Source organism: Coturnix japonica, chromosome 1 (genome assembly GCF_054131305.1).
Source record: "Coturnix japonica strain WE chromosome 1, WE-NBRP24, whole genome shotgun sequence".
NCBI lineage: Eukaryota > Metazoa > Chordata > Aves > Galliformes > Phasianidae > Coturnix > Coturnix japonica.
In genome coordinates, this window is record NC_140663.1 from 71,232,262 (window position 1) to 71,348,483 (window position 116,222).

Here is a 116,222-nt window from a genome sequence, read left to right on the forward strand (position 1 = left end):
GCATAATGAGGCCTTCACACACTTGTTTAACAACCAAGTCATGGGAAGAATACAGTCCCAAAAGGGGTGGTATTCTGTTACTGTCCCCTAGCACCTTACAGTTTAGAATAATGTTAGTATATAGATTCTTTTAACATTATTTTGCTGAAAGTGCATCTTTGTTTTGTTTTGCTGAACAAATGCTATTCTCAGAAAGCCTCTTCTAAAAACAGTACTTGAGGTGCAGCCTCATTGGAGCTGAGTACAGAGAGATGATCACCTTCCTGCTCCTGCTGGCTACACTATTTTTGGTGCCACTGGCCTTCGTGGCCACCTAGGTACACTCCTGGCTCAAGTTCAGCCAAGCATTGACCCCTAGTTCATTTTTCTCCATGCAGCTTTCTAGCCACTCTGCCCCAAACCTGTAGCATTGCATGGAGTTGTGGCCAAAGTGTAGGTCCCTGCCTTTGGTCTTTGCAGAATCATAGAATGGTTTGGGTTGGAAGGCACCTTTAAGATCACCTAGTTCCAACCCCCCTGCTATAGGCAGGGACACCTCCCTCTAGCCCACGTTGCTCAAAGCCCCATCCAGCCTGGCCTTGAATTCTTCCAGGGAGAGCCCACACACAAAATTGCTGGGCAATCTGTTCCAGAATCTCGCCACCCTCGCAGTAAAGAGTTTCTTACTAATATCTAGTCTAAATCTGCCCTCTTCCAGTTTAAAGCCATTTCCCCTTGTCCTGTCGCTACCTGCCCTTCTAAAATGTCCCTCCCCGGTTTTCCTGTAGGCCCCTCTCAGGTACTGGAAGGCTACTATTAAGTCTCCCTGGAGCCAACTCTTCTCTAGGCTGAAGAGCCCCAATTCTTTCAGCCTGTCCTTGTAAGGGAGGTGCTCCCGCCTCCTCTTCATCTTCATGGCCCTCCTCCGGACCTGCTCTAACAGCTCGATGTACTTCCCATGTTGAGGGTGATTGATCTTTCAGGCCTTTTCTAACCCAAACAATTCTGTGATGGGGTTGCCTATGAACGAAACCACCAGTGTCAGAGTAAACTGGTCACTGTTACTGGAGATGGTCTTTGAAGCCATTGAAGCCAGAACTGAAGTCCTTCAGTGAGATTCTTCCAGAGCGAACAATGGGGCAATCAAAATTATACACGGCTCTGTGGACCTTCTCCTCAGGCTGACTTGAAACTTGGGATGGAAATTAAAGTTTGTATTGCCTTAGGCTCTGTGCACGTTCACTTCTGAGAGCTAATTAATCCTGTGGGGTCATCTGAGTACTCTGTGCTGTGGGAGGAGCTCCTGTGTGCCTAGCAACAACTTCTGATGCAAATAAGGGGGGGAAAAAAGGAAAAACATGAAGTAGGAGCAGTAATATGATGTAATTGTTGCAGAACTTTGAAGAGAGATAGAATGTACTTCAGCAGTTATTTGGTGGGGTGTTTTTTGTTTTTTTTTTCCTGTTTGACTTCTTGTAGCATTTTATGAATTAAATTTGGATCTAAAATCATAGAATACCAGGAGCTGAAAAGGACCGTGAGGATCATAGAGTCTATATTTTAAAAGCTGTGGATGGAAAAAGAGGTATCTGCTGCTCTGCCAGTTTTCTGGCCTATCAGTGCTCCATCAGGACAGCACCTGCTCCACCAAGAGTTAGCGGCTGCTGTTCTCCATAGAAACTACTGCCCGACCTGCAATAGAATGCTGCCTTGTTACAAAATAAGCTCAGCGGCTGCTCATAACCGCCAAGCAGTTTCTGCACAGGCAGGATCTGAACCTTAAGCCCAGTTTTATATTTTGTCATTACTCCAACAGGCCTCAACTTGTTCTGCAGGCATTTCTAGGTAGGCAGAGAAAAGTTCATCCTGCTCATGTATCACTTCTTGGTTATGTGCAGCTTTTGGTTACGTGCATCACCTTTTATCCTTCTCTAGACATTTCTTTTTGGCGTAACACGTTACAAGACTTCCGTATTCAGAATGATTTGTACTTTGCTATGAATTAGTAAGAAACCCCTTTGCAAACATTTTTATCTTATTGCTTATTTTGGGAGCAGGCTTATTACTCTACATTTGTACTACACGAAGCTTAACAGCCACTGAGACCTCCAGGTACTGTTGTTCTCCCCGTGTTGATAGGGAGGCTGAGATACTGATGCTCCTTCCCTAACAAGAGTGCCACACAGGACCATTGAGTTCTCTCAGTTGAGTTTTGAAATCCTTTTAAAAGATCTGTGATAAATAAAGCAAGAAAATCAGAAATTGAGCACATATTAGTAAGAAGTGCCCCATACAACATGAAGTCTGAATTGTCATCTTTGCATCTACCTGCATGAGCATTAGAAAGGACCACAGAGTGCTGAGTGTCAAAAGATCCTGCTGCCTTTGTTTTTAAACAGGTCAAAGCCCCGCAGCTGATCACTTTGCATGCTTATAGGCTCTGTGTCCAGCTATGAATGCAAGAGCAGGAGCTCAGCACTGAAACAGATGAGATTTAAAATGCAGAGCTGCACAACAGCTTCTGCAATATGGCTCAGAGTGCAGACGACATTTAGCACTGTCATTTGGAACTGCAGCTCCAAATTCTCCAGATAAGCCTGTACACATCAAAACAGTTCCTGAAACAGTGAGCCTACATCTATCTGTGATAAGGCCTTGTATATTTCATATGCAAATGAATTAATAATTCAAAATATATTGAAACTTAGTGTGTCATGTAGTTTTTAGTGTGCTCCTTTGGAGGTAAAGTATAGAAACAGTCACTATCCTGAAAGAACTCTGAGCAGTAGGTTGTCCTCAAAGCAGATCCATGGCTTGCGAAACACAAAACAATTCTAGTGAAGGATAAGTGTAGCAGTTGCTGGACAAAACAGAGCATTATGTCAAAAGTAGAATCTGGAAAAGTAAAATGAGATATGCACATCAAAGCTATCTGTTCTTATCTGCTTCCAGCCCCTCCACTCCTTTGCTAGGTACAGTTATCTTGCTGCTGTCTTCGCACTACCCAAAGGATGTATCAAACTCCTGTTAATCCAGACTTCACATCCATACATGTTACAGCTCTCATCTCAACACGTTAACCTGATCAACTTCATTTCATAGTAGCTGCTCAAGAAACCATTTTGTTTCCTAGTAGAAAGCACACACTCCTCTTCAATGCCAGCTTCCAGATGTGGAGAGTTGTTGGCTCTTTGTCCAGCTAAGTGCTGCCCTTCACAAGAGGCAGCTCACCCACAGTTATAGCTGACACAACAGTCTCAAAACTTGCCATAATGCAGAAGTGAGAAGTGGCTGATGCTACCCTCAAGGATCAGAAATTGACAATTTTGTTCTACTCTTCCTGCTCTGACTCAGAAGTCCACTGAACCATGACTAGCTTGACTAAACAGACTCTTGATTCTTGATTGTCTTCACTCCTGAGAAGTCAGTTGGATCACAGTAATAAAAACATATCAAACATGTCATGATCATTTGTGATCAATGAGCTGTAGAAACTTTTAGCTTGCTGAACTTCACATTTCTGCTTACTTGGTAAATGCATCTAATACATGTTAGCTTTCCAAAGGGCTTCCATATGGGATATTGCAGTAGTAAAATGATTCACCTTTAAGATACGAGAGGTCTGGCTAATGAAAACAGCATTCCTGTTTTCAAGCCTGTGGTTGTTCCGACTTCTCAGCTAGAACCATATGGAGGTGTACCACTCCCACAGGCTCTGCCAAGAGCCAGCTCTGTATTGTCAGCTGTGGCAGTTAACAATCTACCTCTCTCTCAGCAATGGTTTCTCAGCCGTGTTAATATTAAAGTTATTATCCAGAGTTCACTCACCACCCCAGCCCCCACCCAAGGATGCATACATAGCTTTGTTAACATTAGACTTTTCCCCTCATCTTTTATCTTGGAATAGAATGAAGTCACATCACTATATTCACTTGGCAGCCCTGCCAGGGCACCCATCTGAATGTGTTCTCCCTACAATTATAATTAATAAAAGCTTTGCTCTGACTTGTCCTAAATTGTACTTGCGTTATTACACACTTGGAGCCCTTTTATTCACTGACAATACCCAGGTGACAGAGGTGGCATTTAAACAGCTTTCTTTACATTCTTTCTCCCTGCCCTCCTCTGTAGCCATTTCAGCAGTCACAGGGGGCACAAAGCTGGTAGAGCAGAGCAAAGCGGCTCTGGTAAAGTTGCAGCACGAACACTTTTGCTTATTTTCTGAACTATCATTTTAGTCCGTAATGCATTTTCACACATGTTAATTGGTTACCCTGCTGACAAGGTAAGCTACTGTGGGAGGAAACAATGGGAGTTTAAGAGCAATTCTGATCTTGCAAATACAGCAGTAAAACCGACAGATTTCCTTTAAAGGCTTGTTTTGCCTCACCCATCTCAGGATTTTGAGATGAAACAACAGTCTGATGAATGGCATTGATTGTGTAAGAAGAAAAACAACAACAAATAACAAGCTACAGTAGTGGTGAAAGCAAAGGAGTAAATGTTTATCTTCACAGCAAGATTTAGGTGGTTTCCCCACCTCTGGAAGTCTCGAGACCAACCCCCAGCCCACAGCTGGGCTGAATCTAAAGCTAAATCTGGCTGCTCATCACCTTTCTCTAGTGACTTGTGAACAACTCTAAGGCTGGAGCTTGCCCAGCCTCCCAGATGCTGTGGCACTCTCAGAGATAGCGTTCTCTTCCTAAACACCAGACATGAGAAAACTCACCGAAAATAAAGACTCTAAGGGAAGATTTAGTGGTTATTTTAGACAAATACCCATGAGCCCCGGGGCTCAAGCATGCCCTGCATATGGGCAGACTGATAGGACACTGAGTGCAATCTACAGAAAAGGGCTGAAAAGTCAGGAGCTGAGAGCCAGACAAAGGTCCACCAGAAGGCCTGAAAAGAAACAGTGCTTACAGATAAAGAGCAGATGCATTCAGACTGCTCTTGACTGTCACTGAACTAAATGTCCTGAAGGAGGAACATTTAACTGCAGGACATCCTTCAAAGTCATCATTATGCAGTGCTCCTGGGCAGGCTGTAGGATGATGTTCCAGACAGTCCTGCTATCAGGTACAGCATGATTGGAAAAAGGTGGGGAGCCAAGGCAGGGAGAGCTCACCCCTGCCAGAAGAGAGCATGCCAGCTCTAGCTAAACCCTTCTGCTACATCTGTTTCCCACTCTGCTTGTCTGGGTCCAAATCCTCTATGTAAAAATAAAGGTCAGCTTCTATGTTATTTTTTATACTGAATCCAGTTGCAATCTGAAAATCTCCTCAGAGTCTCAGATATGAAGAAAGCAATCCTAGTGCTCTCTCAAGGGATCAATTTCAGTAGCATTACAACTCGAGTTGGAACCTAAAGTGATCAAGTCCATTCATTTCAAGACCATTCATTTAGTCCACATCTAGATTTAGCAGATGCAGGAGACTGCATAACGAAGGACAGTACCTAATGCTACTGAGTTATAATCATTCACAGCAGCAGGAAGGAGGCCTGACTGATTAACTCTGTGAAGAGGAAAAGGACATGCTGCAAGGATAGGTCAAAATCCCGGGGACTGGATTTGAAGGAATCTAAATTTCTTAAGTTTTCCTTTCACAGAGATTTGTAATGGAAACATTAAGAGTGGGGTACAAAAGGGTCAGACTATGAATATAAGTACCAGATGAAGAACAGGAGATTGATTGTTAAGAATGGCAGGTGTTGGTAGCACTTAGATCAGTGTCATCAAGAACAAGAACATGCAACTTTGAGATACTCAGATCAGATCAGCCTCCACCAAGACCAAACAAAAGGACAGACTGGGGAATCAAGTCATCTTTTCCAAACTTAATGATTCTGTGATTAGAGGAAGGTAAAGAGCCATGAGAAGAGAAAGGAAATGAAGCAAAGGGCTGAGGGTGAATCCCAATGGCTGATACAGATCAGATCAAAATGACTGTGATTTTGATCTTTAATCTTCTCATCTACTTCTAAAATGTACAAAAGACACATCCAAAACTATGGGTTGCTTATGAAGGAGCAATCCTGGAGACATGATGCCAGTGCTCTTTGTGTTCCATGTTGTCACAAGCAGTGCAGGCCATGGAACCAGGATACACATATCTTAGTGCTTGTGTTAGTGTAGCAGTGGGGCCAAATAAGAACAGGAATTTCATTTCAAAAAGAAATCTACATTCCTCACCAATGCTGTCTTCCCTTTCAGCTTTGCTGCTATGTAGCAACACTGTATATTTCACTTTCAGCTACAAGGGAAGCAGGCTACACCTGGAGTTGGTTCAGTTTTAGCTAATTTGCTCTTGTAGAGTGACTCTGAACACAACAGCTCCTAGCAACACACTGCCACCTCACTGGAGCACTCCAGGATGAGATCTCTGCACTGGTATCCAGACTTCAAGAGGGAAGAAAGGAGGTCAGCTCTTCTTTCCTCAGTATCCATGCGCCCTCCCTTTCCCTTCCAGAACTGCCTTGTTATTTCTTCCTCAAATGATGCAGTGCAGGTACATAATTCTCCCCAGAACCTTACTGTTAGATAATGAAGGACTTGTGCTCCATACCCCTCACCAGCTTCATTGCCCTTCTCTGGACACGCTCCACAGTCTCAAAGGCCTCTGAATACCGTACTGGAGAAGCAGCTTCACAAGAGCTGAGTACAGGGGCAATCACTTCCCTGCTCCTTCTTGCTACATTATTTCTTATATAAACCAGGATGCCATTGGCCTTCTTAGCTATCTGGGCACACTGCTGGCTCATGTTTAGCCTAGTGTTGGCCAACACCTCCAGGTTCGTTTTTTCCACACAGTCACTCTGCCCCAAGACTGTAGAACCGCCTGGAGTTATTATGGCTAAAGTGCAGGAGATGGCTCTTGTCTTGCTGAATTTCATAACAGTGGCCTCAGTCCAGCAATCCAGCCTACCAAGATCCCTATGAAGGGCTTTCAGGCAGGCAACCTCCATCCCACCTACTAGCATTAAAATCAACAGCTGTGTTTCTGGTATCACTGCAACTAATGATTATTAGGAAGGCATTCTCACTTACATATGAATCTAGGCTGTTGTTTGTGAGCCTGCATCCCACATAAACCCTCGTGCAGAGCACGGCGCTCATTTCTTTTGCAATGAGGAAGCTTCTTTCAAGATGCTGATCTGGTCAAAAAACAAGTTTTGCAGCCTGAATAATGGTGTCCAAGAAAAGAAAAGGGAGAACAAGCAGAAAGAAGATCAAAAGAAAAGAGACAGAAGCTGCCTAGACCATTATGGATTGATGCCATCATTGAAAAGCAATCTTTTAAGCTTGCCAGTATATTTTACTCATGAAACCATTTAGTTGTGTTTTTGAATATAGATACGCACATATATAAAATGACATAATTCAGAGCAAAATATTTCCATCTTTCTCAGCACCTGCAGACTCAGAACAGCCCTTGGGACAGATTTATTATGGTCACCAAAGTAGTACTAGGAGCAACTTTGAGGGTCTCAACTGTGTTACAGAATGAAGTAGGCAACAATGAACTCCTAAGTCCTCCACAGTCCTTCTGCAGGGCACCAAAGCTGGCAGTGAGGCTTCTTGTGGCTCCGAGAGAAACCAAGAGGTGATACACATGAGATGGGCTGACACAAATCCGTGCCAAAAATCTTTACATACAGATTCATAAGCTCACAGAAGAAAAGAGCCCCTGGTATCGAAGGCCATCTGTCCTAGCGCTCTGGGGATAAAAAGAAAACGGATTGCAAAGCCTCTTGTCTCATTTACATGTGCCTTCTGCTCTGAGAAGCAAGCCATCAAAAAGTCTGTCAAATAACATACATAAAGTAATAAGAAATAACAGCACTAAAGTAAATGATGAACATGCTGGAAAAAAACTAAGTATAGCTTTCATGAGCATCCATCTCAATCAGGCCAAGTCTAGCAAGATGTGTCAGCATTCAGAAGGAAGACTTCACTGTAAACCTCGATCTACTATAAGCATTAAACAAACAAACAAACAAACAGACCCCACAGCAAAATGCTTTTAGAGGACTTGGCTGTATGACCCATATTAAAAGTATTGCTTCTGTTCCATCTGAAAAATACTGCAGCGGGCTGGCACACTGCTTTTCCATCTGTAAGTCTTAGAGTACACAGCAAAAATAGACAAACATTCAGAGTGAGCAAGGACAGGAAACAAAGACTGCTTTTGCACAGGAGAACGGAATTCCAATAGAAACACTACCAGCTCCTCACTATAGAGACAGAGGCTGAGCTTATTGCATCAGCAGATCCTACCTCAGACCTCAACAGCAGGTGAACAGCAGCACCTCAAAGCAGCACGTGGGCTGGTCCAGTCTATTTCCAGACATCTGCAAAGGACAGTCTCTGTCTCTGTCCTTTGCAGATATCTGGAAATAGACTGGACCAGCCCAGCAGTGCTGAACTGTCTTTTTGTTGTGTACCTCAAGTGAGTCTTGCTCTGTTGCCCAACACCCTCTTTAGGTAGCGACAGACAGAAATTAGAGTCTCCTCTCCTCCAGCCTTTTTAATGCCAGGCTAAATAAATATAGCTACATCACCTCGCCAAGTGCTTTAAGATCACACTGTTTCAGTAGTAGGTTGTTTAGCCACGTACCTTCTCTGCCACAGTGGATACCTTAGCTTTTATATCAGTAACTACTCATCTTTTCTTGTTCCTTACTTTAAAATGGGGGGTGGTAGGCAGGGATGGTGATAATCATACATGAACTGCATCTGCTCATTTCCTATTTGCTATTTTTCCCTGGTAGTTGTGGATGCAAGGCACCAGGACAGTGTTTTATTGGAGGAGGTTCTGGTTTGTTCTTAACTTCTTTGGATGCTAGACAGTTGCAGTGGCCCGTGTACAAACGTGATAGACAATGACTTGCCCTCAACTCAACACTAGGTGTCACTTCTGCTTTAAAAATGCAACAAGACATGAAAAGTTGCTTGAAGAAATTCCCTTTTACTGCATCAGCTGCTCTGGAGACCTCCAGACCTACAAACTCTTCCTAAAGATATGGACCCTCCTAGAAGCATCCATACACTTACAGGGTTCTAAGGTTCCAAATGCCTCAAATTAGGCATTTGAAAGCATCTGAAAATACCAAACAAGTCTTTGCCACGCTAGGTGTAATGTTGACCAGCAAAAGGTCCTCTCTCTTTTCTGTGAGCAGTAAAACTCCTGTCTAGGTGAATAAGGGATTACTAAATGGAGAAGCTGTCAGAGTCCCAACAGGGCTTTGAATTACAGACCTCTGAAAAATCCTCACTGCTTTACCCTTTTGTGAATCTAAAATCCTCAGTGCTGCTACCTACCCCTGGTGGACAGCAAGGTTTAGCAACAGAGATTTGTTTGGCTGGAAGCACAAACTATAGGCCCTTTTCCTTCCCCCACATTCAGGGGATGTGGAAGGCAGAGCTTCAGTGTAAATACAGTTTGAAGGTGGTTGATACCATCATCTGTTGATGAAGATGTTGAAGAGCACCAGTCCCAAGACTGATACTTGAGGGACACTGCTTGTGACTGACCTCCGCCCTGACACAGAACTATTGATCACAACCCTTTGGCTGCATCCAGCCAACCAATTCCTAATCCATTGAACAGACCGTCCTTCAAATCCACACCTCTCCAATTTAGAGGGAAGGATGTGGTGAGGGACCATGTCAAAGTCTTTGCAGAAGTCCAGGTAGATGACATCCATCATCCTTCCCCCATCCACCGAAGCCGTCACTCCACCACAGAAGGCCGCCAGATTGGTCAGGCAAGGCCTGCCCTCAGTGAAGCCACAGGGAAGCTCTTGCAGACTCACAGAAGTCTGAGTGTACAGCAAAATGAAGTCCTTAATGCTTCATTTGCATGAGCTACCAATAAAACAAAATCTGGGTGGAAAATGGGAGACAAAGAAGCAGATTCGTGTTTCACATTCCAGTAGGCCCGTACCTGTGGAGCACTGCGCTACCCACCGCACGTGGCTTCAACAGACGCACAGAGAAAGATGTAATTTTGGCAATTTTAATTCTCTCCCCTATTATACAAAATATTTTACAATTAAAAAACATTTTTCCCCAACAGAATCATATACAGATATTTATAATGAACAAGAATCAGTTACAGTCGAGATGGGGGAACTTCTGCACAAAGTGAAAACAGTGACAATCAAGTGAAAAATTAAGACTTAACCCTTTCCCCACCATATTCTGAGAAGGGAGGTTAGAGTTAAGCTCTCATTTCTGTCACGTTGTGTCGAATTTGAACCCTGGGACCTCCTTTTTCCCCCTGCAGCCCACTCACGTCCATAGCACAAGCACACTACTCTGCTGCCAGAAGGTTCCAAGAGAGAGACACTGAGAAATTATCATCTGGCCGTATCACAAGTTTAGTACTCCCCAAGGAAAAGGGACTGGTGGTACCCTTGGCTTTCCCCAGCAACTCACATACACACACATACAAACACATGCATGGGGGAAGCATACTCAAATCCAGATTATTTTCTTTTCCCCTCTGCTTCACTTAACGTCAGTCCTATCCCACCAAAGCAGCCTACCTTTGAAACATGCCCAGAGGGTACTTACTCCCTCCAGAATGGCTACTATAAGGTCTCAATGCCACACTGGGCACCCCTGCAGATGTAATCTGAGAAAGCTTCCTATTTCCCCACGTTGACCATCAGCCTGGCAGCAGAGTGTCAGTCAGCCACGGATGTGATAATGTGAACCACTCAGACGCTCAGGCCACAAACAGCAGGTAGGGAACGTTGCACACTTCAGGAGGAGATTAAAAAGAAAAGGTTGCCAGTGATCTGCCCTAACAGAGCAAAGGTGTGTGTGAACCCAAGTGAACATTTTCTCCATAGAGAAGGTCACCGCTGGGCTGGCCCAACCCTGCATTCACAGGGGAGCTGATCCCAGAGTCACTGCTGGAGGCCAAATGCCTGAAGCAGCGTGGGGAGGTCATGGGCATCAGCTGCCCCATACAGGTCACTCTGCCCCAGCATGGAGAGGGCCATGCGGAGGGTGCTCCAGATGTTGTCAGACATAGCGCCTTGCTGCCCCCGTGGACCTCGGCTCTTCTGCTGCATGTGCAAAGCCTCTAAGAAGTGCTCCACAGCCTCACTGTCAACACGAGAATATACACATGCTTATTGGAGAAGATGGTACATCTCATATTCCCTCCCCATTTGCTTCTGAACTGCTGTTTCTTCCCCTTTACGACAGTTGCCCTCTCTTCAGCAGATCCTTCCCCACTCCAAAACCGCCAGTGATCCCCTTTTCCCCCTTCTCAGGAATACAAGTCCAGATGGCCTCCACCCCAAGTTTATCTGTCTGACATCTTCTCAGGGCAGATTCTACGCATTCACTGTCTGCCTATTGCCACCAGGAGGCGGCAGGTAGCACAGCACTGTCCTAGTAACCTACCAGTGTCTCCCTCCCACACAGATACGCAAACTCAGAGGTCACAGCAGATTTGCCCATCCTCTGCTCACCGGTGGGCACCTAAGTTGATGCAGCTGATGCCCAAGTTGTATCGAGACCGGATATATCCTGGCTGGAGCTCCAGTGCCCGCCGATATGCAGCCACAGCTTCTTCACTGCGATTCCCATTGGCCAGAGTGGCACCAAGCTTGTTCCATAGGAGATGGTCCTGGAGAAAGGGACAGCGACAAAAGACTAAGCCAAAATGGCTCTTTTTAAGTTCCAAGCCATCCCTTCCTAACCAACACGTCTGTCTTACTCCTCCACTTCAAAGGATACACCTCTCATTCACACAGCACCTCCACCCATAAAATTCTAGGTACCTCCAGCACCCCCACTCTGCCCTTTCTTACATTGGGGCGCACACTAAGTGCTGCACTGAAGCAATCCACAGCCTTCTCGTATTCGCCACTAAGGTTGAAAAGGACACCCAGGCCACACTGAACATCAGGATCAACAGTTGAGGGGTTGCTGCGCACAGCTGCTAAGAACAGCTCTTTGACTTCCACAAAAAGTGAGCTGGAAAAACATGGAGCAAGGACATTTGTATACTGTAGAACAAGCTGACCTTGGGTTGCCCAATCTAACACCTGCCCAACCCAGCCCCAATCCTCCAAGAAGCTTCTCAGCTGAAGGCTAAGATTTGTACCCCCAACTCACTCAGACAGCAGGGACCCCAGAACACGCTTGGAAGTCCCAAGATTTGTCTCTGATGCATTCTCCTCTGGTTCCTTCTCCAGCAAGTGGGCATAGGCTGGTTTATGGTGTAACCAGTCCCGCAGGGTCTCACACGCCTGCTTCTGCAATGACTCATTGGTGAAGCTGACTGCTAAAGCCATAAGTGCTGTGAGGTTGCCAGGCTGCAGTTCCAAGCACCTGTAGGTCACAGAAAGAGAAACAACCATCATATTAAATCAAGACTGGTCATGCCCACGTATAGGTGATAACACAGCCAAGACAGAAGACTAGCCACATGGTCCTCAGGGCATTATGCACAAGAGAAAGACCCCTGCTCAGGGGGGTCTTCTGTACCACTCACCGTCTGAGAGCACTGATTGCTAAGAGTTCCTGTTCATTCTCTGCTTGGGTAGTTCCCAAGTATTGCCAGGCCTGAAGGAAATAAAGATGCATAAGTCAGACTTCCTCAGATCCAGAAAAAATAAACAGGCACAGAGATTAGACCTGAGATTAAACACACACACACACACCTTTGCTTCATATATAATTTCATGTCAGGTACCATTTTGTCGGACTACCCCTCTGCTGCCATCTGCCACACAGCAATAAAATGTAACAGAATACTGATGGAAAGGTTCAACCTCTACTGCCATCCCACCAACACTTGCCTCTGATATCACAGGCTGATGTGATAAAATAGGAGGCATTACTTTCAGAGCAACCTTATACATTAACCACAAACACTTAGAAACTTATCTGGAAAGATATATAGGCTTTCTGGTTTGTATGCTATACAGGACAATAAATCCAGAGTTTTGGAGTTTCCAGAGATCCAGCAAAGCTGTACTTTGAAGCAAGGTGACTTTGGAATTTCCTCACAGATCCAGGTTCTAACCAGAACCTCTAGTTTAGCTAACTGCTAAGACTTTGCTTTTAATACCCATATTAAAGACTGTCATCATCACTATCACAAGCACCTCTAGGCTCATAAAGCCAATAAAGACTTCCACAAAAGCAACTCAAAGAGATAAGAGCTCCTTATCTTGGCTTCATGCCTGCATTCTTATGATTTTACACAGCTTTGAGCAGAAGACTTTGTGCATCTGATTTTAGCCCTAAACCTTCTTGCCCACCATCCTCCTTGGGGTTCACACATACCAGCTACATATCCAGAGCCAGAGACAAGTGAAATCTTCTCATATGTCCTGCACCGCTGGTTGAGGGGAGCTCTCTACACACATCCTAACACTTCAAAGGTGAAGGATCCAAGAAGGAGGACACCTAGCCAAGGCCTGTTACCATCAGTCTCTCTCACCTCCATATGATCTGGCTTCTGTTGCACGGCAGCCTCAAACAGCAAAACAGCGTTGGGGAGGTCACCTTCCTCCAAGCGCTTTCGCCCTTCTTCAAATGCATCAGGATGATCTCTCATGGGATTATCTTCTTCAAACTGGTAACCCTAGCAGCAGAAACAAGCAGAGGACTAATTGCTGGGTGATGCTAGGCAGAAAAGCACTTTCTAACAATCTGGTCTGGCTGCATCAGAAACACTCCAACCACAGAGCAAATAGCAACTTCATTCTGTCTACTAGCTTGTAGCAGATTAGAGAAAAGCAGCTCTTTCTGCCTGCTCTATTCTGAAGAATTCCTCCAAATCTTGGACTGCATCAGACCTGAAGTAAACTGCAACAGTGATTAAATAGCTGGTGTTTAGCTTACCAGCTCTGGGTGGGCACTTGCACTCATTGCAAGCAATCCCAGCATTAACTGGCACTTGGTACCAGACAAGAACTAGACAGCATTTGCAGATTAGAATAAATGAAAATAGTATTTAACTCTTAGCTAACCTGGAATAAGGGCACATGCAAAAGTAAATAACAGCACAAGAAGAAATCTTAACAGCATTTGTGGATCTATGGAACTCACTTGCAAAGCAGACAACCTGCCAGCTTCCTCAAGGCAGTTCATCACAGTGCTAGGAAACCCTGTCCTGTATTACCTTGTCATAGGAAGAGGAGTTGAGGTCATCGTAATCAGTAAGCCAAGGGTGAGCCTCTGCATCTCTCTTGGCCATCTCCTCCCATTCTGCCTGGAGTTTGTCCCAGAAATCCACATCTGACTGAAGGGAGAACAGAAAGTGACTGGAGTACCTCAGCTGAGCACTACAAACACAGCAAAGCATGCCCTCTGAAATGTTTCTAGCCCTCCTCACAACATGCAGAGGAGACTTAACCCTGTCATGGGCTCTCAGATGTTACCCCAGCCCTCCTCCTCCTCCTTCAGCTTTACCTCCACAGCAGTCTTTGCCTGCTCAAATTCCGTATCAAGAGCTGACATGTTCCCAGATCGCGCAAACTGATCCACCCAGGCATCGGATGCCCCCTGGGAGTTTGGAAACAGAAACACACTTTTCTTTTTAGAGTTTGGTAACCTCAGCACACATCCCAAAAGTACTGGAGGGTCTGTGATGACCTCCTCTTTCCCATCTGCAAGAACTGATGATGGCCTTGAAAAATGGCAAGGAGTTATTTTGGATACATCCTTCCTCCCAGGTGCTGCAGAGATGAGAACATTGACTGTGCCCAGGTATCTTCCCAGCATCTGGCTAGACTTTGCTCTGATGAGCCCAACAGTCCCTCCCTTACCTCCCCCAGCCTAGTCGTTAGTAAGTAAATCACTGCTGAAATTCAGACTTGCCATTCATTATCCCTCACACACAGACTGTGCGCTGTCACAAAGACCTTTCCTCCTTCAGCGCACACAGGGCTGGGGCTCCTACCTGCTGCTGCATAAACTCAGCTGCCCATTGCTCTGCCTGATCTTGGTCTCTGTGGGTCACCTGATTAGCTTCGATCGATACCCTCCCATCTCCGATCTGGCGGACAAACTTTAGGAACTGTGGCAAAGAAATGAAACAAGGGTGGAGCTGGGCAGACACTTTGCCAAAGAACTCTTCTACCTATGTGCCCCCTTCTTTCTTTGCAGATAGGATTTCTCTCTGCAAAGCGAGCATTGAAGGCCAGAAAAAAGTAGGCAGGAAAGCACTTCACCACAGCGTAGTTACAGAAAGATACTGAAGGGCTGAACTTCTAGGGAACAGGGAAGAAACAGAAGCACTGGACGGAAGCCTTTTATTCCTTTATTGCCTTCCCCCTTCTTCTCCATTCACCAAACCCCTTAGGCACATCAGATACCTGTCAGCCCCAGTCACAGAATCCCTCACCTCAGAACTGTTGAGTTTTGGATCATCCACTTTAGAAAGAAAATCACTAGCGGTTTTCTTAAGATCATCTTCAGGTTGATATTCCTCATACCTGTTTAAAAGGAGCAGTTAAAGGGAAAGACATAGTCTGAATCATTAACAGTCCACTGAATGGGGCAAACAAGTGTTGAGGGACACAATCCCTCCTAAGACTCTGGAGTTCAAAGTGATTCAGATGAATAAGTCATCTGTAAAAATTCACAGTTACTACTAGGTTAAACCTGCAAAAGACTGGCACAAATGTTACGAAGAATCCCAAGTTTCAGCCCCACCAATCACAGCCTCATACAGGAACGTTTAAAACTACTGGATCAAGCACTTAAGACTAAAACTCAAAAAGCATCTATTGAAGAGCAGAAAACAAATTCTACTTGAGTACAAGTTACTGCAGTAACTCCTGAAATCACATTAAGGAGCTTTTCAGTACCTATTCGATTATATCAGTCTACAGGATCACAGCATTTCCAGGAACCAGAATCTAGGAAAACAGCGATCTCTTAATCATCATTTCCTCCCTTCTTCTAAAACTAAGATCTGAGAACATATGTCTAGATAAGTGATTCAAAACCATTCAAGATATTTCTCTACCATCTGTCCAGCCTTCACCCATGCAGAAGCCTAGCAGCAATAACTGGTCTTGAGACTAGAGACTCACCATTTATCTGACAGCGACTGGTCTTCTGATTCCCCAAGCCACAGTTTCTCCTCTGACTGCTCAAGGTATTCTTCTGCCCACTTGGCAGGAGACACAGACAGTGGATCTGCACAGGACATTAGGACAGGGAAAGAGTGAGATAAGCAGAACATCACTAAGATTAACTTCAGATTTTGCTTTCATCATTTTACATACTGTTACCTAACACATGCAGTAAAGACCCCTTCAAAGAAAGAATGTTAATACCTGTTTCTTTTGACTGCGTCCTGAACAAAAAAAAAAAAACAACAACAATCAAGCCTTAGGCTTAGACAGAGTGTTAATACAAATGCCTCTGTATTGGCAACATCTTTACTTTCTACTTCCACTTCATTATTTAAACACCTGCTCCATGAGGGATACTATGTAGGTCAAGGAAATCAGCAATGCGTTACAAGTCTCTGTCAAAATCAGTATCAAGACTGCTGATCAATGAATGGAACTGCCTGGCTTTCTACAGTGACCACCCCTGGGGAACAGAACAGGATCTAGTTAAATCTGACACATCGTTTCCAGGTTAGGTGCTAGGTGGTCAAAGGACTATATTCAGCACACAGCTCCATACGCAATGCAAGATGGCTTTTCAGATTAACTACCACCTAAAAGCATTACTTCAGTTTTAAACTCACTAAATAAACTGCATGCAGGCATGTGACTGGGCGACATCCCAACAATAACTCCAAAGGGGACACTTCACCTGTCACTTCAGCAATGAATTCCTGTGACCAGTCAGCCTCATTGTAATCTGAAGAGACATCGCCAGCGGTATCTGCTGCAGCCAAGAACTCCTGGGTCCAGTTTTCAGACAGTGCAAGGGCTGCCACACCTGGAGCTAGAAGAAAAACACAAGTGAATGCGAGAGGACTCAAAGGAATCTTCAGGTAGCCATTGTCATCTCTGAGCAGATCCTTTCTGTTCATTAGAATAAAATCACCAGAAGATTCTATTTAGAAGGAATCTCTGAAGGCTGCAGGTGTTCTTATAAGAAGAAAAAAAAATGACACCAAAATTAGATCTGATGGCTCAGGGTATTGATCAAGTAGCTTCTAAACTTCTCAAGGTCTGGAGATTCCCCAGAATCCCTAAGCACCTGCTCCAGTGTGTCAGCATACTGGGAAGACCAAAGCTGGAAACATTTCTCCACATAACCTCATAACAGAGGGAACCACCCCATTAAGAGTTTAACCACAGCACCAAGACCTTTTCCAGCATCCACTTACTCCAGCTCCCCTCACCTCGCTGAGGCGCCTGTCGGAAGCTCGACTGTTCAATCTCTTGCATCTCAGCCAACAGGTCATCCATCTTAAAGGTCTGGGGTGCGTGGGACAGTAACGGGGCATTCTGCCCTTGCAGGAACTCTCCGACCAGCTGTCAAAGACAGTGAGATTGACATTCATCATCTAAAGCATGGAAGACAAATAAGTAGAGCCACGGAGAGGGAGAAAGAAACAGACTCAACAGAATAAAATCAGACACAGGGACAAACAGCAAACTAAGCACTGAAGAGAAAGGTAATAAGGACATGCATCCATTTGTTCTTACCTCATCTTCTGAGGCTACTCCCAATGGCTTGGATACCTAGAAGTAACAGTGAGCAATCACCTCAACAGCTTGGGCTACACCAAGCACCCCAACTGGCTCACATCCTCTTCTCCCTTCAGGTCAGGCTGACCACACTTCCTGGCATTAGCTGTCCCAACTATACGTGCAGGAACACCGTGAAACACACCTTCCCACCACCCCTTCTGGGTTAGCCACTGCATTAGCAAGGCATGCGACCCCCCCACGGCTGCTACCATCCTGCCAGCACCCCCAGACTCAGCCACTACGAGCAAGACCAAGGCCCACCACCCTGCTGACAGCCCGGACAGCCCCACAGCCCCTTTCCCACGCAAAGCAGCCCACCCCCGGTTGCCCTCAGCGATCGAAGCGCCCCTCGACACTCACAGCAGCGGCCCCCGCCGCGCCCGGCGGCCAACCGAGGGATCCCTGGAGCCCTTCCTGCCGCAAGGCCTTGTCCTGGGTGAAGTGGCCGGCCAGCTTCAGCAGGGGGTTGGAGCCCCCGCACTCCGGCTCCACCAGCTCCCTCATAGCCATGGCGAGAGGCACGGGCAGCGCCTGACCCCTGCGGGCAGCACCTGGCCCCGGGGCGACACCGGGCCCACGTCAGGCGGAGCGCTCAGACACCCACCCCGGCAGCCTGCGCCCCGAGCCGGAACCCGCCAGGCTGTTGTGGCCGCCGCCTGGGCAGCAGGACGTTCGTCTGGCTGCCTTCACCTCCCCTGCCCCAGCCTCACCCGGAGTTACCCCACAAACCGGCCAGACAACCAGGCCGCACACCACGGCCTGGCCCGCTGGGCGCCGACCCCAGCCCCACAGCGACGGTAGCACCGCAAGCCCACCCCACTACCCCGCAAAGCCGCCGGGTGGGCCACGCCAAGTCACGGGAGCCCTCCCCCACAGCCCACCCCGTACCTGGAGACACTGGGTCGCGGGGCTGGGCGGGGGGCGGGGACAGCTCTTAAAGGAACAGGCACCTCGTCAAATCCGGCACCCACAGAATCACACAGAATGACCCAGGTTGGAAGGGACCTCAAGGATCACGTAGTTCCAACCCCCCGCCTGGCAGGGCCACCAAACATACACATTTACTAGATCAGGTTGCCCAGGGCGCCGTCCAACCTGGTCTTGAACACCTCCAAGGATGGGGCATCCACAACCTCACTGGGCAGCCTGTTCCAGGGCCTAACCACTCTCCTAGTGAAGAACTTCCCCCTAACATCCAACCTAAATCTTCCCTCTTTTAACTTAAAACCATTTCCCCATGTCCTGCTATTATCAGCCCTTTCCAAGAGTTTACTCCCCTCCTGGGTGTAAGTTCCCTTCAGGTACTGAAAGGCTGCAATGAGGTCACCCCGCAGCCTTTTTTTCTCCAGGCTGAACAAACCCAACTCCCTCAGCCTGTCCTCATAGGGGAGGTGCTCCAGTCCCCTGATCATCTTCGTGTCCCTCCTCTGGACCCTTTCCAAAATCTCTATATCTTTTTTGTACAGAGGGCTCCACACCTGGACACAGTACTGCAGATGGGGCCTCACAAGAGCAGAGTAGAGAGGGACAATCACCTCCCTATCCCTAGACGTGTGGGTCATTGGACCCACACCAATGACGTTTGTGGAGCTTCACTTTAGATTACATCTTCCTTTGGTTCTGTGGCTCACTGGTGGCTGAAATACCCCAAGGATGCCTCCTGTACAGACATCTGCCAGCCTGGCTCTTGTGTCACTGTGATGTTATTCTACAGTGGGTAACGTATATCACTGTTGCAAGGGGTGGGATCCAGGACACCTGGATTCGGCCCACAGTTACAAGCATCAGCAGCACACACAGCCCTACCGCCCACAGCCCACGAGCCGTGGGTGTAGCTTAGCACGGGGATCTGGAGCAACCCCAGCCCCATCGACCCGCCCCACATGCGGCCTTCCGGGCTGCCCGCCTCCGCCCGGGGAGCCAATGCGAGTGTAGGGCGGGCGGGCCAGGCCTCTCCCTCGGGCTGCCGGTGGCGGATCCCAGCCATGCCCGCAGAGCAGCGGAGCCTTCCGACGGAGCGCCGTACCATGGCACAGCACAGCACCCTACTGCACCTGTTCGCCGGAGGGTGAGTGGTCCTTTGCGGCCGGCACACGGCCCCCCTGCTATAGGGAGGGACACCTGCCTTTAAACCGGGCTGCTCACAGCCCCATCCAGCCTGGCCTTGAATGCTTCCAGGGAGGGGGCACCCACAACCCGTCCACAACCCCTCCACAACCTGCTCCAGCATCTCACCACCCTCACAGTAAAGAATTTCTTCCTCTTATCCATCCTAAATGTACCCTCTGCCAGCTTAAAGCCGTTATCGAATGTGATGTAACACATCTGGCTGAGGAAATCTAGGACCTGGAAATTTCTAAAGGCTGGGAGAGTGTTCTTCAGGAGAGTGTTTCTTCTCTTCTATAGGCAGCAGTTATTATGGACAGAATCCTGGTATAGATGGAGATTAGTCTTCAAGTTATCACCATTTTCAGCTATCCAAAATAAGGTTTGATAAGTCTTTTAAGTCTGTAGTGGTATGATGCTATACTTCTTTGCTGGTATGAATCTCAGGTTATATAACCGTATAACTTTACCAGCATAAGTTACAAATATAATTGTATTTTGAATCCTGGTAGACATCAGAACTCTCTCCTAGGCAAGTATGGATCTCCTGTCCTCTAACATGTATTAAATTTTTAAAACTGGGGGCATTAAGTCTCCTCAGCCAGCTCTTTTTAATACCCTTGGTTATGGCTTTGTTCCTACTAGATTTCATTTTTTTTTGCCTTTGTTAGCATTATGCTGATGAACAGTTCAACTCTGTGTGATGAAAATGCTTCACTTTCCGTTTCTTCCGTAACAGAAGAATTTTGGAAACCTGTGTTTTTAATGCATTGAGCAGCTGTATCATCACGTGTATGATGAGACATAGTTAAGATTTCTTCTAGTTTTGAGCAACAAACTGTGGTGTAGAATAAGACTGTTGGACCCCTGCAGGAATGCAGAAGAATCAACATGGCTTCTGTAAAAGTCGTGTGACTCTTGGGTAGTTAAATAGGCTGTCTTGGTTTCCATGCTTGATTGACTCTGTTCATCCAGAGGACTAGAGCCAGAACACTCATTGCTTTGGGTTTTCTTCTGAGCCTTAGCTAAGCGCTTTCGTTTCACCTGATCCCAGCCTCCTACCACTTGCAGCTGCTGTAGAAGGTTGGTGCTGATCAGCTGCTCTGCAAGTTACGCCACTGCTTAGATCTGCAAAGGTCTTGGCAAGGCAGCACTGGTGTAATGGAGTGATGTAACTAGTTGTTGGCACTGTTAGCTGCATAAAACTTGTCTTTGAACCAATTCAGCAGCCAGATCTTTAACCCTTGGACTTTATTACAGTAGATATCCAGCCCCTTGTCTGGCTGTAGCACTCAAGTCATGCATGGCTATTCTGTGCAAATTCAGCTCAGAACGGCCTTTCAGGTACTGAACACCTTCGAGAAGAGCAAAGCTGTCAGTGGAAGGGTCTGAATGGGGAGAAGCTGAGAACTGAACATAATACTTCTTTGGTTCTGATTTGTCCCTGAGTGGCAGAAAGGGGAGGAGAGGATGCATTGTCTTTTCAGAGTTAGCAATTGATGGTACTTAAGTTCCCAAAAGAACTTCTATCTGATTAAGGTTGGGATCCTCTTTCATTAAACGAGTTGGGCTGCTGGCAAAAAATACAGATCCTGCTTACAGGCCTTGAAAACGTGGAGCTAAGTGAATTTTGGGTTGAAAGACATATGCAGGCAGAGGGGTGGGAAAGTTATGTGCTGCCATTGTCTGCTTTGGCGGGGACAAGCAGAGTGCCTGGTGATGTCAGCCAAAGACATTGCATGGAGGCCGGGCAGCAGAACTGTTTACTCTGGGAAATTCTGACTGCAAAGATCAGCAACTTTGAGCTGAGTCCCTGTGGACTTGGGACTGTTTGTCTCAAATGGTTTCAGTGCGATGCTGCCAGGAGATGACCCAAGAGAAGCCATTACTACATTGATCAATATCAGAGAGCCGGGGGTCATGTGTGACGCAGGCTGGGGGGATGTAGCCTAGAAGGGAGAGGCAGTGGAAAAGCAAGGTTGTAATTATTGCCCTGTTCCTATATGGAGGTCACCCTTACTTATAGTGTTATCTTCCAGATGTGGTGGCACAGCTGGAGCCATCCTGACCTGTCCCCTGGAAGTGGTGAAGACACGTCTGCAGTCATCTCAGCTGGCATTGCGGCCTCTCTGTCTCTCTGAGGTACAGCTGCCAGGGATGAGTGTGAGGCTGATGAACCCAACCCCACCAGCCCCTGGGGTGCTCAAGTTGCTCAGGTGAGTAGGGCAGGGTAGTGTGTGTGTGTGTGTGTGTGTGTGTGTGTGTGTGTGTGTGTGTGTTAACAACAGTGAAAGTTTGGCCATCGGGTGGAGAGATGAAAGCAGTGTTTGGGTTGAAGCTCTGGAAACAGCAAGTGCAATGATAAGTTTCATCAGAGCACAGATATATCTGCTCCTCGTAGCTGATCTGTGCTTTGAGTGCTGAGTCTGCAAGGCAGCTCTTGGATCTGTGATAAGCATTGCAGCTGGAAGATTGATCAGACTCAGAGTGATGATGTTAGGAAAAATAGGAATAAATGACTAAGAAGAGAAAAGGAGATCAAGGCAGAAGATGGTAACAGTGGAGATGAGAAGGGGATACAGCAAGATCACTGAAGAAAGAAGAGGGAGGAACAGGAGACCCTCCAGCTTCATTCTCCTGCTGATTTGTTTATTTCCTTCTATAGGACCATTCTTGAGAAGGAAGGCGTACGATCCCTGTTCCGAGGTCTGGGCCCAAACCTTGTTGGGGTTGCCCCTTCCCGGTGAGTTCCAATTCCTCAAGAATATCCTATGCTGTTCACTTCTTAAAGGACTTCCATGACAGCCATTGCTTCACATTCTGAAAGTAAACAGAATAGTCCCATTGTGCCACAGAGCCCCTCCCCTTCATACAAGCATTTCTGGGACCTTTTGGTCATAGCTGTAGGATGACTGCTGTGCGCTGAGTATAGGTAGTATCTAATGTCACATTAGACAAACTTGTGCTGAGAATAAAGTTTGGACTGATGCACTACAGCAGTGCTTCTTGTATGTGAGCTGTAACCTCTACTGCATTTCTTTCCAACCAGGGCTATATATTTTGCTGCCTATTCTGGTGTGAAGGAAAGGCTCAATACTGTCCTTGTGCCAGAGTCCAAGAAAGTACACATGCTATCAGCAGCCTGTGCAGGTGAGCCTCTTCTTTCTCAAACCAGAGCTAAGCAGTCCTTCTGCTTATGAGTGTAAGCAGGTTTCAGCCTTTTCAGCATTGATGCTGCCTTCTGAAGCTTTGTTTCCCCACATTTGGAGCAGCAATTAAAGTGTTTTCTCATTCTTCATCTTAGGCTTGCTTCTTCAGTTCATAGATCTAGTATTTTCCACTCCTGCTGCTGTCAGGAAAAGAGCTTCATTCATGTGTGTGTGGGGAGAATGTAGCATGTAGTGTGCACACTTCACAGGATCGTGTCTATTGAGATCTTAAACAAAACATCTCTAACATTCTTTAATTCTTGCAAGTTTCTTGTTTCCTGTCTACTGTAGCAGGGTTATGTGGAAGGTAGAGTTGCTAGTTATCTTCAGGGTGAGGGAAGAAAAGGGAAGTCAGGTAGTCTGCTATCTAGTTGTCTCATCTCCTGTGGGAGCTCAAGGTCACTCTCAAATTGTAAAGTAATGCAGCTTTCCAGGCAGAATTCAAGGAGCTGACAGATCAGCAGCTTTTCCCAAACTGTCAGTGAGGTCCTGGTGCTCATTGTTCTGTTCCTTTTCTGTTCTCCAGGCATTGCCTCTGCCTCACTCACCAACCCCATCTGGTTGGTGAAAACCAGGATGCAGCTGGAAGCCAGGTAAGGCAGATGAGCTGTGCAGAACCACTCAGGACTGGTTTGGGTATGGGGTTGGCTCATCAGAACAGAAATCTTCAGAGCACACTGGGGAAGAGTCATCCAGCTGTGTTCAGAACTGTATTTTGGTCAGTGGAGCAGTATGTCATTCTCGCCTTCACTCCTCACTTTTGCCTTTACAGGGTGAAGGGAGAGTTGGGCAGTAATGCCCTCCAGTGTGCCATGCATGTGTACAGGACTGAGGGCCTTCACGGATTTTACCGTGGAATCACAGCCTCCTATGCTGGAGTGTCGGAGACCATCATACACTTTGTCATCTATGAAGAGCTGAAACAGCATCTGAGAAATGGCCATCATTCCCTTTCGACACCATTCACACTTTCGGCAAACAGCCGTGACTTTTTTGGACTAATGGGAGCTGCTGCTGTCTCCAAAACATGTGCCTCATGCATTGCATATCCACACGGTGAGTGAATCTGTTCCCCTTCCTTTTGCTCCACTTGACAGAAGATGCCGTGCCTGTGAGATCATTCTGCTAATATAGTTTCCCTTCTTGTCTCTCCAGAGGTAATTCGAACGCGGTTGCGAGAAGAAGGGTCACGGTATCGTTCCTTTATACAGACTCTGCAGCTTATAGTCCATGAAGAGGGACCCTTGGCTTTATACCGAGGGCTCCTGGCCCACTTGATCCGCCAGATCCCCAACACAGCCATCATGATGGCTACCTATGAACTAATTGTACGTTTGGCACCTCCTACCTTATAAGCACACTGTAGCACTTGGCTGAGGTGGCTAGAGAGATGACAGTCCCATAGCCCATAGACTTGGTCTTTTTTCATGGTCCAAGAGGTGATGCTTTTTGTTATACACTGGGGCTGGTCAAGCATAGCGTTCTCAGGACACAAGAGTATTTCATCCATATTTTTTTTGCTCCGGTGTGTGCAGTGTTGCCTTTCTTCTTTCTGGAGACTTGAATACTTCCAGTGCTTCAAAATGTCAGGGCACTGGTTTGACAGTGCCTGCTCTTAGCTCCCTATACAAGACAAAGACGTGAGACTTACTGGAAAAGAGATGAAGGAGAAAGCATACGCATACTTGAGCCTCAGCATCCCTGCACCATCTGGACCCAGTAACAACCAAATGTGGGCACAAATACACATAATAGGGTTCAGACATCTTGAGAACATTGCAGCAAGCAGAGACCTTATGCTGAGACCTTTCATATCCTTAGGGGGAGCTCTTTCACTCTTTATCTGTTGTGATGTCCTCCTGCCCTTGAGGATTCCTCAACCTTGGTTACCAGCAGACATCTTATTGCAGAATCTTCCTGTGGGTCCTCAACATGTTGCAGCCATTGCCTGAGGAAGAGACAGGCAGTTGGCAGCTTCCTTTCCTCCTGCTGGATCTGAAGAGTTGGAGCGAATGGCTCAAGGGAAGAAACACAACTTGCTATGAAGCACTACCCTGATAACTTATGCTACTATCCTCACAGCCCTGTCTTGTCCATGCCTGATCTTTTTGTGTCCCCTCCTTTCCTGAGTAGCAGAAGGAGGAGAACACCTACTTCCCTCACAAGTGCTGGGGCTGTCCTGCTATAAGCTGAAGTCCCTGATGTGAAATGCACTCTTCTATGCTTGTAAAGAAAGTGGATCATGTAAAAAGGTGGATGAAGCTGAGCATTTAGCCTGTTGCTGTTGATGCAAGCCTTTCTGTTTATCTGCAATCAAGACTTTCCTGCATATGTTATGTTTGCCTGTGGTAATGGGATGGGATGCCTTCTGTGCTCCTCTGTGGGTTCATATCCCGGTATACTGAGAAAAGCCATGTTGTCTTTTCAAAGCAAATATTTTGAGTCTCAAAAGGGTAAGAGGAAGAGATGGAGCAATTAAAACAACACATCCCCAAGATAAGGCAATAACATTGATAAATACATGGTCAGGACAACCACCAGTCTTATATTAGTGGCTACACAGATTTTCACAATTTAGAGTGGAAAAACTGCAGAAGCCCTGAACCTTTTATTTGAAATCCATTTATTTTAAAATCCACTTTGCTTCCTCATCCTTCTTACCATCATTCGTTTAGTTCAGGAGTATCGGCAACTTTACAAAGTGGCACAAGCTGCAGTGTTCTGGTTGAGGGGATTTTTGTTCGTTTGTTTGTTTTGTTTTGCATGAAATGAGAATAAACCTCAACAACATTGAAAAAATATACAATATATATATATATATATATATATAATATCTGGGGAGGGGTTGTGAGAGACCCCGCTCTGAGCCATAGGGCCGGCTCCTCTTTCCACGTTTCTGTTCTTTCCTAGCTCCTCCTTCCTCATCATAGTTTGATCTGTGCCACGGTCATGTGCAAGTGCCCAAATATGTGCCTCTAGAGAGCCAAATGGGGGGGGTCAATCATAGGGAATGTCCACAATGAGAATGGCAGAAGACGAAGGAACGTGGGAAGCAAAAATGACACGAGGGAGAACATGTACAAGGTGGGGAGAAAAAGGAAGGTAAAGACACCTCCTCCTCCCAGTCGTATGTTTCAGAGGATCCATTGGACAGATGTTTTAAAGCTGCTAATAGCGGTGAGCACTGTCATTTTTGCCAGTGATGTGCCGATCTTCCATGTCATTGCTGTCTGGGGAGTCAGGTGTCTCCAAATCACTGCTGTCATCATCTTCTTCCATGTCCTTACCTGCTCTGCCCTCACAGTTTTCTGCAGCCCTCTCCTGGCAGCCCTGGTAGGACTGGAGAGACAAGACTATCATAAGAGAAAGGTTCTGGCAGCCCAGCTGTACCCCCCAGCCCAGGTTCCTGTGACTACTCCTCACCTCCATGGGGTTCACTATGATGGTGAGGGCTGAGTCGTCCCAGAACAAGTCGCTCTCTTTGCTGCCGGTACCTGCGTGTCCCTCTGTGGCACCCCCAGGGACTTCTTGCCCCATTCCCTGTCGGTGCAGTGAGTGGATGCGCAGGATGCCCAGGATCACCAGGAGCGCCAGGAAGCCCACGCACACCACAATGATGACAGTGGCTGCACTGGGGACCACTTTGGAGGAAAAAAGAAAAAGGAGAACGTGTGTTTACAGTCTCACATAAATATGTTTCTGACCTGACCCACACCCACCCTGACTCCTCAGATAACCCCCTTTTCTGGAAAAAAGATGCACAAATGAAATACTACCAGCTTACAGTTGTTCCTATTAGACCTTCTCAGTTAAGAGATTTCAGACTGTTGCTGTATCAAGAAAGCAAAATTCCAGAGGAGGGGGATTGTTGCATTAAGCTCTAAGGCAGGGTTTGACCCATAATGCAGACCATTTTCTAATGAAGGGTGAGACAACAGTGTAAGAACTCAATGAAACTCATGTATGGAGGCTGAAAGGAATCCCCTGCTCAAAGTTTTAACAGAGTATCAGAAAATAAACATCCCAACCTAAGAGAACAAAACCAAAAGGCGCGTTACATACTAGGGTTGTTATGGGTGCTTGCCAAGCTGTGGCCAGATAGCTCTGGGGGTAAATGATGGCCTCGGTGTATAAACTGCTGAGAATTCAGCATATGGTTAGGATGAGCAGCTTGGTTCATGCTGTGGAGGACGTTCATCTGCAGAAAGACCAGAGAGAGAAATATTCAGCCCTGTGTTCACTGTGATAGTCTACACTGGATGCATTTCTGTTCATAGTGCATGCATAAACACCCATGTGTGCATGCATTGATTTTGTACCTCAACAGAAAACTCATTGCTGGAATAACGTCCATTCATCTCCGTGCAGGACAGGTGGAACTTCCTCTCATAAAGAGCAGCGCCACGGTTGATGTGGTATGAGACCTGGCGTAGTATTTCCTCGTAAACTGCAATGCTCTCTACCCCTGAGTCCAAGAAGAGAGAATTGGAGCGGTATCAAAGAGCTCCTACTTAAAAATCATTTGGCATCACAACTAGGAGCTACAGAATAATCCAAGGCTGGGTTCATAAACCCAGCCAAATATTGGAAAGGACCAGAAATGGAGCTGTCTGTGGTGAAAGCCCAGTTTGCAGTGCTAAGGCACGTGGAAGGGAAGGTGTCTGTTAAATTCTGTAGTGTATATAAGCAACACATCAGTTCACAACCTGGGGGATATGCATTCTCCTAGTATGCCGTGCAAAATACTACTGGCATCTAAGAACATAAGACCCTATGGGAAATGGGGGTAAGTAAGGAGGAAGTGTGATACAAGCCTGAAGCAGAGCTCAGACACCATGTCCTAGCACTGTGTTCTGGAAGAGTAGGCTTCCTAAAGGAAACAGCCTGGGACTTCAAAAGCCAGGAGTTCAGCGAATGGTTGTCTCACAAAGTACACCAACACATTGGGTTAAGTGTCCCCCCAGTGATGCCTGATAGACAGTGAAAGGGGCATAAATAGACAGCTGCAGCCAAGGAGAGGACATACCTGTGATAGTGAGGTAGGCAGAGGTGTTTACGAGCTCCAGGCCCCGCTGTTGCAGTAATGCCCCATCCAAGAGCAGATATTCCCTCTCTGGGTCCAAGTCATCTCCTACCAATGAGATCTCGCAGCCATCCAGGTTGTGTACAATCTCATCTGACATACGTGTGTCTGTCACTGAGAGGCCAAGGGAAAGAAGACAGGGCCACAAAACCAGTCAGCCATGAACAAAGGCAGGCATGAGAGTGATACTCACTTAAAAGAACTTATAAGGAATGGCTTCTCTTTCTCTGGCTAGCACTTACCTTGAGTAAAATCACCATTGGTCTATTTACTTGTTGGATGAGTCCCCTCTGGTCCTAATTACTTTATTTATGCACATGAGAAAGTCTTATATTGTAGATCAGCATACTGTTATGGGACTGGCTCATGGTAACACAGCTGTAAGGACTGTTGGCAATGGCAGTGTTAAAACTATGAGCAATTGTACCATATATTCCCAGATCTTGAGTGCTTTTGAAAGCTTTCTCTCCTCACAACTGCTGTTTTGAAGACTAATTGCTTTCAGCAGGGCAGAGACCAACCTTCTCTACATCAAGAAGCTAAAGCTGCTAATCATCAAACTATGAGCAAAAATATCCTGTTAGCAGAGGAGATACAATTTAAGTGAAAGGATGTGGAGCATGTAGCGTAGAGAAGTAATATGAGGGAGGGAACTGAGGGAAAAGATAATCAAGGCGTAAGGAAACTAACTGGGGAATTCATAGGAACAAGTGATGCAGAAAGAGATCACAGAAACACAGAATATCCTGAGCTGGAAGGGACTCACCAGAGTCATCAGTTCCAACTCCTGACTCTACAGAGAGTAAACTAATTGTTGAACTATATTATCTACAAGCATTGCCCAAATGCCTCTTTAATGCTGACAGGCTTGAGGCCATGACCACTGCCCTGGGGAGGCTGTTCCAGTGCCCAACCACCCCCTCAGTGAAGAACCTTTTCCTAATACCCACCCTGACCCTTTCTTGTATAGTTTGGGAAGGGACAAGAAATAAGGGAAGTGGGAAAAAGTGCAGGAGTGGAGAGAGAACAGCCAGGAAGGACATCTGGTGATGGGTTCAATAAAGGGAAATGTAGGTAAAATGTCAAGGGGATTAGGAATGAGTAGCACAGGAAAAGGAGAAGAGAATGAGGCAAGGAAATTGGATGGATTGAAAAAGTACAGGGAGGAGCAGAAAGGGATAAGAACTGATTAGCCTACATATTAACAGACAATGTCTTGCTTCTGTATTTGTAAACTCTCTCCCGTTTCGAGTACAACTATGAGCTCTACTTCCTCTGCAGAATAGCAGCTTGCAGGTCTTTCTATTTTGTCTCTACTCCTCCCTGTACTCTACTCACCAGTACCATGCCAATTCTCATCCTTCTTGGCCTCCACCTGGTGAGAAATAGAGCAGGTGATCTGCAGGTTGGGGAAAAGGGGAACTCCATCAGGAGCCTCAAAGTCTGATGCAGGATGAGCAAAGTGGGCAGTGCCACTCAACAGGATCTGGGGAGCGTCAGGCTGTAGCACGACAACATAACCTTCCACATCAGGAATGGAGACACATGATTCTTCACTGAAACACCTGAGGGAGAGAAACAGAAAGCATCAGAATTAGCCCAAGTTTCCACCAACCTAGACAGAAGTGCTGCTTTATCTACTCACTTGACAGTAGTAGTGAGCCTGAGCGGCCGGACTCCAGGAGTAGCAAAGCGCAGTGAATTCATGTAAGCCACATGCTGGATAGCATGGTTGAAAGTTTCCACATCATCACCCTCCAAAGTGAGCAAGGACTGAGAGGGGTTCACATGAACCTACAGGTGAACAAGAAGAAAATACTCGGGATTTCTTAGCAAACGTCAACACCCTAGGCTAAAACAGACACAAAGGAGAAAGGCAGGGAGCTATCTGAGGTGGCAGAGCAGGCAAAGTCCAGGGAAGCAAGGCTAGGGAGGAGAGTGGAAGAGACCCATGCAAGTTGGGCAGATGGGCATACCTTCATCCCTTTGCCCAGACTGTCGAAGTCACTGTAATCAAGCCCCTCACGGCAGGCATACAGGCATTCAATAACCTCCCGGCTCTCCAAGCTACCAGGGCGCACAGTGAAGCCAGCCAAGTAACCATGGAAGTAGTGGTGTATCAACAGAGGATCTCCTGAGGGAAACATGGGACGTGGAGGGTGTGAGAGACATGGTGAGGAAGAAAACAAAGACAACAGAAAAATGTGAGGGACGCACAGTTGCTAAGGTAGACAGAGACGGAGGGGTGAATGGAACATGGAAGAGCAAAGACAACGAAAGCAACAGTGTGAGGTACATACAGATGTTAGGAGAGGTAGGAGAGAACAGAGGGGTGCACAGGACATGGAAAAGCAAAGATAACAAAAAGATAAAAAAAAGATACTGCAGATGATATATTTTCTTAATTTCAGATGGAGGAAAGACCAACAGAAAGACCAGGGTAGTGATAGGGTAGGTAGCATAGAGAAGTTTCTGCCACAGCGCTGAATGCCAGGGAACAATTTCTTGTCCCCTTCTCACTCCTGCTGAGGGCTTTTAAACCAACTGTATGTTCCACAGATAGTTAGGGATGAGGTGACATCTCCTGATGTCTCCAATGGCTACTGTGTTCTTCAGAGACCAGCTTTAATGACCAGACATGAGGACACTTTCTCCACATGAAAAGCATACTCTATCTCTCAAAGCAGGATGTAGTCCTACCAGTATTTTCATGCTCTACCAACATCAAGGTATCAAGGATCAATCTGCCAGAAAATAAGGGATTTCCTCCCAAGATGGTGGGAGGTGGATGGACAAGATCAAGGAGCTGCATGAGGAAGGCACCATGCAAGAAGTGATATAGTCATGCACAGTGAAGAGAAGAGAATCACCCTCTTCCTTTTCCCTACCTCGTACGGTATCAGTGGAATTCTCATTTCCTTTGATTTTCTCCTTGTTTTTCTCCTCTGCAAAAGGAGAACAAGCAATTACACATCGGAGGAGGACAGTTACAGGATCAGGGAGGTAACTACATAAGTGTCTGCATCAGCCAGCACTAGACAAAGGAACAGCTCTGGACTCATGCAAAGCAGTGCACCCTTCAGCCCTAGAGATAGCATTCCACAGATGACAGAGTGGTGTCCCTTTCAGGAAGGGATTGATGAGACTGTATCTAATACAAGAAGAAAGTATAGGGTTTATTTTTCCTCCTTTCCCAACAATCTATCCTAGGAATTAAGTGATTTCCATTTATGGAGCACAGTCCTTGCCATGTTCTGAGCATCCCTTTGAAACTCAGGCATAGAACCAGTTTTAATCTAGTAGTGGCCTAACAATGTTCCCAATCTGATCTTTATCCTCCAATCCACTTCTGTACAGAATGGATTGTAACTTCTCTGTATAGAACCTCACAACACACAAATCACCATCAATACACTCAGCAGCATAAATAATATCCCAGTTCTTTGGTGAAGAGCTTTGATAGAAAGGCCATCACCAGAATGATGTCTAGAGTTTCAGCTCTCCACTGCATGAACTCTAGTTAACAATCACATGTTCTACTACTGATGCACAGGCAGCTGCCATTGACACTCAAAACCAAGCTATTACTATCACAGCATAGTATTATGGCTTAGTTCATATAGAGGGAAGGAACCACAATGGTTTTGGTGCCAAGGAGAAAAGATGGCTGTGATGTATTTTGCATGATTTAGTGATAGACTTGCTGTCTATTTTTCACCTCTTCTGGCTTTCTCTTCACTTCCATTTGCCTGTACGAGAAGAGCAAGGCTCAGGGAGTGAGCACTCACCGGCCCAGCAGGCTCCAATCATGAGTGAGGGTTCTGGCCGTGGGGGATGAATGAGGCCATTGTCATGGATGAGAGCAGGGTCATAAGATACACCATCCACGTAGAGTGTGACAGTTGGAAACTCAAGGTTGAGGGCATAATGGTGCCATTCATCATCACAGACCTGTGGCAGAGAGCAGAAGAAGGGGTGAGCAAGGGGAAGGAACAGAGATAACACTGGAAGGAGGTTAACGCTTCCTCACCTGCTCAAGCTTCCAGAGGAACTTCACAGGTCTTGCACTCTCCAGCAATGGCCAGTAGAGGAAAGCAATTCGGCAGCCATGCACAGACAGAGTGTAATGCGAGTAGCCATCCTCTGCCAGGGGACAAACGCAAGGCATTATGCATCACACTTAAAAGCACCCTTACTATCCGGACCCCAAAAATACCATGACTGGAACTCAGCACTCAGTGGGTTTGAATGCTTCCAGAAGAAGCTATGAGGAGGGCCCTGCTCTGGGACATGGGGATTTCCACCTGCAGGGACCATGCTTTCTAACAAGTCAGTGTCACCTCCCCAGGGAAAGTGTCTCACCGCTCTGCACTGTACTGCAGATCACTGTCTCCTCTTCCCGCCTGCCCTTGCTGGGCACCACAGCATGTTTCATCCACACAGACAGGGTGAAGTGGTCACTCAGCCCCTCGTGGGCATTCAGCCCATTCATGACGGGTACTTGGGCAGCCTGGCTGCCGTTGAACCAGTAGATGAGGCTGCTGTCCTGGCTGTAGTGCACTGAGAGCCGTGCAGTCCAGTTGGCTGTGGGGCTAGGCACAGGCAGCAAGTCAATCTCTCCTGAGGCAGCACCTACCAAGAACAGAGGGAGTCAGAAGTCAGGAGCACAAAAGTCTGGGGACTGGGGCACAGAAGAAAAGGGTGGTACAGGTCTTGTAATATCCCAGAGAGAGGAAGGGATATTGCTCTAAATCCCTTCAGGGAAATGGGTAGGAAAGAATCAATTCACCACAGAGTTTGCGTAGTGATTTCTCAGAGTAGTTATCCCGGTCACAGCCCTTAGCCACATGGTTTGTCTGCAGCTCCACCATGGCCTGAATATTCCACAGGGGCTCATCACAGGTCTCCAGGTGAATGGTGGGAAACAGAGCGAGGCTGCCTGCACCTGGTGTGTACTCAATCCTCTTGTTCCAGCCTAGCGGAGAAGCGTGAGAGAGAGACGGGTTAGGTCCTGCCAAGGACCCAATGCCAGAAAACTTGGTGCACAGAAGCGGCATCTATATACCAGCCCATAAACAAAGAGATTTTTGGGCCTTTCAGCATTGAAAATCAACTTTACACAACTGGCATCAGTGCAAGGGAAAACTTCCTGAAAGCACAGATAGTCCACATTCTCATCTTCTATAGCTAGTGTCAATGCAGCATCCCTCTCTTGATTTTCAACCTCTCTTTATAAGGCTGAGTAGATATTTAGCTGTGTTGAGTTCTCCTTAATTCTACTGATGTAAATCAATTTGTAAACACACAGCACCTCTGGAAAAAGCAAAGTCCTCAAGATGAGCAGCCCCCAAAGCAATCCACATCTGCCCCATTCCTGGTGATGTTTAAAGCCAGGTTAGACAGGCTCCTGAGCAGCCTGATCTAGTGGGGACAGTCCAGCCTGTGGCAGGGGTATTGGAACCTAGATGATCTCCCAACCCAAGCCATTCTGTTACTCTGTGATTCTATGAATACAATTTATGACCCTTATCAAATATGAAAAAGTTCACAGTAATCTAGGGAATAATTTTCCTCTGTTAGAACTGCCTTCTAGTAGCTTTGTGATACCTTAGATGCAGTCACTGGTTTGGTGTCAGAATGTAACCATACATGTGTATACAAATTTATATACATACATACAAATATTTTGAATAAGTAGGACTGAGTTGATTGACATAAAGGGAAGACACGACTGTGTCTGGAAGTTTCATACCCTGCCAGCTGGGCTTGCAGGTGGGTTTCACCTGGATTTCCACTTCAGCATCATCAGATGCCCGCTTTTTTCCACAGTCATAGGCTGTTACTGTGAATTTGTAGAGACGATCTGCACTGTACTGAAGTTTCTCCGTGTTTTCAATGTTTCCTGGTTAGCAAAATACATAAATCAATGGAGAAGAAAGTCTCCTCATACACTTTGCTTCTAAAAACAACTCTGCTTTTTATCAGCTATAGAAACATCCAAAAAGAGGCTGAGTTCTCCCACAGTGCCACTCTGTAATATGCAGTAGCATCCCACAAAATGGCTGCTGTGTCTCTGCACAAGGACAGAGAGATTAGAAGTGCTAGAGGAACCAAAGCACACGTATCCCCCAGCTCTGCCAGCAAACGGGATTGGAAGTGAGAGAGCAAAGCACAAAAGGGGAAGTGCACTCGTGGTAGGCTTAGATTCTTACCATCATTGTCAATCAGGAAGGGAATATTGGGGGTCAGGATCTCGTAGTAACAGATCTGGCTGTACTGTGGTGAGCAGTCTCCATCAATGGCCTCCACACGCAAGATGCGGTCATACAGCTTTCCCTCGGTCACTGCCACACGGTACAACTTTTCCACAAAGACAGGAGCAAACTCATTCACATCATTGACTCGAACATGCACTGTGGCCCTGCGGCAGAGAAACATCAATAAGAACTGATTAGCTGATTAGGAGCCATACACCACATAGATTTTAGAGTAAGTAACTTTGTGTATCAGACTGACTTCAAGATATCAAAGGCAAGAACATGTAAAAAGATTGGGGTTTCAAAACAGCGGTGCTCACATACAAAAGCTTGCATGGTGGTTTTCCATCCCAGAGAAAAAGGGTGTTAATGTAACCTGGATCTTTTCCCTATGTACAGCAATGTAAGGCATCACCAGACTCAGCAGGCAAGCAGCCCTTGCTTCTGGTGTATTAACTCGTGTGACTCACCTAGTGAACAGGACCATCACCATTTTGTTTGAGTCTTATTCACATGCTGAGTTATAGCATCAAGACTAGAGAATAATAATTATGGCAACAGGAAGAGCTCCCACTGTGTTCTTCATTTGCACTTCTGTGACAGATGACGTTTTGTAACATGCAGCTACTTACTTGTGTGATTTTTTAGTGTTGGCTCCATCAGGTCCTTCTCCACAGTCATAAGCTTGGATGGTGAATGTGTGCTCCTTATGTGCTTCACAATCCACTGGTTCCTTGGCTCGGATCAGCCCCTCACCTGTAGCTTTATCCAGTATCACAGCTTCGAAGGGCACCCCTGCCCCATGTATCCTGAAGCCACAGATCTCACCTGGAAGGAAGAGGAGAATGAAGAGGACTGAGTAGAGTACAATATGCCTCCTTACTTCCCACTGCCATGTTTTATTCCTTTCTCACTTACACTCTCCTTTCTCCCTCATTATCACCTCTCATTTTGGAGCCGTTCTGATTCACTATGAATTTCCCCTATCAGTTTACAGCCAATAATGGTTTAGATTGCCCTCTACCGGAGACCATCCCCATGAGAAGTCTCGCCCAGCACCAAGAAAAGCTGGAGGTTACAGGTTAAAACTGTACGTGTTAGAGCTCTACATCCAAGCATTGCTTAGTTTGCCTCTCCATCCCACAGGAAGGCAAAGCAGGTTGTGCATTTCAAACAGACATCCAAAACACGAAGCTCCATGATGTCTCATCCATCCCACACAGGATACGTACATTTCCTTTGGGAGTTACAGATAAGATCACCTAAATCCTGGCCCACAGGACCCCTTTTCCTCTCCCTGGGGCTGTTGGAGGTTGCAGAAGTGCAGCACCTGAGGCACAGTCTAAGCAAGTGCTAGGAATACAAACCTCAAAAAAGCATCAAAGCATCATCTGTGCTTTCAGGGACTTGTGCTTCTGGTGAGGGATGTGGAACAGCCCTAGAAGTGTGCCCTAGCAGCTTCCTTCAGACCTCACAGACACAGAGCTGTGCATGTGATCTTTGAAAATAGCAGAATTGCGTCAAAAAGTAGCTGGCTCCACCCTCAGTTCCTCTTATAAGGGAAATAGCTCAGAGGATCCTAAATCAAGCTATGCCCAAATTGTCTGCAGACTACACCAGGGACCTTCTCTAGAACAAGGTTTAGAGGCAATCATTTCCTAAACAGAAACTAGTATGGGGATAAATGTATTCCTGCCTCTGCCTCCCTGGAGATCTCTTCCTGATCCCAACCTCCCCAGAGCTGGCACCAACCTACCTGCATAGCGCAGAGGAGCATCTTTGTCCAGTGCAAACAGCGGCGGGTTGAGCAGGACTGTGTTGTCATTCTCCATGACGATGCCCTGATATTCAGCTTCAATCCAGGGTTTGTGCTTATTTGCTGAGGTGAGTTTGGGTAAGGGATTGAGGATGGGAAAGTATTAGCCAAACTGATAGGCTCAGTAGAAAAAAGCAGAGTATCACGCAGCAGCATTTAGCAACCACCCCTCCCCACCTTCATCTTTAGAATAAAGGCTAAGAGAGACTGGGAAGAGGAAACCATATTTCTTCCATTCTATTCTACCTCTCCTGGTAGAAACATCATGTTCCTTCTCAGCTCCTCAGTACTCTCTTGTTAGAAGCATGTAGAGGGATATTTGTGTACCATGGAAGCTGGGATAGTATAAAAAAAATGAAATCAAGAGGGACAAGTATTCTGATTCTGGAGAGAGATCCCAAATGCTAAATACTTTAGATCACTGAAGTCGTAAGTAAAGGATCCAGGAGACATCTTCCCTTGGGGTGTCCCCGGAAGACAAGAGCTGCATTCATCCATTATCATTCAAGTCTTCCACCCTCTGTACAAGGGCAAGGATCCACACGTGTGCCCCCAGCTACACATCCAGTCAGCCACCCCGCATGTAAAACAAATTGCTGAGCCCCTTGCTTTCTCCTTCCCCACTCCATGGTGGGCACCATATTCCTTTGGCCCCTCCTTGCTGTTCCATTGGCTGTAGCCCAGCCAGGCTTGGCATGGAGGCAGCAGCCAGCCGGAGGCTCTGAAAAATGTCACAGGCCCAGAAATAGCAAATTAATCTTTATCACATAGGCTCCAGGGCAGGGAAAAGGAGAAATAAAGGAGGGAAAGGGCGGAGGGGAGAGAAGTAAAATCGTTATAAATGAAGAACCCCTCCCCCATGCCCACTCCCTGCCAAATGGGCCTCAGAGATTATATTACGCGTCCTAGTTACAAACCCCATTCCCAGATAATCCCCCCCCTCTCCCACCCTCTGGAGAGCAAGATTTATTACAACCAAGCGACACTGTGCACACAGCATGGCTCAGAGCTGGTAGAGAGCAGGATACAGAGACTCTCCCCTCAAGGGCACTACTTCCAATATGTGAATTCATCCTCTGCAGCACACACCACCATGGCGGTTGTGTCGACTCAAGAGGGACAACATCCCCTGTGATTTATTGCCTTTTCTGTACTTCAGCACCTAGGGGTGCTGCTGGAGCTGGGTGGGCCAGTGGTGGAACAGCAGTCTGAGTGGGGATGCACCAGTAGGCAGAGCAGGCAGACCCAGCCAGGTGTGGGCTGGCATTTCTCTTCCACCGTATCGATTAAGATTATAAAGCGCTGCGTAGGAAATCCAGAAAAATATCCACCTTGCTCAGTATGCAGGAGGAATCCTCCCTGTGTACAACAATCCGTGTTTTGCCCCATCCCTCCATTGCCCTCGCCACATCCTACTGTGTCAGTCCCAGACTGCACACCTCTCTGATGTGGTAGGAACCCATAACTACCAATGCTAAATACGCCCCGTTGCTGGGGTAACGAGCTGGTGGGTGAGAAAGAAATCTTTTCTGCTGCATCCACCTGCACCTTGGGAATCACCAATTTGATTTCTTAGAAAATGATTTCTTGGGGATTAGAGATACATTTGGGGGTTATTTATAGGATGCAGACTCATACCGTCTTCAAGAAAACTCCTGTAAAGCTGAAATCGGTTGCCAAGGACGTGTACGTGTTTCGGAGTGTAAATTCACAAAGAGAGAAAATACAGACCATGAGGGGCCTGGCTTTACAACTGGTCCCAGCAGCACCAGAGCAGCACAAATAAATGCCCCTGCTTGTACCGGCACACACAGAGCATCGTGCTGCACCCTGCTTGTAGCCCCCACCCCTCCCCAAGCACAGCAAGCACACCAAGCTGCCGCATCCCCGATGGCCCCTGCAGCCCTTGCACGTTTCGGGTTCTCCCACCCCAACAGATGCTTATCTTCCCCTGGATCCATGCAAATGGATCTCTTGTGCCCGTGGCTGCAGCCCCAGCTCTAGTAACCTACATCTTTCCCCTTCACTTTGTGTGTTCTGAGAACATCTGCATGCAACGTGCTGGAGCTGCAGCATTTGGGTTTGGTCTTTCTTTTTCCTTTTTCTTTTTTTCTTCTTTTTATTTTTTTTCCTATAAAGCACTGTTTTATATAAGCCACCTGCACAGATAACACGTAGCCGCTGTATCGTTTCCTACTGACATATTCTAGACGCATGGGCTGGAATGAAAAGATGGAGATGGGGGATGTGACTCTGTGGAGGTGCAACACACTCCCTCTCGGCGTGCTACGGGAGAAGAGCTGAACGCACACGGCAAGAGCTGTCACAAAGCGAGCCGAGCGGGTGGAAAGGGGGCAAATGAGAAGGGGATGTTAAATCAAAGGCTCACCTTTGTTGGGGCAGCCGCCGGGCAGCGCGGCCCATAGGCACAGCAGCGGCAGCAGGACGGCAGCGCGGGGCCGACGGCCTCCCATAGCGGCGGCGGCGGCGGCTGCGGCTGCTGCTCCCGTCCCGCCCGGCGGTGCTGGACAGCGGCGGGCCCGGCCCGGCCCACGCCCTCGCTCGGCGGCTCGGAGGCTCCGGCGCGGCCCCGCCCCGCCACTGCAGCATGACGTCACGGGCCGGGGCTGCGGGAGCGGCGGCTCCTGCTGCGGGCGGGAGGCGGGCGGAGCGCGGGGGTGTGTCGCTGCTCGCCCGCCCCGAGCCGGAGGTGCCGGAGCGGAGCGGAGCGGGGCGGGCCCGGCGGGACTCTTAGTTCGGCGAGGAGCCCGCTGCTCGGCCGGCCCGCCCCGCTCCGCTCCGCACCGCGCCGGGCAGCGCTTCCCCGCTCCTCGCAGCCACCAGCCGCGTGCTCCGTGTCGGGATGGTGCCCAACCTCAGCGGCTATTACCGCTTCGTCTCCCAGGAGAATATGGACAATTATCTTCGCGCGTTGGGTAACTCCCCCCCTCCTCCTTCCCTCTTAACTCCTTTACGTCTCCAAAGATGTCAGCCCGCGGGACCTGGCAAGGGGAGGAAGGGGCTTTGGTCATTCCAGCTGAGACTATGGCTTTGGGTGGGAGGGGGAGAGGAGGCATCCCTGGAGCTGGAGCCCCCTACCCAGAGCAGAGAGCAGCCCACCCGTTTTCCCTCCATTTCATCCTCCAGATATCAACGTGGTCCTGCGCAAGGTGGTCTGCCTGCTGAAGCCTGACAAAGAGATCATCCACACGGGAGACCACATGGTCATCCGCACAATCACCTCCCTGCGGGATTATGTCATGGATTTTGACCTGGGGGTCCAGTTTGAGGAAGACCTGGGACCCGTAGATGGGCGCAAGTGCCAGGTGAGGATCCCCAACGGGGCTAGGTAATGAATGAACTAGAACTTCAGGGACTTGCCTGGCTTTTAGTTCACCAGTAAGGTGAGAGTCCAGCCCAGAGCTGGGGATATGGAGTCTGTAAGTGAACTGCTCCCAGCAAGGGGAGTAAGCAACACACAGCCAGACCTGGAGCTTTGGGATCCAGAAGGGAACTAGATCTTGACAAAAAGTCCCAAGGAGCCCTCCAAGGGAATTCAACCATATTGGGGACCACACTTGAAAATACAACAGGAACGCTCAGTGTCATCACTGGAAAGCTGTGTTGCTTTTGTTGGGCCCACGTCTTCCCCTCTGCTTGTTTTTCAGACGACTGTTTTTTGGGAGGGCGACCAGCTGGTATGTGAGCAGCTCGGGGAGAAGAGGAACCGTGGCTGGCGGCACTGGCTGGAGGGAGACCTGCTGCACCTGGTGAGGAAGGGCCCGTGCAGCTTGGCTGGTGGGTGGTGGGGGGCACAGCCGAGTGCTGTGTGCTGTTAGTGAACCTGAGCAGCCTCCTTCCAGCTCCTCTCAGTCTTCACCCCAGCTCCTCAGGAGCAATGGCCACTTCTCATAAACATCCGCCGCCAGAGTTCAAAAGTTAAATTTATGCAACAGCAGCCGCAGCCCTTTCCACCCTCAGGATGACCTGCCAAAACTCAGCTGGAAGACATGGAGCTGCAGCCTGAATTCCTCTTTCTCCTCCTTTCCGCAGCGCATGACGGTTGAAGACGAGGTCTGTGTTCAGGTCTTCCAGAAAGTGAAGTGACCGCTGACTGCTGGCACAGATGCCCAACCTGGGGCCCCACTCTCCAGTGTGATCTGCCCCAGATTAAAGAAGCAAACTCGATGGCAGCGAGCCAGGCTCCCTGTAACAGCGTGTTTTCTTATGCCTCGCTATGCGGCAGGATGGAAGAAGGCCTCCCAGGGTGCTGTGGTCGGGTCATGGCAGGCCAGGCCCCAAGAAGGGAGAGGCGGGGAGAGGGGATGGCCGGAGTGTGTCCTGGGTGGGCCGAGGCAGGGAGGAAGATGGGCTGCTGTGTGCATGGCGGCTCCTTTCAGAATAAGAGCTGGGTGGGAGAGAGTGAGGTGAGGCGGAGGCCATCCAGCCACCCCACACAGCAGCGAGTTGCACATAGGCACCCACTTGCCACAGCTGAGCCTGGACAGGCCCCTCACTGGTCTATGTTGTTCTCTTCTCCTGCCTCCCCACACTGTAGCAGCCCCAAGCACAGTCTCTCAGCTACCTCTGGAAGGCAGAATTTGGAGTCCTGAGTCAGCAAGGATAGCTGGGGCTGCCTCTTCTGAAACCACCAGTGCAAGCTCCCAGCTCCTGTTGCTTGCAGACATCACATTTTTTTCAGGATCCCAAAATCTTCAAGTTCTAGCACAGAAATGATTCTTCGATGTCAAGGATTTTTGTGTGAAATCCAAGGGTTGGACTGAGGTAGGAAGTCCTTTGTAGTTCATATTCACTGCACTCCTGGGAAAGCCCACAGAGAGAAGGAGGCTCTGTCTGTCCTCCAGGTGTAAAAAAAACACACTGCCTTTAGCTCCTGCACTCCACCTAGCTTTACTATCTTCCCTTTACTGTCATAGCTTCCCTCTACAGTCAGAGACCAAGGGACAGAACCTAGGGACATGAGGTCCCTGGAAAGGATGGACAAAGACAGAGGTGTCCTTCAGTGAGGACTCCATATGGGATGTGCAGAATGGGATCCTGTCAGTATCCACAGTGCAAGGGTGCGACTGGTTGGGATGTAATGAAACACACTGGGCAATCATAACCAAGCCATCCAAGACATCATTTGGCTGCTCCATGTAGACTTCTATGAGCCATTATTCCGTCTATCAATAGCCTCTACATTACCTCTGTTGTACTGTGAGGTTGTAAGATCCAGGGTTTCAACTGACAGCAGCTGAGGAGCTGATTGAATTGTTGCCCTCATCCCACTATTCTGTACAAGGAGCCTTTCTCAGAGTTGATTCTGATCCTCAACATCGAGCTTGCTTCACCATGTCCAGATCTTCCAGGTTGTATGATCGCCTTATATCAGGCTCTGCACCAAAAGCTGCTGCACTTTCTTAACTTTACCTTTCTGACCTATGTTCTGGTAGACAGATATTGCCTTCAAGTGGTTAACCATGACAGCCCCTTACACTGACACACCAACTGTCCACATAATAGCCAAGGTTTGAAGGTAAAGCGCCCAGCTAAAACAGCTCGGTGTTAACGTGCTGCCAATTGGGTTTTACACAATTCTAGTTTTAGCAGCTATTTGGGATTTATTAGTAGTTGTGGGATAAATTACAAGGTTAGATTGCATGATTCTAAGTAGTATTTAATCAGCACTCGACCATTAGCCAATTTGACACAATCAAATGCGGTGACTTAGTTAAAGGTTTGCAAACAGCAAGGTTCATTTGGAACTTTCAGATAGGGTGTTGGAGGGGAGGTTTCTAAACTCAGTTGCGTGCCCAGGGACCTTCTCTCCTTCAGTGAAATACTCGCCTTTCCCTTTCGTTGTCTCTCAGCAGATGATCTGTCCCAAAAAAGGGCTCCTCTCCTTTGACATCTTTTGGCTAAGATTTAAGAGCCCCCCAGAGCCCTCCCTGGCCCCAATGCCGGTGTCTTTTCGGAGCTGCAGCAGCTGTGCAGCAGAGGGCAGCAGGCGCCGTGCTGGAAGCTCCCTGTCCCATCCCGGCTGCCCGCAGCTCGGCTCTGCCTCCCCACCCACTGCTCTCACCGCCTCCCGTTTGCAGCTGGAGACCGTGGAGCTCGGGCAGGACGGGCAGGGAGACAGCAGAGGGTCCCGCGGCAGAGCGCATGGAGATGTGAGTATGGGGAACGGGAACAGTAGTACCCAGGGTGGTGGGTGATAAGGCTCTTCCAGGGAGGTGAACTGGTCAAAAAGGCTTATTCGTTCTTGCTGTCCCTCCGTTAAACTTCTGCTTGGGCTAAGGAAGAAGGATCAACCTGGCGGATCTTTTCATGAGATCTGGGCAATGGGGGTGTTTTGGAGGAGTACTCTCACTTCCCGGAGAGAGAAAAGAAAGAGAAACAAATGAGAACCAGTTGTTTTTTTAGGAGGACGACTTGGGCATGACTGGGCTGAGGGTTACGCTGGAGGCACTGTGAGATTGCTCATTAGTAAGCTGAGATTGAGATCTTCACATACTGACCACATAAATGAGGCAAAACCCTAAACTAGAGACAATCAGAAATGATCCACCGGCTCAGAGCAAAGGGGAACCATGCTTACAATGAGGAACATAGCCCCTGGCTGCTGGGAACAAGCAGCCACTGCTTGGGGAATTCACCCATGTTCCCTCAAAGTGCTTGCCAGGGGAACAAATCTCTTTGGCTGTATCATGACACCTTGCTGGAGCTGGTCAGTGCTCCAGTGCTTTCATTCCTGTGGTTCTACTTGTTCCTGAGTGATCCGAGCCGAAAGCTGGATCCGCTAGGCCTTTCATGTTTGCATTTTGCTACACAGCATGCAAGCCACCTGTGAAGTCTCTCCCCTGATTTTGGATGACTGAGTTTTGTGCAATGTCCTAATTTACTTGCCATGTTCGCAGGCACACTCCTTTTCTCCTGTGGGCCATCCTCTTTTCTGTAGTGATCAGTTCCAGTCCAGTCCCAAGAAAGTTATTTGGGGAGATCAGATCCCCAGATTATCCCAAGCCGTACCCCAACAATAACATCAGCAGTTGGGATATCGTTGTGCCCAAAGGCTATGTGGTGAAGCTGACCTTCAGATACTTTGACCTGGAGCCATCAGAGTCCTGTTTCTATGACTATGTTAAGGTATGTGGATACATATCTGGGGCAATTGGTGACTGGAAATGGGAATCTAGAGGTGTGCTGTTCATTCACGAGGCTTCCTCTGACATTCCCCGCAGAGGGTTGGGAAGGAGCTAAAGATGGTAACAGGTGAAGCAGATATTGGCATTATATGGCTGGATATTAGTGGTGCATTACTGACTTTTATGAGGCTTCAGTGATTTCCCCTTAACCTTGGCAGATCAGAGCAGACAAGAAGAGCTTGGGGCGATACTGTGGGCAGCTTGGGTCAACCACAGGCAATCATCCAGGAAGAAAGGAGTTTGTATCTAAGGGAAACAGGATGCATCTTTCATTCCATTCTGATTTCTCCAATGAAGACAATGGCACTGTCATTCCCTACAGGGGCTTCCTGGCCTATTATAAAGCTGTGGGTGAGTAGGAGACTATCTGTCATGCAGAAAGAAGCTTTGTGGGTCCAACTAATTTTCCTTCTTGACGGGCAAATCAAGAGATTCCTTAAGCAAAGATACCAATCTCTGTATAATTTCAGTGTACAGCAGATAGGCTTGACGCTTTCCTCCTCTTAACCCAGCATCTCTTACCTCTTCAGATCTTGATGAATGTGATCCTAACAATGTTGCTGAGGATGATGAGGGGCTTCGGTGCCAGCAAATCTGTCACAACTATATGGGTGGCTACTTCTGTTCTTGCCGACCTGGATATCAGCTCCAAAGTGACTACCACTCCTGCAAAGGTAAACTGAAAGTCTGAAAGATCAGATGGAATATGAAGGATTCCAGAGCAGGAGCCCTTCAGTCAGGAAAGGTGGGAGAAGTGGTTTAGGAAGCAGTTAACGGGACAGCAGCTGGCACAGCCCCATCTTGTGATCTTTGCTTTCTTCCTCTACACCAGTGGAGTGCAGCAGTGAGTTGTTCACAGAGCCATCTGGGTACCTGAGCAGCCCAGATTACCCCCACCCCTATCCTGAAGACCTCCATTGTAACTACAGCATCCGTCTGGAAAAAGGCCTGTCTATCATCCTAAAGTTCTTGGAACCTTTTGAGATTGATGACCACCAGCAAGTCCATTGTCCCTATGATCAACTCAAGGTACTGGAAATGAGCTTCTCCTTCAAGCCTTGATGCCAGGGCAGAACAGGAATTCTGTAGGTACCACTACTAGCATGAGAAATACAGGATTAGTACAAAAAGAGTGCCCCACTAGGGAAAATTGAGCCTTGTCCCTCCCTCAGAACTTTTAATTACCATTGTCCTGAGACCAACAGGCTCTGGGTCACATGTTCCTGTAAATGGAGCAAAATGTGCTTTTTCTTTAGTCTCAGGATTCAATTTGAATCAATCAAATTGGTTGATAGCTCTGACTCCCACAGTAAAGGAGAAGTAGAGCTTGTATTTGGTCACTCATTTGTTCTGTTCAGTGCAGCAGCCATCAGCAAAGATGGGTCAGACTGCCAGCCCACCCGTCATTAGGCACTTTGGCAAACTTGGTCTGGATTGAGATAGGGATATTGAAGACTTGTATCTTTCTGTCCCTGAGATACTTGATTTTGTTGCTAGATCCAAGCACGAGGGAGAGAGATTGGTGAATTCTGTGGCAAGAAGTCACCTGGCAGCATAGAAACCAAAAGCAATGAGGTGGACATACTCTTCTTCACTGATGAATCAGGGTACAGTCGTGGTTGGAAGATCCACTACACCTCAGAGAGTAAGATATCTCCTCCCCAGTGACTACTAGAGCCTATCTACACGTTTTATTAATAACCACCCACTTGATCCCCTTTTCTAACAGGAATACGGTGCCCGCAGCCTGTCCCACGGGATCAGTTTACCATCATCAGAGACCTGCGATCTGTGTATCGATATCAAGACTATATCATTGTCAGTTGCCAGACTGGCTATAACTTGGTGGAGGTGAGATCCCTTCTCATCTCCCTTCAGCTGTATTCTGTCTTCTGTTCAGTCCACGTCTTTCAACTTTCAGTAAAGTTCTCTTTGGACATTTCACTCCTGGCGATCTCTAGCAATTTCTATTTTTCCATGCACCTGTAGGCATTTTTTCCCAGTGTTTTCGCTTTTCCTAGGCTCCTTCCTTTCATGTTCTTTGTCTCACAAAAAGGCAAACCCCTGTAGTTGAGAGAACAAAGATCTCAGGAAGAACTGGTAAACAAGAGTCTCTCTTTGAGAGGATATGAAATCAGACTTGAAGCAGAATATGCTACCTGCCTTCATTGCCATCCTGCTGTCAGGCCTCTCTACTGCCAGTGCCTCTGGCCTTTCAAATGTTTATGGTTGCTGGCTGCTTACATTTTGGCTCTTTATGCATAATTTGTAGCCTGCAGCAAACACAAGATGGAAGGAAGGCAGCAAGGGGAGAGGCCAGCAACTGGAACACAGCACTGCGAGGGAGCAGTAGAAAGACAGGCAGTTAGGATAATACTTTTAGTGTGAGGGAAGGGAGTTTGTGTGTTATGTGAAGGGAATATGAGGCTCCCTGCAGCCAGCAATGGAGTTTTTGTCTGTTTTTTTGTGCAGGGCAATCGGAAGCTGCTGTCCTTCACTGCTGTCTGCCAGGCTGATGGGACGTGGCATCAACCCATGCCCCACTGTGAAAGTGAGTGAGCCGAGTGCTGGAATCTTGTCCCTTGCTCTAAGTTATTCCCTTGAGTACGCAGGGAGTTCAGCATCTGTGACTCAGTTTGTCTTTGACTATAGACTTATAGGTATGCTGACTGGAAGGACTGTAAAGGCCACTTAGTCCACTGTTAACTCTCATTACGCTTTTTGTTTCCAAAAACCTAAATGTTTTTCCTCTCCTACAGAAATGCATAAAGTATCACTAAGAAGGCAGTACGATGTTGTAACATCTAAAAGCAGAAGACCCCAGTTTGGGATCCATTTTGGAACAACCACTCTCTTCCCACTGTACAAATTGGTCCTCACCTTCCTTCACAACATGGCCACAGTCAAAATCAAGCTTTAACCTACAGCTATTAAGGTTGTCTTTTACTCATCTCTTTTTTACTTTTCTTTCTTTTTTGTAGTTGTGAACTGTGGCGGCCCTGCAGAACTCACCAATGGGATATTCAGTTATGTTAACAAACCTGCAAACAACACCTACCAGTCAGAGATCAAGTACCAGTGCAATGAACCATATTATCACATTGTCACCGGAGGAGGAGGTGGTGAGTGCTGATCACACACAGATATTGGAATACTGAAATAAAAAGCCCACTGCAATCTCCACTGTCTCATCCTACAGATAGATACACCTGTTCTTCTGAGGGAACCTGGGTGGATCGAGATGGCCAGAAGAGGATTCCTGCCTGCTTGCCAGGTCAGTAAAAAACTATGATGTTGTCTGGTGTTTATCAAGCAATGCTTATCACCAGTACAAAACAGGGATAACATGCAGAGAGGAGAGTGAGAGTAATGGTGTCAGTGAGGAATAACAGGGAAATAGATCCAGGAAGACAAAAATAAGGTGAACAGTGATGGAAAGAGAGAGACAAGCCAGGGCAGTGAAGGATGTCATGTTCTCTTTGCCTTTCTCTGCAGTGTGTGGGAAGCCGGACCACCCTGTTATTAAAATCCAGAGGATTGTAGGTGGTGAGCGAGCAGGCAAGGGCAATTTCCCTTGGCAGGCTCTGACTGAAATCAAGGGACGTGGAGGTGGAGCGCTCCTGAGTGATCGCTGGATCCTGACCGCTGCCCACACCGTCTTCCCCAAAGGACCAGCAAGGCACAACTTAAGCCTAGATCAGCTAACAGAGGACGCTGAAGTTTTTCTTGGCCACACTGATGTAGAAGAGCTCTCCAAGATGGGGCACCACCCTGTACGCAGGATCTTTGTCCATCCTGATTACGATCCTAATGATGAGCATAACTTCAATGGAGACATAGCGCTGCTGGAACTGAAACACCCAGTAACCCTAGGCCCTACAGTACTGCCCATCTGCCTCCCAGATACTAGCAACACCACATTCTACATGGATGGGTACATGGGGTATGTGAGTGGCTTTGGTGTGGAAAAAAACTTTCTTTCAAAACATTTGAAATACGTGCAGCTACCAGCAATTTCTCGGGAGAAATGCCAGAATTGGCTGGATGGTCATAATGGAGGGAAACATATGGTCTTCTCTGAGAACATGTTCTGTGCTGGCTTCCTCAGGAAAAAACAAGATGCATGCCAGGGGGATAGTGGGAGTGTCTTCACAGTGTTAGACATGGAAAGTGGTCGGTGGGTGGCTACAGGTATTGTTTCTTGGGGTATCGGCTGTGCCCAAGGTTATGGCTTCTACACCAAGGTCCTCAACTATTTGGACTGGATCAAAGGGATAATAAAGGAGGATGGGCTCTAAATGTTCTTGTCCAGCTGAAGAATCCCTGATACCATATGGATTTCCAGATACAGAATATCATATCCAAAGCTTTTGTTGTTGTCCTAAAGACTTTTCAAACATAGAGACCATGTAACCTTAATCACAAGCATTTCTGAAAACCATCATGTTGTCTGATGAATTTTTGTTGGTACCATTCTGTCCCACCAGCAGTTTGTGGGAGGCCTTTATACATGTTCTAGTTCTTCCAAATGCAGTCGTGGTATTGGATGAAGCTTTAATAAAAGCAGAGATCTCATGGCAGCAAACTTACCACTGTCTGAAGTGCTGGCAGTATCGTCTAACTACTACGGTCTAATTTTGTAGGCCACATTGTGTGGAAAGTTTGCAGTGCAGCAAACCTAGGAGGATGTGTTGAGTACAGTGTGCATATACCCACCGGCATCAGCCAAAGGCTATGAATATTAAAATAATTGCTGGAGAAAACAGGTGTCTGTAACTGCAGATGGCTTCAAGGGAGTCAAGAGTCAATTCTGTAATGCCACATTCAAAAGACAAGGAATACAACAGTCACACTTGTGAAGAAAAGTTCCCAGGAATATTTACTGTGCAGAATCAGACAGCTGATTTTTTTGCATACTATATTAAATACAGTTCTAGCTGCAGAAAAGTAGCTCTAAAATGATTCTCACTCATAGAGAAGATGTCTCTAGTGCTGTGGATATTCTTTGCAGTCATCTCTTAATTAGTTTTGTTATCACAGATCTTTCCTCTTGCGGCAAGAGAACTCTGGGTTCTTGCTCTGTTTTCAGAGCAAGAACTGTGATCCAGGTCCATTTCTCTAGTGCCAAGGTCTCATTTGCTTTTGAGTTAATATACCCTGAGGATTGATCTGTGAAATTGTACACCTGATATGAACTAACTCATGACTTCCAGAAGTCAGAATTCTGTTGATTCTGCCAGTTTTATGGGCACAACAGAACAAAGGCATGTAAATGTAAGATTGCAGATTCATAGAATCATTATGGTTGGAGAGGACCACTAAGATCATCTGCTCCAACCATCAACCCATTATCACCATGCCCACTAAACCACGTCTCCCAGTGCCACATCTACCCTTTTCATGGAAACCTCCAGGGATGGTGACTCCAAGACTTCCCTGGGCAGCCCATGCCAGTACTTCACAACTCTTTCTGAGAAGAAATTGTTCCTAGTATGCAATCTGAACCTCCCCTGGTACAACTTATGGCCTTTACCTCTTTTGCTATTGCTAGTTATCCGGGAAAGGGGGCTGAACCCTGCCTCACCACAATCTCCTTTCAGGTAACTGTAGAGAGCAATAAGGTCTCCCCTGAGCCTCCTCTTCTCCAGTCTGAACAATCCCAGCTCCTTCAGCTGCTCTTCATGAAACTTTTGTTCCGGATCCTTCACCACATTTTTTGCCCCTCATTTGGACATGCTCCAGAACCTCAAGATCTTTTTTGTAGTGAGGGACCCAAAAATGGTGCCTGAGGTGCAGCCTCACCTGAGCCACCACCCTAGTGGTCCTGCTGACTGCGTTATTTCGGCTATTTGAAGATACTCAGCATGACAGAGGTTCCCCAGTCTTCTGTGGCACATGTTCCAGTGTCTCTTGCCTCTCTTTACCTTTTTGAAGAGTCTGCTGTCCAATCCTCCTTTAGGTAGCTGAAGGCAGTAGTCAGATCCCTTTCTTAGCTTCTTCCTTTTCAAGCTGAGCAGAGTTTCTATCACCTTTCATATGCCATCTGCACCAGTCCCCTGACCATCTTTGTCAAAAGAGTACTGTGAAGGATTTGGATTTAAAGTAGTGTTCTGGAGCAGAAGACGCTCTTAACACATATTAGATAATCTTCTCCCACAACACTACCTTCCCAAAATCAGGCAACCACAATAAAGTTTGAAAAAATAAGCCCTAGGTACAGCTAAATGAGATAGTTTTGAAGATATTCTGTTTTTCTGCTTAGCTTGATTCAGAAGACTGAAGTCCTCGTTGCCAATGGTGGTTGGTCAATGTGCTGCAAGTAGCTCAGAAGAACTTCGTGGAAACTCTTATGTAGAGAAGGAAGGTAGTGTAAGTTAGAGCTTGTCAAAAGCAGGCAAAATGTTGGTTCAGTATGCAACTCAGTTCTTGATTTAAGGAGTTTCAGGGAGATCTAGGTTTAGACTGAGACAATACACACGTGAGAAGCAAGTTTGGACATCCTTTAATGCCATTAGATATTCTAAGCAATATAGGAAATACAGAAATCAGAAACTACGCTTTGAACATAGGGACTAACAATTATTCTCTCTCCTCTTCATTGTAATCTCCCTGTCAGGTCGGTCATGGGTGGGTCTTCATCAAGTGGGAAAAATGAAACAGAAAAACTGAGAGGAAGCAGAAGGAGCCTCCTTATACAGAATAGCATCTTCCTTGTAGTAATGCACGGAAGAAGAAAGTGAAATTCCCTTACCAGTCACAGTGACAGAGGGAAAAAATAATACGTATTCCTGACTCTTTACTCCCTCTGCACAGACACAGTGAGTTACCCTGTTATACATGAAAAGTGAATGGAATCATAGCCAGTCTTACTACCAGAACATGTAACCATCACATTTAGGAAGAGTGACTGTGCTAAAGGGAGAAAGAGCTAGTCAGCTAATTCTGCTGAGCTTCTTCATCTAATGCTTATTCATGGTCTCTGTAATCCAGTCCACATAACGCACAACCTTGGTGTAGAGACCAAAGGTACCACATCTTGGTCCCCAGGAGACCAACCCAGCCACATAGGACAGGCTGCTATTAAAAGGATCTTGGATGGAATAGGCTCCACCACTATCCCCCTTACAGCTGTCCTTGTCACCACCACCAGCACAGATCATATTGTCAGTGAATCGGTATGCGCTGGAATCAGCAGAGCCCTCTGGTTTCACAGAACGGCACTTGTCCATGTCCACCACAGGAATCTGGGCCTTCCAAAGATAAATGGGCAACCTTCCTTTCTCTCTCAACCCCCAGCCAGCAATATAACCTAGAGTCCCTTCTTGTAGCTCATATTCGGGCAATTTGCCAGGAAGACAGAGGGGTGAGATGTTTGGACCCATCTCCACAGGTTCCTTCAGCTTCAGTAGTGCAATATCATTATCAAAATCAGTCCTCTGGGTGCCTGCGGGCAGCCTCTTCCAGCCCGGATGGATGAATGATGCCTCTGGAACCAGCCTCTTGCCATCTCTGTACAACGCTCCTCCACCAACATTGATTGTCCCAACAAACATACTAGGCATGTCATATCCATCCAGCACATGAGCTGCAGTCATTACCCATCTTTCAGAGATGAGCACGCCAGCTCCTCTTGGATGTTCAAAAAACACCTGCCAGGGAAAGTTGCCTTTTTCTGCACGAGTGCCTCCAAAAATCCTTCCTGTCTCTCGGATAGGATTACTAGGTATGCCACAGACTAGAAGGAAAAGAAAAAAGAGGAACCAGGTGGGAGAATTAGCAGTTACAAACAGAAGTTTACCCGATAATACTAAAATGCCCATAGTCCCCACTTTCTTGTATCTTCTAGATCATTTTTGATGCTGAATACTGAAGGACATGCGCTCCTAAAGCGCTTAGTATTTAGATTTAGACTTCAAGTAAGAGTGGTGAAAGTCTTTTCCCTATAGTGCCACATCACCAGAGACTGATGGAAACTGAACCCAAGTAGGGTTTGAAGACAAGCTACAGCTCTCAGTATTGTTTAGGAGGGAGTGAGGAAAGAGAGACCTGGTATTGCGGCACATCTCTTTTGACCTGTCAGGCTTTTTGCTATGCACAGAACAGTCAGAGATCTGAATAACTGAATGTGCACACTTGAAAGTACTCAGAAACAGAGTAAACGAAAGAAGCATGGGTCTTTGTTACTACGTATGCATACGTATTCACAGGTTTTGATAGTACCTGCAACACATGTTGGTAGCTCTGTTCCCATTTCTTCACTGATCCATTGTCCATTGGCTGAGCACTGATACACCGCTTTGAAAACATAAGAAAAGAGTGCCAGAAGGATACAATCAAGCTGAAGGGAGTGTAAGCAGTGCCACTGTATAAGACAGTGTATTAACCTTATCACTTCCAAAGCAAGTACAGCTTGATAAATTTTAGTGAGATCTCTCTAAAAGCAGAGAACTCCATCAGGGTGCTTCTGCCCCTGTTTAGAAGGGACCTCATTTACTCCTTTACTTCTCCACCAGAAATGTGTGGTAAAAATCTCTGTGGTTCATACACGAGACAAAAGGAGACAGGACTTGCTATTACATCTAAGGTTAACACCCCTATTATAGACATTATGTCCGTCTATTCAACACAGAAGCAACACAAAACTGCTGCCTGCAACCCCACACCAGTAAGAATCTTTACACAGCCTTGACTTAATAGGTTATAATCCATCCCCATGACAATTACAGTACTAATTCTTAGGCCTTTCATCAAATAAATATGTTTCTGTAGCAGACACAACACTTACCTTCCCCTTTGTTTTGTAAGGTATAGTAGGGTGCTTTGCAGAAATACTGGACAGTAGCTTTGTACAGAGGCTCATGAAGTTCAGAGATGTACTCATATTTGCCATTGTCAATAGGACCGGGATCACCACAGTTCACAGCTGTAGAGAAGAAACAAACAATCAAAGACAATCACAGGGGTATCTTCACCAAACAATCTGATTATTCTCTAGTATGGGAAACCATACAGCTCTGCTGATCCCTGTATGGTCATTCATGCTTACTTCTGCTATCCTTTCAGCATGCTCACATCTCATTCCTTCATTGTTCTCCTAGTCTGGAGATAGTGAGTCTAGAGCATAAATACTCCATTAAAGTCTGCTTCCCACAATACAGAGACAGGTCACTTACGAATACAGCTGAAATCAGAGTTGGTCCATTCACCATTGTTCTGACAACTGGAGTGAAAAGTCGTGATGCTGTCATGTTGCTAGGGAAAAGAACATGACACATATAAGTCACTGGCCCTGAAACGGATCTGAAGTAGACATTCTAGTGGAGGTTCCTCAGGATACTGCAGTTGCTGGAAGAAGTCTGAACTTAATACAGCTTTGGCAAAAACATTAAGCCCTTTTGCTCAAGACACCTGATGGGAAATAGCAGGAAGCTGCTGGGAGGGGCAAAGAGAGTGTATGCTTTTTTTGTGTAACTTACCCTCACAATTTCATAGCCTTCCACACATGTCACCTTCACACTGTCCATGAAGATATACCTGTCCTTCTTTGGGTCAAGAACAGAATTGGGAGTGACACTCAAGGGACACGTTATGGCTTTGAAGAGATAAGAGGAAATCAATGATTAACTGATTCAAGATTTACTTTCCTTTAAGTAACAAACTTCTTTCTTCACAGTGATTATTCTCTCTAGTTAACAGGCATCCTGTTTAGTTAATAGCTCCTTAGCTGTGACTAGCAAACACAGCAGCCTGAACACGCTGTTGTACCATGAAGCTGACCCAGGGGAAGGTCTTTCTCATCAGCAAAGGGAATTTATTCCTAAGTGTGTACTCACGCTCAGCATAGTAGCGTATTTTCCAGCCTTTGTGCTGTACCACATTGTCCGTCTGGAAAATTATGTCAAGAATGTTGCTCCTAGTTTTGATTTCAGGAGGACCCGGGAATTTGCTGCCACAATAGGGACCATAACGCTGCTTTCCAGAGATAAGCTGGGAAAATAACAAGCAAGAAGTGCTGAAATACAAAATGTCTTCCCGGAGAGATTCCTAATAACTTTATTTTTTAGTATTCCCAAAAACTTTAAAAAGCAGCATAGATGAAATTAAGCAATCAGAAGGTCTTCTGAATATGAGGACATCTCTGGGGAGACTCAGAGCATCCTGACTTCCTCCCTACCCCATACCTACTGTTAAACTGTCGTGGCAACTCCCTTGTGAGTCGGCTGGTTCCACATCAAAGTCTTCATTACGTATGGTCAACGCCACAAAGTAGCCTGGCTTCAGAACCACTTGGTACTCGCATTGTGAGTTCTCTGGGTACTGATTGGGATAGTTTGGACTAGCAATCACTCCTGATGGCTCAGTGAAGACATTGCCACTGCAGTTCACTAGGATTGAGGAGCAGAGAAAGGACTCAGAAAGGAAATGGTTCAATTATGAAGCAGACGCGCTTTCCATCTTCTGCTGTATCTCCAGTCTCTCCAGTCACCTGCATTAACCACATCTAACACTGCATTTTCCCAAGAAACTGTGAAGAATCACAACTCCTTATTCAGTTTACAAGGGACCTTAACTTCTAGTGGTCTGACCTACCTTGCCTTCTTGTCCGTCCTTTGGAACGCAACTTCCTGGTGTCCTCAGTACTAGGGAACAGCTTCAGCATATCACTAATTTTGTTCAGCCTTGCTTAGTGTCCTCTCTCAGCCTTGTGTTTTTATCTTCTTTAAACTACTTCATTTTGTTAGGAATTTAAAAAAATTACAGTATGCTAAGAGCGATCTCCATCACAGTCCTTATAGGAGGTCATATAATAGTTTCTTAATTCTCTTGACACACACACAAGTAGAATGTTAAGAATTCACAAACTCACAATCTACTGCCAGTTCAGATTTGCACTGGGATGTCCTTTTCATTATGATATATCTGCTGTGACGGACTGAGAGGGATAGCAGAGAAAGTCTTTCAAGCACAATATCCCACTTGGCCTTATTTAACTCTTTCTGTTGACCACAACTCATGTAGATTTCTTACCTCCACACGTTTTCTTATCTTCATAGAGGAAATAATCTGGTGGGCAAGTACAGAAATAACCTCCAATATAATTATTACAGTAATGACTGCAAAGTTCCTCCACAAAATCTGCGCACTCATCCAAGTCTGCAAGTGTGAAAAGAAAATATGTCGGGTTAGTAACAGGCCCTTGGGGCAGGAGGAAGATGGGAAAGTGAAGTAAAAACTAGCAAACAACAAGGGAAAAATAACTTAAAGGCAGCACTTAGACTGGCCACATTGGAAAGCAGTCCTGTCTATCTGAACCTCTTATTAAATAGGACTTTTTCAATAAGGAAACCCATTCTGACATCTCATCTGCCTTCCTAGTCTTGAACACTACAGAGATTCAGAGGAGTCCGTTTTAACCTTACCCACTGCAACATAGTAGGCTGCAAAACCAGTGAAACGCTCCTCATTGGAAAAGTCTGACTGGAAGGTCATAGTCAGGCTGTTGTAAGGGATATAAAATTCCTCCACAATTGAGGAGCCAGGAGCATGAGCTTTCTTCCTCCCACAGACCAAACCTTCTACACGGCCACCAGACAGGATCTGCAGAAGAATTCAGAAAGATCTTGTCTCGTTACTGAAATATGTGTAATCACTGGTATTTGGGTCCTATAGTTGATACATGACTAATCAAAGGCTTCTAAGTTGCATTCATTTTTCATGACATTTAGATTTATCTCTTAGGGCACAGCCATGAAACAGTTAGCAGAAGGGCCTCAAGCTACTTTTTCATCCAGAGATGGTCAAGGGCAGAAGAGAGTCAGCCAACATACAACTAAACATTGTACATTGAGAGAGCAGATTTCTTGCCATATGTAAGACCCTTGAGAAACATTTCCTCTTACTGACGTCCTCGCTCTGAAATACCTGTTCTGATTTTTCAGATAACAACTTATGTGAGAGAGATCTCAGCTAACAGCCTTTCCTCAGGCCCACCTGTCCAAGCAAATTAAATCTGTGTTTCAAAACCAATGGCTGACAGTCTGCAGAACAGCCTAACAGGTATATTGGTTTGTTGCAAGTGGATATGTTGTTGTATCCTCAGGCAAAGCACACCCATTCTGCAATCCCACACTGGTCCTTCAAGGTCTCCTGGCTCTGCACTTGGCCTTACTGCACTTTTTTACACATACCTATTACAGGATGGGATGGTCTAATTTATGACTCCTTGTGTGGAAATGTTAGATGTTTTGTGGCCTGTGGAACAACATGGAGCAGAAACAGTAGGGTTCTATGTTTTAAACAGATGCAAAGATTGGGTCCACTGCATTTTATTCTGAGTAGCCACTATCCATGCACAGATCACTGGATTGTTTTTAACTTTAGTCATTACCAAACGATCTCCATGTTTGTTAACTGTTTATGTTCTCTCATTGACTAATTCTGAATAATTTCACAAACAGAAACTCAATGCCTTTTCTACAAAAATGGACATTTCCATGGTTTTTGTACCTGAGCTTTGCAATACAGAGGTGCTATTAATGGGCTCTACCAACGGATATGAGAGGGACACAGGGAGTACAGCATGGATATCATGCTCAGTTGACAGACAGTGCTCATGTCATTACAATTTAACAATTAACTTACATTAATGTAGGGACCATTAGCACAGATATTTCCAGTCATTTGGGATCATAACAGAAATAACGCATCCCTTATTCCAGCCTTGAGCTTTGAATGCAGCCCTGCTGTTATGTGCTATACCTTGACTTCTAGTCTTTTTCTCTCTTGATGAGAACAGGGAGGGACAGTACCTTCACAGAGTCATATTCACAGTTCTGCGAAGGTTCAAGATCTACATGCGTGAAATAAAGGCGAATGCCGTATCCTGGAGGGACCTGGATTTCCCAAGATTGCTGCAGATCATTTGGGTACACCTGAGGATAATTAGGTGACAAGATCTCACCATACATGGAGGCTGCATTAGCCCAGACAGGATGACAGAAGAAGATAAGGTACCTGAGAAAAGAGGAAGAAAGATAACATTGCAGAAGTCTTCCCCATCTGCATATGCACACAGTCCCTAATGAAAAGGCTGGTCTTGGGCTGTATGTAGCAAACAGCATTGGTCCTGTCTTTGGAGGTCTAATGACCAGCTGTGGGGCTTCTGCCTGCTGCAGAATTTCAGACTGAAAGATCACAATTGCCATCCTGCTCTTTGCTTCTCTCCAGCTGCAGAGGAATGGTAATGCTGCAGAAATTGCATAGAAGTGTCTTAAATTATAATTCTTGCTTCACTATCTTGTTTTGAAGGCTGCTTGGGCACAATAGACGCATACAGATTTGAGAATCACTAGATTAAAAGCAAAACACCCTTCATAAAACGAAAGTATTAATAAACCTGCCCCACGGAGATTCAGTAACTTACCACATCTGGAAAAAGCTGATCTTCTTTCCTGAAAACATTCAGGGATTGGACTTTGCCTGGGACAAAAAACAGCATGATTGATTAATGTCACCAGTACTTCTGCATGTCAAAGACTCTAACACTCCAGGCTCATGGAAAGCTCACCACTGATTTGCTTTAAATGCAAGACTATTCCCTGCTCCTTCCTGCATACAGCAACCTCAAACACTGAGGAGGTATGCTGGGCTCACTGCTGACAAAACAGAGCAGTAATCTCTAGGTTGTTACTCACAGGTACTCTTATCCTCCCTTTATGTCCACCAGTGTCTCCAAAGAGCATTACAGAGCATAACAAACAAAGCACCTCCCAACCAAGGGACCCAATTCATTCTTCCCAGCACCCCAGCATGGGGGAAGCCTTCCATTTCTAAAGCTTGAGATATTTACCTTCTCTCTCTAGTCCATGTGTCTTTCTTCACTCCTGTCTTCCCTTTCTTTCTTCTCTTTTTCCTTCCTTATCACTTCAAAAGTATCCAAGCCTGACGATACGGTGAAGAGAGCTTCCATCTGCAATGTTGCAGCACCCCCTAGCAGTATGATGGAGCTTCCAGCTTTCCCGGTCGGATGTGGTGCACGAAATAGCTTTCAACAGAAGAGGGGAATTTCCAGAACAAGTTGCACAACCTTTGTTGGCTCCGGCTGCGTGGGGGAGTGCACATATCTGGTGTGTTTTAGAGATTTGCAGGAAATCAGATGACTTTTGAGAAAAGGGAGGGGAATAGAGCTTTCAGCTGCCTCCCATCTCGCTCTCTTTCTCCCCCCTCAGAAAGTCATAGATAAACTACAAAGTGGGTGTTGAACAGGCAAAGTCCACCTGAGATTGGACCTAGGGCTCTTGCATGGAAAACAACGCACTGGAGACCAGTTTGTTGGAAATCTATTCTGGGACTGCAAACCTGTGGCCAGAGGCTGCTGCTGCTCCTGATCTTAATTGTCAGAAGTGCATTTAGGGGGAAGGGGAAGGGGAAGGGGAAAGAAAGAGAAGGGAAGGGGAAGGGGAAGGGGAGAAGAAGGGGAAGGGGAAGGGCCCTGGACCAAGTTTGATCTAAGGGTGTAAAGAAAAGGGAAACCCTTAATCCAGCCAGTGCCCAAAGCCAAGACCAAAATACTACTGTCCAAGCCAAAAAGCCACCAATGCTCTAGAAATCCTCACCAATCAGCTACACTGGGGCTGAAATGTAAATCTACCCTTTACAATCAGCACAACATGCTCCAGAGCTTATTTTGGCCTGAAAACCCAACAAAACTAAACATACAAGTTTCAACAGGCCATAGGCAAAATGTGATAGCAAAGCTCATGACTCCTTTATATTGTGAAGGGAGAAAAACACCTACGGATGAATCATAATTGGCTTCACTGTATTTGGGATCAAGGATTTAGCTGAAGAACATGCCTAGTGAGTTTTATTGTCTGACTGGGAATGGGAAGAGAAAGAAAACAGTATGTCATATGAAGCACAAGGTTCACAGAACCACAGAATGACCCGGGTTGGAAGGGACCTCAAGGATCATGTAGTTCCAACCCCCCTGCCTGGCAGGGCCACCAAACATACACCTTTACTAGATCAGGTTGCCCAGGGCCCCGTCCAACCTGGCCTTGAACACCTCCAAGGACGGGGCATCCACAACCTCCCTGGGCAGCCTGTTCCAGGGCCTAACCACTCTCCTAGTGAAGAACTTCCCCCTAACATCCAACCTGAATCTTCCCTCTTTCAACTTAAATCCATTTCCCCAGGTTCCTCTTTCTGTCCCTCAGTGCAGAGGAGGCAGCCCTAGAAAGTCAGTCCTGCAAGAGTCTGTGAAGAACTTGTGGGGGTCTTGTACAGCTGTGATCTGTATGAGCATAATAACACACATTAGCAGAGGTTTCACCCCGGCTGCGCTCCGAGGCGCTGTGTCCGCACTGTGCGGCTCAATGAGGCCCCACATCCCGCCTGTGCCCGGCCCGGTTCCGCTCTAACGGCTCTTAGCGCCACGCGCCGCTTGCCCGCGAGTAACCCCTACTGGGGCACATCCCCTACCCCTCCCTGCCCGGCTCTCTCCTGTCCCGGCTCAGCCAATAGGAAGGCGAGCTCCTCCTACCCGGCTCGGCCCCGCCCCCTTCTCTCGTGTGAAGCCCCGCCCCCTGGGGAGCTTCGTCCAATCACTGTTTAGCGGGGACAGCTCGCGGCACCGCCCACTCGCTGGGTAACCTTTGCCTTACTGAGCGCGGAGCCCCGCCCCTCTGCCAACGGCCGTCCAATCGGAGGCGCCGAGCGGGCGTGGCCGGAGCCGCTCAGCCAATGGGCGACGAGAGGGACTAGAGCGGTGCGGGGGCCGCGGTGTCGGTGCCGCCGCTGGGTTCCAGGAGCAACCGGCCGGCGGGGCCGGCGGACAACATGGCGGTGTCGGGGTCCGGCTGGAGCCTGGCCCGGGCGGCCGAAGCCCTGGGCTCGTCCGAGCAGGCGCTGCGCCTCATCGTGTCCATCCTCATGGGTAAGGGCGGCCGGGGCCGAGGGCTCCGGCCCCGGGCACGGACCCCACGGTCAGCGGGGCCTCTGCGGGCAGAGGGCGGGCGGAGGGGAGACCTGTGTCCGGGTGCTGGGCCGGGGGGGAGAGCCGGGCGGCGGGACCTGTGGGTTCGGATAGAGCGGGGCGATGGGCAGCAGCGTCCTCAGCGCTGCTGGGCGCACAACTTAGTTGGAGGAGTTGTATCCAGAGCTGGGACGGACACGCCGTGATACCGAGCCCACCGCCCGGCGGCACACGGCGCTCAAAGCCGGTGTCACATATGGGTCCGGTGCTCCTTGAACTCCAGCAGCCTGGGGCTGTGAGCGCTGCCCCGTGTCCCACGGCCCCGCCGCCATCTGGTGCAGAACCGTTTCCTATTGCCCCGAGACGTGTGCAGGGTGCTGCGGGACATCAGGTCCCTCAGGGGCACGGGGGGAACCACGGGTGCACAGAGCTTTCATATGGCTGGGCTTGGCCAGGCCATCTTTGGCCATCTGTACCATGCTTTGCTCAAGCAGGGATACCCACAGTAGGGTGCCTGAGACATGGACCTGTCCAACCACCTCTTGGCCAAGGGACAGTATTGGTGTGGATGCCCCGTCCTTGGAGGTGTTCAAGGCCAGGTTGGACGGGGCCCTGGGCAACCTGATCTAGTAAAGGTGTATGTTTGGTGGCCCTGCCAGGCAGGGGGGTTGGAACTACATGATCCTTGAGGTCCCTTCCAACCCGGGTCATTCTGTGATTCTGTGGTGTCTACAGCGGCAATGGGAATGTGCAGGAGTGGCTTGTGCTCACTACCAGGTAGGGTGAGTGAAGCCTGCTGTCTAAGTGGCTAGAAAAGCTGGCATGTTGTCCTGTGCTCCACCTGCGGTGTTGCAAAACACGTGCTTCTTATGCTTATCTGAGCACATTCAGTTAAAACTCATGGCCAAGGCAAGGCTGGAGTCAGGATGTGTCTAATATCTGTGGGGGTTTAGTGTTCAGGTGTGTTTTTACAGGCTCCCTATAGAAGTCTCTGGGGATACCTATGAAACTTTGAGTTTTATGGGGGGAAAAGGATGGTGTAATCAACCAGAAAGAAAATATAAGCTTTTTTTCTGAACCTGAAAGTGTATATTAGAGGATATGGCAGCTCTCAGAAGCTGCTGAACTTTATTAAAAAGAAAGAGCAAAAGTGAGTAATAGGAAACACACACAGGCCATGGAGATAGGTCAGTGTGAATTAATGAGCTCCACAGCTTTTCCCACACGTCTCTCTGAGACCTTAATTATAAGTTGATTCAATTTACTTTCCCGGCAGTAACCTAAACCAGAAAAAGCAGACGGGCTACTACTACTGGGCGAGTCAACTGAGCTATGCAAGAGACTTGTCCAACGAGAACTGATTTAGAAGTGTTGGAAGATGGATGTGGAGGCAGACACATGCTGTAGAGCGGCACATTTGCAGAGCGTGCGTTGAACAGTTCTTAGAGCTTCTCTTTTTCCTTCTGGAAGCAATGAACTAAGACATGACATTGGAGGGCACTGTTTCCTGCTTGGTGTCCTGTGGGTGAATAAAATCCCTTATTAGTTTGAGATGAACAGCAGTTGATTTACCATCTTAATGATAGGAGGAGATGCCTGCTGCCATCAATAGATTAGTTGAGCAGGTTTCACTAGAGCTGTTTGATGCTCAGCTGCATAAAGTCTTAGTTAGGTTTTTAATTAAAAAGGCCTTGGGATCAGGAGCTGGGAGCCTGCACATGTCCTTCTTCCCTGCATCCCCAAATGTGCAGCTCTAGCCTCTTGTTTCAGTATACATTCCCCTGACCTTTCTCCTTACATCAGTGTCTCTTAATTGCATTCAGGAGAAGACATAACTTCAGACAGAAAGCTTAAGGGCATGCAAAACAGCTTTGCCTTCAGTTTGGTCCTCATGCAAGTCGTGTATGCAGTCAGGCTGAGAGGATTGGCTCCAGCTTTCCTGCATAATGGATAGCTAGTAAAGCATTATATGATTGCATTAAAAGGAAGTGCCAAGCACAGCTCTAGAGCAACAGGAGAGTGAGAACAGCTTCCTAACCTGACACTGACATTAAAAGAAATGCTCTTTTCGTTGCAGCTTAGCTTACAGTCCTCTTATTGTTACTGATGGCTTTAGGCCTTTGGTAAGGAAACTGTTGTTGATGAGCGCTTCATAGGATGGCGTGGGGCAAAAACGAAAGGCGTTTTGAAAAGCTGGAAGTTGTGTTAGGGTAAGCCAAGTGTTGCTTTTTCTTGACTTCCTCCATTTCAGGTGTTTGCAGGGATTCAGGAAGAAAACAGTTCTTGCCTGCAGCTGGTACTGCCGAGTTATATCAGAACGAGACAATGAGGATGAAGTATGATGTTGTGTTCTAAGCGTGGATTCAAAAGTTGTTGCTCTTTTCTCCTCCAGTGATGCAGTTCAGCATCTAGAGCATGCAGTTCTACTGCAGCGACTGTCTCCAGGGTTTCCCTGTTGTGGAGATTACCAGGAACTGACCAAAAAAAAAAAACAAAAACCAGCCTTCTGAAAAATAGGAAGGAAATAGGATTCAGAGTAAGAATATTCACTTACACATTGTCTGAGATAAGCAAGAGATGTCATTTAAAACTGGTAACTGTCACTGTTGAGGGGGGGGAAAAAAGGTAGAGATAGGATGAAAAGATAAGGAGGAAGGAAGAGTAACCAAGAAAAATAAATTGAGTATAAAGAGCTGCACGTTTCCTCGGCAAACTGGTGGAGATTGTCAAAGCGTGTTTCTAGTAGAGTTCTAGTCGCTGAAGTAAGCTGGCTCAGCCAGTGCTGTACTCACTTTGTGGAGGAGGAAAGGAGGGAGCACCTCCAACTATGGGAAGAGAGGAGAGGTTGTCCTTTTGTCTTTGAAAGGAGGCTGGCTTCTTTCCTGCTGTCACTGTTCAGCCAGGAACCAGGAGGCCTTGACACTGTCTGTTTAAGGCTTTAGGTTGGCCTTACTTCTTATGTGGCTAGCTGTAAAGTAGAGCATGATCCCCAAGAATCGGTTGTGCTGATCTGGCCATACTGTCTCACAAAGCTACCTGGCACTGCCTCAGGTGGAGGTGGGGGCAACGTGCTGTTGACAGCCCTGAGCCAGAACTGACCTACTGATCTATCCAGACCTGCCAGGAACACGCCTGGGAAGTGTTCCCTGTTTTATAGACATAGCAGTGACATGCGGGAGTTACTCTTTTCCTATACATCCCAGAAATCATCTGCTTTGAGTGTTCTTTCCTCATCTTCCACCTCACACCGATGGCTTGCAGGCATTTCTTTGGATTTTCCTCAGCCTGGCTATAAGGACAGATCACCTGTTGGAGTGTATTTTCAGCTCGGTTTCATCTGAAAGGAATGCTGCTCGCGTGCTTTGAGGTGGTTCCGCTGTGCAAACCAAAGCACTGTTAAGTGGACGTCAAAAGTGCACTCCCGTATTGAATTCAAATTCTCACGTATGTGCACCGGTTCTTAAAGTTGTGGAGTTCCTGTGCTATCATAGGCGGAACAAGAGAACACCTTTGAAGTCAAAATACTAGGTAGGGCTTACATTACATCCAACCTATGTAAACATGACAGCAAGTTTTCCAGATGGCAACACTAATTCCAGTAACTGCTTTCCTGCATTTCCTGTGCTAATTCATACTCTTTCAAGGACTCTGTGGCGGGGTGGGAGTGCTGCCGCTGTTATCAGTAAGAACAACTAATTACTTAATAGATGGGAGTGTTCTGTGGTGGACAGGCCGCAGCGTAACTTCCACTGATAGTCAGTATCTACTGCCACGTGGGGGTTAAAGTTTATATCTGCAGTGTGGAATTGGCCCAATTGTAAAACTGAGAAAATGATCTGTGTGCAGAAAAGCTGTAAGGAAACTGCCCACAGGAACAGCAACTTGTTCTGGTTATCAGAAGAATGTGGGCTGACGCTGCGACTTTTGACTGGGAGTAGCACCTATGTAACGCATGAGTGGGCCTTAAATGTCTAGCTTTCCTAAAACAGATATTAGTAGCCTTCCATTTGCGAGGACTTAAGTATCTTAGCTTTCAATATGAGCCAACAGTAATACTTCCTAGTTTTTTTTTTTACCACTTTTGGCTTTACAGAGCTGTGGGCAGTTGTTAATAGGTTTATTAAACTTGAATAGTATCTGTTTCACAGGAAAATTGAAATGAGAAGACCATCTGTCTCTGTGTTTCTGAGCTCGAGGCTGATAGGCAATGCCTTGTTTTTTAATCATGTGAGTTGTTTGAATTACTCTTGTATCCCCAGAGAGCCCGTGTGCTGAACTCTCTCTGACAATTACTTCTTTCCTCCTCTGCTGGCATTCAGGAGTGGTAGAAGAAGATGCTGCTGACTTGGGCCAAAGGGCAAATGCTGTGGTGGATGCGATAGGGTTGGAAGAGCTGGACTAAAATAGAGCAGGAAGGGAAAGGAGGGTTTGAGTAAGGCATTTTGTATGGGAATTAGGAGCTGTTCTTGCAAAAGGGAGAGCAAGGCTGAATGAGCATCCAGGAGCAAGGTTGCCAGGGTCTGTGGGCAAAGAGTTGTGGAATGTGGACACTGGACAATCATTCAGCATGAGAAAGAGTCTGCAAAGTGGAAACTGGTGCGCGACACAAAATGAGGAAGGAACAGTAACGAGGAGGAAGGGCAGAATGAGAGATGGCGAGAAGCTGTGGGGAAATGGGGAGAAAGCAGATGAATTTCTAGAAGAAAAAGTACACAACTGGGCTCAGTAGTGCACGTGGCATTCCAGGATCCACAAGGCAGCCCAAGTCCTGACTCTGTAATTCCTTCACAAGGGATGTGGGGGAGAAGGGAAGGACCAGAAAATGCCTCCAGTCATCTCAGCCATTAGCACTGACTGCAGCACGTGTACTTGACATAACAGTACAGTTTGTCATTTCCTTTCACTGTGTTTAGATTTGGCTTTACTTCTTGGAAAGGTTCCATCCATCAAATGCTGCTCAGTAGAATGTGCATTTCATTACCCTATTATTGCATCATATAAAACATGACTACTTACTGCTACCTTTGCTCTGTTAGTTCAGGTAGCAGACATCTACCCACAGCTACAGGCTTTAGCTGGGCTTATAAGTAGTGTGGGCACCAGTATTGTGGATATTTGTCTGGATTTTTTGTTGGGATTGATTTGTTTGCTTTAATTTTAATCAAGATAACAGAACACAAATTTGCAAAGTAAAGCATTCGTATGAATTTCTGACATTTCATAGCCAGATTTAAGGCTGCTTCTACTATCCCAATTCAACTTGCTTACGCATATGCCTTTAGAAACACCGTTAGCGTGAACAGACTTAAGATACTTGTAAAAGGAACAAAACTTACTATGTCAATATGTATTAAAACATTTATTGTCTCATTTATTGTGGCTGTGTTTATTGTATGTTTCATGACCCTCACCTGAACCCTTAAGACAACAATTTAATTTACTCTTGGGATTTTATATGGCCCATCTCACCATACTGCCAGAGTGATTCACAAATATTGACTCCTCACCAGAGCCACGGATAATAATCTGGAGTCATTCCTAAACTGGGACATGTTCTAAAATACAGAAAAAGCAAGGAAAAAAACCTCCTTCCACTTTTCTTAGCTACTCAATAGGAAATGCTTTTAGTACTGGATGGCCACAGTGATGTCTTCCTGGAGCCTTCTCTTCCCCAGGCTGAGTAAGCCCAGCTGCCTCAGCCTATCTCCATAGGAGAGGTGCTCCAGCTCTGATATATCTTCATTTCCCTCCTCTGGACCCATTCCAAAAGCTCCATGTTTTTCTTGTGCCCCATACCTGGACACAGCACTCCAGATAGATATACTGGGGGCAAAGTAGAAGACAATCAGCTCCCTCATCCTGCTGGCCACCCCTCTTTGATGAAGCCCAGAATACTGTTTGCCTTTTGGGCTGTGAGTTTAGGCTGCTGGTTCATATTGTTTTTCATCTACCAGGACCCTTATGTACTTCTTGGCAGGCTGCTCTCAAGGAGTTCATCTCCCAGCCTATACACGTATCTAGAATTTCCCTGATCTAAGTGCAGTACCTTGTTGAATCTCATTAGGTTAATATGGGCCCACCTTTTGAGCTTATTTAGGTCCCTTTGGGTGGTATCCCTTCCTTCTGTCGTATCAACTCTACCACTCAGCTTAGTGTCTCTGCAAACTTGCTGAAGGTGCACTGAATCCCGCCGTCTGTGTCCATGATAAAGAGTACCAGTCTCAAGACAAACCCCTGAGGGACACCACTTGTCACCAGCCTCCACCTGGACATAGAGCTATTGACCATAAGGTTACTCAGCATTATGTAAGAGGTCACTGAGGGGGAGCAGGGACTGAATATCAAGTGTACTTCAGCACTGTCCCTCCTCTTGTAATGTGTAATGCTAGAAACTCCACTAAGCCACCTATCATCCATCCCCCTAGGTGGAAATACAGTATCAGAAATGGCCTGTACTGGTGATGCACCTACATCAAGTGCGTGTTTCTAATAACATGTTCAACAAAGCTATATTCTGGGCCATCACAAATGTTGCTGCTTGCTTACACTAATGTACAACTCTTCCATCTTTCTCCCCCTCTATTCAGGATATCCTTTTGCCTTGTTCCAGCGCTATTTCCTCTTCCAGAAGGAGACCTACCTCATTCATCTCTACAATGTGTTCACAGGACTCTCAATTGCTTACTTCAATTTTGGTAAGATGAGCTTTGGAAAAGAGAGCTATTAAGCCCAGAGCTTGCTGCAGTTTGGGAGGACCTGTAATGGGAAAAATCTCATTTTTGCTTCATCTCTCTCTCTCCACAGGGATGCAGTTCTTTCATTCACTGCTATGTGTCCTAATCCAGTTTCTCATCCTGAGACTTATGGGTCGCACAGTCACTGCCGTCCTCACCACGTTTGTCTTTCAGATGGTAAAATTCCCTTTCTTACTGCATCATAGACTCATAGAATGGCCTGGGTTGAAAAGGACCACAATGATCATCCAGTTTCAACCCCCCTGCTATGTGCAGGGTTGCCAACCACCAGACCAGGCTGCCCAGAGCCACATTCAGCCTGGCCTTGAACACACCCAGGGATGGGGCATCCACAACCTCCTTGGGCAACCTGTTCCAGTGCATCACCACCCTCTGAGTGAAAAACTTCCTCCTAAGGAGGTTTTGTATCAGTTCATAGAAAGAGTTCTCTGTTCATTTTTGCAATTCTCAGTAGCAAATATAGTTGGAAAAGTGGAAATAGATCAAAAAGCTGCTGGAGGTTTGCTTTAAATAACCCAAATAATGGTTTCTTTCAGACGTACCTTATGGCTGGCTATTACTTCACAGCCACAGAGCACTATGACATCAAGTGGACGATGCCACACTGTGTCTTGACTCTCAAGTTGATTGGTAAGCAATGCTGTCTTGTTATCTTCTGCATTCTGTAAGCCATGCCTCAGGGAAAAGAAGGCTGCTTATTCAGCCCAGTTAGTCCATTACAGATCTTCACATGATTGTTTCTCACCTCTAGGTCTGGCCATCGATTACTATGATGGAGGAAAAGATCCGGTGAGTAAAACACAAATTCTCCTTCCTTCCTCTTGTTTGCTATTCTAGTGATCTAGAAGCCAGAAAATCATGTTCAAAGGATGTAAATTAGTAAGCTGCAATCATTGTTCAGCAAAAGCCAGAACCAAGAGGGGGGTATCTGTGAATATCTAATAACGCTGAATTCCAGAGTGGAAAAAAGATAGTTCAAAATGGAAACAGTAGCAATTACAGATGGACAAAGGTTGTTTCAGCACTGAATTGTGTCAAAATATTGTTCTGCCCCCATCCAAATTCCCCACCATGTGCTTTCCCCAAATCCGTTGCTTTAGATTCCCAATCTCCAATGCTCTGTGTCTTGTGCGTAGTATTCCCTTAATGCACAAACCATCAGCGCTGGATCTCAGTTCCCATCTTCCTTTCTTTTGTTGAGTCATATCATACCTTCTTGGATTTTTGCCATTTGTTGTGGCCCCGATATTAGAGAAGATTAAATGGTGACAGAAGTCACACAGCGCAGTGTGTGGAAAAGGACAGAACACTTAACAGTCTCTTAATCTTAATCAGGCATCTTTGTTTCTCACCTCCTGTAGGAAGGTGAGTTCCTACAGTAGGAACTGTAGGGCAGCACGGTCTGGGTACATACTGTTGCAGTCAGGGATTGGTAATGGTCAGATACAGAGCTCTTACGGCGCATCTGTGCTGGCAGGGATGCATGTTAATAGATTTCTTCCTTATTTTGAGCTTTTATGGGAATGTAGATCTGTGCATCTGGTCTCAGCTATTGGATTTTTTTGCTGTTTGGAGATAGAGTGAGAGGGATGAGGAGAGTAACGAACATGAAGTACAAAGTGAAAAGTTCCCTGTATGTGGAGAGCAAGAGCTTAGACCAAAAAGGAGATTCACTGAAAACATCCAGAGCTAAGTATAACAACCCTTAGGATGATGTTAATCCAATCCCTTTGGTGCAGGAGTTCCTGACCCCTGAGCAGCGTCGATTTGCTGTCCGGGGAGTTCCTACCTTGCTGGAGGTCTCAGGATTCTCCTATTTCTATGGTGCCTTCATGGTGGGGCCTCAGTTCTCCATGACAGACTATCAGAAACTGGCAAAGGGTGAGATGACTGACGTTCCAGGCCAGAGACCCAATAGGTAATGAGATCCACTTAGCTCCTTGCTTTCCTAAGATCCCAGAATGCTGAATCCTCCATGCATTCCCTGCAGCAGAGTGCGTTCTTACCTGGACACTGAAATACTGTGACTAAAAGTGATTTATAAGAGAAGGCAGCCAATCAGAAATTGCTTATAAACTCTGCATAATTTCCTAGCATTATTTGGGGGCACAAATATTAACACTTGACTTGTTTAGTACAGACTCAGTCCTGACCTGGTATGGTCAGCACCCCAGCTTCCAAGTAGAGGCATCTGCTGCAGTGGAATGTGGTAACCCCCTATTGCTGTCTCCCCAAACTCCTCACGTCCACTTCTGTTTTTAAACAGAGCTTTTCCTTGACCTTCATGTTTTTCTTTCTCAGTTTTGTGCCTGCTCTCAAGCGCCTGAGTTTGGGTCTCTTATTTCTAGTGACCTATACCTTGTCAAGCCCATACATCTCTGATGAATACCTCATCTCAGATGATTACATGGTATGTATATATTTCACAGTTCTTATATGTGGAAGAATTTTACTTCTCTGGAGGGCACTGGATCCACAAGAGTAGACGAAAATCATTCTGTTTTTTTTAGGTTTGCCTCAATTCAAAGATAAGATAAGTCAGCAACTGGTGCTATGCCTTCCTATAACTGTACCAGCGTGAATAAAAGAGGGTATCAATTCCAGCAATGTTTAATACTAATTCCAGAGTACTTGTTTCGATAGTCAAATATCACCAAAGGAAGTAAAAAGGTGTATGAAATCAAATAACCCAGTACTCTGGTAGTCCACTTTATTTAGTGTTGCAACATATTGATTAGATTAAAATGAAAGATGGTGATGAGATCTCATCTATCCACATTATATATAGCCAGAACTCATTCATTTTTATTCTGTTTTATCTCTGCAGGAGAAGCCTTTCTGGTTCCGCTGTGGTTACATACTGGTCTGGGGCAAAATTATCCTCTACAAATATGTAACTTGCTGGCTTGTTACGGTGAGTCACAAGTATTTCTGCAAACAAGGCAAATGTACAAAGTTAGCACCTTTGAAGTTACAAAGTACTCTTTTGTACTTAGCACTAATAGGATGCAATTCAAGTGTCTAGATATCGGTGCAGATCAGCGTAGTTTGCTGTAAGTAAAGCAAGGGCTAACTGATGAAAAGGAGATTTTAACCCGTTTTCTCCATCTGCAGTGGTACCATCCGCAGAATCAGAACTTCCCCAGCTCTGCCTTTCTCATCTTTCTTCTGTGTCTTTTTCCATAGGAAGGCGTCTGCATCCTTGTTGGTCTAGGGTACAACGGGAAAGACCAGAGTGGAAAACCTCTGTGGGATGCCTGTGCCAATATGAAGGTCTGGCTGTATGAGACAACGCCTTTTTTCACAGGGACCATTGCTTCTTTCAACATCAACACCAATGCTTGGGTGGCCCGGTGAGCAGGACAAATTTCTACATCTGTAATGTCAGTAGTACCTTTGTCAACAGAACCAAGATCATTAAGTTGAGAAGGGTGTACCTGGCAACTCCTAGTTCTGTTCTCACCCTTCTTCCATTGGAAACAGCTTACGGAGTTGGGTAGATCTTTCGATCCAATTTAAAAAGGCAGTTCTTTGTTAATAGAGGCAAGAAGTTGAAAATGGTAGAAGCTGGAGGGAGGAGGTTAGAGTGGAACTGCAGTGAGCCCTCCTGCCTTCTTGGTCAAACAGTTGCAGAAGAGTTGAAACCAAGAGGTAGTTTCCAAACTACTCCAGCCTTGGTGCTTCCTATGCAGTGACAGGTTTTGGTTCAGATCTTGCTGGACCACAACTGAATTGTAAAATATCTTCATTTCTACGAGTGTTGTCAGAAGAACCACCTATCCCCACTAGCTGGCATTTCTTTAAGATAAGGACTGAAGTGTAAGTTGCCGTGATAAGGGGAGCTGTCTAGCTGTTTCTGTTACCACAGGGAAATGTGAAGACACAGTCCCCTGGGCCTTGCATCTCTGACATGGAGAGAGAAGGATAAACAATGAACTAGAAGCACTTTGTTTCTTCTCTGCTCTAGCTACATCTTCAAGCGCCTGAAGTTCCTGGGTAACAAACTGCTGTCACAGGCACTGGCCCTGTTCTTCCTGGCTATTTGGCATGGACTACACTCTGGCTACCTGGTGTGCTTTCAAATGGAGTTGCTCATAGTCATCGTTGAAAGACAGGTGCGCTTTGTCAGACTTAGCAGAATGAGGTCGCCTGCATTAGCTTTTCCCCTTGAGCCTGGAAACTGCCACACTGAAGGGTTTAATAACTGCTCACTTAGAAACTGGTGTTCACACATGGTACTGTTCTGTTCAAGGGTTCAGTAGGTTCCTAGCTTCCACGCTAGCACTCCATAGGTTTCTTCCCATCAGCTTTTACAGCACAATTGGCACGAGCATAGCACAGTTGAAGTGCTTGCCAGCTGGGAAGGTTGGAAGACAAGCACATGAGCAGAAAGCTTCTGCTAAATCTCAGGCAGTGAAAGAAAAGTATTCCATAGTTAGCCTTTTCTTTTTTTGATTAAAACTTCAAGAATAGGGTATGTACTTAGTTTTTTGTTGCATGGTTACCAAAGTTAATTAACAAGGATACTCTGGCTGTAGAGCCTACAGATACAACCATAAGACATCCAACTGAGGAAAGCTTTATTTTTCTTTCCACTAGGTTATAAACCTTGTTCGGGACAGTCCTACTTTAAGCCGGTTGGCCTCCATCACTGCCTTGCAGCCTGTTTTCTATGTGCTGCAGCAGACTAACCACTGGATGTTTATGGGTTATTCTCTGGTGCCATTTTGCCTTTTCACCTGGGACAAATGGATGAAGGTATTTATTAACCTTAAACACACAGTCCACGCCACCAATCCCTTTTACCCCCGCTTGCCCTCTCATGTGGTCTTAGCTGAAGTCTGCTTGCTGACCCTTAACCCTTTCTCTTTACAGGTGTACAAGTCTATTTATTTCCTCGGCCACGTGTTGTTTTTCACCTTATTACTGGTGTTGCCTTATATTCGCAAATTACTTGTGCCACGAAAAGAAAAGCTAAAAAAAGCAGAATAACAACAGCCAACAGGTAAGGTTGTACTACGTTCAGGGACACCCTGCAGGAATCCCACACTTGGACAAGGTGGTGATGTGAAACAGCAGCGCTGCAGCCCTGGAACAAGACAACTGAAACAGGCCTAATAGCTCTTTCTTTTTCAGATTGTACCACCCATGCATTTGTAGGAGTTAATTTAACACTCCAGAAGCAAAGCATCACCTGCCAAGTTTGCTGTGTTGAAGTATGACTTTTTTTGCAACGTGAGGAGGGGTAAAAGAGAAAGCACAGGGTCAAAGACCCGAAAGGAGGGGAATGGAGTTGTCTCTTTCCAGACCCTCCAATTTCTGTATGTTGCCTTATCTCTCTGCCGCCCTCCAGTGGACACTCTCGTCTCTCTGCTGATATCAGATGATTGTAAAACACAACGCGGGCACTATATCGGAATGGAGCTACCCTCTGACTTTTCTACGTTTGTCATCCAAGATAAAGTTGCTCCTGTTCTTTTTTCATATGTGCTTCGGCTCGTTTCCTCCAGGGTGCGTCAGTGTGGGAGTCACGAGCTGTCACACACAGAGAAACAGCTGCTGGGCCCAGCAAAGAACTTTGGTTCCATAACAAATGTGGATTTACTATCAAGGGTGATGTCCAAGCTGTTCATTTACCAAAAAAATAAGTACAATACACAGTCTTATGAAAAGTTACCTTTAATAGGAGGAAAAAGGGTTGGTGGGGCAGTCCATATAAAGTTGCATTGCTCCAGAAGCTACAAAGAAGAAACTGAAGCTTTTTCCCCTTTCAGGAGCCCAAAGCTGCACCAGGTCCACAAAGAACTAAAAAAAGCTTCTCCAGAATCTAGAGTCACTGTATAACAGTCCATTGTGACAGCAGGAGAGACAGAAGCTCATAGTACTCCCCAGGCTTCCTCAAAGGCAGTAGTAATTTTAGCACATGTGAGGCCAGCAGACAGGGGATAGTTGCTGATAGAGATCGTCTTTTCTGTATAGTCCACATTGACCTGGGGGGAGAAAGAAAAGGAAAATATATATCTGACTGCGTATCAAGCTGCATACTATCACTTAATCCCATCTACTTCCATCAGTTTCAAAGGCACATCATTGCTCCTATATGACCATGTTTCATTCGAGACTTAATATTGCCACTTTAAATCTCTTCAGAGAAATTGATAGCCCTCTCTTAAATGACAGGCCCAACTATTACAAGGCTGGGCAGTTTCTTAACAGAGAAGGGGTTGGGGGGGAAGTTGCCAAAGAATAGATTAGTCTAAAAGAAAAACAAACCAACCTACCTCAAGAGGGGCACTAAAATCTACATTCATAAAGATATTTACAGCTCCCAAGTAAAAAGGCTACATGCACTTACTGAACCGTGGGCAAAAGCTCCCACAACAATGGTTACAGGCTCTGCTTTAGGAACCAGTTCACGCAGATCTGTCACATTTGGAGCAGCAAAAGAGGTACCGATCTTCATACAGCCCACAGGTAGGTGGTCACTGACTGGATTTTTAATGACCTGTAGAGAAGAAATAATTAATGGCAGTGTAGAGGTAAGAGGCTCTATCAGATAGACAAATCTGTGCTTAAAGCAAATACGTTACTAGCTGCAAAGAGGAATCTTGAACCATTAGCCATAAACATTCGATGACTGCTTACCTTCAGTAATTTCTGAGGACCATCAGCTGCTCGAACACTGAGCTTATGCAGCAACTGAACTGACAAAACAGAAGAACATTAGTTAAGCAGGCTGTTCTCTTGCTGGAGGAAGCACGTTCTCTGCCTACCAATGAGAGCTCAACTAGGAAAGAACTTCAGAGCTCCCAGCATCCTCTAGAGGAGCTTAAAAATAAACCCAACAACAAAAAACACCCATCAGGGAGTTATTTTGCCATCAGCACATTCTCATGCAGGCCAGTCACAGAATCACAGAATGAAATGACCCGGGTTGGAAGGGACCTCAAGGATCATGTAGTTCCAACCCCCCTGCCTGGCAGGGCCACCAAACATACACATTTACTAGATCAGGTTGCCCAGGGCCCCGTCCAACCTGGTCTTGAACACCTCCAAGGACGGGGCATCCACAACCTCCCTGGGCAGCCTGTTCCAGTCCCCACTGTATTAAGGAATATGTATTTGTAGGACGTGGCTGGCAACCTGCGTCATTTTGTGGCCAGTGCAAAGCATGAATCGCTTACCCATAAGGCCACAGAATCGATCAAAAGTTCTTGGGATCCTGGTCTGAGGATTCACTTCAATTAAAACATTCTTCTGGGTATGGATGTAAACTTGCAGAAGGCCAGCCCTATTCAGAGGGCTATCCATGAGCATGAGAAGACTCTGAATGAAAAACAAGACAAATGAATATGCAGGAGCATAAAATGAAAAGGCACCAGGGAGGGATCTTGGAAAAGACTCTGTGACTGCAGAAGCAACAAGAGATAATGAATCCAGATGGCCCATAAGCACAACTGTTATGCTGAGAAACCAGCAATCCCATTCATACACAAACAGAAATGCACACGTTATTAAGCACAAGTATGGTGGGTGAAGTTAACTCTGTTCACACCCCAAAGCCATCAGATAATGCCCCAAGCGGCCCATACAAGCCCATGGTGTCAGTACCCAGCCAGTACCTGGTGTGTGATGTCGGGCCGCACCTCCCCGGGGTCCCGTCCGCTCCTGAGCAGCAGCGCCTTATGCTTGTCGCAATTGAGGAGCTCGAACGTCTTCCCCACCTAAAGCCAAAGCACGGACAGTTTGACAACAGAAACAGCGAAACATCCCCGGCCCGGCTCGGCCCGTCCGCACCTTCACCGTCTCCAGACTCGCCCCTTCCAGCACCACCAGGAGCCGCCGCTGCCCCCGCACACGTTTCGCTTCCAGCGGAGCATCATCATCCTCCTCCTCCCGCTCCTTCTCTTCACGCGGCCGCCTGGGCGCCGCCATTTTGTCTGAGCCTCGCGACGCAGCGTGACCGCGAGCGCCGCCAATGGTGGCGAGCAGCCACCCAAGATGGCGCCCTGCCTCTTCCTCCTCCTCCCCCCCCGGGATCAGTTCCGGAGCGCGGCGGAAGGCGGCGGTGGTGGCGGCAGTTTCCGGTGTCCTTCCCGTTGGGGCTCGCGTTGCGGCGCGGCCATGGCGCAGAGCCTGAAGGACCTGGCGGGGCGGCTGCCGGCTGGGCCGCGGGGCGTCGGCACCGCCCTCAAGCTGCTGCTGGGCGCCGGCGCCTTGGCGTATGGAGTCCGCGAGTCCGTCTTTATCGGTGAGTGCTCCCCGGGACCCCGCGTCCTTCCCTCGTTCCACCTGAGCGCTGACGGTGCCGTTTCTCCCCTCAGTGGAAGGCGGGCAGCGGGCCATCTTCTTCAACCGCATCGGCGGCGTGCAACAGGACACCATCCTGGCTGAGGGGCTGCACTTCAGGTAGGGCCTGTTCCAGTTCCGCTCCCCCCATCAGGGGGAAGTTCTTCACTAGGAGAGTGGTGAGGCCCTGGAACAGGCTGCCCAGGGAGGTTGTGGATGCCCCGTCCTTGGAGGTGTTCAAGGCCAGGTTGGACGGGGCCCTGGGCAACCTGATCTAGTAAAGGTGTATGTTTGGTGGCCCTGCTAGGCAGGGGGGTTGGAACTACATGATCCTTGAGGTCCCTTCCAACCCGGGACATTCTGTGATTCTGTGATCAGTCCGGTTGCCTATACGGCCTCCTTTAAACCTCCCGATGGTTTGCAGGATCCCCTGGTTCCAGTACCCCATCATCTATGACATACGGGCCCGGCCGCGGAAGATTTCCTCCCCCACAGGCTCCAAAGGTAAGAGTAGACCTTAGCGGGCCCCATGAGGCGGGAAGGCTGAAGTCCAACCCCTCTCATGTCTCTCTCCTCAGACCTGCAGATGGTGAACATCTCGCTGCGTGTTCTCACCCGCCCCAATGCGGCTGAGCTGCCCAGCATGTACCAGCGCTTGGGCCTGGACTACGAGGAGCGAGTCCTGCCCTCCATCGTCAACGAGGTGCTCAAGAGCGTGGTGGCCAAATTCAACGCCTCGCAGCTCATCACACAGAGAGCCCAGGTGACCCATCCTGAGGGAGCTTCTGCTCACATTGCAAAGGACAGTTAAATTGTGCACATGGGGGAGCGTTAAAAGGGGTGGAAGATTCATATCTGCTGGCAGAAAGGGTATGAACTGTATTCTGCTCTTGGTTTGGTTCTGATGCAGATGCTGAAGCTGCACCATTGGAGGAGGACATGGTTTTGTGATGCATAAAGAGCAGAACTGCTCCATAGCGAAATAACAGGGGAGGGAGAGCTAATGTAAATCATAGTGAGCACACAGCACTGGAACTGTCTTTAAAATGATCATCTGGCCCTTTGTGGGTATCAGGGGAGATGCCAGAGCAAAGTTTCTCTGACTTGTTTCCATTCCATGACAGAAAAGAAGGAAAAGCAAAGAACAGAATTAAGCATCCGGGTTTTATTGTAAGAGTTGATCAGTAACGGGAACATCAGGGTTGTGTCTGCAGCTGTGTGATGTGCACTGAGGAGATAATTGAATGCGTTGGATCTTGTGTGACAAGGATGAATTGGAAAAAGAGGGGATGGCAGCAAAGGTATAGCAATTAAATTCTGAAAACACTACATGTAGCTTTGGATATGGAGTTATTTAATGGTGACAGATTCAGAGGACAGGTGTTAAAGTCCACGTTTCAAGCTTAGTTTTAGGTATTGTCTCTCAGGCCAGCTGTGAATGAACTGTGCTTCAGCTGTGCTTCAGTTTAGTGGTGCGCAGGAAGTGAGACGCAGCCCGTGTGGAGTCCTCTTGCTGTACTTGTGTTTCAGGTGTCCCTGCTCATTAGGCGAGAACTCACAGAGAGAGCCAAGGATTTCAGCCTCATCCTGGATGATGTGGCCATCACAGAGCTGAGTTTCAGCCGTGAATACACAGCGGCCGTGGAGGCCAAGCAAGTGGGTGAGTTCCATTTATGCCTTGAAAGGGTGGGTTAATTAATGAACTAATGAATTAATGAATGAAGCAAATCTGAGCTAGTGCATTTTGCATGGATACAACTTCAGGGTTACACACCCCAGCTTCCTTAGTAGTGGAGCTAACTATATTATTCCAGCTACTTAGCAGAAAACTTTGGCCTATCACTAATGGAATAGGTCATGAATGGGACTGTGTTCCTTAAGCTGTGGGACTTCCCTACTACTTCCTATGGGGGTTTATACTTAGAGGTTGCAGTTGCTGTTGGTTTTATTAAACAACAGCAGCAAAAGTATACTCAAATACATTCCTTAGCTGTGGATATGGCCCTAGAGGACTGTCAGTTCTTACAGAAGCATGAGTTCCCCAGGTCTCAGCCATACAGCCCTGGCACAGGATTCAAAACACGGGATCTGTTTCGAATGCTTTTGTCCATTGTCTCTGCAGCTCAGCAGGAGGCACAGCGTGCACAGTTCCTGGTGGAGAAGGCCAAGCAGGAGCAGAAGCAGAAGATTGTTCAGGCTGAAGGAGAAGCTACAGCTGCTAAGATGATATCCTGCTTTGTGGGGGTTTTGTGGGATGTGGCTTGGGAGCTTGACAGGCCTTGGAGTTTGTTGCATGGGTTCGTGTTTAGCAGACTTGGAGGAGGCGATAGCTTCAATTAGTCCTCAGGTTTGTTTTTTTCTACTCAGTTTGTTGGAGTGAGGATTAAGTGCAGTTACTTGTCTGAGGTTACAGAGCAGGGCAGAAAACACCACGAGCCTTTGCTCCCTGTTGTAAGATGCAATTACTGTTTGCTGTCTGGGGCAATAACATTGTACTTGATTAGGAAATGTAGAAATGGCTTTGCCTGCAGGCCCGACTTAGTGGTGTAGCAATCTTTGAGGTATTTGCTGAGATGTGTTTGTACGTTTGTGTGGATTCCTTAGGAGGAATTAATTGAAGGCAGGGGGTTTCTAGTAGCATTTTTTTCCATAACTGTGCCCTGTACCTCGGTGAAGCTCTGAGCAGGAATCCGGGCTACATCAAACTACGGAAGATACGAGCAGCTCAGAACATCTCAAAAACGGTGAGTAGAGGAGCACTGAATTTCCATGTTCCTTCTGCAGTTGCGTTGTCCTCATAGCCTGGTGGCCATATGATGAATTTAAGGCGAATGTGACCTGCCCTGTCCTGATCTTTATCCCAGCTCTGATCAAATAGATCTAAAGATTTAGTTAACAGCGATCGGCAATTATATGCAAGGCTAGGAGTTTATGCCCTTTGTATGACAAGGCCAGATCCAAATCAGATCTCATCACCCTCCCTCAGCTGCAGCCACCACAAGCTCTGGCTTGCTGCACACTGTGAAGAGGGGACAGGTAGATGTGGGATCAAAGGTCTGTCTGACAAGGTGACAGAATGATCACTGCTTTTAAGACGTCTGACGGCACTGGGATGGGATGTAAGGACATTATATAGTTTGTTTTGGAAACTATATTCGTTTAGCAAAGATTTTAAGTGGATACAAGCAAGAGTGCTGTATCTAGAAGGAGAGAGAGATTATTTATTAACACTCCTTCTTTGTGTATTTCAACTTTTTTTATATGACCTCCCTAATGGCTTTTCTTTTTCAGATTGCTGCTTCACAAAACCGTGTGTATCTCACAGCAGATAACTTGGTGCTGAACCTGCAGGATGAGGGCTTTACCAGGTAAGGGTCGGGTGACTGCTGTGGGGGAATTTACCTGAGCCTTTCATGTGAAACTAGTCTTTCCTCTGAGAAGATCCTGATGCCAGAGCACGCAATCAAGTAGAGTGCACTCTTAATGCAGAAATGAATCATTTTTGTTTCAATCTAATGATTTCCTCTTTTGTTTCTCTTCCCTCTCTGCCCCCTACACATCTCCATCTCCTGACACAGAGGAAGGTAGGACGCTGCACTTTATTTTTGACCCTTTTCTTAGTGTTTGGAACAAGGACATTGATGTGTTGGTATTTGGCCTGGGTGTTGTTTTTCTTGGGCATTTTTGGCTACCAGTTCATTCTGGTCCTACCTCAGTTCCCATTTGTGATATGAAGCATGAAGCCTTTCCTTGCAGGGGCCATACAAACATCTACATCAAGTGGGAGAGGTTCAGTAATTGGAGCTGTGTGTGTGTCTCTGAACCTTGCATGGGGAAGGCAGGAAGTAGGAGTTTCCTACTTGCACTGGATGTCCTGCTGTTAAAACAGAGGGCTCAATGGAGGCAGTTAGTTAATTGTATTAAATTGTGTTGATCTGGGGTAATGGTCTCTTGAAAAGATGCTCCTGTTACTCTCCAAAAGCTTTCCAGTCCATGCAAGAAAACATCATTCCCTGCTTTCAGAGCTGGACAGAATTATATGGTTTTAGCCTCATTTGTCCAATGTTAACTGGATAATGCAGTGACAGCTGAGTTAATGGTGTGTGGCTAAAAGCTTAGAATCAAGAAAGGAAGCCAGAGCTGGTTTATTTTCTGTGCTATGTCTGACCTTTGCCCCTGTTTGGCCAGATTCTACCCCATTTGTCCCATCAGGCTTAAGGGGTTTTGAAAAAAGGACTTCAAAGGACTGGAAGTCCAGATTGTCGGACTGTGACACCTCATGCTCCCAAGTCTGTAGTAAGGGTCTGACTCGGCTTTGCTTGTGCTTTCTGGGCTAATTACTCACTTCTGTCTCCCTTGCAGTGACAGTCTTCTACTCAAACAAGGGAAGAAATGAAAGAACTGAAGCCTTCTAGAACCGCCAGCGCTGACCAGCAGAAGATGGGAGTGAGAAGCTTGGAATTTCCTGCACACTAGCTTTGTTTGACCTCACTTTGAAATTGTTACAGCAGTAACCAGATTTGGTTTCCATGCCCCGGCTCCATTTGTAGTGTCCCATTTCTAGGATTGGGCTGTAGCACATCACAGCTGTAATCCCTTCTTCATTCCACCAGTTAAATCTGGGGAGGTAGGAAGGGGACTTAGTGATAAAACTAACCTACATGGATATAGCAATTCACCTCTGATCTTCATTAATCTTAGATATCTGTAAGGTAAAATCAGACCTGTTTTATTTTTGGCCAAGTGAGGGAGTTCTGCTGCCATCAGCACAAAACCTTTTTCTAATCAATTGGGGTCCCAATGCTGAATTCAGGAAAATACCATTCATTGGGTGCCTGTCAACTGCTGGAATCTTTGTCACTGTGTGCTCAGTGATCCTTTCAAACATTTGTAAAGATTAAAGATCTCAACATTTATGCCCTGTGTACTGCGTGTGGTGCCTAAAAAGGAGGTTATTTGGTACAGGGGAAGGGGGAGCCGAGCTTTTATTTGATTGCAAGCACTGCAAAAGGTTTGGGTCAGCATTCAAACAAGTACACCTTTATTTACAAACAGAAGATAAAACAGCTGTCACACCAAAGTCTGTCATATTTACAGCATTCAATTGTAGGATGGAAAAGAAATGATTGTAAAGAAGGCCAGGATAAAGAAAAGAGGAAGTTCCCTGTTGAATTACAGAGGGGCTAAGCTGAAATAGGCCAGAAATGCCAGATTTTAAGAGGTTTCAGGGAACGCTAAACAGGCTAAACTCAATGGAGCAGATAGAGCTTTACAGGAACTACATCTCCTCCTCAACTCCTCAAGAAGAGGAACTGCTGGAGCAGCAGGGAGTTTGGGTGCCAGTGCACGAGGATCAAGGTAAGCTGTGCTTTTTCCTGTTAATTAATGAAGGGCAGCAGGAGTTGTCTCAGGCTTGTACAGGCAAGGGATGCTGAAGTCGGTCAGCAAGCTAGAAAGCAGCCTGCTTCAGAGCTCTGAAAGATGGCATGGGAGAAGTGGGGAACGCCTTCCAGTCCAAGAGAAAGGAATGTGAGACATGGATGCAAGCTCCCATCCTGCACTCCGTGTTTAAAGCCCCCTTTGGGGGCTGCCTGCAAACTGTGCTTATTTCTTCTTTAGTGAGCCCTTCAGCTTCTTCTCCGAGGACAGCTGTTTCCGTACCTTCTCCTCCTTTTTACCCAGGTTTTCATAAATTGTCTCTTTCTGCCTGCAAGACCAGGAAGAAACAGGAGAAAGTGAGCAGAAGGAAAAGCTTAGCCAAGCCAGCAGGTAGAAAGGGCACTGCCAGAAGCAAGCACGGGTTAGACTCGGGCTTACACCAGCACTTACTTGGAGGATTTTCGTGAGACCTTGGCATGCATGTTCTTCACTGCAGGTGGGTAGGAGATGTTCCCATACTCTGATTCATTTTGCTTGCCTTTCTGAGACTATGGGAGAGAAAACTCAAGCTGAGATGAATGGGGTCTGGGAGAAGCATGAGAGGAGGCATAATGAAAGTACTGGGGCTGTTTAATCATGCAGGTATCACACTAGGATCTCAGTAGAGGTTGGTGGATTGTTAAAGTCCACAGGCTCTGTGCACTGCCCACAGGTGAGCAGCAGGGAATACGAGTGTATCCTTGTACAGAAGGGACCAGAGGGGCAACGCATTTCTGGAGGCACTGACAAACCTCCCTGTTATGTGCTGGGTAAACAGTATTAAACAGCAGCAGGTAGTGAATGTTATCAGAGGTTACTAAGAGAAAGGATGCTAGTATCAGCAAGTAAGGATCAAGGAACATTGGATGTTGTATAGAGGGATATGGTTTAGTGGGACTTATTGGTAATAGGTGAACAGTTGGACTGGATGATCTTTTAGGTCTTTTCCAACCTTGGTGATTCTATGATTCTAAGAGAAAACCCTTTAAACAGAGGCTATGGAGACTACTACAAAACCAGGATGGGGAAGACAAAGGGAGAGAACAAAATCTTTGCTTGTCTTAGTTTCAGCTTGTAACTAAACCACGCTACATAGGATGTAGTTGAAACAGTTGCATTAAAACTTACTACTGATTAGCGGTTCAGAAGAGTACTTGAGCTGCTGCTATTGTCCCCTGAATTGTAAAGGTTTGGGGAGAAGTCTCAAATCTTGGTTCATCATCATAGTCTATGTAGGTCCCAAAGCTCGCTTAACGTTTAGGAAATAGAGCACTTGTGCTCAGGGCCAACATTACACAAGGCCTCAGTTCTCCTATCTGGAGAGCCCATTTTCTCACCTGGATAACCTCCAGCTTTTTCTTTGTTGTCTCTATGAACTGGCAGATGGCCATGTAGATGAACTTGTACTGGGCTTCTGTCTGCACCATCCCTGAGCGTTGGGCCCTCACCATCTGGATGGTCTTCTGGATGTCGATGTCACAGTCCAGCCCTACCAAGGGGGACCAGAAAAGCTTTTGATACATTTGCTGATTCCCTTCTCCCAATTCTCTTCCAAAAATGAGTGGAACACATTCAAGTTGTTTTCACCTCCCTTCACCCCTGCAGGGACCTCCCATCCCTTCTTCCTGCTCAGGGTCTTCCAAGCCTGGCCCTGGAGGAAGAGCTCAGGCTCAGGGAAGCCAAAAGCCAGGCTAAATGGGTACAGTTCAGAGAATCAGGAGCTGACATAGAAGAAGGACAGCACAACTTTGTCAGGGCTGTGGCAGGCTCTCCTCCATTGAGACCTTTTGCTGCTGGCATTAAGCCCTGCTGGGTGGGCCAGTTTACTTCAAGACACAATGATGTCCTCTTACCCTTGGTGGAGATTGTTTCCACTATCATATCAATGACGATGATAGTCCCAGTGCGGCCAATCCCAGCACTGCAGGGAGAGGACAAGCAGAGATCAGAGCTGCCTGTACGGTTAAACCTACATCCACCCAGCCACCATGATCCTGGAACAGTCTGCAGCTGCTTCTAGGAAGGATGCAGCACTTGTAGCAGCTGTTCATCACTGCCACAGAATAATCAAGGATTCAACAGGCAGCGGAGTTTGGTTTGGGGACATTAAAAAGGAGTAAGAATTGTCAGTGAGTTCAAGTCCTAAGGAACAGCTAGTGCAGCAGGACAAAGACTTTACAACTTGCCTTATGGAAGAGAAAGAGAATGATTTAAACCTCAGCATTTGTACCAACCTGCAATGAACCAGAATAGGCCCCGCATGTGGAATGCTCTCCTGCTTCTGGTTTATTTGATCCAGGAAGCTCAGCACTCCTCCTGGCTCACTGGGGACACCATGGTCAGGCCAGCTCAGGTACTGGTACTGCCAGATCTCACGTACAGCCTCGCTCTGACAATAAAAACAGCAAACTGGTAAAACTGCAGCCCAGTCCTATCCCTGGCCACCGACCCAGGGAAAGCTGGGTCTTTAGCCAAAGGCTTAAGAGCACTCTTGGAGCGCTCCTTGGTGATTTCATCAGAGGTTGAGCCCAAAGCAGGTGGAACAATGCAACCACAGCACACAGTAGTTCCCAGCCTTAAACATATAGTGACTTGTTAGACCCAGAACAGTCCCCGACCGGGCACACTCACGTTATTTATTGGACACAAACAGAGATGCCGGAGTTTGTATTCCAATGCGTCGTGCTCCCCAACGTTCTCCACAAGGTAGGGACCATATTCTTTTGTGCTTCCTGCCTCTGGCCAGTAGGGCACACATTTATTCTGCGTGGACAAGAGGTAAAGTGGAGACAGGCAGAAGGCAGGAGAGAGAAAGAAAACAGCTATGACTGAAAGGGAAAAAAGGGCAGTTCGAAGACACCTTCTTACCCGTCCTTTTTCTACTTCCCGTGTGGTCATAACAATAATATGTGTGTTCTCCTGCCACACCATTTGCCAGAAGTCATTGACGGTGGTATCCAGACAACCCTGACTAGCGATGTAGGTCTTGGAGCACTCATCCGGACTGATCAGATTGTTCTGTGGAAAGGGAAAGATGAGGAATGCTGCAGGAACTGCCGCTCCGCTCTCCCACTTTGGACATACGGCCATCTTTCAGTAATCTCACCTTTACGTAGTTGGCGTTGATATAGTCAGATCCGGGGATGTTTGGGTCCCTTCCTCGGAGGATGACTCTAGAGTGATCAACTAGGGGTGCAGTCAAGAATAAAGAGCAGTGAGACACCCTGTGCCCAGCCACACAAATCTCTCTCACTGACTCCTGCCACCTCATTCATGTTACCCAGTGTATGCAGCGTGCTCCTGATTTTAACCTCTCCTTCTCTGGGGTCAGAGCGATTTTAATGTGTGCTTCCAGTTCTCCCATGACAGACTGTCCCATTAGCTAGTCTGACGCTTTCCTCCCTCCTTTCCTCCTTCAAGAGCATGTAAAGGCTGTGACCTTTTATCACCTTTTAAATCCCCTATGCTGCAGACTTCATAATCCATTCTGGAGGACAGAACAGGCTGAGGCAGGGCCAGAGGTGACTTGGACACCTCTTCATTGCCTGTCTCCATCTCTTTGCTCTTTTTACAGTGGAGGAGATAGACTCACAAGGCAAGATGTTCTTGTATCGATTCTTGCTCTTGTTTTCAGGTCTCTGGCCCTCGTGACGGTCAAATAGTTGTTTGGCTTCCTGTTTTTGCAGGCTCTGAAAGGAAGAGAAAGTTATGGCAAGATGACAGTGACGGCGTAGGTGGTCACTCAGAGGAACAGTGGTATCTCTAGGGGTATGTGGGCATGCTTGTCGAGGAATAGAGAGGTAAAAAGTTAACCTAGCCTTGAAAAGTCCAAAGTTCATGCTCTTACTGCTTCAGTGACTAGTTCTATCCATGAAAAAGTACATTTCTACCTCACTGGGTTCACTTAAAGATAATGCTTACTCCTGAGATCTAAACAGACTCATTTCAGAGACAAACTGACATTGAGTTGCAAGACTGCCTGAGAAATCGGTGATGGATAGTTAAATGGTGCACAGGAGCTCCCCAAAAAGCCAGAGTAATATCCCCACGCTGCTTCTTACATCAAATTCCTCCCAGAATCCAGCCTTTGATGTTTCCTCAGATAAACTCTTCTTGTTGAGTTCATGCACTCTATTCTCAATGTCAGCAGCATTGACTCTTGTAGCATAGTAGGGCTGTGGATGGGAAAATACAGCGGGTTGGCATGAGAGAAAGATGCTACTAAAGATCAAAGTCTCCTTTGTGGACAACAAGGAGCAAGAGAACAAACAAACAGCGAATCCCTCCAAAGGATCCTTGAGAAATAGAGGAAACAGAATTTACCTGCTTCAGGTATACAAAAGAGCCAGACACCTCTTCAATCCCCGTCTTCTTGAAGTGTTCCACAAGATCTGCCAAGCTGTCAAACTTCTCAGCGCCTCCAACTGTATAACGTCCATTCTAAATGGAGAAACAACACGTTACATCCCATAACGTTCCTGCATGCAAAGCTGGTAGTGCTCAGGAAGAAAGAGGAATCTGAGGTTCAAAGTCATAGGAATCACTTTGTGCCATCTAGAATAGAGTCACCAAGTGGCAGCTTGACAGCACTGAGTTCATGGTGGGCTGATTCCTTAGTGGATGGAAGCCTGGAGGAAATACTGCCTTCAATTCTCATTTAAGGCCTATTGCTCTTTGTCCTTGAAATCTCCCTCCATTTCGTGCATAGCTTCAAATGAAAGAGAGAAGAGCTTGTTACAGAGAGGTGCAACATCCTCCAGACTAAGTCTGGAGACCTTGCCAATACCTCCATCTCTGCCAAGAGCTTTTAAGTCTTTTGATAAACTCAACATGAGTTGAGAGTAAATGAGATTGTGAATCCTCCTATCTCTTTCATTCGACTCCCTGTGCTGGAGTTCTCAGACACACCTCATCCTGTTTCCTTCAACGTCTGAGCACCCAGCACTGCCAATGGTCACCCAGTTCTACAAGAGAACATAAGGAACCTGCGAGGTGACAGCACTTTGATCCAAATTCATAAACAGTGCTCATCAAGATGACAGGGCTTTTGAGGAGATAGCAGAGATGACAGGTAGAAACATCTACTCCCTCCTCCTTTTGCTCTTCCACCCGCTCACCTCACACATGATCTTGATGTGGGTGACTTTGAGCCGGGCCCCAGAGGCACTGCTTGCTCCAGGTGGTGGAGCATCAGACCCAGGTTTAGGTTGGTCAGTCAGGACGGACAAGACAAAATCCCCAGGTTTGCTGAGGCTCTCCCGCACCAAGAAGGTCCATGGGGTGGCTTTGGCCTGGAGAAGTGATTCAGCTGCAGCACCTGACAGATGCCCATGGTACCACCTGAAATAAAGAAGGGCAGAAGAGGTGGAGATGCGAGTAAGTGGATGCTCGTGAGCTGCTCAGTGCCAGACAGCAACACTGGGGAAGGAGGAAAAGGGGGATGAAGAAAGATGAGGGGAGAAATAGAGGAAGGAGGAAGGGAGGGATACCAACGGAGAAGTAAGATCTTGGGAAAATTAGGTGACACAGCAGTTAGAAAGCTGCCAAGAAAAGGAAAGGGCAAGGGTTGAGTGGAGCTAGAAGGGATCAAGAAGCTGAAGGTACAGTGGGAAATCACCAAATGTGATCCAGCTGTGTTGGACACAACAACACAGGTAAGCAATGCTTACCATTCCAGAAGGTGCTGAGGACATTACTGAGCTGCCAAGTAGGGAGACATGCAAACTGTACTAAGTTGAGATGCCGTGAGATGTTCTGAATCATCCCACTCCTTCCAGTACCACCTTGCTTGTGTAGCTCTGCTGGATCTGGATATACCTGAGCCCAGGGGCTACCACAGCCCCTATGCCTGTGTGCTGAGTGCTTCCCAATTTGGTATCAGAGAGCAGATCGTGCCCTTCTCCAGCAAGGATGGTCTGGCTCAAACAGGCCCATCTGTGTCTGGGCCAGCTCTATCCTGTTCCACAGAGCACCCAGCAACTGCAGCCACCTCCATTTTGGCCATCTCCCCGGTGAGCAGCATTTCAAAAGCAGGTAGTTCTTGCATCAGGCTGAATTGCAATGCCTCTTCCTGCTCTGCTCACTTCAGGTACTGCAATAAGCACCAGATATGCTCCACACATCACTGCACACACTGCAGTCAAGGCCAGGCAGATGCTGAGTGTGGGCAGATCCATAGCAGCAGGTTTGCTGCCGACTGAGTAATGAGTGATGGAGGTCTGGAGCAGCAGTAGTATTAATGATGGACTTTGAATTGCTACAGCTCCTCCACTATCCCCAAGCCTTAAAATAGTTCAGGAGCCTATGCCACAGTCACAGAAACAGGGCATTCGTTCACCCCTGCTCTGCTCAGCACAACACATTCCTCTACACATCACCTAAGGATCCTTTTGAGAGCAAGATGTTGCAGTCAGTTACCATACCTAAGCTAGCTGGGGCGAGCTTTCATTTCTATTGATCTTCACCCCATTCTCCGCAAGAAGTAGCTCGGGACTTCCATTGCATGGCAGTTATTAATTTCTGACGCTCTTCCCAAGTAAGTGTCCAGCCAACATCTGCCCTGGGGAACAGCTGACCGCCCTCTTGATCAAGAAAGGGGTCTGTGGGCCATTCCTCCACAGGAAGGAAGGAGTTAATGTGCCCTGTTCCCCCCTTCCCTCCCCCAACACAGCCCAGCTCTTCAAACCCACGTGATGGAAAATCACTTGGGGAGAGAGTGAGAGGAGCTTTCGTAAGAGCTGGGGGGAGAAGTTTCCAACCGCAGGAGGAAGGGAGGAAGCTGTAGGGCCACAGCCCAACGGCCTTGAGTGGAGCGGACAGCCGGGACACAGGGGCAACCTAGGGTGTACCTAGCTGCTTCTCAGCCAGTATTGCAGTTCCCTGTTCCCAGGTGCACGAGGAGGACCTGTCTGCACCCCAGGAAGCAGTGTGTCCCCATCCCAGAGCACAATATGACACTCCCCAAGCTGCATCAGCAAGCCTGAACACTTGATGCAAGGGCAAAACCACCTGATTTGGTTTAGGAACTTTGTGTCAGAGAGGTATGCAAAGTGGGGACAGGAAGGAGACTCAGCAGGCTGGGAATAGCAGGTGAATGTGGGCCCCACTCAGCCACATGAGTCAGCCAGGACCAAATGAGCAGGTCTGGGGCAAGGCTGAGGGCTCCCACACACCAAGTCACCCCCACGTACCACTGAGGATACATAACTAATGCCACAACCCCTGCTTTTTATGAACAGTACAGAAATCACAAAGGCGACAAGAAACTGGAAGTATGAATAGATCCCCATCAAGTCTGCTCTGCTGTCAAGTTACATCCAGCTACTGCTGAGGATGGTGTCTCTGCAGAAACACAGGAGGATGCGGGAGCCAGGAGATGCATTTTGCAAGGTTCTCTCTAGAGATGTGGGCAAGGAAGAGAGAAGGGCATGAAACATCACCACAGCCATACCAATGCTTGGTTTTCTCCATACCTCTCTGTAGTGGGATCAGAACAGTTGAGCGGATATCGCAAGTCAATGATGGTTCCATCTTTGTCTTGCAGTGAGCCCTGCTGCTGCGTGTAGTACTCCACCAGTTCTGAAAGCGTAGCAAATTTCTCTCCTCCATATAGGTCATAGAAATCCCCAGTGTTCTGGATACGGATGTGGGTTACCTGATCACCAACCCTGAGGGACAAGGCACAGAGTAGACTGGTGAGATGGCTGAATAAAAACCAGAAAATGTGGAGCCCCTTCCTGCATCACCTCCTAACATGGAACTGCAGCAAACCATCCCAGTGGAAGGAGATGGCTGGAAGAAGAAGCTCTTGAGGAAAGTTAAGGCAGAGTCTAGAAGGGTCTGGACAGCTCAGGTCCTTTTACAGCTTGGATAGAAGTCAGAGGAATAAGGACAGGTTGAAGGAGAGACTGTAGGACAAGCGAGGACCTAAGCATTTTGCATATGTAACCTTGGAAAGACAGCAGTTGAGGTCCAAGTTACCTACCTAACTGAGAGGGAAAAATCCCCTTGATTCTTTCGACTGGGTCTGGCTAGAAAGCTCCCATGGACACCTCGTCCCTTCAGTAAGGCTTCAGCTTCCAGCCCACTCAGGTCACGATGAAACCACCTACAAAAGGAGATGAAAACAGAAACAAGTAAACATAAAATGCCAGGCACCACTGTTGTACAGTGAAGAATGGCTTCCAGTCATCTTCCTTAGGTAGACCTATGCAGATGACAGCCAGCAACAGCACAAGCACCCTTTGTACCCACCACCTTCCCAAGCCTATAAAGGATTACAGCTGAGATACAGCTATCAGTGTGATCCCCTCTGAGCTTGTTCCCCTGCCTACACACACACACACACGCACACACACTTGTCAGACCCTCTTACCTCACCATTGTGAAGGGAAAAAAGAAGGGGAGGTCAAGTGGCTATCACCAAAGCAACTCAAAAAATACAGAGGAAAAGTCACTTTGCGCTGGTGAGAAAAGGGAAGTTGGAGATGAGCGATGGAGCAACCGGTACTAAGTTGTTTCTGCTTCTCTTGGGAGCTGGCCATGTATCCCTCCTGCAGTCTACCGTCAGCCCATTCAGTGCCTCTCCATCACTCTGTTTCTGGATATGTGCCTTGATCTCCTGGCTCTCTGTGCGCTGCTGTAGTGCAGGGGCAGGAGCAGCCTGGTGCGCAGCTGAGCGCACGCGGCTCCAGGAACAGGAAGCGCTCTGAACCATCAGCTCCTCAGCCCCAAGCTGCTTTGCACACACTTCTGCTTCTCCTTTTGTGTCTTTCCTCCCCAGCCCCTTGTTATTCTCAGGCCCTTGCTTTTTTTTCTCTTTTTTTTTTTCCACATCAGGTTTGGCTCTATAAGTGCTTTTAGGGACCCAGCTGTGGTCACAGATTTCAGTTCTGCAAGACCTCTGTTCTCCTTCTTTCCCGTGAGGTCGGTAAGAAACACAACTGCTCCCCACACCAAAGTCCTTGCAGTGGTACTAAGGTGACCACAGCTCCCTTAGGGTCACCCACACATCTGCAAGGACAAAATGGGCAGCACATGCTGGTACACATTCAGCAATAAAGCAGCCTACAAATCATGACCACCTGCATGGTGCAATGCACCTGGCTCTGCAGGGCTCCTCTCAGCCATGCAGCTGAAACCTCCACCACCCCACTAGGCAGGTAAACATCCCATGTGCTCTAAGCAGCCAAAGGGGGAATCCAAGTAAAGCCAGGTGTGCAGAATTTAAGAGGCATAGGCCAGCACTCTAAGCACAGCTACCACACAGGGTAGCTGAGATGTGTGATGTCGGCAGCAGGAACAGCAAGAGATTTGTTCATTTCACACAGCAGCAGTTGCAGACTTCTCTACATACCACGACCATGAAATCTTGCAAAGAACTGAACAGGCTGCTCACAATGGCCAAGACATACAGAAACTAACAGCAGAGGGAAGTACAGGAGACACAAATGGGGAAACTAAACTTCATTGCTAGAAAGACAGATCAGGCAACAAAAAAACCCAGCTTCTTTTAAAACACTTCCAGTTTCACACACAGACGATAAGATGGGATGTGGTAAGCTGCAGGAATCCAGCTGCACTGACTTAAAACTGATATTAAAAGAGGGAAACTTTAAAGGCACAGAGACTCAATGAAGGAAATGTTATACAACGAATATACTACCAACTAAAAGCACTGGTGTGTTACCAGAGGTGTTATACTCCTAGAACCAAAACACAGCATTATACCAGATGCCATGAAGGGAAAACCAACTCTAGATGGTTTCACACAGTGGCACAGGACATGGGTATATTTCCAGTCACTTGGTGGTTGTTGCATTTGTCATCACCCAGGAGTCAGTGCAGCACTGGCCACTTCTTTCTTCAGTAATATTTAAAGCTCATTGGATGGCCTTCACTTCTGCAAATTGCCTCAATGCAACTTCAGTAGCTTCTGCAACTCATCATGTAGGACTCTATATAGCAGCCTTCTACCTCTAATGCTTTCCCACAATACAATAGGACCCATCAGTGAGCAAGTCATGTTGCTTTTCACACTCAGGTAGTGTATACATAGCAAATAGTACAATAGCTCAAGTTGGAAAGGACCCATAAGGATCATGGAGTCCAACTCCTGACTCCACACAAGACCATATGTCTAAAAGCATCATCCAGATGCTTCTTAAGCCCCAGCAAACTCAGGACTGTGATCACTTCCCCAGGAGAGTCTGTTTTGGGGCCCAATCACCCTCCACTGAAGAACCTTTTCCTGATATCCATCCAGAACCTTTACTTTTGCAGCTTCATGCCATTCCCTCAGGTTCTATCACTTGTCATCAGAGAGAGGAGATCCTCATGAGGAGCTGTAGGCCACGATGAGGTCTTCCCTCAGTCTCCTCTTCTCTTGGCTTAAAAAACCCAGGGACTTCAGCCATTTCTCATGTATCTTCCCCTCTAGAGCCTCCACCATTTTAGTAAGCCTTCCTTTGGACACTCTCTAATAGTTTTAAGTCCTTTCTATACTGTGGCACCCAAAACTGAACACAATGATCAAAGTGAGGCAGCACCCAATTGCTCACCCATCACATTATGGTTTTGTCTAGCTCTATAGAAGACATTTTGTCCAGATACAGGATAATGTGAGAAACAGTATGAAAAGGGATCCCTCTGTCCCTCCAGAAATACAGGTGGGTTCTGCCCCTTTATGACTTGATGGCATTACAGTACTCTGTGCACTGGTGTCCACTAGAGACTTACACTCCCGTGGTACTAATGTGCCAGGCCTTCAAGTCCACATAGTCCAATAAAATGGATTGTCCCTTTCCTCCAGCTGGCTGGAGGCTGAAATCTTTTTGCATATCTTGCAGCTCACACAAGGTTAGGGGTCAGATGTTACGCCTCCTTTATGAGTTCTCTCCCCCTGCTCCTCTCATTCTTGTTATGGCTCTGCTTCATCTGCTTCATCTTCACCTCCTTCTGTCTAAGCAGGAGTTTCTCTCCTCGCTAAATAAGCTGGCTGTTTTCTGCAGCCATTTTTAACTCTTGTGTATAGGGATAACTGATGCTGGCACTGGTTGGTTCTGTGAATGAGCTACAGGGCTTGTCACAGGGATCGGAGTGACCACAGGGCCTTTCGTAAGAGTCTGGGGCAACCACAGGGCCCATCAGAAGGGTTAGAGCAACCGCAGGGTCCATCACAAAGACTGGAGCAATCCTAGGGCCTGTCACAGTGCTTGGAGTAACATCAGGAGTTGGAGCAGTCACAGGGTCTGTCACAGGAGTTGGAGGAGTTGCAGGGACCATTCATCGCACTGTCATCAGATTCGGAGGTATTTTCTCACCCTCAAGTGTGCTGAATAGTACTGACAAAGGCTCAGTAGGCTTTGGCCAGGCCTCAGCACACTGCAGTGACTTGTGTCTCTCTAGAATCCCAACAACCACCAGGATGTGCTGTTGTTCAGGATTCCACAGCTGTTCAGAGGTGAAGTTCCAAGACACCATGGGCCCCTATTGCCCTAGATATCCATACCATCCCACACTCCTTGTCATATATACATATCCCACCTCAGAACAGAGCTCTCGATGATATTCTTAAACAGTTAACAGTACTTAAAAGGCACTGAACTGCTGTTAAAAAGGACACTGAGAAACTGGGCCATCAGGACAATGAGGAGCTTGGGTTCACCACAGAAAATGAGAGCTAGGTTTGTTCAGTCTGGAGAAAAGACACTTGCTAAGGAATTTAACAGCAGTCTGAGACTATCTAAAATGGGGACTGGGGGGTTTAGAGATGATGGAGTCACAACAGAGAGGACTACAACAAGATCCCTTCCAACCCAAACCATTCTATGATCCTAAGAACATCATTTTACATATGCCTATATTGAATTTCAGCTCCTGATCAACTGCCTGTTATTCCACTATCATAAAGTCCTCCTGCAATCGTTGAGTCAGCTTCCATCCTATTATCCTGAATAACTTTCTAAAACCAGTTAATTGCCATTTCTAATTCTCAGCACTGCGACAGGCAGACTTACGGTTCTGCCCAGAAGTACATAGCAGTGAAGGCCATCTGGTCCTAGGGAATGGGCATATGGACCATCACCCTATAACCTGCCAAAGTAGATGCTCTCTAAGGTTGTGTGACCATCTGACCAGGAGGTTCTATTCAGGCTAGTGCAAATTGCATTTCTTTACTCCATACCATTGCAGTCCTCAAAACAGAACACCCATTTATACTGATGGTAAAGACTGCAACAGAACATCCATTTATACTGATGGTAAAGACCGCATGCCCTGCTCTTCCAGAAAGGAGAAATAAAACTGTAGCAATCGAAAATAGCTCGGATTCAAAAGGCCAACCCTCTGTCCAAAACCATTTTGAAATGCTGCATCTCCACAGCTTGCAGGATAATGGCAGTGGGTTGGGCATCACAAACTACTTGCTCATTATCCAAGCAAGGAGGAGCAATGGTAACAGCAATAACACCAAAGCACTAGTCCTCCAGCACCTTGCCTAAGGCATATCTTTCCCATGTGTGCCCAATTCCTACTACCAGTGTCTTTGTTACACACACACGCCCTCCCTCCCAACTCTGTTTTCTTGCCTTATCTAACACACAGAGCACTCACCCACAGGATGGCATCGGGATCTTGACACGCAGATCCCCACTGCTGGGGTATGAACAGCAGCTGTTGGAGGAAGTACAACACCCCTAAACCAGGGGGTCCTACAGGAGGAAATAAAGCAAGGTTGGAAGCAGCAGGGGTGGACTTGAGCTCCGCTGCCATGGCTGGGTGATCATGGCAGGAAGGAGTGGCTGATGGGTCTGTCCTGTGTCCCGTGACTCACCCGTGTCTGATCCACGCAGGCAGGATCCTGACTGAGCTCTGTTTGTTTCTGGGCAGAGTAAAGGTGGTAGCTCCAGGCTAGGCAAAAAGCAGGCCCCAGGCAGAGGGCTTGGTTTGCACCATTTGCAAAACACTTCCTGGGTTGTAGTTAATAAATAAGTAAAGGGGTGGGGAAAGGCCAGGCTGGCAGAGGTAGGTAGAAACGGAAGGGATGGACTGCTCTTCCTATTTCCTATCCACTCTGCTCACACCCTCACCGGCTACATTCCTACCTGGTTTGTAACCAAGGCGCAGAAGGCAAAACCCAACACAGCCCTCACAGCTCTAGCTTGTTCTCTCAGCCCGTGGTGGCTGGGAGCCCTTCTTGGCTCTCAATCCTTCCCAAAGATCCCAGTACCCCCATGGGCGACAGGCACACATACCAGAAGGCTAAAATGAGACATTTGTGAATCATTCCCAGTCCTTGCTACACCATGTTGTCACTCTTATAACAATATCCAACAAGTCTGACCACACATTTAGACAGGAAACCAGAATACAGGCACAGAAGCTCATTGTAGGAGCGTATGGGGAAGAGTATGAATTAGCAGCGCTGCCTTAGCTGCATTTAAACACTGGACAACATCTCAGGGACAATGTTGTTTTGGGGAACATGTCGCCTGATACGTTTCAAATAATGCATCTGTAAATACTTGTTCTTGCAAAGACATCTGCCCTGCATCAGGAAGGACCTATACCTGCATAGCAGCACCAGCTTACGTCCATTCATAATTCAACCAGGGCACTTTCAAGACGTCTTTTATTCACAGGCAAAAACAGAAACATGCACAAAGGAGCCAGTTCATCTCACGCCGTTATTTTCCTCGTTTAACCGCTCCGTTTCCCGTGGCCGGCTGAGCAGCAGCACAAACAGCCCCAGCCACAGGGGAAGGCTCAGGACGGAGCCCCGGGGATCACCGGTATCACGAGGCGGCCACCCCGCCGATGGCAGCCCCGTGCGGCGGCAGCGTCATGGGGGGCAGGAACAGAGCCTTCAGCTTGCCCGACATGCTGGCGATCTCCGGGTCCTGCGACTCGTAGGATTTGATCAGCCGGGCGAACTTCAGCACCCCTGCGAAGGGAGGGAGGAGGTAGGGAGGGAGGGAATGAAGCCGGAGCCGGGCGGAACGAGCCCTGCCCCGATTCCGCCGGGCCCGCCCACCTTCGCCGTCGCTGCTGAAGCCGTAGGCCTTGATCACGTCCTGCTGGATCTGCGTGGCCACGGGCAGCAGGAACTGCAGCATCTTGCCCATGTCGTTACACGCGTTCTCCCGGGCCTCGTCCATGCGCTGCACGTTCTCAGGCGCCCCGAAGGCCTTGATCACCTCGGCCAGCACCACTGCGGTCACACACACCATCACAACAAGCACAACAGCAGCCAGCACCCACACACAACCCCAGCCCACACACAGCCCCGCTCACCCTTGGCCTGCTCGGCGCTAAGGGCCGGCGGTGCGGCCTGTGCGGAGGCCGCCATGAGGCCTAACGCTGCCCCGCACCACAAGGCACCTCCCACACACCAAGCGCCTCCCTATCATTGCACTGCACTGTGGGGCTTCCCGCGGGGCGGGAAACCTGCTGGACAAATACTAAAAGAGCTGAAATCACTGCTTCAATCCTCCTAGCGCGGGGGGGCGCAAGGCACAGAACTGCCCTTAGGTAAGGGCGAGTGGGACCCGAGCGCCAGGCCGCCATCCGAGCGGGACAAGGCTCCTCCACACACACCGCAGCCGCTCCGCGCTACGGGCCGCCGTAGTGACACACTGCAGCCCGGCCGTGCCGCTCTTGGCTTTATGCAGATCAGCGGCTTCTTATTGGTGCGGCTGAGCGCAAGCCCCGCCTACCGCGGGTTTGAGTGACAGGCTGAGTGACGGATAGACGTGGCCGCCGAGCAAGAAATGAACACAACGCAGTCTGACTCTTGGAAGGGTTTTTTGTTTGCTCGTTCGCTTTTCTTTTGAAGAGCTTCATATATATATTTATATATATAAATTATTAGAATGTGTGGTGGGGGTGTGTGTGGGGGGGGGTGCGTGGGGAACGTGGTTTGGGGGTGTTTTTTCCATATCTGGGCCGTGGGTGGGTTTCCTTTTCCTTTTAATGGTTAAGTAAATATATATATATGGGGAGCGCTCGGGTTATACAACCGTGAGATCGGACACGCACGCGGGGGAAGGGGGCACACGTTGCTACATCAAACTGCCACGTCTAATAGGATGTGCATGAGGCAAAGTACACCAAGGGGGGGAGGGTAGGGGTGCCGCTGGGGCAGGGCTGGCACTGGGACCAAGGGGCAGCTGCAGGGCCATGGCTGTCCATGAGGTGTAGGGGAAGCATGGCCAGTGCTCAGTACCCAGCAGCAAAGAGCTGCCTTGGCAGCAGTGCTGTGTATCAAGGGTCCAGGGATGCACTGCTTGCATCTGAAGGGAGGCTGGAGAATGAGAGGCTGCTCGGGCTCATCTCAACCAGTTCCACGTTGCTTTTGGGCATCGCTATGCAGTACCTTACACCTACAGTGTGGGGGAGGAGGAGGCAGATAGAAGAAAGGCTCCGCTGGGTTTGGAGGTGCATCGTGGCTGCAGCTCCTGCTCACAGAAGCAGGAAGGCTGGCACTGTGTCCATGAAGTCCTGTGTGTCCTTTTCTTTTTAACACAATTGCTGTTGCCATCTTGAATTCCCAACAGTGCTGATCTTTTCCAGTTCTTTGTGATGCAGATCTGAATTCCTCCAAAGCTCTGCTGAAATGGTGGACAGATCCTTTCAAGTCCATCACTGGTGTTGCTGCAGTCCCTCCCTGTGTGCTCTCCTCCTCATTCTGCTCCCAGGATGCCATATATACCATAGCTCTGTCCAATCCTTTCTTGCAGTGTGCTGCAGGGTAGGATCGACACGCATCACTGCAGCTTCCCCTCCCCTGGGATTTGGTTGATTCACAGAAAGACATGGGGATGTCGTATTGACAGTCGGAGTCAATTTAAAGGGGTTTATCACTTTCTTTCTTCAGGTGACTAAGATAAAGGAGAGAAACAAGGTGATTGTGAGAAGGAAGATATAGGGAGAAATTATTTAGCATTGCACAAATGCCAGTTGCTAGCCCAGTCCTGCATGGCAGTGCCAGCTTGGGAAACCCTGCAAATCCTTCAGGTAAGAAGTGCTACCTAAAGCATAATATCCTGCACTTCTCACCCAACAAGCTTCTGGGAAAGCCTTTCCTTGGCAAAGGCATCCAGCCCTTTGAATACTTGGCATTTTGGCAAGGGTGTCAGTTATTCATCACTATATTGGCCTGTGTGAAACAGGTTGATTTCCTGCCAAGGACAGGAGCCGAAGCCCCACCACAACCTCTTGCCAACAGCCCATAGCTGTACACTACAGCAAGCAATCCCCACTCCCAGCATAGGGTCAGTCTGGAAACACACATGTATGGGGAAACATATGGGGTTGCCACTGCTTACAAGGATGTGCCCCTTTCCTAGTGTTGCTGCTATGCTCAGCCCAAGCGTGAGCTCCAGCTTGGTGCACATACCTGTAGTAATCCTCCTGGGTGGGGAGTGGCACTCCATGCAGAGGGTGGTGAGCATGGAGCCACTGCTGCTGCTCCAGAGCCAGGCGCTGCAACTCGGCCGACTGCGCGTGCATGGCCTGCAGCTGGTGTGCTGCTGACATGGGTGCAGAGAGAGATCCCGGCAGGTCTCTGTAGGGAGCAGCTGCACCAATAGATAAAAGAGAGAATGAACAAGCTAATGTCACAGCTCCATCCTTGCCTGTGCTCCTACAGACCAGTCAAGGCTCTGTGGCACTTAATCTTCCAGTCTTGCTAACATACACTGTGCTACACCCAACCCATACCGTGCCAGAACTCGTAGATCTCCACCTGTCTTGTGACCCCCTATGGTGTTCTGCTGATGCCCTGTGAAGGGGTCAAGCAGGTCTGAGAGCACTCTTACCAAAGAGCTGGTGGCGCAGCACTTCATTCTCATGGAGAGGGTGAGGGAGCAGAGGGTTGGGGATGGTGCCAGCTGGGTATGGAATCCGAGTGAGGTGCGATCCCGAGGCAAGGGGGTCAATCAGAGGGTGGACAGAAGCTGAGGCTGGGAAGAAAAGATGTCAAAAGGTAATTGTCTGGTGCTTGGTAAACCACAAAGGGAAGAGCACAGGACACAACAACAAAACTGGTGTAGAGCAAGTTGCTCTGCATTAGGGCTGGAACAATGCAGTATGCAATGCAGTACCATTGCCTTTTGAGTGTTACTCCTTTTGCCTGCATTGAATTTCATGTGAAGCAGTGTGGACCACACTTTGTGCCCATACTCTTCAGAGTTGATTCTGCAAGGGCCTGCTCTACCATTTAGCCTATACCTATAAGTGAGATACTGTTTTATATGAAAAGTGCATTTTCCACTGCTTTGGAGCCACTGCCAGGCCATTGACTTGTACCCAATGCTGCCTCTGAACAGCTGCAAATGATTAGCGTGGGTGTCTGCCTGTGACTGCCACCACATCCTGCTGTCCCTTCACAGCACCTCTGTAGGCCCAGCAATTTCTTTCTATTATATGATGGTATGGGCTTTGCTTCCATGAGATTTTCATTAAGATAAGCTCCTTTTTACATTGGTGTCCTGTGGAACGAAGAAATGGAAGGAACCGCAACTCCATTCTGAAGGGTGGTTGCCTCCAGTTCCTTGCCATTCTTCTCCCCTATCCCATCCCAAGAGCGGCAGGAGCAAACTACAGATCCAACATTTCCCTGGCATTAAAGATGCTTTTGAGGCTGCTGTTAGCAGGCCATGCTCTCAGCAGACCCTAAGGGTGAGGAATGCAGCCCACAGCCCCAGAACGTGGTGGAGCCAGTGCTCACATGGCATTGCATTCTAAGGGTACCAAACTAAAAGCTGTGGTGGAAGCAGTTCTGCTCTCCACCAAGCAGCAAACTCACGTGACATTTGCAGAAGAGTACAGTGTCTTTTGTGGGATTGGAGGTCTAGTGACCACGAGGGTGACCTTTTCTAGGTGAAGATTGGGGCTGGGGTCCTCTAATCTTGCATCAGCAATATTTGGGTTTTCCGAGGCAGAGGGATGGGATGTAGCAAGAGCAGAGCGCTGCTCTGTGCAGTCCTTACCTGCATGTATGGCATCCTGCTGGTGGAGGTGGAGATGGGAGTGGATATGGGAATGCTGATGGTGATGAGGCGTCACATTGAGCATCTGCAGCCGGGCCAGTGGGTCATTGCTGAGAGCAGCCACCCGCTCGGCATGCTGGCGCTCAGCCGCCAGGCGTTCAGCATAAGACATGTCAGGACGCAGAGTGGGGCCAGCTGCCAGCGCCAGCCTCTCCCTCTCCAAGTGGCCCAGCCCCGGGTGGAAGGGAAAGGCGGGATGGAGACCGGGGGCCGTCTGCAGGCTGAGCCCACCGTGGCGTGGGAATGGATCCATGGCAGCGGCTGGCACGGCGTGGAGCTGCTCCAGCTCAGCCGGCTTGACTTCAAACCCTGGCTTGAGGCGCTCACGCAGGTCCCGGTCCCTCAGGTCTCTCTCTCGGGCTTCCCTCTCCCTCAGCTCCCGCTCCCGTGTGGCTGGGTCACTGCTGTAGATGGCTGGCACATTGTAACCCAGCAGGCCTGGGTCGATGGCACCCAGCGGCACGTAGAAAGGGTGGTTGCGGTTGCTGGGGGACATGACGTGGGGCCGGGCATATTCGCTGAGTGTGCGCAGGGCCGGGGTGTCAGGGCCCAGGTAGGGGGGCACAGTTGCCACAGCGCTGCCCTGCTCAAAGGAAGGGCGGTGGGGGACGGGCCCCAGGGAGGAGCACTCCACCGGCCGGCCCTCCTGGGCCATCTTCTGCAAGAGAGCAAAGGGATGGCATCAGGATACCTGCGGTCCATCACCAATGTCAGCCTCCAGCATCCTCTGGACTTACCATGCTCCTCTCCAGCTCTCGCTCCTTCTCCCGCTCCCGCTCCTTCTCTCGCTCCCGTTCCCGTTCTCGTTCCTTCTCCTCCCGAGCCTTCTGCTCAGCCTCCCGTCGCACCTTCTCCACCAGGTCCGCCCTCTTCTTGGCCAGCTTGGAGCCATCAAGGGGCACAAAGTACAAGTCTGTGCGGGAGCAGGAGTTGAAGCCACGGTCCAGGTGCTTGTTGAATCTGAGGGCATCAAATACAGGGTGTCAGAGCAGAAGGAATGGGGACAGGACAGAGTGGGGATTTCCCTGCTCCTACCTGGCCGACTGGCTGGCGTGGCTTGGCACATCCACCACCTTGGGTGGCGGTGAGGGGCTGCGAGCAGGTGGCACAGGGCTCTCTGGGGGCTCATACTCCTCTGATGGCTCCTGCTTGATCTGGGCAGCGCTGAGAGGCAGTGGTGGGGCTGGGGTGGCTAAGCTCCCTGGTAGTGGTGGGGCAGGTGGGGTGGGTGAGGCGGCCTTGTAGGCACTGGCTACAGGGGAGGATGCTACCCGGTAGCCTGGGGGGGTTGCAGCCCGGAAAGGGGCAGCCGAGGAAGCTGGGGGAGAGCTTGGTTTGTAGGGAGCTGGGGGCTGGAAGGTGGGGACGGGGGAGGCCGCACATTTCCCATATGGGGCCACAGCTGAGGGGGGCATTGGGGGCGAGACGGTCTTGTAGGGGGCCGCAGATGGGGAGGCCATGGTGGTGATGACAGTAGAGACGGTGGTGGCTGCAGAGGTGACTGGAGGGCCAGCCCCGTGGGCTGGGGAGGGGGGTGGCGGCGGGGGGAAGGTGTAGGTGGCAGGACTCTGCCCTGGGGGATGAGCACATATGGAAGGGTAGCTTCCCTGGGAAGAGGTGGAGGAGGAGGAGGAAGAGGAAGAGGAGGAGGAACAGGAGGAGGAGGAGGAAGGGGCTGTAGCAGCTGAGGGAGCCTGGCTGTAAGTGGCCTGGCTGTGGGGGGGGTAGAGGCGCAACCCATATGTGGCATGAGATGGGTGATGGCTGTTGGACTCCAGGGCATGGGGATAACCCCCAGGGGGCTGTGGGGGGGGCGCTGCTACAGCTGGGGAGACCCCCCCACCAGTGCTGTGGCCATGGTGGTGCTGCTGGGGTGGTTGCTGGTGATGAGGAGACTGACCAGGGAAGGAGGCTGGGAGATGGGAGCTGGAATTGCCCAGGGGGCGGTTGTAGGGAGGAGGGGCCTGGCTCCATACAGGCTGTGAGGGTAGGGAGGGCTGGGTGTACTTGGGGGGCTGGCTGGACACCGAAAGGCCGCTGGGCGGGGGGAAGGAGTGCCCATAGGAGGCAGTGTAACTGGGCAGGGGCTGGGTGGGGGAGGGCTGTGGGTACTGAGCAGAAGTGCTCGAGGGTGGCAGCTGCGGAGGTGCATAGGGGTAGCGTGAGGGGGCCAGGGGCTGTGCCTTGTCCTGGCCCATCCCGTGGGGTGATGCCAAGTGCCCACTCAAGGCCTGCCCCGCCATCCCTGGGGAACTGGAGGAGGCTGCCACGTTGTTCAGTGGGCGTAGGGCCGGTGGGGGTGGCAGGTTGGCTGAGACGTGCGGGAAGGAAGGTGCGGAGGCTGGGGGGGCAGGTGGTGGGTTGGCCGGGGAGGTCTTCTGAGGGGGCAGCCCCCCAACCACCGATGCCAGTGAGATGGGAGTGGTGGGTGGTGGATTGTGCTTCGCGCCGAGGGTCTGCTCGCGACTCCCCACTGCTGAAAGGCCCCCTGCCCCACCAGCAATTTTGGAACCAACTTGAACCACATTGGCCGTAGGATAGAGAGCAGCGTGGGTGGAAGTGGAAGAAGAGGAGGAGGAAGAAGAGCAGGGGGCAGAAGTGGTGGCAACGGCAGAAGAAGAGGAGGCAGGTGTCTGTGGGGCTGGAGCCTGGAAAATGCGGGAGGCCTGGCCCTCCAGCTGGGAGTGGTAGCCACCAGCCGTGGGGCCTTGGGGGTGGGTCTCGCCTGGGAGACTGAAGCCAGGCTCAGTTGGACGGGCCAGGCTGTCGGAAGTGGGGGCGACCGGAGGGCTCTGGGGGAAAAGTGGAGGGTGGTGGTAAGAAAGGGATGGGCCCTGGGACAGCACAGAGGAGGAGTCGGAGTCATTCTCCACACTGCCAGGGCTGTAGACACTGGGTGAGGTGCTCCTGTTATCCTGGTCGATGTCCCGTGGGTCGCTGCTCATCTCATCATTGAAGCTGTGGCCATCGAGGCTGTCAACGTCAGAAGGGGATGGAGGACAGGGTAATTCCTGAAGTAGTGAAAGGAAGGAGAAGTTATGTGACCTCCCAGATCGTGCGTGACACTTTTCAATCTCACCTTCCTCTGCTATCCCTAGCATTAGGAAAGCACACTGAGGGAAAGAGGCTTCATTTGGCAGTTCTCCTGCTGCCCTTTGGAACAGCAGCTCAGGTGCTCTTCGGTACTTTATCACACACTTGGAAACGAGATGATGATGGGCATCTCATGTTCAGAGACACAGTAACCACTACAGATGAGGCTGAGACAAGGCACCTACAAGGTCCCGGCACCTGCACTGGTAAAGGGCTGCTGGTCAAGATATGAGCCAGTGCTACCACCAGATGGCACAGCAAGGTGGGGAGGGAGGTAGTGCTGCCCACACAGCCCCCAAACCCACAGTTCTTCCTCATGTAGGGCTTTCCTTGACACCCTGCTCAGCAAGAGACCTGCTTCTTAGACCTCCGGGCCCTGCTCTGAGTGCATCCTTCCTGCCTTACTCCTTACCTTTTGGGGTTCACTCTGTGTTTGCCATTGCTCTCTTGACCTCCCCCCCCCCCAGCTCCGTGGTAATTAATGTGGTCAGTGGTTAAGTTAATGTGGGCAACTAACAATTGAGCCTCAGAGCTTACAAGAGCAGTTCAGCTAATAAAAAGATCAGTGCTGAGCTGAGCAGAGTCCACATGGGGAAATTATGTAGGTGTAACTACAGGTGTCACTTGGGCTCTGCCTGCAGAAGAGCTGTAGAGCACAATCAGATATGGCAGAGGTATCAAGAAAAAAGAATCCCAAGCTAGGCACATGTGAGCACCACAGGTAGGGTCCAGAATGTGCCAGTAACCATAACGGAGAGAACTCACCTCAGTTTTAGTCTTTTTAGGAGCACTGCTGTCCTCTCCTTCACTTTCAGAGATCTCTTCTGTTCGGCCCTGCTTGCTGCCCTTGGGGGCACAGGATTCCTCCACCCGGCCTTTCTGCAAGGCAGAGGAGAGAAAACAGAGAGGTGAGAAGGCCACAGGGAAACCTCCCACCCTGCCTGGCTTTGTCAGCTGGCAGCAGGCGAGACACAGCACCATCTCTATTGCAGACCATAGCAGGCAGCAAGACATTGCAGTGGCAACACTGAGCCAGGATATAGCAAAAAGCAGTATTGAAAATTGAGATATCAGAAAATACAAAGTGCTGGGGATAAAAGAAAGGAATTCAGCTAACTGGCAGTTAATTCCACACGGGTTGCATGGTAGATCCCATCTGTTCTACATGTCTGGATTCCCAAATGGGTCATGCCCATCCTGGGCAGCCCTTTGGCACCCTACTGCCATGCACTACTTCATAGTACCTTTGTTGCTTGTCGGGATTTCTCAGCTTTGCCATCACTGCTGGAGGTGCTTACACCACTGGGGGAAGCTCGACCCCGTGATCTGAGCTCCTCTCGGGGCCCTGGAGTCTCTTTCTTCCGTCCACTCCGCATAGACATCTGGAGAAAGATCATCAGATCAGTCCTACTTTGCATTTCCATCCACTCCTGCCCTGTCTCCTGCCCTCCCAAAGCCCCAAATCCTGGCACTCCACCACACCAAAGTCAGGTTGACCAGCAATGCTGCAAGCCTCAGTCCCGACCCACAGCATTTGCTGGTCTCTGGGATCCCACCTCCCCCTTCCATCTTATGTACCGAGTCCTTGTTCTGTCGTGTCTTCATTCTTTTGGGTGTGGGACCCCCATTCTCCTTGGCACGGCTTGATGAAAACATAAAGTTTTATTGCTTTGCAGCCCCCTTCCACTGTTCTGAGGGAGACTGAGGTGGGCAAGAGCAGGTCTGCTGGAAGGGATAGATTACACCAGCAAGGCAACACGACTCCAGTGGGCACTGAAAGGGAGACAAGAAGATGGGGAGAAACAGTGAGTAGATTATGGAACATCCTTTTGTGGTTTGTTATAGAAGTATGGCAAAATTATTACAGCTGCTAGGATCTTTACGAAGAATGCAATAAACTTTCCCATTAGAAGGAGAAAAGACTTGTTCACTGTCACCAATAGGCAAATGCTTTAAAATGCTCCTCACCGCTACATTTTCTGACTTCAGAAGTTCCTCTTTGCACTTGTCCCTGCAGTAAGTTATCCTTAACTGGCCATGTGCTATCGTTAGCTAACTCTGTAATAAGCCCCCTGAGATCACTGCTGCAAGGAGGATGATACAGCCCTGACCTCCCCCGACAACATGCATGAGTTTGCTAGGTTCCAGCTCAGGACCCTTTGCATTGCCTTGTACTGCACAGGTATATCCAAAGAGACTGTCCTCCAGCCTGTAGTACAAACTCCTGTACCCAGCATCTGGGATGGACAGTCTGCAAGACAACATTTATCCCATGGTTGAAGCATCAGGAAACATACGCTTGTCTTCCAGGTTACGTGCTTGGCTCTGGAAGCATTGGGAAGTTTTGGGAACAAGTCTAAGACTTCAGAGTCGGGACTTCTAGAGGCCAACCCAGATGTGGAGAGGTCAGCAGCCGTTAGCTAGCCAGTGTTGGAGTCTGGAAGCACTCTCACATCTCTCCAAAAGGAGCTGACCCCAGACATCAGAGCAAAAGCACGACATGGGAGAGCTCATGGCCCTCAGTTGCGTGACCTGAGTTGCTGCTTTCCATTGCCTCCATCTCCCTACTCATAAAATGCAAGTAATTTCCATGACTTGCTCCTTGTGGGGTTCCTCATCTTCCCCAGCGAGTGCTGAGACACTCACACAGAAGGTACTTGGGAAGAACAGGGATTGTTTGTTTTAATTTCATCAATATTTTATTTGACCCTCACCATGAAAGCCACAGGGGACTCATCCAGCATTAATTCTCACACACAACAATTCATTAACTTAGACCTCTTCTTTAATAGAAAAATAGCTCACAGACGTTGAGAACTGACCTACTGGAGCCAGAGTACTCTCTCAATCCCTATGAACTGATATCTTTTACAGCCCTGATTTTCCGGCATAACCTGGCCTTCAGCTGCTAATTCAGTCAGTTACACTGATGCTAGAGTATATTCCAGATAAGCACCTAGAATTACTATTTCTGACTAGAAACGAGTACCATAAGGAAGGCAATCCTAGCTGAACTCAATCCCAGCACACATCGTGTTGGCAGCCCTCGGGTATCAGCTCCACTCTGACTGAATGCACAGTGCTAGCAGTAGCCCACTGCCGACACGCTGCTGCTCTTTTTGTTGCACTCAGCAGCAAAGCCACCCATAGTTTCCACAGTGGACATTATCATGTGGTGCAGAGATGCCTTCCTGGCATTGTGAAGCCCTTTACAGGTTAAACTGAGTTGAGAGGCACTGGGAATTGCTGCTTGTATTTGTATAACCCAGCTTGGCCAGGCGCACTTCCAAGAACCCACTGTATTCTTCTGCAAGAAGAATTTTCCCTGTGGAGGAATTTTATTCCCTGTGCAGCCTCCTGCACTCAACAGGCATCCCCATATGGCACCCAAAATGGATCCCACTCCTCCAGCCACCAGCTCTGTGTGGTTCCTTGCCCTGGGTGGGCCGTTCTACCTGTCAAGGCAGCCAGGAGGCCTGGGGTTCTGCTCTTCACAGGCTGTGGTGTGAAGCTGCTCTTTACAGCTATCAGAGCTGGAAGGAAGTCCAGTCCTAGTGGGACACAGTCGAGTTTTACCTACTTAAACACATGCTTGTGTTTTCTTAGAAAGTCATATTAATGTCCATAGTTTTGTACGTAGTTAATATACTAGATTGAGAGTCTAAGAAAAACATTCATATGTGGCAGCAGAAGCACAGATGGCTTAGAACGGTGATTGGGAGCTTTTCTGGGGTGCTAAGTGACAAACAACCCTAATACTCCCCAGAAATCTTGGTGTCCATACCCAGATGTGCAGCCCACACATGCTGCCAACAGCAGAGGCAATTTCAGTGAGATGGGGGGGCCTGGAAGATGCCCCAAGACACAACCAGGCCAGAAAGGCCTTGTCATCTCATCAGTGTATCCCCCATAGCAGGTAAAGACCACTCAGAGGTGAGCACCCACTGGAGCAGGATTGCCAGGAACACGCACTCAAGGGGAGAAAGGCAGTAGCTGCTATATCTTACACTGCATTGAGTTTCCAGGCAATACATTTTCAACTCCTATTCCCATTTCCTTTAACTGTAAAATGAGGGGAAAAAATCCAAGAGATTCAGCTGAGGTTAACAACTGTGGAGTAACTGAAAATACAAAGTTTTATCTAAAATACTGAAGTCAGACATTCTGATGTGTGATATTTCCTAATGGCTGCTTACCTGACTTTGTGCTCTAATCATGGTGTCTTAGAGCTGGGCATGCAAGAGGGAGGGAAGGGGGAAAGTTCTGTGTCCAGTGTTAGATAGCAATAAATGATAAGTACGTCAGGGCTCAGGTTGCATGCTGCAGTCTTACCGCCAGCTCTCCCATATGTACACCAAGTGTGAAAGTGACTGGGTAAGTGAAAAGATTAGGATGCTAAAGTCACTGACTATAAAGAGGGCAGTGGGCTTGTAGCTAATATTATCTTGGTTGCAAATATCCCCATGACTTGCAAATGTTTACCTCATTTATTTATTTATTTTTCCATATAGTAATTTCTGTTATGAAGAAGCATGCTTATGTGACACTGAATGAAAGGTAGTAATTGACACAGCTATTTTTTCTGGCTCCTACAGAATAATTATAACAGCCAGTGGATGCAGGGGCTGTGAACGCAGGATGGAGACTGGATTAGTGAAGGAGTAAGATGGCAGACCTGGTCACATAATCATCCTCCAATTAGAATTCCTGCCTACCCAGTGAGCAAAGTTTAACTTCTTCTCTCTACTCAAAATGACTGTAAAGCTGGGGAACCCAGCTCTTATTGGAGATGCCAGGAGTTCTGTACCAGACTAACTACGCTTTTCCTTGGCTTCCTCAGCACCCATTTCAAGAAATGGGGCCAGATAAGAAACTTTCAGAGTCTGTCTCTCTAAAGGGGTAAAGCCAGTTTACTTTTTATTAGGACTGCATTAATGTTTTGTTTTCTTATTCCTACACAACTGTGAGATATAAAAATGTTAAGTGTGAAAGCTGCAGTTCTGGAAGTTCCACTCAACAACAACAACAACAACAAAAAAACATATCTAAGAATAAAACATATTTTCTGATGAGAAGAGTGAAAGACAAAAACAATTAGAGCGAGAGTGAAGTAATAAATAATAAAAACATTTATGCATTTAACATCAGCTGAATTGACAGCATAGAAGAGGATATTAACTGTCGCAAAAGCAACTGAAAATGAAGTTTGATTCACTAAATGAAGGTTGATGTACTAAAGAACGTTACATTAATGGTAAGCTGGTTCCTGAGGGCTCAGTAAAATGACTGAAAGTCTGTAACAGATTTACTTCAGAATCTCAGAAGAATTATTTGGCCTTTCCAGAGGAGGGCCTCTGGGTGTCCTGGAGAGATAGGTTAGCAGAAGATCACAGAATGCAACACAGAGTGGGATGGAAGCTAACAAATACACAACTGAGATGGGACACATTACCACTTCCATGCTCGCTATTTTAGGAAGCTTAGCACCTTCTGTATTTGCAAGGCCTGAGCATACCTCACCTCTGGAGCTGTTTAAGTGTCTACTGTAATTCATACCCTCCCACTTTTTCTATATGAATTTCCCATTACTAAGGAATGCAAAGTAAATTGCTCAAAGACATCAAAGGCCAGTTTGCTAGAGACTCAAAGAAAGATCTGGGTTGGATGGCAGCTCTGCGGAGTTCTCCACACTTCTGCTCATGGCTGGACTGGCCCCAAATCTAGGTGTAGTTGCTCAGACATGTCCCAAATATCTTAAAAAACAAACCCACTCCAACTGACCCGGGATACCCAGAGGCAAGGGATGTTCAGGCACAAATTCCTTGCCACAGCTTTTGACCACAGCTCAATGTACCACAGCTCCAAATCACTGGTGAACGGACATTATCCACCTGTTGGCCTGCCATGGTTCCAGGCCTCTGCTCTATGTCTTTATTGAGAGATACTGCTGGTAACTTTGTAGCTGCAGGATAAACATAAGAATACAGCCACACCACCCACCCAACTCTCCTCTAACAAATCAATTAATGTCACGTATTGCCACTCCTTCCTGCAAAGACATGTCACTCTGCAGCTGGCAGAGGCAGGCCCAGGCCATGGAATGGCTCTCTACTCAGACCCTCTGCCCCAGGCAATGTGGGAGAGACAGAAAAGCTCAGGAGCTAAAAGGATCCAAACCTGTAAAGGGATCTGAATGAGTAAAGTGCTGAAATCATCAGTCCAGATGACAGAAAAGGTGAGAACTGATAAAGGACTGTAGGAGGACTTTCCAAGAGGAATGATTGAACAATCAAACAACACGTGAACTTTCATCTACACAAATGTAAAGCAATGCACAGAGAAAAAGATAACTCCATCTCCACATGTAAACTGATGGACTCTTAACTGATTAGTACCATTCAAGAGCGATATCCTTGGGGTATGAGAGGCTGATCCACGAAAACATCACCTTGGCACTCAGTAGCTATCAAGAAAGCAAACAACCTGGTAGAAATGAACAGAAAACAAAATAGTGGATGCCATTCTGCACTTGCATAAACACATGTTTTGCCTACACATGCCTGCAGTTCTGTTCCTTTCACAGGAAGGAACTAGAAAAGGCAATGAAAAGACATGATGGAATGGATTAAATACCTTTGTCCAGAAATGAGGGTGTCAGCAAGGTCTGTAAAGCCATACATGAAAAGAAGGAGTTGGGTATAAAATAATTCCTTGCTGTCTTTTCCAGTACAAGAAATGAGAACCATCAAATAATGCTACAAAGAACGAGTTCAAAATCAACAGAAAGAAACTGGTCTTGAATTAGGTGGTTCACTGCAAAATTTCTCATCAAAGGATTTTGTGAGAGCTAGAAATTTTCATGAGCTTAAGGGGAGATGAGTTTTGTGCAAGACAGAGTATCTGAAGCTCACTGAATAGTAGGAAAACACATCTAGCTATGGCAATCCCTGCAATGAAAATGGCTGAAACCTGTAGGAGTACCAGAGGAAAATGGCATATAAGCTCACTTTATATTACTGTTCTTCCCAAGTATTCAGTAGTGACCACAGCTGGAGCATCGGGCTTTGGACAAGATGGCCATTATTCAATAGCATGAAGAAAAACAACAAGCAAACCCACTAACAGAACTTCTGCTCATCAGTAGGGAACACTGGCGAGGAGAGGGATTTATTAAACACTGGAAGGCTAAGGAGAGCACTAAGGAGACCACTGTTATTTTGAAGGTATCACACAAGTATTATCAAGTGATGAGGAAGAGAGTAACAATGCCAAGGGATGCTGAATTTGCCAGGCAACCCACAAAATGCTTTGGTTACCCAGCATCAATAAAGACCAAAGTGTATTACAGAAGGCACAAAAAGCAGTTTCCAGAATACTGAGAGACACAAAGAGTCTGTCTGTCCTGTCCAAAACCTATAAAGATATTACTTTTCTAAATATCACAGTATAAAAGCCAAGGCCATGCAATTACTGTCTGCAGAACACCAAAAATTAAACACAAAAAGAAGGGATACTTAAACTAAGGAAGAAGGCCGGGGTAAAATGGCTGTCAACAATTTTAAGATGGAAATGAGAAACCTCTCATCCATTCGGCAAAGCTCAGAAACAGCTTTCCCTGGAGCATAACAAGGGTAAAATCAAATCTTTATTATTAACATAGAATGCACTAAGTTTGCAAAAGAAAGTAGCTGGCATGGTACCCAGAGGGGTTTTGCAGGCAGTGACTCGAGTATGGCCTTTGGATTCTCTGTTTCTAGGAATCCACGACTAACAGTGAAGTCAATGTGACAGCCATTTTTGCAAAGGCCAAGGTCTGAGTGGGAAGAAGACAGAGAATCCAGGAGAAAGGGAGTGAACTAGAACCAAGGAGATGGGCACAGGAACAGTTGAGCTGCGGGCACAAGACATTGATAAGCTTTAAGTCACTCCCTTTTTTGAAATCCCATAGATCATTCCTCTATAGAACTGGCTAAGTGGAACGATCTTGCCCTCAGCTGTAAGGTTGAGAGAAGGGAAACCCAATAGTTTACCACAGGAAGATTTAGGCTGAGTCAGGGTCTTCCTGATCATGATATAATGAAGTACTAGAAGTCACAAACATCTAAGATTCTCCCTGATCCAAAAGATTTTAAAATAACCAATTCATGCAAAAATGCTGCCATGTACATAAGCATAATCTTCCTTAAAGAACCACAGGTACCGGCCTCCACCTCTCAAGTATGCAACTGAGCTCATAGGCATGATTTTTCCAGATTAAGCCCAAACCGGATAGTCAGAGGAAAAAGATATGATGGCAAATTAAATCACTGCCCAAGACATATTAATCATATAAGACATTAAAAGCATTGGGTAATCTCTGTAAAGCAGCACTTGGCAACCTGTGACCTAGTGCACAGATATGGTTGGGAGCACGACCTGTCTTGTCAAAAGGACCTCATGCATGGATCCATTGTCAAAAAGCATATTTCCCATAGCCTGCCATTGAGGGACAACAGTGCATCATCATGGGACTCATTGGCAGTTGGTGAAGGCACCAGCCAAACTATGTTTGCAGAAACATGGTAATGCCTGCGGGTAGTGCTGAGGCACAGTATACAGCACTGATCAGCTGGTATTACTGTGACAGTGAGGCTGCATAAGAAGACAAGCATCTTAATTATGGAAGATTTCAACATGAAGAACAGAAGAGTGTAGAATGCGTTCAAGGATGAAGATCTGAGGATAAACAGAAGCTCTTAAAAGGCCTTGTAATGAACAGTCGGTGGCAAACTGAACATGAATTCCCAGCACAGGACTTCTAAAGGGGCCATTCCTGAATGAATGAAAGCCACCAGTTCATAAAGAGAGTGATGCTCTTTGATAGCAGGAATAGAGAAATGTTTTTACCTGACTACATGCGGGACTGGGGAGGGGTCTGGCACACAGGCCTTATGAGGAACAACTGAGGTAGCTGGGACTGTTTAGTCTGGAGGAGATGCAAGGGTGATCTTATCACTCTTTACAACTCCCTGAAGGGAAGTTGTGGTGAGGTAGGGGTTGATCTCTTCTCCCACGTAACCAACAATAGGACTAGAGGGAATGGTCTCAAGTTCCACCAGGGGAGGTTCATGTTGGATGTCAGGAAATGCTTCTCTGATCAAGTGGTCACGTGCTGGAAGTGGTAGAGTCGCCATCTCTGGAGGTGTTCAAGAAAAGTCCAGATGTTTTACTGCGGGTCAAGGTTTAGTGGGAAATACTGGTGATAGACGGACAGTTGGATTGGATGATCCTAGAGCTCTTTTCCAACCCTGGTGATTCTATGATTATGGGAGTAGTGTATGTAGTTTTGTCTTGCACGCTACAAAAACGATGCTGGCAAATTGAAAACTTCTGAGAAAGAACAATGAGGATGATGTGAGGTCTGGTAACTCCCCTTCCTCTTTACAAAAAGAGCCTTAAGAAGCTCAACATGTTTAGTTTATTAGAGAAGAAGTCAAAAGGTGATGACCGTGACCTATGAATATTACAAAGGGAGTGAATTGCTGATAGGAAAGAGCTCTTTCATCTACAAACCAAAGACCCCAGATTTAATGGATACGAGCTGAAACTAGAAAAATTTGGGACAGAAGCAGGGTAAAGTCTGAAAACTGGGATAGATTAATTATTTGAAAAACTTGCCTAGGGATCCAGTGTATTGCTAGAAATCTTTAATGAAATTTCCCCCTTTTCTTCTACAAAATGCTCTAATGTTTTCTGCAAAGACCCCAAGGTGAAATTCCACCCCTTGTGCTGTACAGGGTAGAAGTGCAGTTAACTAACCAGGACAGGTTTGTTTAATGCTGAAGTCATTAGAAGTCATAGAGGGGTTGGGAAGGGGCTAGTCCTGGGTGAAACTGTACTTTGAAAGCATCAGTCTACCAATGTATAAGGAAAGCCTGATGAACAATCACATTTGGCTCATAGAGAATAGACTGCTGGCAAGCTCTGAATAATTCCAAGGAAAATCACTTCATCTGTTGCACCGTCTGAAAGAAAAACAGTAGCACACACAATATACTACTTCATAGATACAACCTTAAATCCAATACACCACGCTATACCATTTCAACTTAAAACCTAATGTACAATATATTATGATGCATATTGTTTGAGATGCTATATATCTGCTATTATATACGTATATCGTGTGGTGCATGTGTGTATATATATGTGCACATAAAATACATACACACATAAAAAGAGATAAAGGTTGTTCAAATGGAGCCTTCACTTAAATGATCTACAACACAGAAAGACCATGTGGAAGAAAGAAGGTATCACCAAGTGGCTTGTAAAGCAGGAAAGTACACAACTAAAATTTTCCAGCTAAACTGATCTATGATGAACAATGTCACCAGGGCAAGAGGCATAGAGGAAGATTGAAAGCAACCAGTTACCCTTCCTCAGCAAAGCTCAGTCAGAAGAACATTGGCAAAAATTACTCAGAGAAGATATTGCAGTTACCCTTTGGTTTCTAGGTGAAAATACTGCCACAGCAATCAATCAAACATTGATATTTTTACAAGAGACAATAACAAATCAATGTTTGCTGCCACAACAAACAGCGAAAACAAAATGTAAGAAATTTCTGCAGCAGCAGAGCATCATCAGAACTGGAGGGAAGGCAGTGCTGCTGAAGGGAGTGTTTCCTCACAAAACTAGCTAGCATCAAACTTCAATATGTGCCAAATCTTCTCTCCCAAAAACTCTCAAGCCCACATTCCCCCAACACACTCCAACTAATACAGAGGTAAATCTCAAATTGCTTGGGCTGAAAACATCCCCTTGCATCTCACCGTTCTCCACACACTTGACAAGGAGAACATGGGCTGTAGGCCAACAGTTGCACACTACATAACTGGAAGGTCAGAAAGATCCTCCAGCTTTGCGTTACATAAAGGGCAGTGGTACGCATGTCCAAGCAACATGTCTGGGGACCTCTGCAGCTTTGGTAACTCAGTCTTGAAATGCAGTACCTCATGTTAACATTAAAAAACTCACTGCCATCAGGCTGTGACCACGTGAACTAATTCTGCAGAGAACACGTACCCTAGAAGTAGCTCACTTATATAAGAGCATGACTTTTTTGGAGATGCTTATACTTTCACATGTGGAACCTGAGTTGCCTTCTCCTTTCAACTACTGGCCCTTCAAGGAATTTATACAGCATTACAGCAATGAAGGAAGAAAAACAAAAAGCCACCAGAAGTAAGAACGCAGTTCATTTGTCCAAAAGAGAACAGTAATAGAAGAAAGTCAAAATAGAGCTGGGGAAGATAAAAGCTGACAGAGGAGGCAAACAGGTTTTCATAAAAACAGGCAGATACCTACAGAGAAAAAAATAAAAGACTGAGTAAGGGATGCATGGAGATATTTGAGAAGGGGTAGAATCAAATAAATACTCAAATCAATTGCAGAGACTTCATTTGCAAAGATACTGCAACACAGATCCAGCAATTTAATTCTTCCCTACACAAATTCCACATTGTCTACAACCATCAACTCCACCTTCACACAATAGAACAATGCCGATGAACATGAGGAAGAGCACAGCAGGGAGGTTGGAGCTAGATGAACTTTAAGGTCCCTTCCAACTCAAGCCAATCTATGACCAAGGAGCAATAAGGAAAGCATTTATGGAGTTACAGAGGTTGAATCTGGGGATGAACATAACCTTCTTTATCCGTTCCAGCTGCACATAAAGTCCTCCCATCTTGAAGACAAATACCTGTCAGGTTGCTCTTGGTATAACGATCTTGCTAGGGTACAGTCATCGATCCTTGCATGCGTGGTATTATTTTGGAATACAATTATGCCCACAAAAAAAATTTGACTGCGAATCCTTCTGCAGACAAATCCAAAGGTGAGAATGTAGGAACCTTTTGGAGGTACCCAAGGGGTACAAAGTATGGGGGAGGAGGCAAATTCATATGAAAAAATGGAAAGGCGGGCCATCACAGCAGGTTAAACCTGTTGATCTTCTTTATTAGGACTCAGTGCACGTTTAATTTTCACATGTTTAGAGGAGTTCTATCATTTCCAGCAAGAGGCACGGCACTGCAAATTCACTCCTTAAAGCCATGCTTGAAAAGCTCCATTGTGAATCACAACCAGAACAGTACGGTTTGAAAGGCCGGTCTATTCCCCCCCAAAGATGGGGGAAATGCACAAATGACTGGTTATGCAGACACCAATAACAAAAATAGAGATAAATAGGCCAAATCAATTTGACCATTCACATTCACAAGTGTCCTTTGCAGGGACAATGATTTTGGAGTTTCAGCCCTTCCACTCCCTCAAGGATGCAGGAACAGCACAGCAGTGATGCACAACACCCTTGGCTTAAAGGAAAGGAGACTCGCTTTCAACTCAAACAATGGTGGGACTTGAGTTGATGAAACTGAGGCAAACCCAGAAGGGCTGTGCTGTGACATGAGCACATTGATTCCTGAGAGAAAACACGGCTGATCTCTGAACCTTTAGGCATAAGCACAACTGAAGGTTCAATAACCGCGTTCCACCATTCAGGTGGCGCAAGATGAATGACATATTCAACTGCTCTCCTGCTACACACCTTGAGGCAATGGCCTGCTACTTTCCCCTCACTTTTTCAGTGCTAGAAAGCAAAGAGGTTCCCATGCCATCTATATCCAGTACAAGAGCCCAAGAGAGATATATTCACAACGGATTTGAATGGCTAGCTCCAAGATAGATGCTATTGATGAAGAATCACGGCAATGCAAAACAGACCGTGCAGACAAAAGACACAAATTCTCACAAGCAGCTGCGCTGGCAACTAAGTAACTCGCTGCAGAAGTCAAGCAGCCACGGCACTGAGGCAAATGCAATTAAAGACACTGCCCCTTCCAGAAGCAACCTCAGAACCTCGTTGCAGCTGGCAGGAGGCGATCGACAGATCTCAAGAGCAAGCAAAGCAGCGTGCAAAAAGCGATGCCACAATGACCAAATGGCTGCCACTCCAAAGCACAGCCTGCTACTCGCTGGTCAACAGCCACCAAAGCGTCACAACCTGCCATCTGCGGGCCAGCAGGGCAAAGCAGCCACCGACTCGATGGCACAGCCAGAGGAGCGGCACAGGGAATACGGCTGCCACCTTTCGCAGGGAGCTGAAGAGCCGACGAGCACCCAGGACGGAGTGTGAGCACCACCGCCCCCCGGGTGGAGCCGTGCGTGCTCCCCGCTCCCCCAGCAGCTGTTTCTGTCCGTGAGCGGGGCAGCGGGTCCGCCCGAGCTGCGGTTGGCAGCGGCGGGGCGAACCCCAGCAGCGCACGGATGTGCAGCACAGGGGGAGCGCACGCACTCGGCCGTACGCCGGTCCCCCCGCTCGGAGCCCGTTCCTGCCCGCTCCCGAGCCGCACCTGGAAAGCGGGGACAATAAGGGGCTCTGCAGGAGGAGGGACGGATTCTCGTGGAGGTTTTTCGGGCGGCAGGAGCCCGGCCGGCAGCGGGCGGCCCGATTCCGTTCCAGCATTGTTTTATTTCGATTCCCGCACGGCTCCGGGCTGAGCGCTCACAGCTCCGGCCCCTCCGCCGCCCCGGGGGCAGCCCCTGCCCCGGCCCCCGCCGAACTTCGCCGTGCCGGGAGGGGGCTCGGCGGGCGCTGACGTCACGCCGGGAAGCGGCGGGGCCGGGGGAAGAAGGGAGGGGGGGGTCCCCGCCCCAGGACCCCACGGCGGGCCCGCTCCGGGGGCCGGATGGGGCTGGGCGGGCGGCCCCCCGCGGTCATTGATGATCGTTCCCGGCTCCCTCTCGCGGGGAGCGGTTCGCTCCGGAGCCGACGCGACCCGGTCCCGGTCCCGGCCCCGCCCGCCGCGTCCGCGCTAGGGAAGGCACCGCCGGGGGCCCTTCCCCACCGCCACGGGGGTTACCGCGTCCCGCCCGCGCCCCCCGCCCCGATCCGACAGACGGACGGAGAGAGGGGATCCCCGCGAGTGGGCGAAAATGACAGGCGGCCGTGAGCGGGAGGGGGACTCACCGGCGGCTCCGGAGGGGAGGTCGAATGAAGGGAGGAATGGAGGAGGAGAGGAGCGGGGGAAGGGATTTAAACGCTGCCCCCCTCCCCCCCCCCTTTTTCTTTTTCTCCTTTCCTCTCCTTTTTTTCCCTCCTTCCTCCTGCTCCTCGTTCCCCCGCTCTCTCTTGTGCCTCCGGGATCGCGGCGGCGCGGGGGCAGCGGCTCCGAGGGGGGGCGGCGCCCCCCGTCCCCGCCGCGCCCCCCGCTCTCAAGCTCCGCCGCCCGTGCCCCGCTCGCCGCCCGCCTCCCTTAGCCACCTCCCATTTCCGAACAGCCCAGAACGAGCCCCCCCCTTCTCTCTTCTCTCTCGCCCCGTCACCCCCGAACCGCGCTCTCCAGCCCGCCCGTCCCCGCCTCCCCGCCGCCGCCAGCGCGGCTCGGCCCCGCTCCGGGAGACGAAATGGCCGCGGGCTCCCCGCGGCGGGGGGCGGGCGGGCCCGGGGCGGGGCGGCAGCGCTCAGCGCTCAGCGTGCGGTGCGGGCCGGCGGGCTCCCATCCCCCGCGCCGTTACCAGGCAACGGCACAAAGGGAGAGAGCCTCGTGCGGCGGAACCAGAGGCACCGGCGGCCCCGACACCGAGGAGGCCGCCTCTGGACGGGCCTCCGCGGCCCCGCTCCGCAGCGAGCCGCCTCCACAGTGCCCTGCGTGGTGCTGGAGAGCTGCAGCGGGCCGCTTTTACCCACGTTTGCTTGTTCTTGCCCTCAGTGAAGCGAGGGAGCCATCTCTGTAAGGTCAGGCCTCGCTTGGGCTATCGGTGGTGGTGGTTGCCACCAGAAATGCTGTTTAAGATGCAAAGGAGACGCGGGCGCCGTGCCGTTACAAAGGGCTCCAATTCAGGCAGAATGTTAAAAATGTGAACAATTCTCCCCCCTGCCCGCCTGTGGGCTCCGCTGTGCTTCAGCAAAACGGGCTGGATGCTGCCGTGTCGGCAAAGTTGAGGCTCGCTGAGGGCCTGCATGGCCGTCTTGAGAAAGTTGAAGCAAAGGGCGGCTGCTGGAACGGGAGGTGGGGAGCCAAATGGTTCTGTTACCCGGTACAGCACGGCAGGGCCACCATCTGCTCTGGGCAGGCTCGTCTGAAGCCAGGAGTGAACGACTGCTGCTCTCAGCTTTAGACTTTGGAAGGAAGCAGAAGCAAACACTGTGCTGCCATGTGAGCCTGCGTGCTGCAAGGACAGGGACTTGGCATGCACAGGGGCGAGTCCTGCTGGGGCATTTGGGTAGTCTTCACAT

The 116,222-nt window shown here is 47.8% G+C and overlaps 12 protein-coding genes and 1 non-coding gene across 25 annotated transcripts; 5 read left to right on the plus strand and 8 right to left on the minus strand.

Moving 5' to 3' along the window:
- Nucleotides 1–9,984: 9,984 nt before the first annotated feature.
- On the minus strand, nt 9,985–18,658 carry PEX5 (peroxisomal biogenesis factor 5). Of its 8 annotated transcripts, none has more exons than XM_015872524.3 (16): nt 18,568–18,658; nt 18,040–18,230; nt 17,635–17,670; nt 17,328–17,460; nt 16,790–16,924; nt 16,054–16,159; nt 15,360–15,450; nt 14,916–15,032; nt 14,426–14,518; nt 14,136–14,255; nt 13,452–13,595; nt 12,498–12,568; nt 12,119–12,334; nt 11,812–11,977; nt 11,470–11,627; nt 9,985–11,098 (listed from the first exon to the last, which is right to left on the minus strand). In XM_015872524.3, exons 2-16 carry the CDS (start codon nt 18,187–18,189, stop codon nt 10,897–10,899), a joined length of 1,938 nt encoding a protein of 645 aa, XP_015728010.2. In that variant the 5' UTR covers nt 18,190–18,230; nt 18,568–18,658; the 3' UTR covers nt 9,985–10,896. The 8 variants fall into 8 exon arrangements, with proteins under 8 accessions (XP_015728010.2, XP_015728016.2, XP_085400859.1 ...); XM_015872530.3 differs by lacking the exon at nt 18,568–18,658 and adding an exon at nt 18,400–18,552; XM_085544733.1 differs by lacking the exon at nt 14,916–15,032.
- Nucleotides 18,659–19,494: 836 nt separating this feature from the next.
- On the plus strand, nt 19,495–25,795 carry LOC107318580 (solute carrier family 25 member 33-like). The gene is made up of 7 exons (XM_015872584.3): nt 19,495–19,747; nt 21,825–22,001; nt 22,451–22,528; nt 22,835–22,935; nt 23,521–23,587; nt 23,767–24,050; nt 24,150–25,795. Exons 1-7 carry the CDS (start codon nt 19,563–19,565, stop codon nt 24,347–24,349), a joined length of 1,092 nt encoding a protein of 363 aa, XP_015728070.2. The 5' UTR covers nt 19,495–19,562; the 3' UTR covers nt 24,350–25,795.
- On the minus strand, nt 25,601–38,680 carry CLSTN3 (calsyntenin 3). The gene is made up of 18 exons (XM_015872572.2): nt 38,540–38,680; nt 36,091–36,213; nt 34,967–35,162; nt 34,290–34,498; nt 33,830–33,979; nt 32,867–33,052; nt 32,440–32,709; nt 32,108–32,220; nt 31,866–32,028; nt 30,966–31,022; nt 30,054–30,211; nt 29,723–29,871; nt 29,416–29,642; nt 28,021–28,191; nt 27,314–27,459; nt 27,057–27,192; nt 26,418–26,635; nt 25,601–26,333 (listed from the first exon to the last, which is right to left on the minus strand). The coding sequence occupies exons 1-18, from the start codon at nt 38,622–38,624 to the stop codon at nt 26,163–26,165; spliced, it is 2,928 nt and encodes a 975-aa protein (XP_015728058.2). The 5' UTR covers nt 38,625–38,680; the 3' UTR covers nt 25,601–26,162.
- A 251-nt stretch (nt 38,681–38,931) lies between these two features.
- Nucleotides 38,932–40,347, plus strand: RBP5 (retinol binding protein 5). Its single transcript, XM_015872611.2, has 4 exons — nt 38,932–39,086; nt 39,298–39,476; nt 39,819–39,920; nt 40,204–40,347. Exons 1-4 carry the CDS (start codon nt 39,014–39,016, stop codon nt 40,255–40,257), a joined length of 408 nt encoding a protein of 135 aa, XP_015728097.1. The 5' UTR covers nt 38,932–39,013; the 3' UTR covers nt 40,258–40,347.
- A 1,889-nt stretch (nt 40,348–42,236) lies between these two features.
- On the plus strand, nt 42,237–47,947 carry C1R (complement C1r). Of its 2 annotated transcripts, XM_015872598.3 has the most exons (11): nt 42,237–42,323; nt 43,071–43,299; nt 43,517–43,709; nt 43,889–44,032; nt 44,191–44,387; nt 44,856–45,003; nt 45,088–45,209; nt 45,831–45,909; nt 46,340–46,480; nt 46,558–46,632; nt 46,854–47,947. In XM_015872598.3, the coding sequence occupies exons 1-11, from the start codon at nt 42,316–42,318 to the stop codon at nt 47,654–47,656; spliced, it is 2,139 nt and encodes a 712-aa protein (XP_015728084.2). In that variant the 5' UTR covers nt 42,237–42,315; the 3' UTR covers nt 47,657–47,947. The 2 variants fall into 2 exon arrangements, with proteins under 2 accessions (XP_015728084.2, XP_032302971.2); XM_032447080.2 differs by lacking the exon at nt 43,071–43,299.
- Nucleotides 47,948–50,264: 2,317 nt separating this feature from the next.
- Nucleotides 50,265–57,301, minus strand: C1S (complement C1s). The gene is given in 13 exon segments (XM_015872625.3): nt 50,265–50,320; nt 50,323–51,093; nt 51,579–51,653; nt 52,144–52,281; nt 52,532–52,610; nt 52,835–52,950; nt 53,192–53,345; nt 53,544–53,743; nt 54,387–54,512; nt 54,779–54,956; nt 56,168–56,372; nt 56,782–56,837; nt 57,208–57,301. Coding segments are annotated over 12 exon segments (2,106 nt in total). The 5' UTR covers nt 56,820–56,837; nt 57,208–57,301; the 3' UTR covers nt 50,265–50,294.
- A 1,820-nt stretch (nt 57,302–59,121) lies between these two features.
- On the plus strand, nt 59,122–71,573 carry LPCAT3 (lysophosphatidylcholine acyltransferase 3). Its single transcript, XM_085523472.1, has 13 exons — nt 59,122–59,295; nt 65,922–66,029; nt 66,139–66,245; nt 66,626–66,719; nt 66,841–66,878; nt 67,829–68,007; nt 68,391–68,499; nt 68,917–69,003; nt 69,276–69,442; nt 70,057–70,204; nt 70,689–70,847; nt 70,965–71,094; nt 71,226–71,573. The coding sequence occupies exons 1-12, from the start codon at nt 59,199–59,201 to the stop codon at nt 71,079–71,081; spliced, it is 1,410 nt and encodes a 469-aa protein (XP_085379598.1). The 5' UTR covers nt 59,122–59,198; the 3' UTR covers nt 71,082–71,094; nt 71,226–71,573.
- Nucleotides 71,574–71,752: 179 nt separating this feature from the next.
- EMG1 (EMG1 N1-specific pseudouridine methyltransferase) lies at nt 71,753–74,031 on the minus strand. 2 transcript variants are annotated; one of them, XR_014937046.1, is made up of 6 exons: nt 73,887–74,031; nt 73,712–73,813; nt 73,274–73,415; nt 72,735–72,788; nt 72,445–72,594; nt 71,753–72,079 (listed from the first exon to the last, which is right to left on the minus strand). XR_014937046.1 is itself a non-coding variant. In XM_032441963.2 (6 exons), the coding sequence occupies exons 1-6, from the start codon at nt 74,022–74,024 to the stop codon at nt 71,966–71,968; spliced, it is 705 nt and encodes a 234-aa protein (XP_032297854.2). In that variant the 5' UTR covers nt 74,025–74,031; the 3' UTR covers nt 71,753–71,965. The 2 variants fall into 2 exon arrangements, 1 of the variants encoding a protein (XP_032297854.2); XM_032441963.2 differs by having other exon boundaries at nt 72,735–72,793.
- A 131-nt stretch (nt 74,032–74,162) lies between these two features.
- Nucleotides 74,163–79,294, plus strand: PHB2 (prohibitin 2). The gene is made up of 8 exons (XM_085523546.1): nt 74,163–74,340; nt 74,414–74,498; nt 74,803–74,882; nt 74,957–75,141; nt 75,909–76,038; nt 76,501–76,604; nt 77,045–77,122; nt 77,670–79,294. Exons 1-8 carry the CDS (start codon nt 74,214–74,216, stop codon nt 77,748–77,750), a joined length of 870 nt encoding a protein of 289 aa, XP_085379672.1. The 5' UTR covers nt 74,163–74,213; the 3' UTR covers nt 77,751–79,294.
- A 96-nt stretch (nt 79,295–79,390) lies between these two features.
- PTPN6 (protein tyrosine phosphatase non-receptor type 6) lies at nt 79,391–92,788 on the minus strand. Of its 3 annotated transcripts, XM_015872651.3 has the most exons (16): nt 92,629–92,788; nt 92,409–92,506; nt 87,781–87,903; nt 87,269–87,463; nt 84,914–85,136; nt 84,120–84,236; nt 83,858–83,971; nt 83,389–83,485; nt 82,903–82,982; nt 82,665–82,814; nt 82,428–82,559; nt 82,031–82,185; nt 81,650–81,717; nt 81,134–81,285; nt 80,208–80,305; nt 79,391–80,085 (listed from the first exon to the last, which is right to left on the minus strand). In XM_015872651.3, the coding sequence occupies exons 2-16, from the start codon at nt 92,420–92,422 to the stop codon at nt 79,983–79,985; spliced, it is 1,821 nt and encodes a 606-aa protein (XP_015728137.2). In that variant the 5' UTR covers nt 92,423–92,506; nt 92,629–92,788; the 3' UTR covers nt 79,391–79,982. The 3 variants fall into 3 exon arrangements, 2 of the variants coding, with proteins under 2 accessions (XP_015728137.2, XP_015728146.2); XR_014937007.1 differs by lacking the exon at nt 81,650–81,717 and having other exon boundaries at nt 92,629–92,768; XM_015872660.3 differs by lacking the exons at nt 92,409–92,506; nt 92,629–92,788 and adding an exon at nt 88,171–88,534.
- A 620-nt stretch (nt 92,789–93,408) lies between these two features.
- On the minus strand, nt 93,409–94,187 carry C1H12orf57 (chromosome 1 C12orf57 homolog). The gene is made up of 3 exons (XM_015872674.3): nt 94,089–94,187; nt 93,829–94,005; nt 93,409–93,738 (listed from the first exon to the last, which is right to left on the minus strand). Exons 1-3 carry the CDS (start codon nt 94,141–94,143, stop codon nt 93,590–93,592), a joined length of 381 nt encoding a protein of 126 aa, XP_015728160.1. The 5' UTR covers nt 94,144–94,187; the 3' UTR covers nt 93,409–93,589.
- Nucleotides 94,188–94,216: 29 nt separating this feature from the next.
- LOC116652803 (U7 small nuclear RNA) lies at nt 94,217–94,276 on the minus strand. Its single transcript, XR_004306022.1, has one exon. It is a non-coding gene; the product is annotated as a U7 small nuclear RNA (small nuclear RNA).
- Nucleotides 94,277–94,581: 305 nt separating this feature from the next.
- Nucleotides 94,582–115,223, minus strand: ATN1 (atrophin 1). Of its 2 annotated transcripts, none has more exons than XM_015872687.3 (10): nt 114,954–115,223; nt 102,518–102,712; nt 102,184–102,321; nt 101,705–101,818; nt 98,882–100,857; nt 98,584–98,806; nt 97,787–98,504; nt 96,614–96,757; nt 96,193–96,373; nt 94,582–95,674 (listed from the first exon to the last, which is right to left on the minus strand). In XM_015872687.3, the coding sequence occupies exons 2-10, from the start codon at nt 102,593–102,595 to the stop codon at nt 95,641–95,643; spliced, it is 3,606 nt and encodes a 1,201-aa protein (XP_015728173.2). In that variant the 5' UTR covers nt 102,596–102,712; nt 114,954–115,223; the 3' UTR covers nt 94,582–95,640. The 2 variants fall into 2 exon arrangements, with proteins under 2 accessions (XP_015728173.2, XP_015728183.2); XM_015872697.3 differs by lacking the exon at nt 114,954–115,223 and adding an exon at nt 114,337–114,582.
- Nucleotides 115,224–116,222: the final 999 nt, after the last annotated feature.

What these genes read in the sequence shown, in the direction of transcription:
- PEX5 (XM_015872524.3), bottom strand. Translation starts at nt 18,189, where the DNA reads ATGGCTATGAGGGAGCTGGTGGAGCCGGAGTGCGGGGGCTCCAACCCC. An exon ending in CAGTCGCTGTCAGATAAATG is followed by an intron (nt 15,451 to 16,053) that starts GTGAGTCTCTAG and finishes CCTTTTAAACAG; the next exon opens with GTATGAGGAATATCAACCTG. An exon ending in CTGAGTTTATGCAGCAGCAG is followed by an intron (nt 14,519 to 14,915) that starts GTAGGAGCCCCA and finishes CCAAACTCCCAG; the next exon opens with GGGGCATCCGATGCCTGGGT.
- LOC107318580 (XM_015872584.3), top strand. Translation starts at nt 19,563, where the DNA reads ATGCGGCCTTCCGGGCTGCCCGCCTCCGCCCGGGGAGCCAATGCGAGT. An exon ending in GGGGTGCTCAAGTTGCTCAG is followed by an intron (nt 22,002 to 22,450) that starts GTGAGTAGGGCA and finishes TTCCTTCTATAG; the next exon opens with GACCATTCTTGAGAAGGAAG. An exon ending in ATGCATTGCATATCCACACG is followed by an intron (nt 24,051 to 24,149) that starts GTGAGTGAATCT and finishes TTGTCTCTCCAG; the next exon opens with AGGTAATTCGAACGCGGTTG.
- CLSTN3 (XM_015872572.2), bottom strand. Translation starts at nt 38,624, where the DNA reads ATGGGAGGCCGTCGGCCCCGCGCTGCCGTCCTGCTGCCGCTGCTGTGC. An exon ending in CTGCAGTACAGTGCAGAGCG is followed by an intron (nt 32,221 to 32,439) that starts GTGAGACACTTT and finishes GTCCCCTGGCAG; the next exon opens with AGGATGGCTACTCGCATTAC. An exon ending in AAGCACCCATAACAACCCTA is followed by an intron (nt 26,636 to 27,056) that starts GTATGTAACGCG and finishes TTTCCTCCAAAG; the next exon opens with TGGTCCCCAGTGCAGCCACT.
- RBP5 (XM_015872611.2), top strand. Translation starts at nt 39,014, where the DNA reads ATGGTGCCCAACCTCAGCGGCTATTACCGCTTCGTCTCCCAGGAGAAT. An exon ending in TAGATGGGCGCAAGTGCCAG is followed by an intron (nt 39,477 to 39,818) that starts GTGAGGATCCCC and finishes CTTGTTTTTCAG; the next exon opens with ACGACTGTTTTTTGGGAGGG. An exon ending in AGGGAGACCTGCTGCACCTG is followed by an intron (nt 39,921 to 40,203) that starts GTGAGGAAGGGC and finishes TCCTTTCCGCAG; the next exon opens with CGCATGACGGTTGAAGACGA.
- C1R (XM_015872598.3), top strand. An exon ending in ACCCATGCCCCACTGTGAAA is followed by an intron (nt 45,910 to 46,339) that starts GTGAGTGAGCCG and finishes TCTTTTTTGTAG; the next exon opens with TTGTGAACTGTGGCGGCCCT. An exon ending in GATTCCTGCCTGCTTGCCAG is followed by an intron (nt 46,633 to 46,853) that starts GTCAGTAAAAAA and finishes CTTTCTCTGCAG; the next exon opens with TGTGTGGGAAGCCGGACCAC.
- LPCAT3 (XM_085523472.1), top strand. Translation starts at nt 59,199, where the DNA reads ATGGCGGTGTCGGGGTCCGGCTGGAGCCTGGCCCGGGCGGCCGAAGCC. An exon ending in CTTGACTCTCAAGTTGATTG is followed by an intron (nt 66,720 to 66,840) that starts GTAAGCAATGCT and finishes TCTCACCTCTAG; the next exon opens with GTCTGGCCATCGATTACTAT. An exon ending in ACCAATGCTTGGGTGGCCCG is followed by an intron (nt 69,443 to 70,056) that starts GTGAGCAGGACA and finishes TCTCTGCTCTAG; the next exon opens with CTACATCTTCAAGCGCCTGA.
- EMG1 (XM_032441963.2), bottom strand. Translation starts at nt 74,024, where the DNA reads ATGGCGGCGCCCAGGCGGCCGCGTGAAGAGAAGGAGCGGGAGGAGGAG. An exon ending in TCGATTCTGTGGCCTTATGG is followed by an intron (nt 72,794 to 73,273) that starts GTAAGCGATTCA and finishes CTGTTTTGTCAG; the next exon opens with TTCAGTTGCTGCATAAGCTC. An exon ending in GTCCTCAGAAATTACTGAAG is followed by an intron (nt 72,595 to 72,734) that starts GTAAGCAGTCAT and finishes TCTTCTCTACAG; the next exon opens with GTCATTAAAAATCCAGTCAG.
- PHB2 (XM_085523546.1), top strand. Translation starts at nt 74,214, where the DNA reads ATGGCGCAGAGCCTGAAGGACCTGGCGGGGCGGCTGCCGGCTGGGCCG. An exon ending in CCGCGAGTCCGTCTTTATCG is followed by an intron (nt 74,341 to 74,413) that starts GTGAGTGCTCCC and finishes TTCTCCCCTCAG; the next exon opens with TGGAAGGCGGGCAGCGGGCC. An exon ending in AAGCTACAGCTGCTAAGATG is followed by an intron (nt 76,605 to 77,044) that starts ATATCCTGCTTT and finishes TGTGCCCTGTAC; the next exon opens with CTCGGTGAAGCTCTGAGCAG.
- PTPN6 (XM_015872651.3), bottom strand. An exon ending in TCTGATCCCACTACAGAGAG is followed by an intron (nt 85,137 to 87,268) that starts GTATGGAGAAAA and finishes TCTTTATTTCAG; the next exon opens with GTGGTACCATGGGCATCTGT. An exon ending in CCTATTCTGGTTCATTGCAG is followed by an intron (nt 81,718 to 82,030) that starts GTTGGTACAAAT and finishes CTCTCCCTGCAG; the next exon opens with TGCTGGGATTGGCCGCACTG.
- C1H12orf57 (XM_015872674.3), bottom strand. Translation starts at nt 94,143, where the DNA reads ATGGCGGCCTCCGCACAGGCCGCACCGCCGGCCCTTAGCGCCGAGCAG. An exon ending in TAGCGCCGAGCAGGCCAAGG is followed by an intron (nt 94,006 to 94,088) that starts GTGAGCGGGGCT and finishes GTGTGACCGCAG; the next exon opens with TGGTGCTGGCCGAGGTGATC. An exon ending in CTTCAGCAGCGACGGCGAAG is followed by an intron (nt 93,739 to 93,828) that starts GTGGGCGGGCCC and finishes CTCCCTTCGCAG; the next exon opens with GGGTGCTGAAGTTCGCCCGG.
- ATN1 (XM_015872687.3), bottom strand. Translation starts at nt 102,595, where the DNA reads ATGTTTTCATCAAGCCGTGCCAAGGAGAATGGGGGTCCCACACCCAAA. An exon ending in GCAGGATGCCATACATGCAG is followed by an intron (nt 96,758 to 97,786) that starts GTAAGGACTGCA and finishes TTTTCTTCCCAG; the next exon opens with CCTCAGCTTCTGTCCACCCT. An exon ending in GCTGCGCCACCAGCTCTTTG is followed by an intron (nt 96,374 to 96,613) that starts GTAAGAGTGCTC and finishes CTATTGGTGCAG; the next exon opens with CTGCTCCCTACAGAGACCTG.